General features: G+C 36.4%; 2 protein-coding genes across 3 annotated transcripts in view; one reads left to right on the top strand and one right to left on the bottom strand.

Moving 5' to 3' along the window:
• Positions 1-11,271: 11,271 nt before the first annotated feature.
• On the top strand, positions 11,272-75,790 carry LOC106872824 (uncharacterized). 2 transcript variants are annotated; one of them, XM_089355020.1, is made up of 23 exons: positions 11,272-11,318; positions 11,435-11,590; positions 27,061-27,140; positions 31,309-31,463; positions 33,427-33,557; positions 34,004-34,139; positions 37,643-37,755; positions 40,094-40,254; positions 42,067-42,226; positions 42,908-43,092; positions 45,629-45,739; positions 47,492-47,563; positions 48,205-48,255; positions 49,561-49,625; positions 53,125-53,271; positions 58,082-58,283; positions 59,381-59,427; positions 62,078-62,306; positions 64,886-65,021; positions 65,750-65,856; positions 67,195-67,319; positions 71,990-72,106; positions 73,263-75,790. In XM_089355020.1, the coding sequence occupies exons 2-23, from the start codon at positions 11,497-11,499 to the stop codon at positions 73,417-73,419; spliced, it is 2,781 nt and encodes a 926-aa protein (XP_089211146.1). In that variant the 5' UTR covers positions 11,272-11,318; positions 11,435-11,496; the 3' UTR covers positions 73,420-75,790. The 2 variants fall into 2 exon arrangements, with proteins under 2 accessions (XP_089211146.1, XP_089211145.1); XM_089355019.1 differs by having other exon boundaries at positions 11,272-11,590.
• A 10,379-nt stretch (positions 75,791-86,169) lies between these two features.
• Positions 86,170-102,500, bottom strand: part of LOC106872827 (HHIP-like protein 1) — an 18,023-nt gene continuing 1,692 nt past the window's right edge. The window contains exons 2-8 of the mRNA XM_014919954.3: positions 97,918-97,997; positions 96,936-97,114; positions 93,685-93,834; positions 93,234-93,366; positions 89,383-89,525; positions 88,418-88,499; positions 86,170-86,821 (exon numbers count right to left, since the gene is read on the bottom strand). Of these exons, the coding sequence (XP_014775440.1) occupies positions 86,728-86,821; positions 88,418-88,499; positions 89,383-89,525; positions 93,234-93,366; positions 93,685-93,834; positions 96,936-97,114; positions 97,918-97,997 (861 nt within the window). The 3' untranslated portion in view covers positions 86,170-86,727. The remainder of the gene's footprint in view (positions 86,822-88,417; positions 88,500-89,382; positions 89,526-93,233; positions 93,367-93,684; positions 93,835-96,935; positions 97,115-97,917; positions 97,998-102,500) is intronic.

Raw genomic sequence — 102,500 nt, 5'->3', positions numbered from 1 at the left:
ATTTTTCTCCCCATATACAAATTTTATAGAATGATGACGTCTAAGTAGCATACGTGTAGTCCCAACCAAGCGAGGACGTGTCATGTGTGTGTGTAAGAAAAAGAACATCTAAAAACATCTTTAGTGTTCATATTAATCAGTCAAATGTAATGCTTATTTGTTCACGCTATTTTGAATTATTCAAGAGGAGTGTCCACAATATTTGCTTGTAACTGTAAATTCTTTACATACAAATTTGAAATTTTGTCAGTGGATGCTTTATAAACCACTTGTTTATAGTTATGTAATTTTAGCTGATCTTGCTGAGTAAATTCGACTTTTATGGGCAGGTAAATTTAATTAACAGGTGTAAAAGCAAGGCATTATGGATAAACGCTAAAATTGAAATTCTTAATGCATCTTACCTGATTGATTTGTTACTAAAATCAACCCAGATGGCAACCAACCAAACTTTTGCCACTTTTCAAGATGAGGTACATTAATTTGAATTAATTAAAATACATATAATCAGTACAAGATTTTATTCTTTCGATAAATATTTCGTAATTTTTTTCCAGTTTTTTTTTTCCAGTTTTTTCTTTTTCAATGTACCTAACCTCCAAACCTGCCGCAAGCAACTTTTTTCCGGAAAAGAAAGGTGGTGGGAACCTCGAACTTTCCCACCAAGTGTGTTTTGTTTCACGGGTCTTTTTTTCTTTTTCTGGTTATTTTGCATGCTTTCAACGAATGTGACATCGAAATCACGCATAAACGGCTCCTTTTTGCAGAAACGGAAAGGTTTGGCTTTTATTTCTAGCATGCCCTGTTACCATGTAACATCTATTTGCATTCACACTGAAATATTTACCAACTTTTTCCCTTCCAGGTAGAGTATCTAGCTGGACGGCTATATTACTGGTTGTTATAGTTGTCTGCTTTGTTGCTGCGGTCAAGAATCATTCACAGTGTGGCGGTCAAGATTCTCTCTTATTTCTCGCTTAAAGATGGATATACCATTATATGCATAGCTTATACTAATGTAGGTCACTTGCTATCCATTTGAACTTTCCGTGACATAGTGAGGTCACGGATCAAGTGGGAACACATCAAACATTGTTTCCTCTTGACAGGACAAGGAAATTTCTTGCTGTTTTTGCAAGTAACAAGCGGGTGGATTTGGTTTCAAACGAGGTCCTACAAGTTATTTATAATAATAAGTGGCGTTATATCGGGGTTGAAAGAATGACGCATACAATATTAAATATGCTAAGACAATCTGAAGACAATAGAAACTTTTAAACGTTTACCGGATTTTATGAAAGTTTGGGGTTAACGGACATGAGTTAACGGAAGCTAAATGTAACGGATGTTCGATAATGATTTTCAAAGTTAATGTAGAGTTAAATCGTTAACGTAAATATTAACTTCGTTAATTAACGATTAACAGAATAACAGACTTACGCCCACACACACACACACACACACACACACACACACACACATATATATATATATATATATATATATATATATATATATATATATATATATATATATATATATATATACATATATATACATATATATATATATATATATATATATACATATATATACATATATATATATATATATATATATATATATATATATATATATATATATATATATATATATATATATATATATATATATGTAATGCATGTATATGTGCATATATAGGTACAGGACTTCACCAAAGGTAAACAACATGAAGTACGCAAACAACGAGAGAAACAAATGGAAAACAGGACAGGTAACACAAAGAATGACCCTTCATCAGTTGTCAGCTGTCTATCTACTCCTCATTTCGAGCATTCAACGATAATGAGTCTTATGTATGTATGTATGTATATATATATATATATATATATATATATATATATATATATATATATATATATATATATATATATATATATAATAATAATATTAGGGACAAAATCCAAAATTACAGGTAAAAACTCAATTAAAATCAATTTATAAAAAATTAAAATTAAATTGAGCTTTATAGATAAAATATATATAAAATATATAGTTTTAGGGAAAATAACCAAGTTTCAAGAACTCATCGATGAAAATCCACTATCACATATAGAAAAATTAACAATTAAAAGCACAATAAATGAGTATAATATAAAGCAAAGTAAATATCATAAGATAAATATAATAAAATGATTACACGTGTTTCATAACTAATTTTCAAATAGAAAGGAAATTTAAATCGATTAAAATCAATTGAAATTATCGAAAATTAAATTCTATTCAAAAATATAGCTAATCGTCAGATCTTAAGTAGAACAATAATTAGATATATATATCTCAACCAACAATAAGTACCAAATGAATTAATATGAAATACTTATTTTATAAAGATAGAAAAATTATTAAAAATATCAAAATAATAACCATTCAATAATCCTCCCTTCCTCCATTATAATAACATGTATATTATATACAAAAAACAGCTTACATAAATTATCATTATTTTAAATTATCTTTGTTTTAAATACAATTTGAACGAAATTTAAGTTTAAAATAATAATGAAGATAAAATTAGTACATATTTAACCGGTGTAATAGTTAAAGCTATACTATTTAAAGCTAAAAACGTTTATTTAATTATCATTAAAAATCAATTGAATAATAGAAAAATACAAGAATATTTATTTCTACAAACGTAAGCATAAAAATATGAATGAAAAAATTAGGAATGAAAAAATTAGGAATGAAAAAATTAGGAAAGAAAAAATTTATTAAGGATAAAAGATTAAACTTTATATATATATATATATATATATACAAAGTTTAATAAAAAGAAAATACTACGTTAAAATAGAGAATAGAATACGAAAACATGAATGAAATAATAATACTTAAAAAAATGAGTGAAAAATTTAAAATTTATATAACTAACAACATAAAAAGAACAAAAAACTATAGCTATCTTATAAAACATATTAATAAAATTTAAATTCTAATATATAATAAATTAATAATAAGACTAAGAGTCGTAAATGAAATAATATAATATGAAATAAGCTAAAATACTACTATTGATTTAGTCTTATAAAAACGTAGTGTCATTGTAATATAAAACCTTAAACTTCCTAAAATATTAACCTACCAATAAAAATAAAACTACTCTATATATATACATAAATATATATCTACGCATACACACATGTACCTACCTAAACATACATATAAATACAAATACACTCATACACACATATAAATAAATAAAGAATATTATATATAAAAATACACACTCCCACTCACCCTCCCATACTCTCAAATATACATATTATATAGATTCACATATACATACATATATACATATATATAAAAATATAAAATATAAAATATATACACTCATATGTATACTCTAGTTTATACACACAAAAAATATACATATGTATACTCAAATGCACATACATATATATACACAAAATACACACACACAAGCAAACTCATATACATACATAAATATATATATATATATATATATATATATATATATATATATATATATATGGGAGAATATACAAATAATAACAACAGACGAGGACAGGTGGTGTAAATAACAAAAGTATATATTAGTATGACGCTCGGGAATACGGAAAGTCTTTGACGTTTCGAGCTACGCTCTTCAACAGAAAGAATACGGAGACAAGGAGAAAAACACGGAGAAAAAAAATTGAATAGTGTTCAGTCAACGGTCATATATATATATATATAAAAGAATATATAAATATACCCTAATACTCACTTAGAAAAACATATAAACACATAAAATATACACACATATATACACAGAAAAAACATGTATATACATATACATATATATACATATATATATACATAAATATATATACATACACTTATATCTTATATATATATATATATATATATATATATACTTACTAATTAATATAGATAAATTACACACACTCACATATATACTTATACCCATATATATACATATATATACACATTTACATAAGTACATACATAAATATACATATACATACATATACACAAAAATACTCTTAAAAATATATATAAAAATATATACACACAAATAAAAATTCACACAAAAAAATAAATATATAAATAAGGAATATTATAAAACAAAACTACACTCACACACTCACTCACACACACAATATATATAAATATACATCTATACTCACAAATACATATATTTATACATACATGTAAATACAAATATACACTCAACATTCACAAACAGATATAAACACAAACACATATATATACTTAAACCTATATAAATACATACGTAAACATATATACATACACCTAAAAATATACATACATACTAACGCATATAGACTATAACACGCACACTCATATATATACATATATTCATTCTTATACACATACCCATATAAAAAAATCAAAAAAAAAATCATTAACTAAAGTTTTTATATAAATAAAGTAGTTTATGTCTACATTTTATTTTTCGTTCATCAAAAGAATTAAGTAAATTATTATCCTTATGAAATAATATCTCTTTAAATTCATTATTACATAAATTACAAAAGTTATTACCTATATGATAGGATTTAGCTTTACAAACTATCTCCCATTTTAAAATATAGTTAATATTTTTAGATTTAAGTTCCCAAATATATTTACTGAGGCCAGTAGAATTAATCAAATTTCTATTCTTAAATGAGTGCATATGTTGAGCTACTCTTAATTTAATTTTATTAGAAGTCGATCCTATATAAATCTTATTTAAATTATAACCATTATATTTATTTTCATTCAATAATTTCACTATACATTTATACACATCTTTCAAATTACATTTATTATTGAAATTACATTTAGTTTTATCTAAACATGTACAATTAATTATATCCTGGTCAACATTATTATTATTAAAATTATTATTAGAATAATTATTAAATTTAAATTTATAATACTTATTTAACTTAAATTTATTAAAAGAAGAGATAATATTAGCAACATTATTAGTAGTAGAATAACCTACACCAAAATTATTTTTAGAAAAAATATAATGATATTTTTTATTATCTCTAATGAATAAATCAATAACTTTTAAAACTTCATTAATAATGTTAGTTTTAACTTGAACGCCGTATGGAATAATTAGCCAGAGTTTATTCTTATTATAGATATTATTGAATTTATTATTGGTATTATTAAATTTATTATTATCATTAAAAAAATTAAAATAATATTTAAAATTGTTTCCATTAAAAAAATTAAAATAATATTTAAAATTGTTTCCATTAAAATTAAGTTTATGTTTAGGTAATTTATTATCATAATACCAATTATTCTTATTATTCTTATTATTACCTAAGAAGACATTATCATGAGTATAAAAGTTATGTTTATTAAAAAGGTCTTTATTATTATTATAATTATTATTACTAAAATTATAAAAATATTTCGGATTATTAAAAAATTTTATATTATTTGTATAACCCGCTTCTTGAAGGGCTTTATTATAATAAGGTGCATGTTTTTCAAAAATCTCTATATTAGAAGATAGTAAAGATATTCTCTTACCTATAGTAAATGTTAAGGATTTTTTAATTGAGGGTGGGTGATTGCTTTTAGCATGAATATATTTAATATTTTCATTTATCTTATGGTAAGGTTGGGTATTACCAGTAGATAAATTAAAATTAGCATCTAAATAATTAACGTTAAAATACTCATTATAAATAGTAATCTTTAAACCATTTCTTTTTAAAAAAACTATATATTCTCTTCTTATATAATTCTAGTTTTCTATTAGTGCAATTTTTAGTAAGTAATAAAAGGTCATCCCTATATAAACCACCTTCCAATTTTAAGTTTTCAAGTTCAAGTTCAGATAATAAATATATACCTACTAAATCAGTTACCTGTGCTGAATTGGTATATCGAAATAATCTCTAGTATCTTTTCTAGCACACAATTTATTATCATATTTAATCAATGATTTCCTAGCCATTTTAACTACATTTACTTCATCGGAAGTCATACCTACTTTCTTCATAGCAAAAATTAGGGCCTTATTTAGTACAATTTCATTTATAGAAGAATAATAATTATCAATATCAATTTGAATAAATTTATACCTATTTTTATCATTAATATTATTAAACCAATTTAAAGTATCTACTGTGCTATTCCATAATTTAAGATAATTAATTCCATTTAATTTATTAATATATTTATCTGAAATTATTTTACTTAATTTACCTAGATCTGACTTACAAGGACAAATAAGCCTAACTTTAGGGTCAGAATAAAAATGATCTTTATGGTCTTTTAAAGTAATTCTAGGGTGCATCGGTACATAAGTTTCTGTCTTACTATCAAGTTCATATTTAAACATTATTAATTTAGAGGCCTTATTAATCGAATATAAAGTATTATCTGGAACTATCTTATATTTTTTATTAATTTCTTTCTCTAATAAATAATCATATAGTTTTACATCTAATTTATATACGTTCCTAGTTTTATCAGATTGTACAATAATACCATCCATATTTCTAAATTGTTTAATTTTAATGGCTAAATTTCTTAAATAATCATTATGTCTATTTGGATATTTATGAAATTTAATATTTTTCACTACTTTCCAAATATTATCCTCTAAATTCTGTAAATCCCTATTATACGGTGGTTCTTTTCTAGATTTAAATTTAGAATTAATGTAATTTAAATTATCTGCATCATGAACATTAGTAATATTATGATTATTATTAAAATAAGCTTTCCATTTAATTCTAGTAATAAAGTCCTTAATATTTAATAAGTATTTCATATTAATTCATTTGGTACTTATTGTTGGTTGAGATATATATATCTAATTATTGTTCTTCTTAAGATCTGACGATTAGCTATATTTTTGAATAGAATTTAATTTTCGATAATTTCAATTGATTTTAATCGATTTAAATTTCCTTTCTATTTGAAAATTAGTTATGAAACACGTGTAATCATTTTATTATATTTATCTTATGATATTTACTTTGCTTTATATTATACTCATTTATTGTGCTTTTAATTGTTAATTTTTCTATATGTGATAGTGGATTTTCATCGATGAGTTCTTGAAACTTGGTTATTTTCCCTAAAACTATATATTTTATATATATATATATATATATATATATATATATATATATATATATATATAACAGACAAGATAATATTGAATACCGTGATGATGGATGAATAGCTTTAAAAGAATGATTGGTGGTAATGCGAAACTAATGATTTTGTGTCAAATCTTACTATTTGTTCATCTGCATATGAAATAATCCAGACACAGCAGTTAGATTTTGTATGAAAGCAAATGGCTCGTTCACTGACGGTTAACGAAATGAATAAAAGGGCGTAATCATTTAGGGATTATAATAATACTTTCTACTATAGGCACAAGGCCTGAAACTGGGGGAGGGGGATAGTCGATTACGTCGACCTAAGTACTCGACTACTACTTTTTCAATCGCTCCCAAAAGGGTGAAAGGCAAAGTTGACCTCGGTGGAATCTAGCTCAGAGCGTAGCGACGGGCAAAATATCGCTAAGCATTTCGCCCAGCGTGCTAACGATTTTGCCAGCTCGCCAATGCTTATATTTTGTGTACGTCCGAATTGGCATTCGGTACTGCCGATGATTTGCAAACGCTTCAATACAAGGGAAATAACCATTGTTGTTATTATTATTCCCAAGTAATTATATCCCTTGAATAAGTTAATGATTCTTTTCAATCATTTTTTTCTTTTTTATTTAATTCTTTTTTTTTTGTTTTGTTATTCTTGTATAGAGTCAGAATAGGTTTGATGCAAGCTCTTTACTTTATAATAAGACGTGGAAGGTTAAAGAGTAAGATTAGTATCATCTGTGTAAAAGCGGTGTTGAAGGTGAATAGAATGGAAGGGACATAATCGAGTCTCAAGAAATGAAATTATCGGTCAGAAACTGTAGATTTTAGCTGACGTTGTCGCGTGGAGAATGTCGATGAATTTTAATCTTATTCTATGTTATTTTAATTAACACGAAAAATATTTTTATCGTAGACTTTCAAGGGTTTTTTTTTTTTTTTTGTAGCGCTATTCTGCTACAACTTCTATCATTTTCTAAATTTGAATAAATACTATCACTTTTCTGATATATCACGATAGAGTACCAAGAAGAAAAAAAAACAGGGAATGTATCTGACATCTTTATAGTAACTTTAAAACGTGATGCTATAAATATGAAATGCGCATTTAAAGTGCTTTGGAGAAGCTGCACGATTTGCAAGGGAGGTAATTCTAAATCAATTGTCTGAATATTTGAAAGCGAGGAAATTTGCTATAATAAAGTTTTCTGATGTAACCATAAAATTTACATGAATGGAGTGGGTTAGTCGATGCCCTCAACAACTAGTATTTCACAAGTATTTTATTTTACCGACCTCGAAAGGATGAAAGTCAAACCTGACCTCAACAGGATTTAAACACAATGTAAAGGAACAGAACATATTTTGTTCGATTGCCTAACAATTCTGCTAAACCACCAAGATTAATAACAATTGTTTCATTCTTTTGTTTTATGTTTTTGTCAAGGACAGCCATTCTTGGGATTACTGGGGGGATGAAATGGACCTCAGCAAGATTTGAGCTAATGTTCTCAGTTTAAAATTGCTGGCCTTATGTCTATACATCGAAAACAATTATTACTGTTATTATTAACTCATTAACAGCCACATTTTTTTTATTCGTATTTTTTTGGCTTTGCCTAGTGTCTTAGGATTTAAAATAATATATAGTATTAAAATTTTCTTCATATGTGAATTATATTGGAAACAATGATAAATTTTTCGAAAAATCTCAAATGGAGATCGCTGAAAAAAAGCATATTTATTCTTTTGTGTTCAATTGCAATAGGAGGCGCAATGGCCCAGTGGTTAGGGCAGCGGACTGGCAGTCATAGGATCGCGATTTCGATTCCCATACCGGTCGTTGTGTGTGTTTATTGAGCGAAAACACCTAAAGCTCCACGAGACTCCGGCAGGGAATGGTGGTGAACCCTGCTGTACTCTTTCACCACAACTTTCTCTTACTTCCTGTTTCTGTTGTGCCTGTGGTTCAAAGGGTCAGCCTTGTCACGCTGAATATCCCCGAGAACTACACGTGTCTGTGGAGTGCTCAGCCACTTGCACGTTAATTTCACGAGCAGGCTGTTCCGTTAATCGGATCAACTGGAACCCTCGACGTCGTAAGCGACGGAGTGCCAACAACAATTGCAATAATAAACATTTTAGTTTCATTTTTTAAATTATAATATCAAATGTGAATGTGTATAAAATGTCAATGAATGATATGCACTGGAAATGCAAGAAAAAAAAGTTTTCAAAATATTTTTGTAGTTCAAAAATTGTGATTTATGACATAAAATGGGATCTAGTCTTTCTCATTCGCAAAATGAGCCCCATTTAATTTTGCTCAGATTCCTTTCAATTTTGGTGTATCGATGCAAATGCAATGTACGTAAGTAATTCACTTTAAAAGCAACGAATAACCGGCAGAGAGACTGTTTTTAGCAGATCTCCAAATGGGGCTCATGGCAGGCAATAGGTTAAGGCGGCGAGCTGGAAGAATCGTAAGCAAAATGCTTAGTGGCATTTCGTCCGTCTTTACGTTCTAAGTTCAAATTCCGCCGTGATCCAATAAGGATGTAATCGACTAGCCCCTCCCCAAAATTTCAGTCCTTGTGCCTTTAGTAGAAAGGATTGTTATTATTATTATTATTAAGGCGGCGAGGTCGACAGCTGGGGCTGTCCCATACGCTACAGCAGGTTTCAACCCAACTTCACGCCTGTAGAATCTAACTCAAACCAGTAATGCCTCTCCCGACCCCACTCCCGGTAGCACTGTCAGGCCAGAGATTTCTGGAAATTATACATGAGCCCCGGTCCTAAAATCTTCTAGAACAGATCAGCTAGATAATTTTGGTTTCTTCGAGAACATTATCGCTTTTGCCCGCCACTAACCTTCCATAGAACATCAAAGTGGAACTTCCACCAAGCAATTGCCCAAAGGGCAAAGTTTTGTGAGTACCCTGCGACAGTCTAGGTGCCTGGCGCTCTGCCTTGGTCTACGCTTAATTAGGGACTATAGCTCAGTCAAAGAGACGAGCTGTGGAAAAATGAGTCTGACAAACGGCAACTATAATATCAGCTCATCAAGGAAATGCTGGAAACGTCACAACCTCAGCGCATATCTGCTACATTTGTTTGCCTTTATAGCAGTCGCACTACGTTTGGAACTTTCATTGACAAAAATATCTATTCTCCTTCCATGTGCAGAATGCAGTGTTTACTACCATTGCTGCTGCTTTTGTTGTTTTGTTAATGTAGTGGCTGCTGCTAAGAATGCTGTTTCCCGTTGTAGCAGTCGTGGAATTATTTAGATTTTGAACTAACAAAGTTTGAAAATCGTTCTTCTCCCTTATTGCATTTGACTTCGCGGGACGTTTACCTCTCCTTCCAGTGTGCTGCTGTGAAAACCGGCGCCAAGTTTGCAAAGGAAAAGAATTTCCTTTTGAAAATACAATTTGTAAAATCTTTTTGTAACAAATTTGAGCCCGAAAGAGGAGAGAGATAAATAAATAAAAATCCGGCTATATGTTCTGGCTGGTTCAACAAACGCTAAACAACAAAATTGCATTAATTAACATTTGATATAAATAGATGAAAAACGCACGTGCGAGGGTAGCGATGTGTTGCTGACACCGTTACTACCACCACAATAACAACAATACATCTACTATAGGCACAAGAACTGAAATTTTTGGACAGGGAGCTAGCCTATTACATGGCTTCCAGTGTTCAACTGGTACTTATTATATCGACTCCGAAATAATGGAACGTTAATTTGACCCAGGTGAGAGAAGAAATACTGCAAAATTAATGTATTGACAGTAAAATTAAAGCATTGCAAAAGCACACACTCACGTACACACGGTTATATACACACAGAATAAAGGTGCACAAACACGCACGCTGACATAGTCTTCCATTCAGTTTGTGTCACTTTGTACGCCATATTATATGCTCAAAATACTAAACTTTTCTGGATGTAAATTAAGGGGTTTTGGTTACTGTTTCTAGTATGCCGAACAAAAACGTAGCGGTTAGATCCAACAACCGAAACAATAGTGAAAGCGGAAGCAAATAGCCAAACCGGAAGTTGATTTATTTACATTCTGGCCTCGTCATGGGCGGTGTTATATGAAAGAGGCGGCTGTTGACAACGTAACAGTAACTTTTATTTATATTTTTTTTTCGGCCTCTTCTTTCTACCACCTATCCTTTCAGTTCTACTTCTTGCTTCCTTTCAATTCTTATTCACCTTTTATTCATAATTCCAGATCCCAGTGTTCTGGTTCTTCATGTTAAAAGACGGACAATTTTTATTTCTATATGACTCGATATGTCTCTTAAAGAAATCACTGAAGGTTTACGAAAGGCCGTTGAATCTGGACGGACGGATATAGTGCGAAGTGTGATTTCAACTTTACAAAAAAGTAAGTTACTTGTTTTGTTTATTTATTTGCCTTTTTCCAATTTTAATGTTTTAATGGTATATTTGGTAAAATGTAATCAACGTTCATTCAAAGCTAAATACAAACGACCACTATTTAATAACAACCAATCTTCCTTTTAAAATTTTCATTCTTTTTTCTACTATTCTTGCACAATCAAAGTGATCGCTTGCATTTGCAATGAACTAGTCTCTGTAATTTAGAAAACAAATAAAATTTAGTGATATGCCGCGAAGAGAATGCCGGCTTCTTCTACTTACGACGGATGATCAACATCTTTAGAGTTCAAACTTTGCCTTTCGTCTTCTGGATTCGATAAAATAAGTACCAGTCAAGATCTTGGGTCCACTTATTCGACGACCCCATTTTTGTCTTTGTTCCTCTGCAAGAAATACGATTTATTTTCATTATGTTGGGTTCGAGAAAACTGTTTTATTGAGTTCGTAACCTATAAATAATGGGCTACTGAATATTTAAGTGAAGGGGAAAATGTATTTTCTTGAAAAAAGAAAAGAAAAACTCTTCCTAATCGTATACGTTGCCACATAAACATTCTATCACGGTTGTATTGTTATTGGAGAGAGGGAGGGAAGCTGACTTGTACAATGTTACTTCGATACACATTCGACGATGCTAAGGAAACTGCCGTATTATTGATTTCTCTGAGTTTTGACTAGTGGTAGCAATAGTTTAATCCCAGTCAGCCCTAACAGAGCAAACTTGTGATCAGAGGTATTCTTGGTGTGACCCTTACGTCCTAATTAGTGTTACGTAGGACTTCGTTATCTGGTGTTCCCCACTTTCTCTTTTGTTTTTAAGATGACAGTGTGAGTTTGGAGGATTTAGCTTCGTAGAGGTTTCCTCGTTTGATTCATCTAATAGAACAGTAAAACCTCACGTCGAGTGAGATTACTTCGCGGTTTTAACCGTACCCACATTAATAACATACCACAGTACAACACGGGGGGGGAAAAACACACTATCTCCTCATTTATTTTAATGAATCTTAAAATCCCAAGCAAATATATATTCTCTCATAGTTTTCATGTTGACAGGGTTTGGAAGAACGAAATAATACGATTATCGAACTTGAGTTTAAATTTCCCTACACGCAAACGTTTTCGGTAAACGAAGATTTTTCACAATTGGACACAAGGAAATAGGTTATATAAACGATCAGCTAAGAATATTACTATTATGCAGTCATTCATCCACCCAGGATTAATAAAATAGAAAGTTTCAATGCTATGAATTGGAACGGTCTTTTACAATGTCAGCTCACGCCGCTTGCTGCAGTCCGACGTCAACCCCTTGGCGACGCTCAACTTTCATAACATCTTCCTGTCTTCTTCGCCCTTCTTTTCCTGCAGGTTCTTTTAATGTGAATTGGCTTGGACCTTCGTTTACCCATCCACATCATCATCATCATCGTTTAACGTCCGCTTTCCATGCTAGCATGGGTTGGACGATTTGACGGAGGACTGGTGAAACCGGATGGCAACACCAGGCTCCAGTCTGATTTGGCAGAGTTTCTACAGCTGGATGCCCTTCCTAACGCCAACCACTCAGAGAGTGTAGTGGGTGCTTTTACGTGTCACCCGCACGAAAACGGCCACGCTCGAAATGGTGTCTTTTATGTGCCACCCGCACAAGCCAGTCCAGGGGCACTGGCAACGATCTCGCTCGAAAATCCTACAGGAGCCAGTCAGGCGGTACTGGCAACGGCCACGCTCAAAATGGTGCATCTCATGTGCCACCCGCACAAGAACCAGTCCAGGGGCACTGGCAACGATCTTACTTGGCTTGCCGGGTCTTCTCACGCACAGCACATTTCCAAAGGTCTCGGTCCGTAGTCATCGCCTCGGTGAGGCCCAATGTACGAAGGTCTTGCCTCACCACCTCAGCCCAGGTCTTCCTGGGCCTACCTCTTCCACGGGTTCCCTCAACTGTTAGGGTGTGGCACTTTTTCACGCAGCTATCCTCCTCCATTCTCACCACATGTCCATATCAGCGCAATCGTCTCTCTTGCACGCCACAACTGATGCTTCTAATGTTCAGCTTTTCTCTCAAGATACTTACACTCTGACGGGTATTCACATTGACATTACACATCCAACGGAGCATACTGGCTTCATTCCTTGCGAGCTTACGTATGTCCTCAGCAGTTACAGCCCATGTTTCACTGCCATGTAGCATGGTTGTTCGTACGCATGCGTCATACAGTCTGCCTTTTACTCTGAGTGAGAGTCCCTTTGTCGCCAGCAGGGGTAATAGCTCTCTAAACTTTGCCCAGGCTATTCTTATTCTAGCAGCTACACTTTCAGCGCACCCACCCCCACTACTAACTTGGTCGCCCAGATAGCGGAAGCTATCGACTACCTCTAGTTTTTCACCCACATCACAGTAATAAAATGATTTCTAAAACTGACATCGATTTTATCAACCCCAAGATGATAAAACACAAAGGTGACCCTAGATGGATCGAAACTCAGACTAGGAAAGAATATAACTATTCAGGGCTTCATCAGGACATTTGTTTATATTAGAGTGTTTACCGTTTTACAAAATTAAATTAGAAAATTGAACAAAAGAGAGAATACAATTGAAGAAATGAAAAAGAAAACAGACCAAAGCAATTCACAATACTTATACATGTACATATATATATATATATATATATATATATATATATAAATATATATATATATATATATATATATATATATATATATATATATATATATATATATATATATATATATATATATATATATATATATATATATATATATACATATATATGTATATATACATATATATGTATATATACATATATATGTATATATACATATATATGTATATATACATATGTATATATACATATGTATATATACATATATATGTATATATACATATATATATATATATATATATATATATATATATATGCATATACATACATATATATGCATATGCATACATATATATATGCATATACATATATATGCATATGCATACATAGATACATATATATATACATATGTTTGCATATACATATAAATATATATATATACATATACATACATATATACGTATATGTATATACATACATATATGCATATACATATATAAATACATATACATATATATACATATATGTATATACTTATATATATACACATATATATGTATATACTTATATATGGCAATGATCACACTCGGACGGTGCTGTTAGTGCTCTACTGGCACAGGTGCCGGTCATCGAATATGGTTCAATTATAATTTCGATTTCACTTGCCCCAACAGGTCTTCGCAAGCAGAGTTTAGTGTCCAATGAAGTAAAGATACGAATAAGTGAGCTGGCTACACTTCTGGCAGAGGCCACAGATTATGCTCTCACTTGCCTTGCCGAGTCTTCTCACATACTGCATATTTCCAAAGGTCCCGGTCACTAGTCATTGCCTCAGTGAGGCCTAAAGTTCGAAGATTGTGCTTCACCACCTCATCCCAGGTCTTCCTGGGTCTACCTCTTCCACAGGTTCCCTCAACCGCTAGGGTGTGGCACTTTTTCACACAGCTATCCTCATCCATTCTTGCCACATAACCATACCAGTGCAATCGTCTCTCTTGCGTACCACAACTGATGCTTCTTAGGTCCAACTTTTCTCTCAAGGTACTTACACTCTGTTCTGTATGCACACTGACATTACACATCCATCGGTGCATACTGGCTTCATTTCTTGCGAGCTTACACATGTCCTCAGCAGTCACGGCCCAGGTTTCACTGCCATGTAGCATGGCAGTTCGTACACAAGCGTTATACAGTCTGCCTTTTACTCTGAGCAAGAGGTCCTTTGTCACCAGCAGAGGTAAGAGTTCTCTGAACTTTGCCCAGGCTATTCTTATTCTAGCAGCTACACTTTCAGCGCACCCTCACCCGCTACTGACTTGGTCACCTAGATAGCGGAAGCTATCAACTACTTCTAGTTTTCCTCCCTGTGCTTTTTCAGTGTTTATTGCTCCTGAGCATTTGCCACATACAAAAATTATCTTGCTAGTTAACCTTCCTTTGATATTGCTGCACCTCTTATGTGTCCATAGCTTACACTGGGTACAACTCATGGAGTTTCTACCTACGCCCTTTTCTATAGATTGAGCAGGGCCATCTACCTGAAGGGGTTTGCGTTTTGTCTACCTTGCTACTTATTAGGACTTTGGTTTTAGTTAGGTTGACTCTAAGGCCCTTCGATTCTAGTCCTTGCTTCCACACCTGAAACGTCTCCTCTAGTTCTGATAGTGACTCAGCAATTAGGGCAAGATCATCAGCATAGAGGAGCTCCCAGGGGCATCCCATCTTGAATTCCTGTGTTATTGCCTGGAAGACTATGATAAATAGAAGGGGGCTGAGGACTGAACCTTGGTGGACTCCTACCTCTACCCGGAATTCTTCACTGTACTCGTTGCCAACCCTCACCTTACTGACAGCGTCCCTGTAAATGGCTCGCACAGCTCTCACTAACCATTCATCTATTCCTAGTTTCCTCATTGACCACCAGATAAGGGAGCGAGGAACCCTGTCAAAGGCTTTCTTCATGTCAATGAAAGCCAGGTACAGAGGTTTATCTTTGGCTAGGTATTTCTCCTGCAGCTGTCTTACCAGAACTATAGCATCAGCGGTGCTTTTCCCTGGAACAAACCCAAACTGCATGTCATCTAAGCTGACTCTCTCCCTAATTAGTTGGGCTATGACCCTCTCAGTGACCTTCATTACCTAGTCCAGCAAACTTGATACCTCTGCAATTGTTTGTGTCTAAAGTGTCACCTTCACTTTTGTAGCAGTTGACTATGGTGCTGCTACACCAGTCATTGGGTATGACTCCTTCGTGTATCACCTGGTTAACTATACGGGTGACTAGGCTATAGCCGACACTGCCAGATATTTTGATACATATAATATATATACATAATATATATACATATATATATACACACATATATATCATCATCATCATCGTTTAACGTCCGCTTTCCATGCTAGCATGGGTTGGACGACTTGACTGAGGACTGGTGAAACTGGATGGCAACACCAGGCTCCAATCTAAATTTGGCAGAGTTTCTACAGCTGGATGCCCTTCCTAACGCCAACCACTCAGAGAGTGTAGTAGGTGCTTTTACGTGTCACCTGCACGAAGGCCAGTCAGGCGATACTGGCAATGGCCACGCTCGAAATGGTGTCTTTTAGGGGCCACCCGCACAAGCCAGTCCAGGGGCACTGGCAACGATCTCACTCGAAAATCCTACGGAAGCCAGTCATGCGGTACTGGCAACGGCCACGCTCAAAATGGTGCATCTTATGTGCCACCCGTAAAAAACATTTTCATTCTCCTTCTTGAAAATTTGCTTCGCAATGAAAGCCGATTAGAAATCTTTATCAAAACATGCTTCCAGTTTCAGCATTCTGCCTCATTCTTCATTTTCGTATATATATATATATATATATATATAATTATTATTTTTAATTGGCAGATATTATAAAGTGGCCCAAGGGCCAAGAGTTTCATACATATATACACATACATACACACACATACATATATATATAATTATTCAAATGTCAACAACTGCCAGTGACAATTATCACTGCTTGCTTCAATGCAAGAATATCGTTAGAGATCGTCCAACCTTTCATTCTTTGTAGTTTTTCTTCTTTTTTTTTCTTCTTCTTCCTCAAAGAACACAATATTTGATGTGTCAAGAATTATTAACAATAGGCATTATAAGGGTTAACTGAAGTAGGAAGAAACAAGAGTTAACACTGACTATAAAACCGAACGGCTGCAGTGAGCAGAAAAATGTCATGTTTACAGATAATTCTAATAATATCATGTTCATACGATTTCACAGCCATTTATTCTGGAGGAGGATAACATCTAGAATCTTTCAAAGACAAAGTTACTGCAACTGACAGACTTTTAGCTCCACCACATTGCTTCAAGTATTGATTCAGCATAATGCTTCATGCTTCACACTTCTAGCATAAAACTAGAAGAGAGAAACAAGAATTAAGAATCATAGAAATGGAAACAGATTTCTAACTGGGCGAGCCCAGACACATCATCATTATTTAATGTTCACTTTTCCATATTTGAGTAAATCAGGCAGAAATTGATGAGACAGATTTTCAACAGCTGGATGTTCATCCTGTCACCAATCCTCAACTGTTTCTAAGCCAAATATCATTCCCATGTGGCCAAGCATGTTTTTTAGGGAAAAATGATGTTTAGAGCATAAATTAACATGAAATTTTGATGGCAGGTTATAATACAGGTCACTTTAAAACAGGAGGAGGAGTGGTCCAAGGGGTTGGCACCAAAAGAGTTAATGGTTTATCCAGCTCTGCACAACATACACTTATCAGGGACACACTTATTTACCAGACACACGCAAACAATAACCAGGCATGTCTACAAAAACAGCCTGACAACATGCATTTGTATAGAGACAGCATTGAGCACACATACACACACAGCAAATGTGCACAGATACACTCATACTGACACACACAGAGCTATACTTACACAAACACACACACATAGAGCTATACACACACACATGCACACACAACTGTGTACACAGAGACACACAGAGTAAAGATAAAATTAATCACTGGTCTCAGTGTTTCTTATGAAGAGAAGGACAAAGTTAGGAATTAATCTCTGGAAAAGTCTTTAAGATTAATTCAAAGCAGTAACAACAACAGCAACAATTGTTGAAGTTCTATTAATAAGCTATTGATTTTGTACAGTTAATTGTTTCTCTGATGTAACTGGAGCTAAACTGTCTGTCTGTGCGACATCAGACCCACTACCCCGCTCACCCCACCCACCCACCCCAAACCTACCTGGTCCAACCCAGAGTACATTTATGATAGACTGTCTGCGGACATCAGACACCACTACTACCACTATCGTCACTGTCACCCAAACACTGACCTGACTCAAACCAACTGTCTGTGACATCAGAGACCACCACCACCACCACCACCGCCACCACCAGACCCAGCCTAACCTCCTCCCAGAGTTACTTTTATGACAAACAGACCACCTGTGACATCAGAGAACACCACCACCAACCAACCCAGATTATATTTATAACTAACCACCTGTTCTATCAAAGATCATCATCATCATCATCATCGCCACCACCACCACCACTACCATCACAGAGTAAAACATGTTTGTTCTAACCTACAAAAAGAGAGGTGAAGGATCATCAGGGTGTTATCACTGGAACAATTAAACAGAATGAGAAACAGTGGCCTCACTCAATAGACGGATGACAATCAATACAAATATTAATTGCATGTGGAGGATGCCGCACACTACCAGAGACAAACAGACGTGTGTGTGTGTGTGTGATTTGTCTAGAAGGAAAGGTGTAAGGGTTAAACAGCACAAACGAAAGGGGGGGGGGGGGTCTACCTTTTACTCTTCTTCTTTTTTTTTTTACCCCCAAGGTCAGTTCCAATCCAGTAAAGGATATTTCTAAAGTAACCATCCAAGTCACATTGGACAAAAAGCTGTTTTCTCGTCAACTGACCCATCAATTAGAGAGAAAGGCAGTTTCTTTAAAATGAGTTTTCTAGTTTACAGTCTGTCTGTGTGTCTCCTTTATGGCAAATTTTCCCACGACAAAAATGTTTACGACAAATTTTTCAGACAGAATTCAAAACAGCCTGTTTTAAATTGTTTGTATTTAAATTAAAACCATCCATCCACTGAAATTTTATGTGAGAACTTGTTCAGTTATGTCCCAAACATCAGTTTAATGATGACAGAATTGATAATTTTCTTAATTAATTGAAAGATATTAATGAGATGGTTAGAAAAGGATTAAGTTGAACCCAAGTTAGTGAGAGGACAAGTTCAAAGAAGCATAATATTGTGATTTTGTATCTCATCAGGGCCCATCAGGTCAGAATTTGGCAAACTGTAGATTTAGGCCCATTGAGCCAGATGCAGGGGGCATATCAGGGATTAGGAATGCTGGGTGGGGATAAGGTGAGCAATTTGAAAACAAAAGAAATACTCACAAAAATTGAAATAAATAGTTATCCATGTGCAATATGAAAATTTAAAAAATCTAGTTTGAAATTTCTAGAGTTGAAGGTCATGTCCAGTCTGCCTCTTGCTGGATCAGTTACAGAGGCGTGAGGAGCCAAACTCATGGTGCCACGCCTGAGAAGCTGGAGCCAAGAAATTCGGCCTAGCAAGTTAAGTCTGTGGAGCAAACGCCATGAAGTCAGATCTGCAAAGAAATCCGGCCCAAGAAGCCAAGCCCATAAAGCCAGACTCATAGAACCAGGACAAGAGAGTCAGATGCAGGAAACTAGGACTCAGGGAAGACAAACTGAGGATGAAGACTCAAGAGTCATATGGTCTTGTAATCATGTCTAAAGCTTATAAACATTATTTCACACCAAGAAAGTGATAAGCATTTGACAAATGGTGATGTAATTGACTTAGAAGAATTACTAAACAGCTAATTAATTAACATTATATACATAATATATATACAAGACCTGTTGAGGCAAGTGAATTTTGAAATCGAAATCAAACCAAATTTGACGACTGGCACCCATGCCAACCTCTCCTTCATTGGACACTAAACTCTGCTTGCGAAGACCTGTCACGGCAAGTGAAATCGAAATCGTAATTGAATCATCCAACCCATGCTAGCATGGAAAGCGGATGTTAAACGATGATGATATATGCATATATTTATATATTATTTATATTATTATATGATTGAATACCACGCATCCGTTTCCAAGTAAGTTTTATCTTAATACATATATATATATGCATATATATATATATGTATATGTATATTATGTATATATATTATATATGTATATGTTATGTATATATATTATATATATGTATATTATGTATATATATATATAAGTATATATACATATATATATATATATATATATATATATATATATATATGTCGTGAAGTATATTTGCCACTTAAATGTGGCTAACCCTTAAGTGTTGATGCTACTGTAGCTTGTAGCCCCAGGAAGACATCTCCTCCAGCTGGCTATTGACACACTTTCTGTGCCCTATCAGTATTTGCAAAGGGAAGTCATCCTTCCCATTTCCATCCTGACGTGATACACATGGACCCGGGACGTTTCCTCAAATGTTTTTAAATGTCACAGTAGAACTCTAATAGAATAAGTACCAGACTTAAAAAATAAACTGAGTAAAATGATTAAAACTCTTCAAGGGAATACCTCAGTATAATCATAGTCCAGTGATTGTCGGAAATAACAAAAAGTCATTATAACATTTGTAAACACCAAGGCGGTCTCTCCAAAAACAACATGGTATCACTTCTGCACCCACCCTGTTCACCAGATTTAGCACCTGTAGACTTACATCTTTTCCCCAAGATGAAAATGCAGCTAAATGGTCACCGTTTTCACACTGTTGTCAAGATTCAGAGTGAATCACAGAAGGTCCTCAACTCGCTTATGGAAAATGACCTCCAGGTCAGATTCCAAAAGTGGCTGGAACACTGGGACCGGTGTATTGCTGTGCAAGGTTACTTTTTTGAAGGAGATGATATTAAAATTTAGGTAAATAAGTTATGTTTTACTAATCATAACTATAACTAATCTAGTAACCTTTTGATATCACCTTGCAGTTGGACCAAACTTAGAACCATGTGGCTGCAATACAAACTTCTTAACTACATAGCTGTGCACATTTATGATCACTATTATTACCACTTTTTTCTTCTTGTGTTCAAATTTAGTGCCTTTTTTATGTTGAAATAATAATTTTTTTTTTTTCCTACTTGTTTCAGTCATTAGACTGCAGCCATGCTGGTGCACTGCTTTGAAGAATTTTTAGTCGAATGAGTTGACCCTATTACTTATTTTTAAGCCTGGTACTTGTTGTATCAATCTCTTCTGCTGAGTCATTAAGTTATGGGAATGTAAACACACCAACACTGGTTGTCAAATGCTGGTGGGGAGGAGAAAGACACACAAACATATATATATATATATATATATATATTATTATAATAATAATAATAATAATATTAGGGACAAAATCCAAGATTACAGGTAAAAACTCAATTAAAATCAATTTATAAAAAAATTAAATTAAATTGAGCTTTACAAATTAAAATATATATAAATATATAGTTTTAGGGAAAAGAACCAAGTTTCAAGAACTCATCGAAGAAAATCCACTATCACATAGAAAAATTAATAATTAAAAGTGCAATAAATTAGTATAATATAATACAAAGTAAATATCATAAGATAAGATAAAAATTTTCATCGATGAGTTCATGAAACTTGGTTCTTTTCCCTGAAACTATATATTTATATATATATATATATATATATATCTTAAATTTAAATTTAAAACTTTGGATATATAAGCAAGGAGAACAATCCCTAAGGAGTCTAATTTAGACTTTTTTGCGGTGAAATCTCCTGCTATATTGGTAACGATTACATAGTTTTCTATGAAAAATTATATATATATATATATATATATATATATATATATATATATATATATATATTTATATATATATATATATATATATATATATATATATTTATATATATATATATATATATATATATATTTATATATATATATATATATATATATATTTATATATATATATATATATATATTTATATATATATATATATATATATATATATATATATATATATATATATATATATATATATATATATATATATATATATATATATATATATATATATATATATATATATATATATATATATATATATAGAATTTTCGAGCGAGATCGTTGCCAGTGCCTCTGGACTGGCTCATGTGCGGGCGACACATGAAATCTTGCGAGCGAGATCGTTCCCGGTGCCCCTGAACTGGCACTTGTGCGGGGCCGTCGTAGGATTTTCGAGCGAGATCGTTGCCAGTGCCCCTGGACTGGCTCATATGCGGGCGACACATGAAATCTTGCGAGCGGGATCATTGCCAGTGCCCCTGGACTGGCTCATGTGCGGGCGACACATGAAATCTTTCGAGCGAGATCGTTGCCGGTGCCCCTGGGCTGGCTCATGTGCGGGTGACACATGAGGTTTTTCAAGCGAGATCATTGCCGGTGCCCCTGAGCTGGCTCTTGTGCGAGTGACACATGAGGTTTTTCGAGCGAGATCGTTGCCAGTGCCCCTGGACTGGCTCTTGTGTGGGTGACACATGAAATTTCTTCGAGCGAGATCGTTGCCGGTGACCCTGAACTGGCTCTTGTGTGGGGTCGTCATAGGATTTTCAAGCGAGACCGTTGCCAGTGCCACTGGACTGGCTCATGTGCGGGCGACACATGAAATCTTTCAAGCGGGATCGTTGCCAGTGCCCCTGGACTGGCTCGTGCAGGCGACACATGAAATCTTTCGAGCGGGATCATTGCCAGTGCCCATGGACTGGCTCATGTGCAGGCAACACATGAAATCTTTCGAGCGAGATCGTTGCCAGTGCCCCTGAACTGGCTCTTGTGCGGGCGACACATGAAATCTTTCGAGCGAGATCGTTGCCGGTGCCCCTGGGCTGGCTCATGTGCGGGTGACACATGAGGTTTTTCAAGCGAGATCATTGCCGGTGCCCCTGAGCTGGCTCTTGTGCGAGTGACACATGAGGTTTTTCGAGCGAGATCGTTGCCAGTGCCCCTGGACTGGCTCTTGTGTGGGTGACACATGAAATTTCTTCGAGCGAGATCGTTGCCGGTGACCCTGAACTGGCTCTTGTGTGGGGTCGTCATAGGATTTTCAAGCGAGACCGTTGCCAGTGCCACTGGACTGGCTTATGTGCGGGCGACACATGAAATCTTTCAAGCGGGATCGTTGCCAGTGCCCCTGGACTGGCTCGTGCAGGCGACACATGAAATCTTTCGAGCGGGATCATTGCCAGTGCCCCTGGACTGGCTCATGTGCAGGCAACACATGAAATCTTTCGAGCGAGATCGTTGCCAGTGCCCCTGAACTGGCTCTTGTGCGGGGCCGTCGTAGGATTTTCGAGCGAGATCGTTGCCGGTACCCCTGGACTGGCTCTTGTGCGGGTGACACATGAGGTTTTTCGAGCGAGATGAGCGAGATCGTTGCCAGTACCGCCTGACTGGCCTTCGTGCGGGTGACACGTAAAAGCACCCATTACACTCTCTGAGTGGTTGGCGTTAGGAAGGGCATCCAGCTGTAGAAACTCTGCCAAATCAGATTGGAGCCTGGTGTAGCCATCTGGTTTCACCAGTCCTCAGTCAAATCGTCCAACCCATGCTAGCATGGAAAGCGGACGTTAAACAATGACGACGATATATATATATATATATACACATATATATTATATAATATACAATGGGCATCTTTGTTTCCATCTACCAGATCCACTCACAAGGCTTCAGTCAGCCCAAGGTTATAATAAAAGACATTTGCCCAAGGTACCACACTGTAGGATTGAACCAGGAACCATGTGGTTGGGAAGCAAGCTTCTTAACACACAGCCATACTTGTTTAAATTTATTTAATTTTTTTTATGTGTGTGTGTGTGTGTGTATTTCTAATACATTGTTTTTGTCAAAGTTGATATGAATGAGTGGCTGGCTGTAGGTTATGAGTCATATACAAACTAAGAGCAATAATATTGATTATCACTGACAGCTGTTTGATCAAATTGACATTTGCAACTCATTAAAACAGTGGGTTTTTATTCATTTCTTAGTGAATCAATCGATTTGTCTTGTGTTTCATCACATCCAGTTTCAACCATATAGATACATGCATTTTAGCCATCGTTCTCTCAATCTATCTATCTATCGGTAATCTTCAAGTTTAGGGGGATAAAAAAATTTTTTTAAATATTCAAGGGAAATAACTGAACGACTTACCAGTATTATCCGTTTTCTTCTAACTGTTTATAAATAAATCACATCCTAACCCTAACGTCAATCAAATCACGTGTGTGATTTATTTATAAACAGAGATGTACGGAGAATACTGGTAAGACGTTCAGTTACTTCCCTTGAATATTTTTATTTATTTTTTTTATCCCCCTAAACTTGAAGATTACCCTCTCTATTTATCTATCTATTTCTCCCTTTCTCTCTCTCTCTCCCTATGCTCTCAACTTCTTTGTTTCTCTCCTTCCCTCCCTTTTCTAACCACCTCCTTGTCTTTTGATCCTACTGACTCTCTTTTTCTCCCTCTTTCTCTCTCTCTCCCTCTTCCTCCCTCTCCCTCTTCCTCTCTCTCTCCCTCTTTCTCCCTCTTTCAAGTTTCACATCTTTATCCTTTATTTCATTCTTTCTTTTACAGCTATTTGTGTCTCTCTCCCCCCTCTCTCCCTCCCTCTATCTCTCATTCTCTCCCACTAAGTTTCACCCCTTTATCCTTTATCCTTCAAATCATTCTCTCTCTCATTACTCCCTTTCTCTTGCTCCCTCCCATTTCATTCTTCTTACCTCTGTACACTTTCTCTTTCCTCTCCTACTCCTGTCTCCTACCCAAGCCACTCCCTCCCACTATCTCTTTTTCTTCTTGACTCATTTTATAATTTCTTTTCAGGTTCCCTCTGTCTCACCCTCTCACACTTTCTTATACTTTCTTATACTGTTTCTTTCTCCCGTTTTTGCTTTATTGTGTTAATGAGACAGGTATGAAGAAAGAGAAAATAACACAGTAAAGCAAAGACGAGAGAAAGAAAAAGTATAAGAAAGTGTGAGAGGGTGAGACAGAGGGAATCTGAAAAGAAATTATAAAATGAGTCAAGCTATATATATATATATATATCATCATCATCATCATCGTTTAACATCCGCTTTCCATGCTAGCATGGGTTGGACGATTTGACTGAGGACTGGTGAAACCGGATGGCAACACCAGGCTCCAATCTAATTTGGCAGAGTTTCTACAGCTGGATGCCCTTCCTAACGCCATATATATATATATATATTCCCTTTCACCCAGTAAAATTTCTATTGGTCAAATTACTGAAGTCTCATCAGGAAATCTACCACAATGTGTCAACTGACTTGGTCATTCTCTTAAAACCGCTTAACTATCATCATCATCATCATCACCGAGTAGTGGTAGTGGGTGTGATTGTATATTCTCTTATTCTTTTCCTGTTTCAGTCATTTGACACACACGCACACACACACACACATATATATATATATATATATATATATATATATATATATATATATATGTTGTTGTACTTGGGGATGGTCATATTGCCAGTTTAGCCAATAAAAACACACGCACTGTATATTTGGTGTTAATTTGCTTCAGCTTTATATTACATTAATCTTAAACTTAATTAACACCAAATATACAGTGCGTGTGTTTTTATTGGCTAAACTGGCAATATGACCATCCCCAAGTACAACAACATCTGTTTCAACACACGATTTCACATCAAAAATCTTGCAAAACAAATATATATATATATATATATATATATATATATATATATATATGATGGGCTTCTTTCAGTTTCTGTCTACCAAATCCACTCAGAAGGCTTTAGTCAGCCCTAGGTTATAGTAGAAGGTGCCATGCAATGGGACTGAACCTGGAAGTATGTGGTTGGGGAGCAAGCTTCTTACCACACAGTCATGCGTGTGCCTATATATAACTTTTTGTTTTTTTTATTTCTTTTTTCTTTTCTGAATACTTTATGCAATCAATATATTGAACAGTTTAAATTTGTTGTAACTGTTGCAGATTGGAAGATGATTATATAACCTGTATTAGCTAGGTTTGTGGATTAATTTTAAATGGATTATAAGGCTTATCCATAATCAGGTGAACTCACGGCATAGCACCGTTTACTTGTATGTTTAATTTGTAGCAGAAAATAGTGATGTCCATATGTATAATGAGTCAGTCTAAGGCAGACTGATTGTTCCTAATGTAATATCACTAATGTTTGCCTGATTAACAGGCTGGCTGTCGTTTAATTTCCTTTGTGTAAGTTCATTACATTCTTTATTTCCAAATTGTATTGTTTAGTAATGATGTTTGACATTTAATGTGTTTGGGGTTTGTGATTCATTGGCACTGCTTTTGTAGATGTAAAGGATTTTAACTTTGGTAGAACTAAACAGAACAAACAGCCTTATGTTTGATGCACTGAATTTGTTCATCAACATCCAGTGCATTCAGTAAAGTGGTTGACATTAGGAATGGCATCCAGTTGTAGAAACCATGCCAAAACAGACCATAGACCCTGGTGTGGCTCCTGGCTTTCCCAACTCCTGTGAAACTGTCCAACCCATGCCAGCATGGAAAACAGACATTTGATGATGATGAGGATGTTTTTAAATGTTTTATTTTAGTTTTGTTTTCTTTTTTTTTTTTTTTACAACAGGTTCAGAAGTGAAAGATTTGCAAACAGTTTTAAATGAATCATGTTCTGATGATGGAACACTTCTTCACCTTGCTACAATGGTAGGTTTTCATATATATATATACATACACACATACACACACACACATATATGTATGTACATATGCATGTATAGTGTGTGTGCAGTGTCATCTTAATGCATAGGCGCAGGGATCTCATGGATCTAAGGAGACCAATTCTGATCTGTTTATACTGTGGTTTGCTGTCAGTGAATATATACTATAGTGCCCAGGGGCCTACAATGCTGCTAAGGCAGCTGCGTGTGCGTGTTTAAGTATGTATTGATTTTGATTATGTATTATTGACCCGAAAAGTTATCAGCTGAAATGTTCTCAATGACCCTTCCTTCCACCATGATTTTGTTTTTGTTGTGGAGCAATCCCATGCCAAAGAACTTATTGGGAGTCTACGACTTCTTGTGAGCCAGTGTTCTGCATACTTTATAGATAAGAGTATTTGAAACATGCTGACCCGACAGAATAGTTTCAAAGCTTAGATCCTTGATTTTTTTTTTTTTTTTTTTTTAATATTTATTTCAGCCTCCTGGAAATGTATTCCAAAAGTGAATGTGGTGGTTAAAAAGTTGGCTTTCCGACCACACAGTTTTAGGTTCAGTCCCACTCTGACACCTTGGGCAAGTGTCTTCTACTATATCTCTAGGCCATGTGTGAGTGGATTTGCTAGACAGAAACTGAAAAAAGGCCATGATTTATGTATCAATGTATGTATGTGTTTGTATGTGTGAATATGTGTATGTTTGTGTCTTGTTTTGACACTACATGACAATGAGCAGCAGTATCATACAAGCAGTTTCTGTCATTTCTAATATTCTGCATAAACATGTCCTGGAGAAATTTTGCCTTGCTTAGAAACAATTGAGGGTTGATGACAGAAAGAGCATCCAGCTAGAGAAAGTCTGACTCAGTTAACTCTGTCTGACTCATGCAAACTTAGAAAAGTGAACATTGAACAGTGATGATGATAAATATCACAATTAGTGGACAGATTTTCAGTGGGCTACTCACTGTATTTTTGACAGTGTGAGTTGACAAGAGAGTGTCTGTAAAATGGTTCAGAACAAATATCATAGAATTAATATTATAACTTATCTTTAACTTACTGAGTTTGGAAGAGTGCCCATGATCTTCACAGGCTCTCCAAGACTAGTGAGCTTGATGTTGTTTATGTTCCACTTAAACTGTTGCAGGTGAACACCTGCTGAACAAGAAGATTCCAGAGAGACAATGCTTTGGGGGAAAATAACTGAGCATAGTGGATAGTGCAGGACTAGAGTAGGTGGGTTGGATGCAACAAGGATTACAGGAGGTGGAAAGACATGCAAGCTGGGGATACCTGAATAATGGAAGTATGACACTATCCAGAGACCATTATAGTTGAGATTCCAAAAAGAAAAGAAAATGGAGATAGCATGCCTGTGGACCAGGGGTTATAGACTGTTAGTGATTGAAGATTAGTCAGTCAAATAGCTCTTCACTGGATGCTGTTCATGATGCTTGTGTGCACAGTAGCAGTAGTACTTCCTTGTGGGTCTCACTTGTGTTGTGTACTGTATCAGCAGCTGTTGTGTGCTGTATTTTCTGACCCTGAGGAGAAGGGTCTGTTTTTGGGACTAGCTGAAGTACATGAGTGTGTGCTTGTATATCATCAACATCATCATCATCTTCTATGCTACCATGGGATGGACAGTTTGACAGGAGTTGGTGAGCCAGAGGACTGCACCAACCTCTACTGTCTACTTTGGCATGGCTTTTTCACAACTGGATTCCCTTCCTAATGCCAAATACTTCAGAGTGGACCAGGTGCTTTTTACCAGCAAAATTTTATCTGACCCATGCAAGCATGAAAAAGTAGACATTAAAATGATAATGAATGATTATATATATATATATATATATATATATATATATATATATATATATATATATATACATACATATATTGGGTTATCCCATAAATAATGCGGTTTTTTCAATTGCATGAACTAAAAGTCAGAGGAGAACGAGATATACTACCTGCATCAACTTGCTATAAAAGCAGGTAGTAATTTTACTTTCTTCTTAGTGCAAGTTTTGGAGCGTGCAGTTTGATTGAAACAGTTATTCTTTCAAAGTTATAACGGAAGTGACAAAGGAGAATATTTGGCATATTTTGCTCTATGAGTTCAATACAGACAACAAAACGTCGGAAAGTGCGAGGAACATTAATGCACTTTATGGGGATCAGACAATAAGTGTAAGTCAGTGTCAATGGTGGTTCCAGAAATTCCAAGCTGGAAACTAGAGCCTAGAAGATGAGCCTCATCCTGGAAGATTTGTAGAGCTCAACGAGGATGTCCTGCAAACCCTGGTGGAACAAAATCCCATTGTAACTGTTGAGGAACTAGCAGAGAAGCTTGGATTCAGTCATTCAATTATTCATCGACACCTGCATGCCATCAGAAAAGTCAGCAAATTGCGTCAATGGGTTCCTCACAAACGTTCCAAGTCTAATCACGTGCAGAGAGTGAATGTCTGCTCTTCTTTGCTGTCACATCTCACGAATTAACCTTTTTTGAATTGAATAGTGACTGGTGACGAGAAATGGGTTCTCTATAAAAATGTCAAGTACCGAAGACAGTGAGTAGGGAAAAGAGAAACACTGGCACCCCAGGCTAAAGAAGGTCTTCACCCACATAAGGTGTTGTTGTCTGTTTGGTGGGATATGAAAGGTTTAGTCCACTTTGAACTTTTAAACTCAAACCAAACAATAACAAAAGAGATTTACTGCGAGCAGCTTAAGTCAGCACTAGAAGAAAAATGACCATCTTTGGTTTCAAGACAAGAAGTGTTCTTCCAACAGGATAATGCTCAGCCACATACAGTGCAGATGACATTCCAAAGACTGGGGCACTTTGAATGGGAAATGATGCCCCACCTACCATATTCACCAGACATTGCCCCATCTGGTTATCATTTATTCCACAGTCTTCAAAATCATTTGGCCTGCAAAAATATGAATTTTGTAGATGAGGTCAGATCAGTACTGGGGAAGGTTTTTTTTTTTTTTTTTTTGTCACGGACAAGTGAATTTTAAAAGAGGGGCCTTACAAGTCTACCAGGTAGATGGAAGAGCATTGTAGAAAATGAAGAAGAGTACATTTTAGATAACAAAAAAAAAACTTTATCTTAATTTTGAAAAATAAAAGAAGTATAAAAAACTGCATTATTTATAGGATGACCCAGTATATATATAAAATAGTGAAGGCATATGGCTCAGTGGTTAGAGCATTGGGCTTACAATCATGAGGGTGTGAGTTCAATTCCCAATCCAGGCTGTGTGTTGTGTTCTTACACAAAGCACCTTATTTCCTGTTACTCCAGAGAATATGACCAAAAACTGCATGTATTCCATCCCATGCAGCTGTGGTAGGTAATACAAAGGCAAAACATGTCACTCCTCAAAATAAGGGTAGAGGAACATCACAAAGCTGTGACATGAGGAGATATTGATAAATCGGGTACAGCTGATCTTGTATGGAAAAATGGAGACTACCTCCCTCTGTGGGATGAAGTTAAAATAATAGACAGAGAACACCACTGGAAAATATGAAAACTAAAAGAAGCAGCACATATGCTAGGACACATCCTCCTAACCAGACCGAGTACAGATATGAATAGCATATGGGAACCAGTATTAAGGAAGGATAGGAAAATATTAGATTTAAAAGCCCTAAAATTCATTCCATAATTGCCCACAGGCATATGGTGTAGTGGTTAAGAGAGCAGGCTACTAACCCCAAGATTCCTAGTTCGATTCCAAGCAGTGACCTGAATAATAATAATAATAATAATAATAATGATAATAATAACAACAACAACAACATCGAAAAATACCTTAGGAATGAAAACCCAGGTTCAAAATTTCCCCAAGACACCTGATGAAGGCTGGAGGGTATATCAACTGAAACGTGTTAACAACAAGATGAGGAGAAATATCCATCAAATGTAAATAATGTACATAATTCCTCATCTCTTAAATATAGAAAAGAATATATATTACTGATACTTATTTTAGCAGCCCTGGAAGGGTGTAAAAACTCCAAAATATTTAAGGAAATAAAAACATTTCTGTTTCTGTCAAATTCACAGCCATAACTCACTCTTAAAAATAATTAGCTTCTTATAACAGGCTTCTTCTGTTTGATTATAGCTGGGAGAGGCTGACATTGTACGCACTTTGCTCTCTGCTGGTGCAGATCCTGGCATACACAACAAAAATCAACGAATCCCTCTGGACCTTGCTGAGTCAGATAAAGTGAAAATTGTCTTCAATGAAGAACTTCTGCAAGCCACTGCACATTCCAAGTTAGTTACAATATTCTCACATTTTTGATTTCATTTTCTCTTGTCTAACAGTAACCAAGTGTAAGCTGTGCCAGTGATTCTCAAGGTGTTCCAAATTGCTAAGGTCCCATAAATGTATCTGTCATCTTTAACTCCATACATCCATCAATCACCCTTATATATTCCATATTGTTTGTCATAGAGGCTGGTATTGTATGCACTTTGCTCTCATCAGTCACAGACATGCACTATAAAAATTAACAAATTCTGCTGAACCTCCATATGATCAAGTAACCCTTTACCAGTTCCTAGTATCTTAGCTTCTTTGACCTCCACTTTCTACCTTTCATTCTGCTGTCAGCCAATTTTTTTGTCCTCAGGGTGTGACACTACCCACTTTGGAAATCACTGGTCAACACACACTTGTTTCATCCCATTTTATTTTGTTTTAATGTTTCTTAAGCTGTTTAACCATAGCATAAATGAGAAGGGTTTGTTTTGCTACATATGAATATTTGCCATATTGTAGGAGCCAGTATTTTTATGTAAATTTCGTAAGTTTATATAGAATAGTGCTTATGTTTCTTAGTATGAGTCAACTATCACCTGGATAAGATGCTAGTTTATCTCAAACAGTGTTCTTGTATGATATAGTATTTCTTTCCAATGGTTGGTTGAACTGTGGTATGTAGAATTACACGTACTGCTCAAATACCAAAAAACAAAAACAGCCTGAATACCAAGACAATAGCAGTTGCATCAAAGAAACTGTGAATCAGGGGTGTGTGAACCATGAATGGAGTAGTGCTAACTGGACACAATACAGAGTTTGATCAACCCTAACTGGGCAGCCCAAGTGAGAATACCCGATTTTTAAAAGACCTGAAACACTGATATAGCCATATGTAAAAGGGAATTAAAACTGTTATACTGGTGATTTTATAGCTAGACATCTTTATTCTACTACTACTACTAATAATAATAATAATAATAATAATAATCTTTCAAGCACATCTATCTTTTACAGAGGATTCTGCATGAAACTTTTCTTCTTTCTCACAGCATAAAACACATTCCACTGTTTGAACTATTAATATTACTTTCTACTAAAGCAGAACATAACTACTTTTTTGGGGATTCTACTGATTAATGCATGTCTACTTCAGGCAGCCTGAACTATAGTGCACTGTGGATAAATATTACTCCATAGGATTTCTCTTTGAGAACCAAGCGTTTGTTTGATAAAGTTATTCTTCATTGTTATATGTATTGATAAAAAGGAAATAAGCTATTTATTCCAGCAATTTTACAAATGTCAAAAATATCCAAATCATCTGAGTTTTATAATCGGCTCTGAGAAAAATATCAGTTTTTAAATGCTTAAGAAAGGTAGTGTTCTTTATTTGACAAGCCAACCAGGAACCTTTTGTGCTCTCCTGTCCTGTATACAACTTGGCATGTTGCTGCATCAGTTATTCTGATGCTAGCTAGTAACACCATTGAGTATCTTCTCTCTCTGTCTTCCCCAATTTCTTCCTTGTAGCTTTTCTGTTGTCTTCAAGTGCTTAAGGTTGTCTCTTCTTATTTGCTTTCCAATGAATTGAGCCTGTTGTCGCCTTATGTCATTGAGAAGCTTCCTGTGGAATTTTGTTCATCTAAGGCCCTCAATATTTGTCACTCTATCCACATAAGACACCTTCAACATGCCTGCATTTAAAGAACTAAATCTCTACAACATTGATAGCTTTTCCACTTGTCTGTTGATATTCCAGGTGACACAACTATATGTAAGAATAGGGTCTCTATATGCCCTTGAGATTCTTTTTGCTCACACTTCTTTACAGCTGTGTATATGACGAATATATCTTTGATCTCACCAAAAGCAATGTTAAAATGAATATTAATATTTTATTCCACTGAGATATTTTAAAGAAAATACCTATTAGCATTGTAATCCTAATTACACTGTTTGATTTTTCTTCAGTATGGGGCGTGTCTGCCAGCTCTTGGCTTCTGGACTTGATGTAAACCTGAAGGACAGCAGTGAAAGCCAAAACACACCTTTACATTGGGCTTCTTGTTATGCCTCACGTGACATGATACAATGTCTCTGCTGTAAGATTTTACTGATGATAACATATTTATTTTTATTTGCTCTCTCTCTCTCTCTCTCTCTCTCTCTCTCTCTAATATCTCTCTCTTCCTTCCCCATCTCTCTCTCCCTCATTCTGTTTTTATGTATCTAGTGAATCCCTCTACTATGTGTCTCTGTATCTATCACAGTGATGACTTCATATGCTTTTTCTTTTTCACTCTCTCACTGTATTTGTATGCTTGTATCTCTCTTAAGTAAATCTCTATTATTAGACTACATATCTAACCCACTGACCACTCTATGCTTGCTCTCTCTCTATCTCTCTATCTCTCTCTCTCTCACACACACACACACACACATACACACATACACACATGTATGAATGACTCAAAGCACTAACTCTTTGCTATATATAATTTCTCTTCAGTATGCTACTCTCGACTTATTTCTGTTATGTAATTTCTAGTGCGTGGTGCTGATGTTAATGCAGTCAACATGGACGGTTGCACTCCACTTCATGAGGCTGTCTCAAGAGGGAACATTGAGATTGTGGAAGAACTGCTAATCCATAAAGCTGATCCAACACTAAAGATTAAAAGAGGGTAAGAACATAACTTATTCAAGCAAAAACTTTCTAATGTGTAAATAAATTAGTTTTCCAGAAAAATAACTTATTCCTATTTTGTGAACTATCTGAATTAATTAATTAATTACACTGTGTAACACAATTTTTGTCCTCGGGTAGCAAGTGTTATTTCCTATTTGCTTACCCCTAGAAAGTATGAAAATGGCTAATATTTCCTTCAAATTTTGCTTTTGTTACATTTATTCAAACCCCAAAGAATCCCTCTTAATACATGGCTATGATGCTCCCCCACTACTCCTGCTCATGATCAGAGATGCACATATTGTCAGCCACTAAGGCTGACCACATGCTCAAGTGGTTAAGGTCAAGTAACTGACAAGCAAATCTGTGGTATTGAGCAGAATATTAGCTATAGGCGCGGGGGTGGCTGTGTGGTAAGTAGCTTGCTTACCAACCACATGGTTCTGGGTTCAGTCCCACTGTGTGGCACCTTGGGCAAGTGTCTTCTACTATAGCCTCGGGCTGACCAAAGCTTGTGAGTGGATTTAGTAGACGGAAACTAAAAGAAGCCCGTCGTATATATGTATGTATATATATGTATATGTTTGTGTGTCTGTGTTTGTCCCCCTGTCCCCCCCAACATCGCTTGACAACCGATGCTGGTGTGTTTACGTCCCCGTAACTTAGCGGTTCGGCAAAAGAGACCGATAGAATAAGTACTAGGCTTCCAAAGAATAAGTCCTGGGGTCGATTTGCTCGACTAAAGGTGGTGCTCCAGCATGGCCGCAGTCAAATGACTGAAACAAGTAAAAAAAAAAAATTTTTAAAGAGAGTATAGCAATATCTCTGCTTCGGCAACTCAGTGCTGAATCTGTTTGAAATGCAATAGAAAATAGATTAGTTTCAAAACATTGATGTCCTGGTCGCAAAAGTAAAGTTTAAAGAGGATAGTAGTAGTTTTCTTTGATTTCTAGATAGAAGTAAATAGGAAATAAAACTTAGTAGCCAAAGACAAAAAAAAATTTATTTTGTTACAGTGTTATTTGCAGGCAGAGGCTAGCACTAGTTTCTACACATTCTGTTGTGCCACTTATTTAATTGTGTAATTATGAAGTTCACATCACAACCATGTGGTTTGAAGTTCAGGCCCACTGCACAGAACCTTGGGCACTGTATTAGGCCATATTTGTAAATTTGTGTTTGTGTTTTTACACAAATATTGATATTTCCCTTGTCGTTGCTTGAGCAAAGCAATGCTGATGTTGACATCTTTTGTCAACCATTAAGACTGATTGCTCCCTGAGTAAACAAGGTTAAAACATTATGGAATAAGTAGATAATAGTACAGTGAAACTATACTCTCACATATATACATACATGCATATATATATATCTGCACAAATGTATCCATATACATGTATATATATATAGATGTGTGTGTGTATATATATATATATATATTATAAGGTTTTTAAACTTTTAAATTTTCATATTCAAAAGAGACAGAGACTTCAAATTCGATATATCTAAATGTCTAAATCCAACGGACCAGTCACTGGATAAGTTTGGCACAGAAATGTTAACATAGAGTGGTGAATAAATCGATATATCGAATTTGAAGTCTCTGTCTCTTTTGAATATGAAAATTTAAAAGTTTAAAAACCTTATAATATAAATATAAACTGTGAGAACGACCCTTAAGGAATCTAGTTAATGATCTCCTAAGGTAAGTTCTTATGCTATATTGGTAACGGTTGCTACATCCTCTGGGAAAATTATAATATATATATATATATATATATATATATAGAGAGAGAGAGAGAGAGAGAGAGAGAGATGTATATGTATACATGTATACATATAGATGTATATGTACACGTATATGTATAGATATATGTATATATAGATCTATATGCATACATGTATATGTATACATGTGTATATTTATATATATAGATGTACATGTAATATATACACATATATACATGCATACAGATATCTATACATATATACACCCATACACACACACATACACATGCACACAAACACACACATTAGTCATTTGTTTTTTTATCCAAAACTACGTCAAAAGTACTGAATGGATCTTTAAGAAATTTGGAAATTATATTCTATGCATAATGGCCATAACCCCCATGAAAATTCATATATTTTTGATGTTGATGAAATTTTAACCATACATATTACACACAAATAAAGTAATATTTCTAAAATTTCTTCTTAGAAGTTACAAAGACCCCTTCATGGGGACTTCACACCCACAATTTAGTCATTTTTCCTAAGCAAAGACGAATACAGTTGTACTATTGGAAGTTATAGGGTCACCCAAACATAACAGATGAGCATTATTTGTAATTCAACGGTACAACAGTGTAAGACTATCCTTTCAGATATACTTACATTGTGATTTCTGCAATGTGGTGCATAAATTGTCAAGTAAATAAGACGCATCTTGGCCTCCACTGATTCACTTGCAAAGTGTTGAGTAAAATTATTTCGTTGCAGACCTCCTTTGAGTTTTTTTTATTATTACTGGGTCACACATACTCCCTAGTTGGTAACATTGATTTCAAGGCCTTCCCAGATGAGTGACTGGTTGTTCTAAGACATTTATTGATTGTAAATTTTTTCTGCCCAGTTACCTTCGGTATAGTGGTCTCTTTCTTCTGTGTGGTTTTGGACAAGTTCATAAAAGTTTGCAGTCTTCTTAAATTTTATGAAACAGAGGTGCAAGCATGGCTGTGTTTTGAGAAGTTTGTTTCCCAGCCACATTATTCCAAGTTCAGTCCCACTGCATAGCACCTTGGGCAAATGTGTTCCACTATAGATGCAGGCTGACCAAAATCTTGTGAGTGGTTTTGATAGATATATATGTGTTTGTGTGCATCTTAGATGATATGTCCAAAGCTTACTTAAACAAGGCTGTCCTGGTGCTAAACAACAATAACCACATATATATAGGGAGGGAGATTCAACACGCTCACTCACATCATTGAAAATAGTTGCCAAAAATCTTTCTCAAATAACATTTCTGTATCTTAAAAGGATACATTGAATAATATAGTCTTAGATACACTAATGTCTGAAAGAGTGGGATGGCCATGACTGGAGTGTTTTCGATCATAGGTCCACTCCATCAGAGCTGACTTGCTGTTCAACAACAACTACATATTTCTACATAAATTGAGCCACACAAAACCCATATGCACGTAACCACACACTTACTCCTAGCTACACATACATATTCATTCACTCAACCATACACATACATCCAACCACACATGCACGCACACATGCATCCAACCACTCATACACATGCATTCTACTGCACATTTGCACCCAGCCATGCACTTACATCCAACCATACAGATATATACATCTAGCCATTCACATACCTACACTTGCACCCAGCCATATGTACACCCACACAACCACATAATCTATTAATTACAACAGTTTTTATTTATCTATGTACTTTCCTGCCCTTTTTATTCCTTACAGAGACAATATAGGCAAATCCGCTCTTGATCTTGCAGATCGTAATGCAATTCTACTCAGCCTCTTGCAGAACCCTCCAACTAAACTTAGTAAAAAGCTATTCCAAGACATTCTTAGTAAGTCCAGATTTGGTGATTTTTTTTCTCTCTTTCTATCTCTGTGTCAGGTTATTTATCTGTCTCTCTCTCCCCCCCTCTCTCTGGCTATTTGTCTGTCTCTCTCCCTTTTCTCTCTATTTCTCTTTCTCTCTCTTCCTCCACATGTCTGCCTATTTAAGTCTATTTATTTGTCTGTGTAACTAACAGTTTCTATCTGATACTTATCTGTCTAATATCTATCTAATAGTTATCTGTTTACCTATCTTTTTTTTTCTGTCATTCTATTTCATTGACTATCCTGCTCACTTTCACTTGCATGTCTGCCTATTTGCCTGCCTATCTACTCAAGGTTAAGATGGAGAGGACCTTCATGCAGACTCTTCACTGGCAGATACATATACATGTAGATAAAGCAAATTTTAGAGGTAATACTTGATAATTGTAAGCACCTGTATATGCCAGATAGTGGTCGAGGTGAAAGAATAAATGTAAAATTAAAACAGAACACAAAGGATTCCGCAGTACACGTGTTTCAAGCTTTATACACAAACAGTCGTTACATCATTATATGAGTATATAATTGATAGACAGGATGGTATAAAGCTATCTTCAGCCGCAAATATATTCTTTCCCAAGATTATATCACAATCATATAATGATGCAACGACTGTTTGTGTATAAAGCTTGAAACATGTGTACCGCCCGCGGAATCCTTGGTGTTCTGTTTTAATTTTACGTTTTTGATTTATACATGCAGATAGGTAACAGCATTGGTATGGTGGGGTAGGTATGTTTTTGGCAGAGAAATGGCTTAGCCCAGTGGTTCAAAACATTTTTACTCTTGAGAAGCCTTTGAGATAAACTGCATATCTCAAAGAATTGAAATATTAAAATTATTATTGTAGCATCTTTCCCTTTCATAAAGTTAAATTTCCTAAACCAAACATAATATACTTTTCTGATAAAAATCTTCATGGATTCAGGCATGTCTGTGTGGTTAAAAAGTATGCATTTTAACCACATGGTTTCAGGTTCAGTTGCACTGTGCAGCACCTTGAGCAAGTACTTTTTATTCTAGCCTTGATACCTTATGAGTAAACGATGATGATGATTATATATATTCAAGAGTATCAGTGCCAAGCAGTGTTTAGGCATAAACAAACTTTCGGTTAGTTAAAATATGTTTGTAACATAATCCAAATTTTTAAAGGCAAATTCATCGCAGTTACCATGGTGAAAATATTTTCTCTTATAGTAAAGGGTGTGAAAACACCATGTCTGTCCAGTGCTGGCTTCTCTTTAACTATTATCAAAGGGAAATAACTAAGAGAGGCAACTCTGGACAGACTTAAAGCCATAGCTTTAACAAAATCACTGTCAATAACATTGACTGAGTTGTACTGTTAGACTGTCAGATCAGGAGAAATTCAGCAGTATCGCAGTGTTTGGGCATAAACAAACTTTAGGTTTGTTAAAATATGTTAATTGTATGGCTTTAAATCTGCCCACACTTAGCTCTCTTTCATATTTCCCATTGATAACAACTAAAGGGCTAGAAATGTTGTGTCTGAGAATCCAGCTGGAACCAACACTGACAGATATGGTGTTATTACACCTTTTACCATAACAGAGAATGTTTTCTCCTCAGTAACTGCAGTGAATTTGACTTTAGAAGTTTCAGTTGTGCCAATCAACGGAACAGCCTGCTCGTGAAATTAATGTGCAAGTGGCTGAGCACTCCACAGACATGCATACTCTTAACGTAGTTCCCGGGGAGATTCAGCATTACACAGAATGTGTCAAGGCTGGCCCTTTGAATTACAGACACAACCCACTTTTGCCAGCTGAGTGAATTGGAGCAAAGTGAAATAAGATGTCTTGCTCAAGGAAACAACATGCCACCAAGTATTGAACTCACAACCTTATGATCATGAGCCGAATACTTTAGCTACTAAACCACATGCCTATATTTGAATGTGTGTGTGTGTGTGTGTAATCATCTTAAGAGAGTATCAGGTAATATATTGATGACAGAAAAATGTCAATAAAATTTTAAAGTTGGCAGTCCAGTCTTCTTTCACCACTTTAAGAATGATATTTATTTTTCAGCTTTGTTGATGTAGAATAATGAAAAATAAACTTTAGAATTTAACCTGAATAGTGAGTCCCTAATGACTTCACTTGTTCAGATCATAAGATGTTTTGTTTTTCTTAAAAACATAGTGACATAGCTTTACTCTGAGGGTTTTCTAGCTGCAATGTAATTGTCTTGCCATGATGTTTAAGTTAAATTCACTATAACTGCTTTTTATATATCTCTTTTTTTTTTTCTTTTTCTGATTTTTTTCTTGTTCAGCTGAAGACTTTGCCTTATCAGAATCAGTCATTCAAAATAGTGTGACAAATGCAACAGAAATAATTGATACAGTAACTGAATCTCCCTTATTAGAATATCCTGTTGTCAGTATACCTCCTACATCTTCAGGAAGTAAAATACAAGAACTATCCAACCAAATTGTAAGTTCTCTTTGATATTCTGGTCAAACGCCAAACATTTTCTTTTCAATTTTTCTAAAAATAAAACAAAATAATGTAGAATTTATTAAAACATATACACTGTGTATTTTGTTAGAATTATGATTATAAAAGGGTTAAAACTGATGACAATAGAGAATTAAGTGTATCACCTAAAAACATTACAGATCATCTACATTAAACATAGACCTACAATCCATTTATATTACATCTGCACCTTTTTTTTTTTTTTGACTCTTGTTCTAATACATTATTCAGAGAAGTTTCCTCAAAGATTCAGTTTCTTTGCTTAACTTCAGCTATTATAGTATTAAGTAGATGAGCTACAATTACTTCAGATGACTTTTTTTTAACAAGCTCTTGTCTGTTCTACATGGCTTCCTACACAGACTGACATGTACAGTGTGAAGTGTCCTGGCTGGATTGAAAGCAAAACCAGAGCTGTTGATTTGAACTCATAAATCCATGTGATATCATCATCCTATCATCCTTTAACATCCATTTTCCATGCTGGCATAAGTTGGACTAAATATCAGTGCTCTAAGTGAGGTACAAACTCACAACCTCTGCCTTTCTCATCCATGACTTTTACAGTGAAGGTACTGTCTATAAGTACAGTACACTATCCAATTGTGCTACTAGCTCAATATCTTTGTTAGTCTGTATTTTCACTTCATAATAAACTATGCTCTCAAAAGTTGATCTTGCATATCCCTATATTTTATCCATTAACACTTTAGACCAGCCTCACTTAGTTTTGTTGACTCATTTATTAAAGTATCCTGAGAAAGTTCCAATACCAACATATTAAAAGGGCAAAGGAATTGAACATATCTCAACTCAGGACACCAAGACGAAAAATAGTCAAGAAAGATACTATTCTGTTTGTCCACACTCATGATTCTGAAGTGCAAAATAGGTTTAACCATTTAACATTTAAACTGGCCATATCTATACCATATATTCTACCTGTTTTATGTAAAAACTGACCAGATTCGGCCTCTCATACCTACCTTACAAAGTCATTCTAAAAATAAACAATCATGTCATCGAAATTTTTGAGGTACAACATAATACATAATTAATTCGAAACAGTGTGAATAAATAAGCATTACTGATCATAGAGTCATTTGAATACTAAAGGATTAATACCATTTAGACAAACTACTAATCCTGTTCCAAAGCACAAAAGTGGAAAATTTAGTCAAAGAAAGCTGTGTCATCAACATCAAACATCACCAAAAGAACCTTCAAAAGGGCAAACTTCACAGTTTGAAATAATTCTGAATTTCCTGTTAAAACTTGGAGAGAATGTAGGTATGGAACATGAAGTACAGATAATGCTATCTATTTGGTAAATAGTTCTAAGATCTTGTTCATGTCACTTGCTGGTTCAACAGCTATCCACAAAGAACACATATGAATAGATGAGTTGGAAAACTTCTGGGGAAGGTTGTTGTTGGTTAGGGTTAGCAGATAAGGTTAAGGTTCCAGAAATGTGGGGAAGAGTGCTTTTTTAAAATATGAATTTTGGGGGGAAAAATTTTTTTCAGAATTATGATCTTTGTATTTTTTAAACATTGGAATTCAAAATAAATGTTTTGAGAAAAATTGAAAAAAAAAAAAAAAAGAATTAGTGGTGAGTGAAAGAGGGATTCAAATTTTGAAAAGCTGTTTTGGATGGGAAAAATCACAATTTTCCATTGCTGAAAACAGGTTTTGAAAGAAATTTTTTGTAGAAGGAAAATTCTCAATAAACTTTGATTATATCTTCCTATGCTTTACTTCCTACAGAAAGAATTAGAATGTCTACCGATGTTTCCAAAGACTGTGGTGACAGAGGAACAACTGTCCCTATTGTGGCCTCGACCACAGTCTATTGTCCAGAAAGAAGGGAACCATTTTATCCCAGATGATGTCCTCCACATATATCTGTCAACTATGTCAGATATTAGTAAGTTGTTTGCTCTTCCCTCACATTTACCACTCTTAGCATTATCATCATCATCATCATTAATATTATTATTATCATTGTTGTTTTAGTATTGTCATTGTATATATCACTTGATGTAGTCATCATCGTCATCCTTGTTGTTGTTGTTATCATCTTGATTGTTGCCACTGTTATCATTTTCATCAACTTTTCAAACATGTACATGTCCTTACTTGCATTATTTAAATTAGTTTCTAAGTTCAAGTTCCATGAAATTCAATTTTTACCTTTCCAGAGTCAATAAAACAAATTACCGATCAAATACTCTACTTTTTCTATTCACTACAGCTCATACTCCACCCAGGGTCACCTGACATACCTACCTCTCTGCCTCACATCACCCTTACTGTTTCACTCTCCTTCTCCAAGCTCTACACTAACCCAATGTCCCCTCTCTCAATTCAGCTTTAATCCTCTGGAACTTTCTCCCAGAAGATAGTGACTTAAAACGATGTTCAAACTAAACAGCAATTATATCAGTGTCACCAGTGTCACATGACCTGTGAGGAACATAGCTTCCGTCTCTCTTTCCCTCTCCAAATAAACCATGGTGATGGAGGAATACTCAAAATGAATTGTCTCACCCCACCCCACCTTTTTTTGTCTTTTGTTATTCACTAATTTTTTTTTTTTTAAAAACAGGCATACATTCTGTGGCTCAAGTGTGGAACTGTCGAAAGTTCATGTTCACATCCATGGGCATCGAAACAATCATTAATTTACAGTCACCAGCATATGAGTACAACACCACCTGTATCCTATGTCATGTTAGCAGCCGACTGTGTGTGGAGAAAGCCAGCTACAAAATCATCATCCAGACTTTTCAGGTAAACAGCTTCTTGCTAAATTGATTCCATAGTTTGTAGGGTTCTTTTACTTTTATTTCTGAGTTGAAGCAGTAATTTTCATCAGTTTCAACAATGAGTATTCGATGGTTTGATCAACAAAATTACCTGTTTGTTGAATTAGCATGTAGGTGCCTGAACATTCCACTAACACATGAATCCTTAATGTAATTCTTGGGCAGAATCAGTATGACAGACAAGGCGGTGAGCTGGCAGAAACGTTAGCACGCTGGGCGAAATGCTTTGCGATATTTCGTCTGCCGCTACGTTCTGAGTTCAAATTCCGCCTTTCATCCTTTCGGGGTTGATAAATTAAATTCCACTTATGCACTGGGGTTGTTGTCATCGACTTAATCCCTTTGTCTATCCTTGTTTGTCCCCTCTATGTTTAGCCTCTTGTGGGTAATAAAGAAATAAGAATCAGTATGACAGACAGTAACAAGGCTGTCTTTCTAGCCTTGATTTTCTTGATTGTGCTTTTGACTTGTCAGCTTCAGTGGTTGGTCCCTCAGATGGATCTCTGTTAAGAAGATCTGCTTTCTCTCATGCATTCTCCTCATACAGCAACCTCTCATACTTCTTTCTTTTCAATATCATTGAGAGCTAGTATGCCCTTATCATTCCATACACACTACTCCCCATGACATCTCAATTTTCTCTAGTTCACTGCCTTACAATCCAGAACATTTTACATCTCCAATTCTCATGTCATGTAACATGCGCAAACCTCTTTTTTCTGCTTTTATTCTCGAGAAGCTACACATCAGGTGTAGCTTCTTTTAGCTACTTTGTATAGTTGTCTGCTTCCAGTCTTTCCAGATCTATCTGTTAGTTTTAATAACCCTATCTACAATACTATTCTATTATCATATCAACTTATTTCTGGTTGAAAACTTGCCCCAGCTACACATCTGCTCTCTGGTTTGCAGAAAGCTGTGACATGGGAACCTGCTGATGTCTTTTATAAGCTTCCACCTCCACTTTCTTGTCAAATTTCTGACTGTTCAATGGTTCTTTAAGCTTCTGTAGCTTAGGATAGTGAAATTTTTACCTTCAATGGCTGGCTGAGGATGGTGTTTGTACCAGTAAGCAGAAGTACTGATTTTGTAGTGTTTACGTATTTTCCAATGCAAATACTGTTTTACCCTATCATGGTGATTTTTATATTTATTTGGTGTCAGGATAGGACATCCCGAGATGAGATGGTCTATTGTTTCGTCAAATGTGTCACAGAGATATCTTGCAATTAAGAAAGAAACTACCCTTTAAATGACAAAAATCTTCCCAGTTTTTTAGTTTCTCTGCTTTAACAGAACTTTTCCCACAGTTGTTTTGTGAAGTTTTCCTTCCATCGCACTGATGTTTTTGGATTGAGTTTGTTTTGTAGAGAGAGAGAGAGAGCTTCTTAGTGTACATCCATGTTTATTATTATTATCATTATTATTATTATTATTATATTAAAAGCAGCGAGCTGGCAGAATCATTAGCACACTGGGAGAAATGCCTAGTGGTATTTCTAAGTTCAAATTCCGCCAAGGTTAACTTTGCCTTTCATCCTTTCAGAGTCAATAAATTAAATACCAGTGAAACACTGGGGTCGATATAATCAACTAGTCCCCACCCCACAAATTTGAGGCCTTGTGCCTCAAGTAGAAAGGATTATTATTATTATTGTTGGTTGTTGTTATTATTATTATTATTATTATTATTATAAAGGCAGCAAGCTGACAGAATCGTGAGCACGCTGGGAGAAATGCTTAGCGGTATTTCATCTCATGCTACATTCTGAGTTCAAATTCTGCCAAGGTCACCTTTGCCTTTCATCCTTTCGGGGTCAATGAAATAAGTACCAGTTACGCACTAGGGTTGATATAATTGTCTTATCCCCCTCCCCCAAAATTTCAAGTTTGGGGCCTATAGTAGAAAGGATTATTATTATTATTGAGGCAGCAAACTGGCAGACTTGTTAACACAGCAGGCAAAATGCTTAGTGGTATTTCGTCCATCTTTATGTTCTGAGTTCAAATTCCTCCAAGGTCAACTTTGCCTTTATCCTTTCTCTAGGAATTAAATAATTACCAGTTGAGACATGGAGTTGATCTAATCAACTAACCCCTGCCCCCAGAAATTGCTGGCCTTGTGTCAAAATTTGAAACCATTATTATTATTTCAATTTTAATAATTATCAAAGTGGTAACGACCAAGGCGTTTGGCATTATGTTGTGCTTGAGAAGAAGACCCATCAAGCCAAGCAAAATCACAGTCATGACAGATACCAGTGTCACGCAAATGGCACCTGTGCCGGTGGCACATAAAAGCACCCATTACACTCTCAGAGTGGTTGGCATTAGGAAGGGCATCCAACTGTAGAAAACCATGCCGAATCAGACTGGAGCTTGGTGCTTACTTTTACATGCCTTCCACCATGCCAGCCCACTCAAACCACCCAACCCATGCTAGCATGGACAACGGATGTTAAATGATGATGACATATTCAGCTTTCTCTTTTCTTTTGTAGGTCAAAATCCTGGCTCATGATATCCAAAGTCTTTCTTATGCAATTATTACATTAAGCCAGTTGTTCAATTTATACAAAACAGAATCAGGCATCAGTATCCCATTATTAGAAGTAAGTTTTTGCTTTTTGTTCTTTTCACAGTAAAATTTTGGCACGATCTGTGAGTGCTAAAATATTGTTGTTTTGTTTTCAAGGAACCAAGTTTATGTCACCAATTTGCCAATGAACATAGTTGTTTACTATGAATTAATTGTTTCTTTATCGTTTTAGTTAATTGCTCGTATCTGTGTGAGTCCCCTACTTGCATGTGCCCCATTTGCTGATTTCTATTGTCTCTGGTATATACTTACTGCCCCCACCCCACTCAGTCAAGTGGGCTTGTCTTGTGAGTTACTTGGTGACCCCAATAATGCCAATTCCATGAAAAAGGGACCCAGTATACACTGTAAAGTGTTTGGCATTAGGATGGGCATCCAGTAATAGGAACTATGTAAAAGCAAGCATTGAAGACTAACACAGCCCCCTGGTTCATCAGATCCTATTTAATTGTCCGACCCATGTCAGCATGGAAGCTGGACATTTAATGATGATGATAGTTATGATTATGACATACAGGTAAATAGAAACTAGAGAGTGATGGTCAGTTACTTAATTATCCCTTCTGAAATGTGTAGTTTATTAACTATTGATTTCTTGTATTCTAACAAGCAAGGTGGTATTTATGCAGTTACTCAGCCTGCTAGAAACTACTACCCACAGCTCCTTGAAGCTATATCCTACTTAAAAGAAAGAAGGGCATATCATATGTTTCAAAATTATAGAAAGTCAAAACGATTTGGGTCAGAATGGCTTTGATCATTGGCCTGATTTATCATAGATGATGCGGGGTAAACAACAACAACCAGAGCAACAGCAGCAATATCCTGTGTCGAATTTCAGTACATAGATAGATATAATTCTCCATGTACTAAGTAGATTAACATTAACTTAACTATTGTTATTTCATACAGATAGCATCTAAAAGTAATTCATTTTTTTCTCTGTTCCCCTGCCAACAAGTGTGTTTTCATGCATTTACTTAGAGATTTTCTTATAACTTCTGCACTGAAGAGGTCATAATTATTTGAAACACAGGGCATTTGTTTTTGATTACAGTCAGTTAATCAAGTCAAGCAACTTCCATCCCAGAAATCCCAGTTGAGAGATGAAGCATGAATGTCTGGTGTGTGTTTTAGTCACATTGGTCTTTCACTAGTTAAAATAACACTTCTGCTCATGCCATGACTACAGACGATAGCAGCAGTTTGCTAACAACTGAACTAGTTGAACCTGATGGTTAACAGTTTGTTGTCTGTTCATCCACTCAGCATCAGTGATATTCGCCATTGATTTAGTATGTTCATCTGCCAAAATAATTCACTTCCACCATGCTGCATCCCATGATTTCAACATACCCTGGCTTAAGTGGTTACATGCTATTTAAGTTATAGTTGAGACCTAGACAGATGCTACTACTCCAAGTCAGAGCAGACTTAGAAACAATAGTGGCTGAGAAGTGGTCACACTCCTCAAAACCTTACAACTCCCAAACTAAAGCCCGACTACCAAATGCAGTTTAAATTCATACCCAGGACAGAATGGTGAAACAAACCCAGTCCCAGATTTGCTACCATTAATGTTTATTTTCATTTTATATAGAAAATCTTAATTCACAGATGCAGTTAATTTATTCCTCGTAAAAAAAAAAACAGCAATATCACATATTATGAAGGGAAGTATTCCAACATGGTCATAGCCTCTATGGCTAAAACAAACTAATCAGTATATGTTATTGCCCTGAATATTGTCATTTTCTTTGCTTAGATTACAGATTCACCATCGCTGCCTTACAGAGGAGTTCTACTTGATGTATCTAAAGGACGTGTACCTAATATAGTAAGTTTCAATTCATCTCTCTCTCTCCCTCTTTAATTATGTAACTGAATATATTACATGACCAACCAGACTATCAGATGTCATTACATGTCACTGAGCATCATCCTGCTAGTGCATCTCAGCAGAGACAAAGAAACCAACAATAATAGCACAGGCAGGTATTGAAGCTTCTGCATAGTCACTTAAGATGGTAAAAATAAGACAGCCAAATGTCTTTAAAAAAGACACACACTGCCTAGGGTTGACCTGGGGTTAAATAACAATAAAATATATTATCACAACCATTTCTAACTAGAGTACAGCACCCGAGTACAGACAGTTGAATTGACTCCTATACGTGACTGGTACTTTAATTTATCTACTCTGAAATGATTAAAGGTAAAGTTGACTTGGGAAGTTTTGAACCAAGAATACCAAGAGATCTTGGGCATCATGGCATGGCATTAAGTTCACCATTCTGTCAATGTCAAATACCAAAGAAGCAAATAGTTCTTTTTTTCTTTTTTCTTTTTTTTTTTTTTATTATTTTGGTTTGTTTTAAAGAAATGATTTGTTTATTCTGCTGAATTATTTAGTCCCTCTCCCCCCCCCCAAAAAAAAATTAGACAGCTTTGTACAATATGTTCTTTTGTCTGTTACAGGAAACTCTGAAAAACATGCTTGACAATATTGCTTTCATGAAGTTTAATCAGGTACCATGAATTATTCATTTTCATAAACTTTTTCTTGTTTCTGTTTATCTTGCATGCCAAAATTTCCTGACATTGCTTCAATTTTTCATCTATTTGCACATTTAATTGATTGATTGATATTTCTTAAAGATTATAGGAACAGGTTTATATTTTGTTGTTGTTGGCATTGGCGGCATCTCAGTTCCATAACATCTGAGTCCTGCATCTCCATCCAGACACCATGCATTCAGTTTCTATATTTTCCTATCAGCTTCCCTTCACCATCAATGGGTCTGCTCACAAAATAACATTCCACTAGACTACTCGTGACCCGTTGGGTCACCAGGAAAGTCTGAGTTTCCCAGCAACAGAGTTTTGTTTTGTGAGTTTCTTTTTTTCCCCCATGTTATTTCACATGCTTTCAACAAATATGACATCAAAAACCACGCATAACCAGCTCCTTTCCCCAGAAAAGGAAAGATTTGGCTGCTATTTCTTGCACACCCTGCTACAACGTAGCAGGTATTTCAGGTCGTTTATCACAAATAGCTGTTACATAGTAGCAGGGCGTGCTAGAAATAGCAGCCAAATTTTTGGAGGGGGAGATATGTTGAATGCACTCGAAAGAAACCAATGGAAAAAGACTATTTCACATTAAGGTTATGAACAGGTCTTTTTCAAAATATTTACCATATTTTTAAAGTCATTTTCACTTAAAAATATTTTGCCTATCATAATGTCTAATGAATGAAGTTATTTTCGGAATATTTTCCCATTATTATTTATACCCCAAAACCCCGAATATCTCAATAAATACTGGTCCGATTTACGCGAAACTTGTTTTATTCCATTCATATTCACATTTCAGGAGCATTTTACTTTCAAAATATTTTCCCATTATGCACCAGTTTGGCTGTGTAACATTGCAAGCAAGCAAGCAAGATTGAACTTCACTTTTAAGAGTATATAGATGGCAGCTATATTTATTGCTTTAGACAATCTTGTTCTGGCAGCTGTATAGTGATTATAGTGATAACTGGGCCTGTGCTGTTCACCCACGGGACACTTGCCAGTTGAGAGTCCATCACCTGAAGTTTTATTGTTATTTAGGCTGTTGTTTGTATAATTCTTTTATTCATTAATCTCATACTGAGGAAAGTGGTAAGGTGTCATGGCCATCAGTATTTTTATCAAAATACCATTTACCTGAAAAGACTCAAAGGGGCCTCTCTACCCTTAAAAGAATAAGTGAGCTACAAGTAGTAGTAGTAGTAGTAGTAGTGCTACTGTTGTTGCTTTCTCTTCCATATTTCATTTTCTCTTCAGATACATTTGTACACTCGATTCCGGTATCAGACCAGTTCAACATGGCAGTTGTGCTACAGCTGTAGGTGTGTATCCACTATAATAATACTCTTGTGTATTTCTCCGTCACAACATATGAATGAGAAAGGAAGGGGTGATGGCAAATTTGGTAGTGGGATGATGGAAGTTCTACGGTGAAACAAAAATCAAACAGCGTTTCAACTTTGTGTGAGTATGTGTGTGTGTGTATGTAAAAGGAAGTTGTGTGTGTGTATGTGCATGCAATGGAAGTAGGATGGTGGACATTCAAAACTGAACAGAAACATCAAACAGCATTTCAACTCTGTGTGAGTATTTGTGTGTGCATGTACAAGGGAAGTATGTGAATGTTTGTATCTGTGATAATTTTGCATCTGATATATATAATACAATTAGCTATCATTTTTGACGGCATGGGGCCAGCTAGTATAATATAATAACCTTTACAACATCCCCCCACCATCTTACATGCTTCTACCAAACACAATATGAACCAATGAGAGAGCCTCTTTTTGGTTGCCAAACTTGCTAGAAATAGCAGCCAAACCTCGTTATGACTACACCATAGTAATCTTAAGAGAGGAACATCGAATAATGCAAATTTGAATGCCCACTGACTGAACAAAAGACAGTAATGGCCCCAGTTTAAATGTCTTTGATCACATGTCTGCTTAATTAGGACTGACCTGGAATGTAACAACTAGAACGAACAGGTTCGATCTTGAATCCCTTTTAAGATAACAAGTTCTTAGTACTTCGCAATATTTATTCTGACTTTTCGCATTGTGGTTTCAAATCCCACCTAGATCAACTTTGCCTTTCATTCCTTCAGAGTTGATAAGAAAGAAGTACAAGTTGAGTGCTGTGTGGCAGAAATGTAAGAATATCAGACTAGATGTCTTGTTCTATTTGTTAAGCTTCTTTTGCAGTCAGTGTTCAAATCCTGCCATGGTGCTCTTGCATGGTAGATTTAATCAATCACTTGGTTTAGCACAACCAGTTTATAACCTTGGGTGCTTTTAGTAGAGTCAACTTTGCTGCAAGCACTCAGGACTGGTCTCCTGTTCATGGATACCTTCTTCCTTCCCTCCTAGCAGCTTCAGAAACCCTGTACAGCGTTATGGGTACTGCTTTCTCTTTTGATAACTGGCAATCTGTCAGTTACAATGGTGAGTGTTCCAGTTGATCCAATCAAGAAACCATCCTGCTCATAAAATTAACATTCAAATAGCTGAGCATGTCACAGACACACATACCCTTAATGTAGTTCTCAGGATGATTCTGCATAGCACAGAATGTGGCCAAGCTGACCCTTTGAATTGCAGGTACAACTCATTTTTGCCAATTTAGTAGGCTTGAGCAACATGAAATAAAGTGTCTTGCTCAAGGACACAATGTACTGCAGGGAATTAAGCTCATGAATACTCTAACCACAAAGCCACAGCTGTGTGGTAAGTAGCTTGCTTACCAACCACATGGTTCCGGGTTCAATCCCACTGCATGTCATCTTGGGCAAGTGTCTTCTACTATAGCCTCGGGCCGACCAAAGCCTTGTAAGTGGATTTGGTAGACGGAAACTGAAAGAAGCCCCTCATATATATGTATATGTATATATATGTATGTGTTTGTGTGTCTCTGTTTGTCCCCCCAATGTCGCTTGACAACTGATGCTGGTGTGTTTACGTCCCCGTAACTTAGCAGTTCGGCAAAAGAGCCTGATAGAATAAGTACTAGGCTTCCAAAGAATAAGTCCTGGGGTCGATTTGCTCGACTAAAGGTGGTGCTCCAGCATGGCCACAGTCAAAAAGACTGAAACAAGTAAAAGAGTAAAAAGAGTATATACTTTGTTAAATATATCTACTGAAGCAGATTTAGAATAACTCTGCCTTCGATTTCTGATTTACTCTCTGCAACTACTATATTTTCTGGCACACAGGTCAAATTTTGCAGACCAAAATTTACAGCCAAAAAAGAAGGTTGGTCAACACAGCATTGGAAGACCAAAATTTCTATATGAAATGCAGCAGGATGAGAAAGATAGTGATGATGTTTGAAAGTTTACACTACATGCTTATACCTTATACTATGTCAACATGTATGCCAGAAAATACAGTATGAAAAGTGAAACATAAGAATGCTACAAACCACCATTAACTTGCTCTTTGTTGTTCACGTTTGGCTTGTGACTTTGATTTGAGACCCTGCGTTGAAAATGAATTAATTACATTGTTGTTGTTGGCACTCCGTCGCTTACGATGTCGAGGGTTCCAGTTGATCTGATCAACGGAACAGCCTGCTCGTGAAATTAACGTGCAAGTGGCTGAGCACTCCACAGACACGTGTACCCTTAACGTAGTTCTCGGGGATATTCAGCGTGACACAGTGTGACAAGGCTGGCTCTTTGAAATACAGGTACAACAGAAATAGGAAGTAAGAGTGAGAGAAAGTTGTGGTGAAAGAGTACAGCAAGGTTCGCCACCATCCCCTGCCAGACCCTCGTGGAGCTTCTTTAGGTGTTTTCGCTCAATAAACACTCACAACGCCTGGTCTGGGAATCGAAACCGCGATCCTATGACCATGCGTCCGCTGCCCTAACCACTGGGCCATTGCACCTCCACTAATTACATTGCAACCATACAAGGACATACAAAAACTACCATATTCACTATTTTTGTTTATTTTGTTGGGTGCCAGAATTTTTGTTTTCAGCACTGTGACCTGGTTACTGACAGTTTTACTGCAGATGTGCAATGTAATTTTGACTCTTCACAATAAATAAATTAAAAATGAATTCAGCAGTTTTTAGTGTGCTTCTAGACAGCTAAAATGGCTCTTTCATGCTGTAATTGCTTATAACTCTTGCTTTGCAATTTGAGAGGAAAAAAAACAAATTGTAAAAGCTGAGAACATTTAAAACTTACAAAAAGCTGGTTTAACCTATTAGTATTCTGATTACTCTGTCAAGTATAATGCTAATTTATTCAGCTCATTTTGAATTAATTATGCATTATTCCATGGCATCAACAGTTTGATGATGTTATTGTTTATTTTTAGAATGACATTGTAGTGTAGGTCCGAGAAGGCAATTTAAACATAAAACAGAATATTTGGACTAGATGTGGCCAGTTTAAATGCTAATGGGTTAAATATATGACTGCAACCAATTCAATGTACAGACCACTCCTACAGTTATGGGAATGGACTAGATACAAACACTGTGAAGGTCATAATTGTAAATTAGGTACAAGATCAGTAATTTGGAATGGGGTTAGTTGATAACATTAACCTTAGTGCTTTATTTTCTCAATTCAGAAGGATAAAAGATAACATTGGATTCGGTAGGATTTGAACTTAGAAATTAGAGTCAAAAGAAATACTGCAAGGTATTTTTCTTGACACTCTAATGATTCTACCAGCTCAGTGGGGATAGCAATAGTAGTAGTAGTAGTAGTAAATTTCTGTTTTGCTTATACTTTTGAGTCTTTCCTTCAGTAAGATGTTGTACATAATATCAATGTTTATAACATGAATTGTTACCTATTGCAGTGAGCTGTTGGAGATTGATAAGTTCTGCATGGATCGAGGCATGCAATTGATTCCAGCAGTTGATGTTCATCCGTCTGTCCAATTTGAAGATTTGCCATTCTTGCAATGTGTATTTTATGACTACATCTCACATTTTACTAATTCAGAGTAAGTAACCACATTTCATTAATGTTTACACATTTGTTTAATTGTTTTATGTTCATAGCTCTGATGAAATTAATCAAATTATTCTTATTCTCAGCTGTCAAAGATTTTGTGATTTCTCCATATACTATATATTCTTAATGAGACTGAATATAGGTTTATTAAATATATTTTGAATGTTTTCTATGTATACATATATTCATATTATAACAACAGTATGATATACATGTGTGTGTGTGTGTGTGTGTGTGTATATACACACATTTGTGGGTGTCTGGTATAACATGTTGCACTGTCCATTTCAGGACAGTGTCAGTGGTGACTAAGCCATCAGTCTCGAGTTCACTCCTGAGGAATGTTTGAGGAATCCCAACAGTTCTAAAAGTAAGAACTGTTAAAATGGAAGCACAAGTTGTCGTTGCCATTCAGACACTAAAAGAAAGCATGAAGGCAAATCCACCATGATAGTCTGCAGCACTGGCATCTCTCTGTTATTGGACAGGACTTCTATCATCTCAGTGCAGTTGTACTGTGGATAGAGAGGCCTTAAAGTCCAGGCATTGTGGAAATCAAACTCACAACTCTTTCTCTGCTCTGATCAAACTTGCTAGCAAATGACCATTGGGTTTCAATTCATCTGCCAAAGTCTAATGGTGATCATGTTCAGTTACAACTAGATACTTTGGCATTGGAAGGTGTGAAGGTTGTCTTTAAGATGAATTGGGGAGAACACCTGAATTTGGCGGCTGCTTTCATGATGGAGTAAACATATTTAAAGAAGGTGCTCCCACTCCACACTAAAGATGGATCTAGAAAGGATGGTCTAAAATCATCTTGTGCCTACCTCCTATAACTGGATAAACATATTTGGTAGGTTATCCATTTTGTTATCACAACCATTCAAAAGATTGATCTGTTCCTTTACTCACTTTAACATGGAGCATTCAAACTCTGCAAGACAAGAGAATCATCAACAGACAGGAACACTGAACTGCTCTGTTTGCCCAACAGCTGACAAGGTTCACCCTTGATGTCACTGCAATTGCTGAAACCAGACTAGCAAACAAAGTTTAAATAGCAGAAATTTGTCTCAGTTATACTTTCTTCTGGAAAGATATATCTCAAGAGGAATGACATATCAATGGAGTGGAATTTATAAAAAGGCAAAAAAACAAACCTCTTTAAATTACTATAATTGGCAAACTAGTTTTATCACTCACCTCTCAGCATCTTGTCCAACTTCTACCCCCTTGAAGTTGACATCACCAAACAACAGCAAATAGCCTACAAATCCTTTGGACATTTCTCACAAAGTATCTCTCAGTCATAACTTGAGATATGAAGCAAAAGTTATTATTTATTGGGCTTTTGTGCTCTTCAGATGTTTCTGTTGTGAGACATGGACAGTGTATAAACACTCAACACTATGACATAAGTGATTTCATCTAGCAAAGTTACGACTGATCCCAAGCATCAAATGGGATGACTGTCACAAACAACACTATACTGACTAGAACAAAATTAATGAGAAACTTAACCATCACTGGAGAACATTCACTTCAATGGTTCAGGCATGTATAAAGGATGCCATACACAAGTATCCCAAACAAATGATCCTTTACTCTGAAATTATTGAAGGTCACTGCTCAATGAGTGCATCAAGATCAGTCTTTTATTTTAATATCGAACCTAACAACTGGGAAAAGGTTGCTGAAGGCTATAAGAACTGGAGACAAGCATGTGGAAAAGGAGCTATTGCTGCAGGTCACATTTATGTAAAGAAGCTGAAGAGCCAGAAGAAGAGAAAGAGTTCAATGATGACTTCTGAGACAAGGACTATCTTTGATGATTTAGTAACTGATTATTGATCTCAAGATAAAAGGGGAAGCATCAACAACATGAATGAAAAGACCTTGAAAATATCATCAACAGTGAGGAAATGCAAGGTATATTTAACAATGTATGCATTATGTGTACATGTGTGTGTGTGTATATTTATATAATGCTTCTCTTTATATATATATATATATACTAGCAGAGGCACCCGGCGTTGCTCGGGAATGAAATTGTTGCTTATATACTTGAAGAAAAAAAAGCAAAATATGCTGCATAGAAATTTGAGGACATTCTGTAGATGGACTCTCAGATGAATGATGGCTGGGCGCCTCTCATGAATGGGGAAAATTGAAGATGTGCCAAAAAGCCTCATTGGTACTTGGAAACTTTTACGAAAATTAAAATGGGGATTAAATGAAAAAAATGATTTACGTGAATATCCTCAGAAGAGTAATTGAAATAAATGGCGATTGTGGAACCCCCCCACGCACGCGCGCATACACACGTGTGTCTTTGTAAATATGTTTGTATACATTTATGTATGTGTGTGTTTGTAAGAGACAGAGTGTGAGTGAGAGAGAGAGGTTTGTTGTCATGTATACGTACATTCATAAATATGCATACATCTTTGGATGTATGCATATGACAACACAGCCCTTGACTCACTCACACTCTGTCTCTTACAAACACGCATGTGCGCGCATACACACGTGTGTCTTTGTAAATATGTTTGTATACATTTATGTATGTGTGTGTTTGTAAGATACAGAGTGTGAGTGAGTCAAGGGGTATGTGTGTGCGTGTGTATGTGTGTGAGACAGAGTGAGAGAGCGGTGTGTATGTAGTATTTACTCTATCTCTCTCTCATACACACAAACACACAAAATAGAGAGTGAAGCTTTTTGCGGTTGTTACGTCAATACCGGAAGTTGACATTGAGGAACCTTTTTAAAGAAATGAATCTTAAATATAAAGCAATATTATTTATTTTTAATTAAAAAAATCAAATGAAGAGCCTAAGATTTATCCGAGGTCAAATTATTCATGCATTACAAGTATGGAAGCATTTGGTGAAGTCGATTTCACGTGAAAAGCGATTACACACACATCTCTGTTTTATATATAGTATAGATGTATGTGTGTGTAGGGAAGGCATTAGCAGTGACAAGTATATTACACAAATGTAATTCTTTTTCCCAAAGAATTTTTACTTCTTATTTAAGGTTGATGAAGCTATAGGATGTTATTCAGGCACTCATCTATGAGTCCACTGCATCTTATAGAAGAAACAGCTGTAAGCTAATGAATTTCATAACATAACTGTTTTTTTTTTTCTTTGTCATCTTATTTTCTTATTAACATTCTATACTTGCCTAACACTTCATTCTGTAGCATACATATATTGAGTTCTACACCAGATTATTAGTCACGCAATGCCTAAGTGAAATCATTTACATATATATATATAGTTTTAGGGAAAAGAACCAAGGTTCATGAACTCATCGATGAAAATCCACTGTCACATATATATGTATATATATATATATATATATATATATATATATATATATATATATATATACATCTACATACATACATACAGGGTATGGTGAATAAACTGTCATCTAAATTACGCAAAAACCAAAATAACGCTGACATCTCATTTTAACAATTATATTTACCAAAATTACATAAAAATATCTTGAAATACTAAAGAGTAAATCTATTCAATAAAATAGCCATTGGCTTCAACCACAGCCTCCAGATGACTTTGGAATCTCCTGCAACTCCTCTAGACAGTCTTCTTGTTTAAGTTGGTGAATGCTGCCATAACCTTTACCTTCTTTGGTATTACAAGTAGTTTTGTTGGTCTCTCACTCAACTGCACCCCACACATAATAATCAAGGGGTTTGCAGTCTGGAGAGTTAGGTGGCCAGATGTTAGAGGTGATGTGGTCACAGAAATTGTCTGACAGCCATGACTGGGCTCTCTTGCTGGTGTAGCATGGTGCAGAGTCCTGTTGCCAGACATGGGGTCTTCCAGCAGCCACCCTCTTGATCCAGGGCAGCACTACCTCCTCCAGGCACTTGATGTAGGCCTCTGTGTTGAGTCTGAGGCCATGTGGGAAAATGAATGGAGGCATAACATCGCTATTACTAGTGATCACTCCAAACACCATGATGTTGACTTGATTTTTATCACTCTTGGTACATGTCTTGAGGACACAGCAAGCCAACAATTGTTCTATGTGTTCACCATTTGATCCTAGCAGAAGTTTTTCTCGTCTGAGAAAAACAAAACATGTTAGGTTGGCAGGGATGCTTGAGTTTGTTCAAAATCTTCATAGCACAGTCTTTCCTCTTATCTTTAGTGACTTGGAATAAAAATTGACTCTTTCTCATCTTGTATGAGGAATACCAAATGTCTTCAAGCACTGTCTGCCTGATAAGAAACTCAGACACTCCCATGTCCCTGGTGATGGATCTGATTGACTTGGAGGAATCATTGTCAATCATGGCCTGAATCTCACCAACAAATTCAGGATTTCCTTTCTTATCAGAAGGATCAGAGTGAGTTTTCCAAGCTGCCATACCTTCATCATTACCGTTCCATACCTTCATCATCGCCAACTCTTTCCAAATCCTCTGTGTTGTCCTCATATTGACACTCAAACACTGAAATGTTCATATTGGAGCTTCTGGCACGAATGCCAAGCAGTACAGCATGTCATTTCCAAATTTCTGGCAGAGTGAATTGCATCATGGCACTCTTTTTCTCATAGATGGTGCCCAACTGACCCTACTATACTGTGTAGTTGACAAAATCAAAAATAATGCACATGTGCAAAATTAAAAATATAAAATGGTGACAATTTACCCATCGCACCCTGTATATATACGGAGAGAGAGAGAAAGAGAAAAAGAGCGTAATGAAATGGATTTAACATAACGTTTGTAATCTTTATCTCATCTACAGCTTTATTAATGTAGGATCCCGTCTTACTAGTTTTCTCTTGGAATATCCTGATGATGACACTTTGAGCATTGCAGATGCTAGCAAATTTCTTCCAATAAAAGACAAGACTTTGTTGATAAGTGGCTCAACTCTCCATGATGTAAAACAACATTTGATACAACGACTACCACCACACTTAATGTTTGGTGAGTATGGAACACAGGTAAGACAGCTAAGTGGATTTTATTTAGTTTCATTCATCCCCTATGAGTTGACAGAGACAGTTGAGTGCCAGGGTAAATATTTCAGTATTGGCCCCTTATATTCGCAGTTCAGATCCTTTTAAGGTAGATTCATCTCTCTATCACACAAGAGTTGATAAACTGTGTACCAGTCATACACTGGTACAGTTCAATTGTATGTCAGGTTTTATTTTATTTAATAATGCATTTTGTGAACAATAATGTCATTGGTGGCAGGTTTCCATTTGGTCTATCATTATTCATTATATTTGCAATGTTGTGTAACAAGGATCATCTTTATCTTTTACTTGTTTCAGTCATTAGACTGTGGCCATGCTGGGACTCCACCTTGAGAAAATTTTAGTCTATCTAATTGACACCAAGATTTATATAAAATATTTTTTGGTTTTTTCCAAGCCTGGTACTTTATCATATTGGTCGCATTTACCGAACTGCTAAGTTACATAGACATAAACACACTAACACTGGTCGTCAAGCAGTGGTGGGGAACAAACACTGGCACAAAGACACCCACATACATACACACATACCTTATACAGATTCTCTGTCATTGCCTTTATGTGATTCAACCTCCTGAGATGAGCCTTCACCACATCTCATGTCATCTTCAATCTTCTTCTTGAACAAGGCATCACATGATAAGAGATCAAACCAATTGAAATGTTGTATAGATGTAAATATTGCTATCAAATTTTGGCACAAGGCCAGCAATTTCAGGGAAGGGTTAATTTGATTAGATCAACCCCAGTGCTTATTTCATCGACCCCAAGTACTTATTTCATTGACCCCCCCCCCAAAAAAAAGGATGAATGGCAAAGTAGACCTCGAACATAAAGACAGACTAAATGACACTAAGTATTTTATTTGGCGTGCTAAGGATTCTGCCAGCTCACCTCCTTGTATACATGTAAATATTGGAAATTATTTCATCTATAAAGCTGATATAAAATTCCCCAAAATTATATTTGTGTTCTTGTTTAAGTTTTACAACATGAAAATTAATTTCTTCTGGGTAATAAACAACAACAAAAAAAGCAATTGTTTTCTTCTTTCATAGGCCACCCATAATTTTGTGCCCCACTGCAAGCGCCTTTCTGAATATGGGTAAGTTCTATATTCATATAATTTTTACCTTTGTTGTTCTGGCATCTCACAGGTTTGGGATGTCACAAATTTCTGTATAAATTAAACACAAATTAATAATTGTGATCAGCTTGTGGTCTATCAACAATGCATTGGTTGGTTCAAATGTCACATCTTTGCTGTCTCTTCTCTAGACACACACATCATAACAGTTTGCTACTATTTTAACCTTCTACTTAAAGTTTTTCGTTTTCCATTTAGTAATAATTAAACAAGAAATATCAAACGCAGCAGTTTTTCTTTTTCTCTATTCACCTAAGGTTACTTTCATTATTTTTCTTCATTTTTATTTAAATAACAAATTTCGTTATTAGCATTGTCATATCAGTGAAAACTGGGTCTTTTGACTCACTTGTGCCACAATCTTCACAATAGCACATACACACACAGATAAACATGAATGTAGATATATATCACCATTTTAAGTCTACTTTAACATACTGGCATGGGTTACACAGTCTTGCTAAGGCAGTTTTGAGTTGGGTAGATATACTGTGCATGACATGGTTTTTTGCCTTCCTGAAAATTGTTAATAACAAGAACAATATATATATATATATATATATATATATATAGGGTGTGATGGGTAAATTGTCACCATTTTATATTTTTAATTTCATGCGTACGCATCATTTGTTTTCGATTTTGTCGACTATACAGTATAGTAGGGTCAGTTGGGCACCATGATGCAATTCACTCTGCTAGAAATTTGAAAACAATGTAATGTACTGTTTGGCATTCATACCAGAACCCCCAATACAAACATTTCAGAGTGTTTGAGTGTCAGTCTCAGGATATGTACTGAGAGTGAAAAAAATCAAACATCCAGTCAACATCATGGTGTTTGGAGTGATCGCTAGTGATGGGACATTATGCTGCCATTCATCTTCCCACATGGCCTCAGACTCAACACGGAGGCCCACATCGGGTGCCTGGAGGAGGTAGTGCTGCCATGGGTCAAGAGAGTGGTTGCTGGAAGACCCTATGTCTGACAACAGGACTCTGCACCGTGCCACACAAGCAGGAGAACCCAGTTATGGCTATCAGACAATTTCTGCCACCACATCACTCCTAACATCTGGCCACCTAATTTCCCAGACTACAACCTCCTTGATTATTATGTGTGGGTGCAGTTGAATTAGACATCAACAAAACTCCTTGCAACACCAAAGATGAACTGAAAGCAAGGATTATGGTAGCATTCACCAACTTAAACAAGAAGACTGTCCAGAAGAGTTGTCTGGAGGGCCTGGTTGAGACCATTGGCAGTTTTATTGAATAAATTTACTCTTCAGCATTTCAAGATATTTTTATGTAATTTTGGTAAATATATCTGTTAAAATGAGATGTCAGTGTTTTTTTCATTTTTGCATAACTTAGACGACAGTTTATTCACTGCACCTTGTATATATATATATATATATATATATATATATATATGTGTGTGTGTGTGTGTGTGTGTCAAATGATGAAAGTGAGTGCTCAACACACATTTTGACAGAATTTCTTTATTAATGAATTAAGGCTACCATTGGTTTCATGTTAAGAAAAATAGGAAAATATCTTAATAACCTAACAAATTTTCAAGCTAATCACATGGAGGCACAGTGAATCAAGGGGAGCTACTCCTGGATGACATCTTTTGAGTGGTTATCTCTTTTGGATTTGACTTTTGGGGAAACAGTCATATGGTGAATTTGTTTGCGTTATTTTATATTATATTCTAGGTGTATCTGATGTTCGTATGCTTGTGTGCTGAGAAGGTTCATCATGAGGGAATATTTCTTCTGTGTGTGAAGTTCATGTGTTATGTATATTAAAATTTCACGTTCAGGAAAGGGGCTATCCTAATGGGATTAGTGGTGCAGGTGGTGGTTCCTCTTTGAAGTGTTTGAGTGTGAAATATTGCTTGTGTATGCAGGTATGCAAGGAGAGGAGATTTTATCCCTAATATTTATGATGTTATATATATATATATATATATATATATATATATATATATATACGTATATAGGCGTAGGAGTGGCTGTGTGGTATGTAGCTTGCTTACGAACCACATGGTTCTGGGTTCAGTCCCACTGCGTGGCACCTTGGGAAAGTGTCCTCTACTATAGCCTCGGGCTGACCAATACCTTGTAAGTGGATTTGGTAGATGGAAACTGAAAGACCTATGTCCTTTGACCACAAAAACTTGAGTGGGCAGGAACTACTACTAAGATGGAATTCGGATGCATTTGAATGTCCGCTTTTCCATGCTTGCATAAATTGGACTTTATTTATGTGTGTGTGTGTGTGTGTGTGTGTGTGTGTGTGTTGAACCATTAATCCCTACACATTTTTTTCTTCTTCTGTTTTTCTACTCTCAACCATTTCTGTCAAAGGGCATAGGCTCAAATTGTCAAAGACTTTTCCCTTCTTCCCAAGCAGCAAACTACACCTGCTTGTTGTTTCCTCACCAGTTTTTATTTGTTTTCTGTAAATTTGAACTATATATATATATATATATATATATATTTAAGTACATATATATATATACATAAGTGTGTGTGTGTGTACACATTGGACTTAAAGTCACAAGCATATACATTTTCCAATTCCATTTTGATTTTAGGTTTGGTTTCTTCATCTGTCCAGGCACTGCAGCCTGGAACAGTCTGGCTGGCTTCCCAGAGGCAGCTGTTGCCAATATATTTAATGCTGCAAAGTGTGCCTCAAGCCAGTCAGGCCTTGGTCTATTGGTATGCCATTGGTCTGGTAGCAGCTTCCTCACTCACTCGCCATTTTGTTGGCCTGGTTTTGTCGTCACTGCTGGCCTCGCCTGGAACAAGGATATACACTGGGTAAGTTAATAGTAATATAAGACACATCTAACACCCTTTTTTTTATCTTCTCCATATATTCTGATTCTTACTACCTAGAAATTTTAGAGATATAGGCGCAGGAGTGGCTGTTTAGTAAGTAGCTTGCTTACCAACCACATGGCTCCGGGTTCAGTCCCACTGCGTGGCATCTTGGGCAAGTGTCTTCTACTATAGTCTCGGGCCGGCCAAAGCCTTGTGAGTGGATTTGGTAGATGGAAACTGAAAGAAGCCCATCGTGTACCCAGTTATGTATCTATATGTACATGTGGATGAACGTATATACATACATGTACATATATATGCATATACTCATATATTGTTTATATATATATATATATATATATATATATGTGTGTGTGTATGTTTGTGTGTCTGTGTTTGTTCCCTTAGCATTGCTTGACAGCCGATGCTGGTGTGTTTAATGTCCCCGTAACTTAGCAGTTCGGCAAAAGAGACTGATAGAATAAGTACTAGGCTTACAAAGAATAAGTCCCGGGGTCGATTTGCTCGACTAAAGGCGATGCTCCAGCATGGCCGCAGTCAAATGGCTGGAACAAGAAAAAGAGTAGAGAGTAATATCATAACAGCTTCTCCAAGGCATTTACTGTGGCACTTGATCTTATTTGATTTATTTTTAGCTTTGTTTTGACATCTGTTTTATTTGATTTATTGTAGATTTGTTATTGTTTAGCCCAAGATCATCCTTGATTGAACAAAACTGTTACACTGTGTAATTTTTTTTTCTTCTTTTTGTCTTTGGTTATTAAGTGTCATTTCCTATTTGCTTCTATTTAGAAATCAAAGGAAGGAAATGACTATCATTCCCTTCAAACTTTGCTTTTGTGACTGGACATCAATGTTTTGAAACTGACCTATCTTGCATTATATTTCAGAAAGATTCAGTGCTGAGTTGCTAAAGCAGAAATATCGTTACAGCAAATATTCTGCTCTATACCATAGATCTGATTGTCAATCGCTTGACCATAACCACTTGAGCATGTCCCTTAGTGGCTGACAATTTGTGCATCTCTGATCATAAGCAGGAGTAGTGGGGGAGCATCACAGCCATGTGTTGAGAGGGATTCTTTGGGGTTTGAATAAATGTAACAAAAGCAAAGTATGAAGAATTATTAGTCATTTCTCATACTTTCTTGGGTTAAGCAAATAGGAAGTAACAGTTGCTACCTAAGGACAAAACTCACGTTACACAGTGTTATCAAAGATATTCCAACAGTGATTATTCTATCTTTTTCTCAGACAAAGTGTATCAGTGTTTATATTAGTGTATTATTCCATTTTTAAGTTAGTAGGGTTTGATATAAGGGCAATTTGGCTACTTTTTGTAGTAGCTTGAATAGCTATGTAAAATCACTTTTGTTGGCTCATTAATGTAGACAAAATTAATGTAGGTTCTACCTTCTCATTTATTCTATCTCTCTGCAAGCATTTTGTGCATTGTCTCTTTAAAAACAACTATTTTGTTTTGTTTTTGGGGGGCTTTTTGCTTTACACTCTGACAAAAGTATTTTGTGTTAAATATTAGAATATTTAATTATTCTAAGTCTCTCAATGGATCAATGTTTTAAGGTGTTCATAACCTCCAGATTAAGGTGGTGGGTTGGCAGAATCATAAGAGCTTTAGATAAAATGTCTCATAGTATTTACCCTGGCTCTTGATGTTCTGAGTTCAAACCCTGCCTCGGTCATCTTCTCATTTCATCCGTCCAGTATCACTAAAATTAAGTATTAATCCAGTGTAATGCATTAGCGACCTTTTTAAACATAGTATCAAATACCATGCTGTATCTATTGTGACTTCTTGCAATCTGAATCCACCTGCAGTGACAATGGTGCTTTGTTATAGTGGCCCTTACCATTCCCTTGGACAACATACATTGCCAACCTTGATTGAATTGATCTAGATCAGTGGTTCTCAACCATTTTTTACCTATGGACCCCTTTGATTCCTATTCTACTCGGTGGAGGGAGACCCTCAACATCTAAAACTCCTGTAACATTCTTGTGACTAATTATTATTAGGAATTGTATAAAAAATTGTTTGAATATTTTGTGTATTGTAGAAGTATCACCATTTTATTATCTCTTATCTTTTACTTGTTTCAGTCATTTGACTGCAGCCATGCTGGGGCTCCACCTTGAAGTGGTTTAGTCAAACCAATCAACCCCTAGGCTTATTTTTGTTAAGCTTGGTACTTATTTCATCAGTCTCTTTTGCTGAACCACTCAGTTACAGGGACATAAACACACCAGCATCGGATCTCAAGCAGTGGTGATGGGAAGGGACAAAAACAGACATGAACACACTCACACACATACACATACAATGAGTTTCTTTCAGTTTCTGTCTACCAAATCCACTCACAAGGGTTTGGTCAGCCCAAGACTATAGTAGAAGACACTTGTCCAAGGTGCCGTGCAGTAAGACTGAACCTAAAACCATGTAGTTCAGAAGCAAGCTTCTCACTGCACAGCCATGCCTGTGCCTATTACAGATTATATGGATCTCATTCTTATTTCAGATCTCATTCTTATTTCAGGAGTTTCTTCACAGCCATCTGGCAGAACTTATGAACAAACATATATTTCGTGATGATTCTTCTGTTTTTGGACAAGTTATCATTGAGTTGGGAAGAATTGAGACCTACATCTATCGATGTTCCCAAAAGAAACCAGGTAGGAAGCTAGTTCCTGTCAAAGATAATGGTGTGTGATTTTTAGTTCCTGTTTGGTTGATGCTATTAAATTCTTATATTGAAACAAAAATATTTTATGGTGACCACAAGTGACAAATGAGTGTTAATTTGTTATTCCCTCCGTGGAAGGGAAAAGCAGCATTATGAAGTCTTGATGTGTTGTCAACTCACTGTTTTCATCAATACAGTGTCACCAATTGTATTAAGTTTATTACATTTCTTTTTTGCTCCTTTTGCTTTTGTTATTTGTCTGCTGTTGCTCTTCTTGAAAATTGTTTAGTAATTTTATTTCTGATTCCAATACTTCTAATTATTCCCTTTTTTTCTTTTTTCTTCTTTTTTGTGCAACAGGTTTGTTAGAGCTTTGATAAAGAACTACTTGTGGTGGATAGTAGTTTTATGTAAGGGTAGTCTTACACACCCACACACTTTACTAGGATATCTGAATTTACTTTACATACTGAAAAAATAATTATTTTACTAGGATATTGAAAACAACAAATCTTACTTGTTTTTTTCTTTACAACTTCAGCAGTCCTCAAAAATTTTATTTAGCCTACTTTCTGCATTTTTTCCAATGTATCCCAAAGAGAAATATCACTGCTCTCTCTCCTTGTGTACAGTTATTCAACTATATCCATCTCCACTGCACCTTTTTTATGCCTACTATATGCTCTTTTGATGACCTCTTTATCTCTTCTTTTTTAGATGATGACCAAACCTCTCTTCCTTGTGAAAATGGCTCCACTCTTACTAGTTTCCTTATACGACCTGATGAAACAAGATTAGAAGACTTAACATCAGATATTCTACAGGTAAGGGATTAGTTTAACACTTCAGTCTTTTTATGCTGTCCTGTAGCATCAGCAACCTTTATATTATCTCAAGTCCTTACCCTCTGACTTATGTATATAGGTACATACAGTACTCGTCCTTCCTTGATATTCTCACATACCCATATACCCAGACACTAACATATCTTCTACTTAGAAATCACAAACCTACATACATATCCATTTCCTTCCTCCATAACTACCATGAAGTCTTTATAATAGCCAACAGAACTTTTCCTGTCTCTTTCTTGGTAAAGAGCCTCTGCTTGAAACACCTGTAGAGTGCCTTTCCTCATTACAACAGCATTTAATTTTAGTTATTACCACATTTCCTTTGTATTACTTGTTGCCAACACAGACCCATATCAGATTCCTGTAATTTTAGATTTTACATTCAGTCTTTATGTATTGCTGACATCATATATAGTCTTTGTCAAATCTATTTTAATTGACCTATGGCATAACAAAATCTAAAATAAGCTAAATAAGACATTTGATGAACAGTTCTTGCTGTGGCTGTACTGTCTAAGAAATAATGTTGCTTTAGTTATCTATGTACAATACTTATAGATTTTGATGTTTATATACAAGCACAGACATGGTTCTGTGGTTTAGAAGTTCACTGCTCTAACATATTGTTCCTGGTTTGATCCAGTGCATGACTTGATCGAGTCATCTTGAAGCAATATTCTGTCTTCAGGTGCCCTTCTTCACATTACACTACTGAATTGGATATTTTGTTAATGAGGGATGTAATCTAATATCGCTGTGCCCACATGGTGACAACGTAAAGACAATAACAACATACAAGAAGTTTGCTTCCCAGCCATGTGATATGGGGTTCAGTCCCATTGCAGGGTGCATTGAGCAAACACACTCTACTATAACTCCAATGTCAACCAAAGCCTTGTGAGTGGATTTGGTACATCAAGACTGAAAAAAAAACTCATTTTATATATCTTTTTATTTTTTTCTTGTTTCAGTCATTAGACTGTGACCATGCTGGGACACCAGCTTGAAGAATTTTAGCCTTATATTATTGTCAACCAAAGCCTTGTGTGGTTGGGAAGCAAACTTCTTACTATACAGTCATGCCTGCACCTATATAATTGTTCACATTTTCCCTTTTAAATAAATAGGTGTGCCTCAGCATATACAAGATTATGTTTCAATTTCGTTGTTCATTAATTGTATTCAGTTATCCACTTCTATGTATGTTATATATAGACAAATACACACACAAATAATAATTTTTGTGTCTCTTAATTCAAAACTATTTCAGTACTATAATACAATTTGTTTTCTGTTATCTCATTGAAGCGAGCCAACCGCCTTCTACGGAAGCACCAATCTGATGTAACAAGCATCCAATTGAATTGCCCACAATCAAAGGAAATCATTTCTGAGGTGCTTCTCACAACAGATATGATGATCCTGGCAGTACGGCAAGTATCATAACAGTTCATAATTTAAGAAGTGTGTCTGAGAGATCCATTTTTGTCTTGGCCTAATAGCCACTTACCTATAGTCTGAGTCGTTATTTGCATTGCTTTGTAACCCATTAATGTCTGTTGGCAGAATCATTAGAGTTTGAAAAAACTGTGTTGTAGTATGTACTCCAGCTCTTTACATTCTGAGTTCAAATCCTATCAAAGTCAGATTTGCTTTCAGAGTTGATAAAATAAAGTACCAGTCAAGTACTGGGGTCAACATAATTAGCTAAACTAACCCCACTCAAAATTGCTCTGGCTTTGAGCCTAAATTAGTGACAATTATTCTTCAAGCTTCAAATGTTATGCTCTTATGGCAGGAAAGTGGGAAAATTTTAAGTTTGGACAAGCTCTAAAGATTTTTTATTTTATGCTTAAACATTATTGCATACAAGCAATCAAGATTGGTTGGTGTTAGGAAGGGCATCCAGCTGTAAAAACCCTGCCAAAACAGATACAAAAGCATGGCACAGGATTCTGCCTGGTTAGCTCCTGTCAAAGCAGCACAGGAAGAGGACATTAAACAATGTCATCCAGTCAATTGAATAACTGGCTGCTCATACATAGAAATTGATAAAAGAGCTTTATCATTGTGTGTGTGTAAGAAAATTTTATTTTTTTGCCTCAAATATGCTTTTTACCGGATCTTTACCCTTTGAACGGCTCATCGAGAAATTAATTTTTTGTAACTAAACACTTTCAAACTTCGGACACTGGTAGAATGTGTCATATAAAACATCTTTTACTCTTAAGTGTTGTTGAGAAAAGTTTATATTTTCAAAGTTATTTCATGTTAAAGTTCTATTTCGGTAATTTCAACCAATCAATGACGTGTATTCAGCTGAATAAAATTACTGCTGTTGTTTGTCAACAACTTCTGGCATTGTATATTTCTTTGTCACTGTTATTTATGACATATTTCATCTCAGTTACATTTGTATGAATAAACAAGTGTATCTGAAGCGTGTTTACTTGGCACCACCACAATCGTTCATGCATTTCTACTGCTTTTAGTTTTTTTTTTCCTGTTTTTCAGCTACTATTTTCGGAAAGACTGTTTTTCCCCACTCACCCCTCCCCCTCCAATTTCTTCATTTCTCACTTTTTTCCGTAACTCTAACCCAAAAATCCCAACCCTAACCCCAAAACCTTAATCCTCACCCCCTAACTCTAAAACCTTAACTCTAACACCAACTCTAAAATCCTAACCCTAAAACCCTAAAGCTAAAAGCCAGTACAAACGCACGAACAATGTCATAAATAACAGAGACAAACGAAATATACACTGCCGATAGTTGTTGACAAACAACAGCAGTAATTTTATTCAGCTGAATACATGTCATTGATTGGTTGAAATTACTGAAATACGACTACTTTAACATGAAATAACTTTGAAAATATAAACCTTTCTCAACAACACTTAAGAGTAAAAGATGTTTTATATGACACATTCTATCAGTGTCCGAAGTTTGAAAGTGCTTTAGTTACAAAAAATTAATTTTCTCGATGTGCCGTTCAAAGGGAAAAGATCCTTTTTACCTTTAAGTAAGTTGAAAAGACAAAAATATTCCTATTTTTAATTATCATTATTAAGTAAGGAATATAGGGAGAACTCTGTATCATGCATTCCATGTTGCTATAGATGGGTACTATGTAAAAATACAGCTCTGCTCCAAATGATGAGAACATTGAGAAATGCTGGATAATTCAGATTGTCTTACCAACAAAACAACTATTTCCTCACTTAACAAATAATGATAGTAACAAATCAATGTAAGAGCTGTATGTGACCATCTGACATGCTGGAAATAGCAACCAAATATTCCTTAAATTGTATCCTACCAATAGTTTTGTTATGAGTCATAGCAGAACTTGCATATAGAGGCCACATCAGATTAGATTATTTTTGTCATGATAGTTTGATGGCTTAAATCAAAATCATTATCATCATCATTGTTTTTATGAACAGTTTTCATGCTGGCATGGGTTGGAGACCGAACAATCTGAGTCCTTTTATAACAAAAGCTACTACTCTCAAAGTAGTGTCCATACATGTCATTTTAGCTTACATTCTAAGGCTAAGTACCTTTCCTGTCGCCAACAGAGAGTTCACTGGGTGCATTTTCTTGTGACACCAGCACTAAAGAGGTTAGTAAGTTCTCAGCAAGACAGGACTTAATGAGCCTATAATCCTACACTTCCTTCATGTATTTGTTTCCCCATTTTACAGCGTGTACTGGGTACATTTTTAACGGTACCAGTACTAGGGAGATTGTTAAGTTCTTGATGAGACAGAGTTAAAGGGACCACTCAATCTTTATGGTAGTACATTACCTCTGCTCCCTTACCAGTCATTCTGCAGAGTGTGCAAGGGAGCTTGGAGGGAGTGCTTTCCATCAAAATCTCAACATACGGGGTGTGGAAGACATGGTGGTAGCACAGATCCACCACCATCACCTTATTGTAGTGTCTATTAATGCCTAGCAGTTGTTGCAGATTTTTTCTCCTTTTCTTTCTTGTTGTCATTCCTTTTACATAGATAAGTTGAATTTGAGAGGTTTTTACTTATTTTACTTTTTAATTTTCTTTGAATTTTTATACAAACATTTGACCAAATAAGCTACAAAATAGAAACTGAAATATGATACTAATGTTCTTGAAACTTAAAAACTAAGTTCATCTGCATTAATTTCACCTTGTTATCTTTATTTACCTATCTAAAACATTTGTGAGCACTTGCCCCCTCACACTTCTCTTCTCAAACTATCTGATAAATGAAAATATGGTGGCAAATATTAGGGAGAAAATGCAAAGTCAGCTCTGGCAGTATTTGAACTGATAAGTTGAAGCATAAAGGAGGGTTTACTATGGCAGTTGTTCTACCACCTTTAATATCCTCAATTTCCTTTGATGATCTTATCTCAGTTTACATTGCTTTCTTGTGCCTTGTATTATCATTATTATGTTTAAGGTGGCAAACTAGGAGAATCATTAGCATGCAGGGAGAAATGTTTAGCAGCATTTCGTCTGTCTTCACATTCTGAGTTTAGATTCTGCTGAGGTCAACTTTGCCTTTCAGCCTTTCAGGGTTGATAAAATAAGTACCAGTTGAGTATTGGAGTTGATGTAATCGACTTCCCCCCCCCCGCCGCTGCCCCCAAATTGCTGGCCTTGTGCCAAAATTTGAAATCATCATTATTATTATTATTATTATTATTATTATTATGTTTTTGTTTCATAATGTTTAATCAAAAGAAAAGAAATTATGCTCAATGTCTGTTAGTGGCTTTCTGAATCTGGTGACACTGTCAGAGTCGATGTGCATTTTGAACATCTGCATGTAAACGTCTGTAGGAAAAAAATCATGTGAAAGAACTTCCAGAAGGTTGATGTTCTGAAAAGTAAGAAGTATGGAGAAGTGATTAGTTCCAGGATCTGATAGGAAAGGGGGAAATGCACACTAAGGTAGTGTGACAAGAGAAAGAGTTGTACAACTGGTATACATGTAGCTAATTTTCAGGGTAGCTGAATTTAGCATGGCAGTGATAAATTAGACACAGATAGAGCAAAACAGCGTATCTGTTGAACCAGAGGTTGTACAATGAATGAGTAACAATCAACTGGAAAATCTTTTGGAAGCTGTTTGTGTATGGGATCAGTACCCCCCACCCCCCACCCCCACCCCAGCATGGTTCTTCCTAATTCAACTGCTTATAATTGTTGAAAGCTGGTGATTACTTCCCAAACAGCAATTAGTTACACATTCTATAGTTTGTAGAAGTAAAGTACCTTCATGAATATGACACTGAAATATCAAACATAGGTCTAGTTTTCAAATTCACTGTAGAAATTTTCATTTGTTTTTAAGTAGCATACATAATTCATCGAACTTCAGTTAGCCTAATTTATTCCCAGCATTATACAGTAGATTGCTTGTCAGTATTAGCCGAAACGAACATGTTTTCTATCTAGTGAGAGATTTATCTCTCATCCACCTTGAAACTAGAGCTAAGCTTCAGCAGTTATGAACCTAGTACTGTTGGCATGGCTGTGTGTTAAGAAGTTTTCTTCCCAGCCACAAGGTTCCAGGTTCAGTCCCATTGTGCAGCACATTGGTTAAGTGTCTTCTACTATAGTCCAGGCCAACCAAAGTGTTGTGAGTGGATTTAATAGACAGAAACTGAAAGAAGCCCATTGTGTGTGCGTGTGCATGCGTGTGTGTGTGTGTGTATAACATGTGTGGTGTGTGGTAGTGTCATTGCCTTGATAGTTGTAAATAAGTGTCACTGGAATACAAGTGCTGCCCTTCATTTCTGATCTTCTGTTTAAACATGTCTGGTCATGAGAAAAATTTTACCTTGGAAGCAGGTGACAGTTGGCAACAGGAAGGGTATCCAATTGTTGAAAATCTGCCCTGACAAATTCTGTCCAATCCATGTGAACATGAAACAGTGGATTTTAAAATGATGATGATGATGATGACAATGACAACAAAAACAAGTACTGTACTATGTTACATAATGTTTTCATCTGTTGTTTTATATTGTGGTAATATATTATCTTGTACTGTAACACATTTCCTGCTTGTCATTGTCTGTTAATTTCTGTTTCTCAAAACATGACAGGATTGGACGCGCTATGGTGACTGCTGGTCGCAACCCTGATCCCTTGTCTGGCTTGCGTATAGTAAATCTTGGAATCACAAACTTGACTGCTACTGGAAAAACAGATCTTGCTAACAGGTTTTTGCATGTTTTATGTACTATTTTGTTGTAGAGAATAAGGGGCCCCTATTCCGTGTGAAAGTTTGCTAATATTTTAAGGGTTGTACTCAACTGGCATAATTGTTAGAGCATGAGATGATATATCTTGTGATGTTTAGGTTCTGGGTTCATATTGTACTGATGTTAACTTTGCTTTTATCTTACTGGGATTAATAAAATAAATTATTAGTTAAGTTCTGGGGTCTGCAAAATTTGTGGCCTTATGCTAATATAAGAAATTGCTATTTCTTGGGTGGCTTGAATTGTAGGAGATTGGTCTAATTACTTTGCAAGTAGTTAGCCACATGTCTTTACATTCTGAGTTCAAACCCTACAGAAGTGGATTCAGTTATAGCCCAGAGTTGATTAAATAAGTACCAGTAATAGTCCTGGATTCAACTCAGCTGAATATATCTCTCCTACAAATATGTGACTTTGTCCAAATGTAAGAAATTATTGTTGCTGTTCAACCCCAAGTTACTAATTTGTTAAAGGAAACTTGTGTGAAAGCCCATTGGAGGGATGGTTTCTATTTCTGAGTGGTAGACTTAACCTGTAACCAGCTTTAATACAGGTACCTGGTCCTTAAGTGTAAACATTTGGGCTATGTTTCTGATCTGAAAATAATTTTATGTTTTCTTCTTTTCCTCCCAAGTTTTTGGAGCCTTTAAGTGGGTATCATAACCTCTGCCTTCCTTCCTCTAACTAAGTCAAAAAAAATTTTTTGAACAATAGGCAGAAAATTTCCATGAATATAACATTACTCCATTGTCTCAGAGAGCATGATATTGCTGATGTACACACTAACCCTTTTGTTACCAAATTCCTATTGAAATGTGCTACCTTTGTTTTAATTAATTTTGGAAATAATTAAGATTTTAGTAAAACAATTTTGTCATTATGAATCAGGTTTTTAGAACATAAATTAACATGAAATTTTGATGGAAGGTTTTAATTTAGATCATTTTAAAACTGGAAGTTTATATTGTAGGACCAAGTGCAGTTTCAGGCAGGTTGGTACCAAAAGGGCCAAAAATGTTTCTGAATATAGGGACCTTATCTGTAAAATCTTCATCATGGGAATCTTTCCAGTAAGGAACAGTGTTATGCCTCTCAATTTCCTTTATCTTTGCAGACTGCTGGAACTGATTGAGAACTTTCGTACGAGTTGGAAACGAAGATACCTTGCAAAATTTGGTTTACTGGAAGCCACAAATTGCTTACAGAATGTGCTGACGCAATTAGTACCAAATGAAGACACAGAGAAATTTTCTTCTTCTATTATAGGGTAAAGGATTGATTGAAAAGACTCTAAATTATTGCTGGGACCAATACTTTATATTTTTGTCTTTGTATCTCTTTCCTTATCTCTATCATCCTACACTAATAGCTAGGGACTTCTGTGACTATAAACCTCACATTTTTTGTGTTTCTATCTAAACTATATTTCTATCACAACTGTCACTAAAATATATTGGCTAGTGACAGACTGGCTACGTTTGTATAAATTGGATCAGAAATGCCTGTGTTGATGTGTTGTGAGATAAACGATCAACACTTCTCTGTTAACCTCACCATCATTAACCTCTTATATTTATATTTCCAAAAATATTTTGATCAGATATTTTGATCTGTTGAATAAGCTGATAGTCATGTGATATGAAATGTAGCACAGATTAAAAGAATGTGAGAAAAAAAAAGCTTCATACTACTTTTAATTCATCTCAAAAAATAAACTTTAGTTTTTGAATATCATTTATTAATGGGGTTTCATATGGGACAATTGTTATTTGCAGAGATTCATTCTTATTTATTATTTTCATTTTGGGAAATATCTTAAGATTATTTTGTTATAATTTTCAGATTGTTTTTATTTTAAAGTTTATTTATTTTTCTGTGATGCATTCTTGTAATTGTACGTCCTTGACCACAAGCTTTATATTTTTATTTTCTGCTCATATATATTTCTGTGATCTGCTGTTTCATTTGGTTGGTTAAATACAAAGGTTTATTTTTAAATTATTTATTCATTTTCATTTTTATTATTTGATATTTGGATGCTGCTGCTTTTTTTTTTTTTTTTTAGAGGTGCTACAATATTTGTAGAGATTGGAAACATAATGTGTATACTCTCTCTGGGTATTGCTATAACATATGTGGTCACTACTGCAGTATATGTAATCACTAATGACTTAGTGTATAGACTCTAGTACTGTTGTAATATATGTAGGCACTGGTGACATCTGGTGAACGGTGGGAATATCTAGTGGATAACTGCTACAACACTAATATATGATGACACTGACATCTAGTGGACACTTCTACAACAGTAATATATGTAGACTCTGGTGGCATCTAATGGACATTGTTAAAGCAAGAATAACACTTGTAGTTAATTAATTTAGGTATGTTCATATACCAGTGATAGAAGAGGAATCTTATATTTCTAGACTCGTTATCTGTATAAGAGGTGTTGAAAAATCTCATTCCTCTCAGGTGAAGAATAAATCCTGAAATACTAACTTTCTCTTCTGCTCTGACAGACAAGCTTATCAAAACTCATTAACTTCACTGTATAATATTTACTGACATAGACCACCACTAATACTAGTTTCCTCAGATTCTGTTTTTAATGTAACTATTGGTAACAAGTAGTGATGTGACACTTGACTTGCTTTCTATGGAGACTGTTACGGCTAGGATATATGATTGTTACTACAGCAATTCCTGTGATATGATGATGTGTAAGCAGGGCTATTACTTAACATTGATCGTTGTACTTGCAATACACTGGTGATATACTTTCTGCCAGCAGATACATTATGATACAGGCAGTGCCATGTAGAGATCTCTACATCTGTAATACAGGCAATGCTTTGTTGTATGTAGTGTAACGATTTCTACATTTGTAATACAGACAATGTTATTTTGTATGCAGTATAGAGATCTCTACATTTATAATACAAGTAATACGATGTAATATACAGTGTAGAGATCTCATCATTTGTAATACAGGTTATTCTATGTAATATACAGTGAAGAAATGTCTGCATTTGTAATACAGGCAGCACTCTAACATACAGTATACAGATTTTTACACTTGTAAAAAAAAATGCAGTACTATGTGATATACAATGTAGGTTATCTCTTCATTTGTAATATAGGTCATATTCTGTACACTATACAAATTTCCACACTCGTTAAAAAAGCAGTACTATGTGATATACAACACAGGGATCTCTACATTTGTGATAATAAATATTACTGGGTTGTCATCACAAAAGATTGGTGCAGTTATAGTATAACTAACATTGTGTAATGGTGGTGGCTGGTCACTTTATGAAGGTCATTAGGTTTGGTTTGTAAGTCACGCAATGTAAGATAACATTCTTTGTAGGGGTCATCTGTGATTCAAGCAACATCGGAGAACTTAGTTTCAAGAAAGATTGCTAGGATTTGTGATAAATGCAAAGTATCAAGGTTGCTTTGTAGAAAGATCACAGAAATGGATAAACACTGCCAGAATTGAGACAACATTGTGGGTACATCATGCTTTTTATTTTCTTTCGTATAAAATTTCAAAAGGAGAAAAAAAAAAGAGAAAGAAATTGGAGAAAATAAATTGAATAACAAAAAATAAAGAAATCATAATTCCAGGTAAAATATGTTTGTTAATATAATTTGTAATTCTTTTTTCCAAACAATCATAAATAACTAAGACATTGGATGAATGTTTGAAAGGAGAGAGAAATATTTATTTTTATGGTGTTTTTGAGGGATTCTTTTTATTCAGTCTGAATATTTTTGTCTAGATAGGGAAGGGAGACATTTTTTTTTTCTTTAATTATTTACCTCATTCTGGCTGCTAAATGAAAGTGTGAAACATATAGATGGTGGCTGTACTTCATGACTAGTCAAAGAATTTGTCCACTTGATGGTGGATACCTGTTTTTAATGTGGAATGAGATGCTGAACTGAGTAAATTAGGATTTGAACCAAAGTTCAAATCCAATGGCAACATTGGTCACAGAGACAAAACTATTGGAGTAGTAGTGTTTTCTCCAAAGCCACAAGAAGAGTTGAACTTAACACTGCTTCTGTGCTTATTTCCTTGCCTCCACCTTTGCCTCCTTTTCTTCTTTTTTGCTGCTGCTGCTAAATTTTGTTCAGTCCAATCTAGATGCATTTCTCTTTATCTTCATTATATATAGCTGGAGTCAGCAGAAGTGCTTAGTTCTTACATTAATGATCATCTCATTCTAAGGTGTTTTTTAGATTGTGACTCTATGTCACACTGATACATGTATCCCAATTTATTGGGTGTAATTTAGGTTCCACCAACACTGGTTCTCAGTTAAGACATTTCAACTTTAATCTACTTACATCTACCCCTGATGGTAACAGTTTACTTTTGTTGAGGATGATTAATTTTACAGTGCTCCTATTACCTCTTCTGGGCTAGATGAACTAAAGTACGTGAGAGTTGATTATCTCAGCCAGAGACTTTACCCAGTGCTAGCAATAGGACATGGACTACTAACCTTTTGCCTGGTTGTTTGTTATTCTGTCTATATTTCCATTCACACTCTCACATGCACACGCATACTTATATTGTAATAGTTTGTTTTTGGTCTGGACTTCCTTCTGTTTGTATAGCTCAGATTCCAAACCAGCCTACATAATTCATCTAGCAGACCATGATTTGCTGGGAGCTTAGCACTATAAATCTACTTCTGAACTATTTGCTGTAAATAGAAAATCTTCTGTGTGTGTGTGAGAGAGAGACAGAAGGAAGTATTCATCGTGTACCTGTTTGAATTACCGCTCTAAACTGGCAGAATTGTTAGAGCATTGAAAGAATGCTTTGTGGCATTTGTTGTGGTTCTTTACAGTCTGAATTCAAATCTTGCTGATGTCAGCTTTGCCTTTTATGCTTTCAGAGTTGAGAAAATGAAGTACCACTAAAGTATTAGAGGTGATGGTTCCAACTGATCTCCTTGTCTCAGAATTGCTGGCCTTGTGCCTAAACCAGAAACAAAACAATTCCTCATGCTGATGAACAATATGGATGAACAATATACAATGAGTACTATGCAGGGTATCAAATTCCGTCCACTCTAGTATAAAAATCAGTATTGACTACCACTCTAGATACACCACTAGAAGATTACCTGTATTGGACACTGAATTAAAGATTGAAAATGTAGTCATCAATGTAACACCCAAATCATAGATAGTCCACTTGCATTATAGAAAGCCCATACTGAACCCATTAATCAGAGAAGACTGAATTGGAAACTGTAAAAAGTGGACTTACTAAAAACAGAACTCTTAAGAGTAATTAATATGACAATAACACTTTTAAAACTGGTTGCAAAACATGTGCTAAATACCCATATATCTACTGTAAAGTTTAAAATATTGTATACTGTATAAAGTGCCAAGCAGTAACATGTACCAAATTCCCTAAAACTTAAATGGAAGAGACAGTTTATATTAGTGGAATAGTTCGGTGAGCATTGGAACAGTAATATCGAAAAATAACCCTACTTATATTTTTATCAATATGCATTAGATAATTACAATAGTCCAATCAATTTACAGCTCTATAAAATATTACATAGACAGATAACAGAATCATGCAATTAAGAATATGAGCTCAGTCTCAACCAAAAGTTCAAAATAGGGACAACATCAATGCAACACACACAAAACATACACATTCCTCTTTCTCTGTTAGATTATTTTTACTGGCATATACATATGTTAGCATGATATATATATATATATATATATATATATATATACACACACTAGCAGAGATACACAGCATTGCTCAGGATTAAAATGGCATAGTTTTTATATATATATTACAGTTACGTTGAAATAGGTGATACAAGGAAAGTGCAGCATTGATGACAAAACATTTGTGGAGTAAATGATGGGCTAATTCGACTAAGTGACTTTTCATTCATCCATTTGGAGTATTCCAGGCCCTAACGAGTCATGGAAAATTGGGGGTATGTGACTTTTGGACACACCGAAAAGCTGTCAGTGGACATACTCTCTTTTGTGGCAGTCGGCACTGCGTCTAACGCGAGCCATTGTCTGATATCTTGACACCTCGTTCGGGTTTGTTGTCCTACATCTCTCATAAAGTAAATTTGGAGGAACTGTGGTTGTTCATTTGTGAGTAACAAAGAACCAATGAGGTGATAGACTTGCCCTTGAACTTTGAACATTGGCATAAATCTATGCTCAACTATCTCCTTAGATGCACCAAACAATGTCATTTGAAATGCAGAGTTGTCTGATATTGTTCAGAAAATCCTTTGACTGGATGGAAGTGCCTTCCAGAAGATCTATAAGAGGTTGAGGAGGAACTGGTAGTGCTGGCAATCTTACCTTACCACCTGAGCAGCGCATGCCATTAGTTTCATTTGGAAATTTTAAAGCTTTGCAGAAATTACAATTTGAGTTTAACACCCCAATTTGAACAAGAATGGGATGGATCATATCTGAAAGCAGCTCCAGGAGTTGTGAAGAACGAATTTGTATGTAGTCTGTTTCTGAGACCTCTGTCTAATTATGAAAACGTTGTTTTAATAATTCAGCATTAAGTGCTGCAGCATGCCTTTGCCGATCTTGGAAAAGTCTCATCTCCCTTCTGTATTGAGATTCCATCTGACATGCTGCAGCCTGCTTTGCTGATCTTGAGAAAGTCTCCTCTCATTTCTGTCTAGAGACTTCATTTGATGTGCTGCAGCATGCATTTGCTGATCTTGGGGAAGTCTCATCTCCTTTATCTCTTGAGACTCTTGCCTTTGGTTTTCTACAATCTTCCTTGCTTTATACTTGTTTCTAGAGAGATTACATTTTTATTTTGGTAGCATATTTTTTCCAATATTGTAAACCAAAAAATTATAAACATAGAAGAAATTATACAGCAATCTCTATTATTGTAAGCAGTTGTATGTATGTAGTGTGTCTTTATTTTTTGTATGCAGTATGAATTAACCAAATAGAAGCACATGTATGAACTGCTAATTTAACGGTAAATGTACTTTATGTACCTTGGATCTGCCACTGTTCGTTATGTCAGTCAACACATATACTGATACACCATTTCACTGTCATGGCTGTAAAGATGGAAAGTTGCCAATGCATAATGTTGTTCACATTAGGATGTAATTAGAATTAAAAGTGAGACAATATTATAGTCTTATAATGCGGCGAGCTGGCAGAAACATTAGCACGCCAGGCGAAATGCTTAGCAATATTTCTTCTGTCTTTATATTATAAGTTCAAATTCTGCCGAGGTCAACTTTGTTTTTCATCCTTTTGGAATCAATCTAATTGAGTGGCACCCTCGCCCAAAATTTTGGGCCTTGTGCCTAGAGTAGAAAAGAATATTATAGTCTTATGACATTAGAATTAAAAGTCAAACAATATTATATCACATTACAACATTACAATATAGATGTTCTTCTTTCACTTTTGACATATATATACCGAACCAGTTCCAATGTTGTTTTAACCCAAATGCAAAACGAATTACATGTTGACATTCACGGGGTCTGATACTATTACCAAGTAAAACTTGATGATTTGGTTGAGCTGTTTGAGAATGCATTGGGAACAGAGGGACAATTTTATATACATATATATCATCATCATCATCATCATCGTCGTTTAACGTCCGCTTTCCATGCTAGCATGGGTTGGACGATTTGACTGAGGACTGGTGAACCGGATGGCTGCACCAGGCTCCAATCTGATCTGGCAGAGTTTCTACAGCTGGATGCCTTTCCTAATGCCAACCACTCCGAGAGTGGAGTGGGTGCTTTTACATGCTACTGGCACGAGGGCCAGTCACGCGGTACTGGCAACGGCCACACTCAAATTGGTGTTTTTTACATACCACCTGCACAGGAGCCAGTCCAGCAGCACTGGCAACGACCTTGCTCAAATGATTTTCTAACATGTCACCGGCACAAGTGCCAGTAAGGCAACGCTGGTAACGGTCACGCCCAAATGGTGCTATTTATGGGCCACTAGCACGGAAGCCAGACTGCTGCTCTGGCAATGATCACGCTCGGACAGTGCTGTTAGTGCTCCACTGGCACAGGCGCCAGTCATCGAATATGGTTCAATTATGATTTCAATTTCACTTGCTACAACAGGTCTTCGCAAGCAGTGTTTAGTATCCAATGAAGTAAAGATACGAATAAGTGGCAGAGGCCACAGATTATGCTCTCACTTGGTTTACTGGGTCTTCTCACGTACTGCATATTTCCAAAGGTCCCAGTTACTAGTCATTGCCTTAGTGATGCCTAAAGTTCGAAGGTCGTGCTTCACCACCTCATCCCAGGTATTGCTGGGTCTACCTCTTCCACAGGTTCCCTCAACCGCTAGGGTGTGGCACTTCTTCACACAGCTAACCTCATCCATTCTTTCCACATGACCATACCAGCGCAATCGTCTCTCTTGCGTACCACAACTGATGCTTCTTAGGTCCAACTTTTCTCTCAAGGTACTTACACTCTGTCGAGTATGCACACTGACATTTCACATCCATCGGAGCATACTGGCTTCGTTTCTTGCAACATTATTTCTTGATTAACTTATGTCCCACCATTTTTAACATGTCTAAAATATAATTCAATCTACAAAACATATTTTTATAGACTTTTACCACAAGTACATACGTACTAAAATATGTGCTGTTTGTACATAGCGGACAGATATGCATACATTCCAGTGGTGTGGTATGGGGTCATGTAGATCCCTCAGAGCAGCCACTTTTATATATGTGCATTTCATGTAATAGATACGTTAAAATTAAAGAAGCGGGGTGACCAATTAAGTAACTGCACAGAACAGCTAAAACCTGTTCTACTCATAAATTCAAAACAAACTTTCAAAATAAGCTCCTGTCCACTTGTAGACATTCTGTTAGCCAGTATTCACAGGAGTACTGAGTATACAGCTTGGATTTATAAAAGAGGATGTTTCTCAATATATATATGTGTGTGTATGTTTGTATGTATGGAAGCTTGTGGTGGAGGGGGTGTCTGCTCGGAATACATGCACATATAGACAGCCACATCAAAATATCCAGTATATACAAAATATAGGTGCAGGAGTGGCTGTGTGGTAAGTAGCTTGCTTACCAACCACATGGTTCCGGGTTCAGTGGCACCTTGGGCAAGTGTCTTCTACTATAGCCTCGGGCCGACCAAAGCCTTGTGAGTGGATTTGGTAGACGGAAACTGAAAGAAGCCCGTCACATATATGTATATATATATATATATATATATATGTATGTGTGTGTCTGTTTGTCCCCCCAAGATCGCATGACAACCGATGCTGGTGTGTTTATGTCCCCGTAACCTAGCGGTTCGGCAAAAGAGACCGATAGAATAAGTACTAGACTTCCAAAAAATAAGTCCTGGGGTCGATTTGCATGGCCGCAGTCAAATGACTGAAACAAGTAAAAGAGTATTTTGATGCTCATTTCAGTTGAACTTACCAATTGATTTCGCTCTGGGTATCAGATAACCGGATATTAGATAATGACGTGGCTGACTGACACCACGTGCTCTGCGGAGATGGTAGGTATGGAAAGTGTATGGCGACTGTTCTCTTTTAATGAAAGTTAAAATTTTCACATCTGATTAGTGCATGCTGTGGGGGGGAAAAAAAACCCAAAGGAAATCGTGGGAGGTAAATCAGCGAGGGGTTTATCAAAAGTTATATCCCTTGGATCTAAGCTATTTGAAATGGCTACAAAGTAACAGGAGTAGATGAAAATATATGCAGAGGTTAAGGGTTTGGTATATATGAAGAGATATGAGGGATTGAGTGAGTGCTCAAACCTTTAAGTTCATGTCTGGGTGCATATGCATGTGTTCATTTGGGTTGTCAGGATATGGTGGTGGGAAGACCGAAGCTTGCAGAACCTTGTGATTGTAGGCGAGGACTCTTAAGTAGGCAAGGGCTGAAAGTTTCGTACCCGCAGTTTACGTTATTGTCTGGCTGTTAAACATTTTTCAATAAGATTTTTCTTCTGAGATAAACATAATCTGCATTTTCTGCTGCTATTAAAATAAGGCTTGCACTTCTCTAAGATTTTCTACTTGATGTTGTACTACATAGCGTTTTCCTTTAACAACCATACATGCCTAGCCAGGGGTGTGACATAGCAGTCTCTCTTGGATATTGAATGAGGACTTATGGTTATTGAATCTAGTACTGAAAGGACTTTCTGACGTACTATTAATAATAATGACTTTTTTTTTTTGTTAACCTCTAAGGATCTACACAAAGGCAAAGGGCAGTGCGGGACGATACAATATAATACAAGGGTTACATGAAGGCGTGTAATGAGTAAAGCAACAAAAACAAAAGAACAAATTTCTCCAATAGGGAAGACTTTCAAGGGCTGCTCGTAGGGCATCCCACAAAATTACGGCCACTCTGACACTAGGGCAAATGTCCTCTCTTCTCTCAATCTATATGTGCATATTTAGAGTGAGCCCGCTCACTCGGACCCTGTTTGCCATATTGACCCATTTTCAACAAATTTGCAAGAAGGCAGCACTTCCTTCTTCACCTTCAGTTTCCTTTTTCAAGTGGAACTTGAAAAAGTTGATGAAGGATTGTCTTCAGCCCCTTCAATCTGGTCCATCACACGATCTCTTTCGCTAAAGCGTTTAGCAGAGTTATGAGCCTAAAATTATCCATTTAGTCCCCTTTGTTCGGATCATTTCGTTGTAGTGTTACCGCTCCTCGACTCAGAACTTGGAATTCTCCTGATCTGCTAAGAGGCCTCCAAACAGGTCTGACATATAAAGTAAAGCTTTAGGGCAGATCATCCAAAACAGACAACTTTCACCCCCACCCGCGCAGTCAATTATAGCTTCCCGCATTTCTGCAGCTGTTAGCGGCTTTTCGCCACAGACTACCTCACTTGCCCACAGTCGAGGTAGGCAATGAAGTCCATTCTGCGTTCCGGTCAGTCATTCGTCTCAAACTTTCGAGCTAAGTGCTACTGAAATGCCGTACACACCTACTGGGCCTCGGGTGGCAATCACCCATTATGGTTCACTAAAAACAGAATTATGGACTTGTTGCCACGTTTCACTTCCGCTAACTTAACTCTGACATTGCAGCCTTTGCGCTTCGCATTGAAGAATTAGTTGCGATACCTTTCTTGGGCGTCTCTTCTAAGTTTCAGTTTTTCTTTCATTCTATTTCTTTCTATCGCTGAGGCCTTACAAACCTAATTGATTCTACTTTAATCGCCTTTTTCAAGGAAACCACCATTTATTGTTGGTAACCGACCCCTCAACAACCACTTAACTAATTCGCTAATCAAGTTTCTGAAAGTTTCCAGTAACTGAGTTCCTGCCTACGAAGCTTATCTAGGTCGACTCTACCTATCATAAATTTGAAGTTTGTGTAGCCGAGGATTTTAAAAAGGACAGCCTATGCTATCCTCATCTACAGGCCTACAGAATACTCTATCTAGATACGACAGATATGACCTGTGTGGTTTGCTCTTATTCACATTGGCACGTTCGGGAAATCCTGTTGGTACATGTCAGACAATTTGAAATGTCTAAGCAGGTTTGCAAAGGGTTTGTACCCACCTCTCCCATCAGCTAGTCGCACACAATCCAAACATGTATCCAAGACGACCTTCCAATCGCCCACTAGCACTAAAGAGCACGAGGTTCCCAGGCAAGTCTCCAAATGCCTAAAGAAACTCGGCTGTTCCACGCTTGTAGGAACATAAACGTTTTCTAGCTGAAAAACACCACTTTCGCTACAGTTCAAATCCAGAGTCACTAACTTACCTTTCGTGCCCAAGATGATCTATATCGTGAAACTCAGACCTTTCCAAAACAATACTGCAGCTCCACCGCTCATTCCCGGTCGACATGGAGGAAAGCAAATCTCGTAACCATCGAAAATGAGTATGAGAGATTGTGGATCGGAAAATTTGATCTCTGTGATGGCCACCACAGCTATATCTAGTGACATAAGGTTATTGAGCAGGTGACCTTGTTTCCAATATGACAACAGGCCATGGGTATTCACACTGCCTATTCTAAGTATGGTTATGTTTGGCAAGAGAAGAGAAGAATGAAAATAATCACCCAATTTCGTCGGCGGGGCAAGTGTTTCCACAAAAACTTCATTCTCTTCGCATATTTTGTTTTCAGATTGTTGTAGATTTGTTATATTGATTTTATAATTTCTATGTGAGTAGGGGTTTTAAGTCCTTGTTTCTATTAGTACCCATGTAGTTGATGATGCTTTGGGAGTGCTGTTGCTGGTCTGGATTGGTATGCATTTTTGTTTGTTGTAATGTTTGTAATGTTGACGGTGTTTATAGTGTTAGAGATGTTTATTGTTGAATTGGTGTCGGGTTTGTGGGTGCGTAACTGCTTGTCGGTTTCCATGTCTTCTATCTAATCCCTTCGTTTTTAGTCTGGTACAACACTTTTTCTAATTTTTTTCCCCCGTCCTTTCACAAGAATCCGTTCTGGTGATTTTTCCAAATCGTGTTCCTCGGTAGATGAGTTTTTGGAGTCAGAGAAATATGTTACAGTTAAGAGAGGTATGTCTACGTAGAAACACACTTCTGTGTTTCTGGTCTGTTGTGATGGTGTAGGCGATGATTTTGATTTTTTTTTAATGTAGTATTTGGTGTTGATGTTGTTGAGTGGATCTCTCCTGCTGCTCCACCTGGTGTTGGTACTGTTGTTTGTGATGCTTCTATTCTTGGCACTGCTGCTGTTGGTGTTGTTTTTAGTGACGTGATGATACTGATATTGCTTTTGATACTGATGCTGTTGTGGTAATGAAGACAGCCGAAGTGGCGGAGGTCTTCTATTTTTTTTTTGCAGTGAGCACAGTGGTGAAGGTCGTGTTTGTTTCATTGTTTTTTTTACCTTGCTTGCTACTACAGCTGCTACTGTTACTACTATTGCTGCTGCTGTTCTTGTTGGGTTTTGTCATGGTGTGAGATGTAGCGGTGTTGTTGCTTTGACGTTCTTTTTCATTTCCTCGCTAACAATATAAACAAAAGTGCATTTTTGTACCAAAAGTCAATATGAAAGTTTCTCTCATAGTATCTACCGCAGTATAGCTTGTTCTTACAGAACATCCGCGTTTAAGTCGAGATGAATATCACCTCTTGATTTTAATACTGCCTCTGTCGCTAATATATATTTTATAACAAGCTCACTGGCTAATCGAGACACCAGCGCCTGTTCTGGCACTGTTTTTCTATATATGGTTGGCAGGAAGATGAGCTATCTCTAGTAATCGAGTGTCCATCATTGACAAGCCCAAGGAAGGTCGAAATCACATGATTTGGTGCTCTCGGCGTTGGAAGTGACAGGGATTTATCTCCCTGCTAGTGATTTAAACAAAAGAGCATTTTTACACCAAAAGCCAATATGAGAGTCAATATGGTATCTACCACAGTATAGTTTGTTCTAACGGAACATCCACGTTTAAGTGAGAATAAATATTACCTCCCGGTATTAATGTTGCCTCTATTGCTAATGTATATTTTCATTTATGTGTTTTCTTTGTTGTTGCCGTTGCTGTTGCTATATATACATTTTCTGTTAATTGTAGCAAGTAGTGGTGGGAAACTATTTTCATATTGGCCTCCATTTTGGAAACCATATTTTATATATGTAATTTTTCGATTGAAAAATTCAAAGTTACCTCCCCACACCCGACAGAACGAATAATTCAAAAAGCAAACTAGGTTCAGAAAATGTTAGTTGTCTTGTAAACAAGATGATACAACAAAAGTTCAAGTAACATTATTAAAATAATACAATTCCACAATAATTCACGAGCTTCGAACGAAATGGTGCTTAATTTATCGACCTCGAAAGGATGAAAGGCAAAGTCGACCCCGGAATAATAATAATAATATAACGATGATGATGATGATGGCCCCGGCAACAGTAACACAGCAGCAGTTGCAGTAATGGTAGTAACAACAGCAATAATAACGATAGTAATTTTTTTTATTTGCCACAGGGGTGAAAGATGAGGTGGGGGAGAACATTACAAGGACGAACTGCAAAAGAAAAAAAAAACGGTGATGGTTTAGATAGAGTCAAGTATGAGAACGACTATATGAAGAAATGAAACATCCCAATAAAAGGATATCCACCTGGTATCAAACAGGGAGCCCACAGATCACAGATATTCTATAATGATGAAGCAAGTGCCCTCTCTCAGATATATTCTCAAAATAAAAATAATTATTAGTTGTAATGTTCTCTTCTTCAGAAAAAAGAACAAGAGTCAATTCTCATATTCCCAATAACACTTGAACTTTGTGTTGATATATGAAAGCAATAATGTATAAATATAGTGTGATAATACTGAAAGCCTTAAAGCATGTTTTTCTTGTTTTCGATGTTTCTTTTCTCTCTTTATCGGTTCAAAATAGCTGCTGTATTGTTGCCTCCCTTCTAACAATACATCATATTTACTAATAAACTGTGTTTATTAAAAATAACATGTTTATCTGTATACAAAATTTAACCAATATACCATGTTTATCCAAATACCAAGTGTGCTTTGATAACCAAGGTAATAAATAACACGAATGTTGTAAAAACGGTACTAGTTCGTTGGTGTGAACTTCCATCTCTGCCAAAGAAAGAAAATATCTTTATTAAAATAAACTATAGCATAGAGGGACGTCAATTAAATAAATACCAATGATATACTGGGGTCTAATAACGATAGTAATACAAGTAACTTACTGAGATCAAATTTAGTGATATTACTGATATACTAAAGTAAAATATAGTAATCATAATATTTGGTTTCAAATTTTGGCACAAGGCCAGCAATTTTATGGCAGGGGGTTAGTCAATTACATCGACCCCAGTGCTCAACTGGTACTTACTTTATCGACCCCGAAAAGATGAAAAGCAAAGTTGACCTCGGAGGAATGTGAATGCAGAACGCAAAGATGAACGAAATGCCACTAAGTCTGTTTCCCGGCGTGCTAACGTTTACCTGTTTGCTGCCTTATAACACTTATAATATAATGGAATCAAATCTACCAATTTGCATTGGTAGTATGGAGGTAGTTATTTAGGAGGAGATTTGGGCACTTGGGTCCTCTTTCCAGCCTTACAAAGTGGGATGGTTGGTGGCAGTAGCTGAAAACAGGGATTGACGATATCGACTAACACCTTCCCCGCAAAATTATCGAGTTTTTACCTAAATTAGAAAGTATGATGAGTAATTATATAAGGCAATGAGCTGGCACAATTGTTAGAGCGTCGGGGAAATGTTTTACGATATTTCTTCCGGCTCTTTACGTTCTGAGTTCAAATCCCATCAAGATCAAGTTTGCCTTTAATCCCTCCGAGACCCATAAAATAATAATAATAATCCTTTCTACTATAGAAGGCTTGAAATTTTGTGGGTGGGGGAGCTCTGACGATTATATCGGTCCCAGCGTCCGACTGGTGCCTACTTCATCGACCCCGAAAAGATGAAAGACAAATTGCAGGATCGGTAGTATTGACTAACCCCTTTAGCTACTGGCTTTTGTGTTTCAGGAATTATTATTTGTAATTACATAGCTAGCTTTATCTTATATTTCAAAAAGTAATTAAAACCATTAGAACTAAAACTAAATCTTAAGTAAAATTGATATTTGGAACATTTAGCCATTAAATTTTCGCAGTCAGAGAGTGATCTAATTACTAATTGCAGTATGCGTGAGAATGAGAGTGTTGACGTTCATACCTTTCCCAACAATTGAAGTTCGGTTGCAAACTCGATTTGCTGGGTGTTAACAATCAACTATACTTTATTACTTGCAAGGTCTCACAGTATCTGTTTCGACTCTCTTGCTCAAATCACGCCGAGGTCAGCTTCGCTTTCTATCCTTTCAGAATAGATAAAAACTAATCCAAGCCGGTGGATTGGCAGAACTGTAACAACCTGGACAGGATGCTATGAGTTCGAGTTCTGCGTTCATTTCACGCCATGGTCTGCTTGGTAGTAGACTTAATCTATCACCCATTTTAACACCACTACCTCGTACCCTGGGTGTCTTTAGCAGAGTTCGTCTGTTGCAAGCACTCTGGTCACGTCTCCAGTTTAAGGATGCATTCTTCAAATCCACCAGTTTTGGGGGCCCAGTAAAGGATCAAGGACAGTGCCTTTCCTCCTATCGAAAGGATAAAAACAAAATGGGAAAACAGAAACCAATAAATGTCATACCTGCTCCTGCTTCGAATACTGTAGACGTGTCCGGAACTTTGATGGCCAAATAGATCAGAAGTCGTCAACATATACAGCTCCCCTAAGAAAGAGAGGAAATAATAGTAACAATAATAGTAGCAAGTTATTGTTTTTGTTGTTGTGTAGCCAACATTTGCCTTACTTGAGGAGACTTATTATCAAAATATTTCCAAGCATGACAACCCCGTTTAGTGTTCAGGAATAGTGTGTCAGGAATTACACCAGTACGAAGTGAACTTTTTTTAGCAATACAGCCATGTCTGCACCCATTTAATATGGCGTTTAGTGGGGTTAGCCGCAGTAAAGGTGATGCAAGGAGGAAAAGCAGGCATCAGATGCCTTAATACAAGGAAGAAGGGGAGCATACCTGATATTTTTTCGTGCCTCCGAGACCGATGAAAGAAATGGAAGACATTATCATTAGACCGAAGACCTAGACACTGCTAACATTCCCAATGGGTCACGTGATGATATTAAACTAGGAGACAGATTAAGTCTATTCCTCAAGAAGAGGAACGGCCTCCCCGAAGCACTTACACAAATTTCCCGGTTGCCAAATCTCAATGAAATGGCATTAGAAGATCCAAAGCTATGGTTGATTCACATATTACCGATGCCGTGCAGCTGAATAGAACCCGAAACCACATAGTAATGAAGCGAACTTCTTAACCACATGACCATGCCTGCGCCTATGAAGGAATGTTTACCATTAAGTCTAGTACTCTTTTAGCGAATGCAGTCCGTAATATTTGAGTGTTGCTGCTTCGTTCTCCATAATACGTGGGCAGTGCTTCTGTCCAGAATCAACTTCGGAAGTCTGACTGAAAGTATTACTCTTCCTTTACACCCAATAATATGTTTAACAACAAATGAATATCGCTGGGAAGACGCGTCTCTACATAGGATATCAAAAGGAAAATAATTAATTATCTACGATGTATTACCTTCAATGTCCTCTCCAAACGACAATATGTACTGATTTTTCTGTGCTTCACTGTTGTTAGATTCGCATTTGATGTTTTCACAATAGGTAAGTTTGCTTTCTGACCAGTGGCCTGTGGGCATTTCATTCAAGAGGAACAGATCTCTGTAAAATCAAAACAATTATACACATATATACCATTTTCTGAACTTCTCCCACCATCAACACTACCTAGACCAGGGGTTTTCAAACTTTTTGACTTTATATTTCAGGCTTTACCTTAGGGACCCCCTTATAAACGCTTATGAAATTTATACATAAATATTTGCTTAAAATAACATATATTTTTACATTTATTTATTTAACAGTATTTAACAAATAGGTTTATTGTCAATTAAAAGATTTCGATTAAAAAACATATATAAAATCAAATTGCCCATAAAAAGTATTTGCTGTCCACGGACCCCCTGTCTTGTCCTTGCGGACTCCCTGTGGCCCGCGGACCACAGTTTGAAAACCCCTGTCCTAGACTGCTTCCCGTGCTGTATACAGGTCGTCTATATTACTTCACTACTTCTTGAAGTAATCATCCTAGGTGACTTCACTGCTCACAACTCTTATAGACTCTCACAGGCATCCCATATTAATGCTGTCAGTGGAGAAACCGAATATTTCGCAATTCTCCACTTCCTACATCATTCTTAACACCCATCACTGCCGAGACATAGGATACTCCAAATACTACCGATATCTTTCTCACTGATGTTTCTCGATCCAACCTCTACCAGAATAAAACCGTCTTTACAGCTATCGCACCGTCCGGCTACCGTCGTTTCGACATTACTCCAAGGATCTGGATCATGTACGGATTATTACTGTTCTCTAGCCCCAGGAACTGATCGGAGTTGATTAAAGACCACGCAGTACAAACATGGATGTGTACGAATATTTTTACTCAAGTTTGTTCACAACAATGTATTTGTGGTACAACTTCTTATGCTGGAAGATTTCAACGTTCACCCTTAAAAGGCCTGAGTAAAGACTGGCTTGCTAACCGAACAACGAACATTGCTGATCATCGCACTCAACAATTTACTAACTTCAAAACATCATGTTCATATTTTATTGCTAAGTTACGTTATATTTCGATCTGGTATTTGACTTATCTACAAATCTGTACTTGAATAATCCTTTACATCAAGATTACTTCAAGACTACTTAACCAGCGAAAAGGATATTCTGAAACTCTTTTACCTTTTACTAGTTTCAATCATTCAACTGCAGCCATGCTAGGGCACTACACTGAAAGGATTAGCCGACCAAATCGATCTTCCACCAACAGTACTTAATTTTTTGCAAGCCTGGTGCTTATTCTAACGTTCGCTTTTGCTGAACCACCAAGTTACAGAGATGTAAAGATACTAATACCGAGTGGGGGGGGGGGGGTAGTAAGCACATATACAAACATGTATATATATATATATATAATAAGTATATATAATATATATATATAATATATAAGTATATATAATTATATAATATATATATAATAGGCGCAGGAGTGGCTGTGTGGTAAGTAGCTTGCTTACCAACCACATGGTTCCGGGTTTAGTCCCACTGCGTGGCACCTTGGGCAAGTGTCTTCTACTATAGCCTCGAGCCGACCAAAGCCTTGTGAGTGGATTTGGTAGACGGAAACTAAAAGAAGCCCGTCGTATATATGTATATGTATATATGTATGTGTGTGTGTCCCCCCAACATCGCTTGACAACCAATGCTGGTGTGTTTACGTCCCCGTAACTTAGCGGTTCGGCAAAAGAGATCGATAGAATAAGTACTAGGCTTACAAAGAATAAGTCCTGGGGTCGATTTGCTCGACTAAAGGCGGTGCTCCAGCATGGCCGCAGTCAACTGACTGAAACAAGTAAAAGAGTAAAAGTATATATAAGTATATAATATATATATTATATGGAGCGCAGGCGGGAGAGATTTGTAATAATTTACATATGGAAAATACTGGAAGGGCTGATACCAAACTTTGGCATCAAGTACTACACGAATGCCCGCACAGGTCGCCACTGCATAGTACCAAGGGTACCGTCCACTGCATCTCACATAAAAATAAGGTACTGCAACAGCCTCGGTTTCAGAGGACCTCAGCTCTTTAATGCCCTGCTAAAACAATTGAGAGACCTGCAAGACATGGATATAGAGGTCTTCAAAACAAAACTTAACACATTCCTATCCACGATACCAGAGAGAGAAGCAAATTAGATCAATATGTAAAGTATATTGAATACATGATTATATAAAATGTTTATCGGTATATATTGCGAAGATTTCATTTCCTGTGGAATAGAAGATGAGAAAGAAAGGAACTGTTATACATATACACACAGAGTACAAATGATATAGGAAACTAAAGGAGTGGAAAAAGGTATGACAAATCCAACGGCTGTTTCTGGGGGCTCGGTGATCCACAATAATGTTTGTAGATTAATTTCATTAGAGAATGCCGCTGTATGGATGCATTTAACATAGGATGATACGAGCGTCCGTCTTCAAGGAAGAGATCTTACATTTGAGATCTTAAAACAGAGAAGTTCACAGATGGATTTGAAATGTACGATCTTTCTTCTGAAGACGGAAGCTCTCTTCATCCTATGTTAAATTCATCCATACGGCCGCATTCTCTGCTGGAATTAATCTACAAACATTATTATGGATCACCGAGACCCCAGAAACAGCTGCTGAATTTGTAATACCTTTTTTCTATTCGCTTAATATTCTATATCATTTGTACTCTGCGTAAGTTGGACCTTGTTATATGTATACATATGTATATATTATGTATTTCATGCATAAAATATATTTTATATATTGATCTGTCAAATTTGCTTATCCTCACATTTGTTTCTCTACCCTCTCAAGGGAATATATATATATATATACACGAATGGGCTATTTTCATTCTCGTCTACCAAATTCACTCGCAAGGCTCGGGACTATAGGGCTTTCCTATAAGGTGTTATCCACCCCTGATTGGAACTCTCCCGTATGACATGTACGCATGCTCAGTGACTTGCTTTAACAGTTGCAATCAGCTGAATGCACTTTGCCAGTGACATTTGACATAATTACCCACACTCTGTGGTCAGGATTCTTTTTTTGGTTTGATGTCGGTATCGAAGGGATTACCAGACACCGGACTGGTGAGAGCAGCTTTTACTCACATCGTGGTATTCGATGCTGTGTACGTGTCTGTTGTGGTAAAATATGCCACTCCTTAACTGTTGCTTTGCTTTCATCCGTAGCACGAGGTAATTATGTCATTATCTGTGAAATTCGGCAACTTACAAAGATCTTTAGATCAGGCAATACTTCACCGAGAGGAGATATAAGCTTCTGCTTATTCCTGTCTGAAGTATCGTCCGATACTTCAGACTTATCGTCCGATGAATTTACTTTGTTGACATTCTTCATCGACAGAATTTTTATTCCTTTCAACCTTTCAGTCAAGTCCGCCTTTCTTCCAGTAACATACTGTCCATATAATCTTAAATATTTCTTTAACTCAGGCACAGTAAGTACTTCGATAGCTGAATCATCAAGCTACTTTATATCCATGATAAGACGTAAAATAATAACAATGGCGTGGGTAGCCTCCGGAAGTTTAACTATCTACATGGAGATAACCTACTTATAGGAAAGCCCTATAGTAAAAGACACTTGCCGAGAGGTGTCACGCAGTGAGATTAAACCCAAGAGCATGTGGTTGGGAAGCAAACTTCTTACCACACAGCTATGCCTACTTATTGAAGTAAATACATTTTTAAATTCGTAAAAAAACCCTCAAAAGGAGAAAATACCTACATATTGAGAAAATCGCCAAAAATATATTTTCCATTTAAGTACGGTATTTTGTGCCCTCTGTATACATAGCCGCCAATAACAACTTTACGATTATAGCTGTGTCTGTAGGTAGATATCGGGAAGATTTCATTTCCTGTGGAATGGAAGAAGGGAAAGAAAGAAACTTTTATATATATATATATATATACAGAAATACTTGTTATGAATGCATAACTCATTGTATAAGTTAATAAAAATAAAAGTTAAGTATTTTTAACAGTTTGGGTCTTAATCTTACTCCAGAGCATACTCCTTTTTAGCATCACATTATGAAATTCACATATTTGTACATCTTGCGCTAGGTTTCAACAAATTGCGTCACCTCCCTCGCTGAATTAAGAATTATCTTTATGCTTCGATACCTTTATTTCCTTATAGTAAGTAATAAGTAATAATATATTAATACACTCACTAATTGTTTCTGAGTTACAGACACGATTTCGTCGACACCGATGTCCTTCTCGTAGATTCCATCCATAATTGCCTTCTTTATATATAATGTTGATTTCTTCAAACATTTGATCGCCGACATCTCCACAAAAGATACGACCACGGCCAGTTCCTGAAACAGTAGTAATTAGTGCTGCTTGATATTGCATAAAAAGAAAGAAAACATCTCCGCTTGTAATTTTACTCCAACCATACCATTGACATTTCACAACGACACCACCAGACCATTGTCCTTATTATTTCACTAATGAACATCATCTATATTTTGCTGTCCTCCATAATCACTGACACTGCTCAACTATATCTCCATTTCTATTACTCTCAATTCACCATGCCATTAAAATTTTTGACACAAGGTCAGCAATTTCGTGGGAGAGGATAAGTCAATTACACTGACCCCATTGCTCAACTGGTACTTATTTTATCGACTCCGAAAGGATAAAAAGTAAAGTTGACTCCGACGGAATTCGAACTCAAAGGCGGACGAAATGCCGCTTCTACCGATTCTACCAGCTCGTCGCCTTAAACCGTGCTGTTAACACTATACAGTAACACTCTCATCTGTATTTCACCTTCTACATATCACAGATACGACACAAAGATACTTCCATCTATATTGTACTTTAGTCATGTCATTGACCACCAACAGTTCTAGCTAAATATTTCCTCTGATCAACAGGGACATTAGAGTGAGAAAGTGAGGAGAGCGTCTGACGATTATTTTCCCCACAAATGACGAGGCATATCCTAAAAGACGTGATGAAAATTAGTGAGTATAAAGTTTAGGTCTATATTATGCTTTATTCCTACGCTTATGCTCTGATATTATTTCATCTTTTCCCTTTTTATAATTTCAAGAGCACTAAGCTGGCAAACTGGTAGAATCATTAGCATACCGGGCAAAATGCTTAGGGACATTTTGTCCGTCTTTACGTTCTGAGTTCAAATTCCGCTGAGGCCGACTTTGACTTTCATCCTTTCGGTAAAATAAGTACCAGTTGAGCACTGGGGTCGATGTAATCGACTTCACTCCTCCTCTGAAACTGCTGGCCTTATGCCAAAATTTGAAACTCATATTTTAAAGAACACTATGGATAATGTAGTTCTAGATATACAATGTCTCAAAATAAGGTGGAAAGGCCACCGTTGGAATGCTTTTCAGCGTTAATTAGAGCTGCTCTTACGCTAAAAAATACCCACCGACAGCGATTTGTTTGTAAAAAATTATGAGTTATATGTTTTGTCGATTGAATTGAGATTGGTTCCAATGATTATTTTTACGTCATATGTAAACAAACAAAAGTTTGTTTTTGAAGCGCTGAAATGTATTGTTGTACAAGTAGAAAGATATATTTTTCAACGCGTAAGTACGGATAGAACAGTATAGATAGAATAAAATCTTTACAGAGGAGAAAAGTCTGTCAGCAACCAGCCATGAGACTTGAACTGGTCGTTGACAGATTTTTCTGTACTGTAAGGATTTTATCGTACATATGATTATTTTTACGTTGCAGGTTCGATCACGCCGCGTTCAACTTTGTGCATGTGCTTTTTACTCGAGCCTCGGATTGACCAATATCTTGTGAGTACAATTTGGTAGGACGGAAACTGCGGAAGTTAGTCGTGTGTGCGTGCGTGCGTGCGTGCGTGCGTGCGTGCGTGCGTGCGTGCGTGCGTGCGTGTGTGTGTGTGTGTGTGTGTGTGTGTGTGCGCGCGCATTAGTTTTGTTTACTGGCATAAAACGTTATGGCAAGTTGTGTCCCTTTACACAAAAAACATAACTAACACTTCTATAAATAAATAGAGATCAATGAACTAAGAACTGAGGCTGATATGATCGATTAGAAATTATCAAGAATTTTATTGTACCAGTTATACCGCCATTGGCTTCTGTCTTTGAAATTATGTTTCGAGATTGTTGGGAAGGCGGGGTAAAACATGGTTCTAGGGCAACTGATACCAGGACAACTCATTTCCGGACAACTCATATCTGGACAATTGATATCTAGGACAACTCATAACATGTATAAAGGGATAAAGATTTAATTTTGAAAGAAAAGTCAAGTAAGAATAAAATAACCGCACACACCACACACACGCACAAATACACACACACACACATACACACACAAAAATACACACCACACACAGGTACGCACACATACACCACATACACACCACACACACGCACATACACGCAAACACCACACATACGAACCCCCCCACACACATGCACCACACGCGCACACATACACGCAAACACACGCACCCACATATACACAAACACCTCATACACGCATCCCACCACACACATACAGACACACCATACACACACACACACACAAATACTCGTCCACGGGTTAAATATATATACAAACAACGGAAACCAGGAAAACGGTCCTTATGAGTCCTCGAGAAGGATGCCTTACTATAAATATGACCACGAGAAGATTTGAGTCTTAAAAGCAATGATTAGGTTTAATTTTACGAGTTTACTTGACAGAGGAACGTTCTGCAAAAAAAGCGTGGGATGTGTCAAATCGATTATCTGTGAGAGCGTTATATTTGGTATGTCTGTCAGTAATTGATTAAAAAACGGTAAAAATTCAGCGAGATTTCAACTCGGAATTATGAGTCAAGAGTGTAGTAACGCCGTGCGCATGCGTAGTCTCACGCATGCGTAGAATTAAACAACCAAGCGTTCCCGCTCAATTCATCCTCTTTCTTGCTGGCCAGCAATAGAGCATGGACGTGTTTTTGCTGTCTCTCTACATCTTTCGGACTTACGCTCGACAGCTCGCTTACAACTACATAACAACGTCCCAACAACTATGCTCATACACACAGAAGCTGTAACAACAAGAGCTAAAGATGTATATATTTACCACCTGAATAAATGTTGTTTAAGTTGATAGTCTGGAGTTCAGCGTTCCGTTATATTTCATAATTTTATTTAGGAAAGTCAGGTATACATCTAATGATGTATAACCAACTTTCCTATACCGGTGACTCAATGAACGAACGTTTATATTTCATTAATTTTATATAGGAAAGTCAGGTATACATCTAATGCTGTATAACCAACTTTCCTATAAGAGTATTTAACATACAGCATATAGTGCAGTGTGTTATTATTTCATTTATTGTTTATATATATTTTTTAATTTTCAATTTACCAAAGCTTCTTATCATCAACAAATAGTCAATGCTTACCGGTCAGTGGATCACCTTGGTCGACGCTACACCTCCAAGCATTTTTAATGCCCAAAGCATAAATCTCTGGTGTGGCATCACTTGTGTTGATGAAAGGGTTATCTATGGGTATGCTGTATAACCGATCAGCTGATGGGACGTCCACATTGATTCGAAGTATTTTCCCAACAAACGTGCTCCTTACAAAAAGAGAAACAAAAGGGGAAAGGAAAGAAAAATCACTTCATTATTGTTGTCGCATAGTAAATTGTTGTATTACGCTGTTTCGCTACCCCGCTCCCACCAGTTATTTTTTATACCTTAGTCAGTAGAGGAAGGATTGCGCCAATGACCTTTTAAGGGGTTCTAAGATTAGTGGAAGAAAAGGGAGAAATTAACTTCAGACTCGACACCTGTCTCGAATTCTTGGAACAGAATGAACTCTGTTAAAAGTAAGCAATACCTAATGCCACTGATAACGTTTACCACCCAAGAACAGAAACAGTCGTTTCAACGACTTTTTTTTTATAGCTTCTGCAACCAAATGTCACTCACATGGTTTTGATTGATTCGAAGCTAAGACAACAAAGGCGGCGAGCTGGCAGAAACGTTAGCACGCCGGGCGAAATGCTTAGCGGTGTTTCATCTGCCGTTACGTTCTGAGTTCAAATTCCGCCGAGGTCGACTTTGCCTTTCATCCTTTCGGGGTCGATAAATTAAGTACCAGTAACGCACTGGGGTCGATGTAATCGACTTAATCCCTTTCTCTGTCCTTGTTTGTCCCCCCTCTATGTTTAGCCCCTTGTGGGCAATAAAGAAATAAGATAATAGACACTTTCCCAAGGTGCTGCAAAATGGGAGCGAACCCCAAATCACGTATTTTCAAAGTGAACTTACAAACACAACCATGCCTACTCCCATGTTATCGTTGAATCTGTGTTCGTATTATTTATAACTGTTAAAGAGAAGAAAATGAAAACTGATTGCTGTAGACAAGACTTACATGTTTTGAGCTAAATGCGTCCAATGACCAAACCCTGATCCTACTGATACATAAAGTAGACCATCTGCACCAAATAAGATCTGGAATAGAAACAATAGACAGCTTGGAAACTTAACATGTTTATAGGCATTATGTAGAATAAATGTATAGATTATGCAGTGATCACGTATTGGAAATTTAGTTTATACATTAAATCCGAATAACGGCGGGCATATAAAGTTTGACAATTAGTTCACAAATTAGTGTTGCTACGTATTAAGATTACAGTAATGTAAGGTAGTGCTGAAAGATTTGAAGTTCCGAATGGTGGGGAAGGCGAAAGTAAATTAGAATAAAATGGTTTCACATTGCATTTAAGAGCAGGCATATGCAACTAATACCTTCCTTTGGAAAAGAAACAAAATAAATGTAACTCTCGTATCCCTGTAGATCATGCTAAATTCAATGAATGTTTTCAAGATATCAGTTTCTGCACCACATAGCTAGCTAATAGGATCGCATGGCGAACAATCTTCAGTTTCCTCATCTATCTTTCATGACAATACAACAATCGACGAACAAAATGCAAACACTTTCGCAAACTTCAAGAGACAAAATTAAGCTTCGCCGAATTCAACATCACCATAATCATCCACCCGAGATACAGTAGTACTGTCAGCAAAATAATCGTTGACATCTCTAAAAGTAAACGTATCTCACAAAGCAAAATTTTTAAAAACAGGGGTTAAGTTTCACAAAGACATCTGAAGAAGGCAATCTGATAAACACTAGAGACAATTAATTTACAGGGATCTCTTACAGCTAGTAATAACTCTTAGTATCACAAGACTACACAAAGAAATGAAAACGAAAAGCACCCCACTCCCACCCCAAAATGCTGTAAAATGCGATATAAAGTAGTTGGCAGAATGAACAATTCTAACAACTGTAACATCCCACTACAAATTTACAATAATATCTTCAAATAACATCCTCGTGAAAGTTATTTGAAGATGTTATTTAACAAGTATATTTCCAAAATCATCTAGAATCTGAAATTTTCTATATTTAATGCCACAAGCATCCACCCTTTCACCCGCCCTTTTTGATTTATACCTGCACGACCTTTCATGAAAATTCGCTCGTTGACGAACCAGGACAGACACGTGTTACTCGATCCCCATCAGATGTGTGCGGTTTTCCATCCGTATTTTGCTCAGCTGTTCGGACAAAGTTTGTCGGTTCCATATACGGCTCCAAATAAAGTGCTTACAGCTAGGCTTGCCAAAATTGCGTAGCCGTCCAGGTCTAGTGTTGACTTGCAGGGTTTTTGTTGAGCAATTATTGCGCATAGGATAGATTCAGTTATCGCCCGAGTCCCTCGTGAGATCTGCCTCACTTATCTTTGGCCGGGAAAAGTAGGCAGCTTTCCTTCATCTAGCAAGTGCGTGGCAGTCATTACTAAAAAGACTGAAGTTAGACACCGGCATCGGTCAAGTTCTCAACTACTTCAAGTTTTATTTAGCAAGGAAGGTGAGAGGGAAGGACGAGGCTGCTCTCTAATTTGGTGAAAGGTGATTGAGAGTGGCGAACATGACCGGAGTGAACACGTCTACTTTCAGTATGCGCCCGTTGGCCGGAGTAGACAGTTGGGGCGCGGACTGTTACCTTTTATAGTCAAGATAATTCTGGATGTTTGAGTGTTCTTTAATTGGCTTCAGACAGTAGTGCCCCAACCTATAGAGAACATTTCTTTATTGAAATTATATTGTTAGCTAGTGTTACTTTCGTACTCGTTGCTTAATCTAGGTTGTTTTATATCTCATCCTTGTTTCGTTCCTAACATTTTGGGACCTTTTACTCATCCCTTAGAGCGTTGGTCAAATTGTCCTGAGGTATTTGTTTTGGCTCTTTATGTTCCGAGTTCAAATTTGGTCAAAGTTAATTTTGCCTTTCATCTCTGGGTTTGATGGTATCCACTAATTCGTGCCCTTCAAAACTACAGGCCTTGTGTCTAAATTAGAAACCATCCAGGACCATGTATTGGTAGAATAATTAGTGTGTCTTGAAAATATTGTGGTTATTTTTCTAGCTCTTTATATACCGAGTTTAAATCCAGCCGTGAGCAATGTTGCCTTTCATCTTTTCGGGTTCGATAAAACAAAGTACCAATCACATACAAGGGTTGATAGTATCGACTAAACGCCTCTCCTCAAAATTGCTATACTTGCATTTGATTTAGAAACCATTTTGGCTCTTTACATTCCAAGTTCAAATGCCGGTGAAATTTTGCTTTCATCCTTCCACCGTCATAGTGTCAGACATTAGGCATATCGAGATGATCGGCACTACTCTAAGGAACTGCGGGGAGGTGACAGGATAAAAATCAATCTCAACCAAGAAAAATCAGTGGACCTACAGCTCGGCACATGGAGAGGCAGGTCAAAACTATCCCACAGCGTCATGGGGCGCTGAACGAACAGACGGACCATTTAAATTGGTCGAAGTCTGATTTGGTTTTGCTCTCCAAGTAGAGAAGAACTGAGACGAGGTGACAAGCAAGGTGGCCAATTTCATCCAGAAATGGTCCGAAAGAAAGCTATCCCTGAAAGGTCTAGCAGAGGTGGCAAATTTTTACATTGATCCCGTCTTTTCCCCATCTGACTGTTGTGCCTGGCCCTAATTGACGCCTGACTAACTGGAGCGCCTGCTCTTTCGCTTTCTGTGGAAGGGATGCGTTACTCTACCCAGGTGCCCTATTTTTTGTAAAACCCGCTGAGGGGAGGACTTGGCAAACCGTGGCTAATTATGCGCAGACATGCACTAAGGCTGCAATACCTTCAATAATTCCTTGACGGTGAGACGGATTTTGCTACAGTTCGTCTCTTCGATATAGCTACAACCCTAAGTAAAGCAAAGACTAAATCAGATCGCTTGACATCTGGGATGTCAAGCGCTCACAGCCCTCTGCTAGTTGGGCAATGCCGTCGGTGGAAGTTCCACCTGAGCGATCTATAATGGCAGATAATAGCGACGGTTTTATTAGGGAAGCGCTGGGCATCTACGAAAATCAAATGGCTGGACTGTTCAGGAGGACTTTCAGGCCTGCACCCATGGATAATTTCCAGAAATCTCTGGTCTAGCAGTACGACTGAGGAGTATTGGTGGAAGTGCTGTTAGTCGAGTTTATCCGAGATGAACGCAGAGTGACGAAACTGTTCTACACGCACTCGTCCAGTAACCAAATTATGTCAAACACCTGTTGCCACATGTAGGACGAATCTAGTTGCCACATGTTGCCACATGTAGGACGAATCTAGTTAATCAGCTGAGTCAGTAATGGAGATCGTTCCGCTACTTTCTTTTGGCCAGGAGAGACAGGCACAGTTTATGTATCTGGTGCCTTCAGCGAAAGAGATTGTGCAGTAGACCAGACTGAAAAGGTTGAAGATAGACACCTTCCTCTTTGGCCAAGCCCCCTTCAACTATTTCAAATTTCACTTGAAAAGGTAAGTGATAAATTAGAGGGAAGTGCTGCCTTTCAGACAGGCAGATGACAGGGCGAGCAAGGTCCAAGTGGACGAGCCCACTCGGAGCATGCACCTGTAGATTAAAGGAAGATAAGACAAAAAGCACTTATCTTTGTAGCCAGGGTGACCGTGGTTTTGTGGAGTGTCCACGAATAGTGCTCGGACGTTTCTTTCTTTTGGAGAATTACTCAGTCTTTGGAATTTATTATTTCTCTTCTTACAGCTATTCTCCCTTTTACATGCTCTTTTAGGTCATCCAACATTGTATTGTCCAGTATTGTTCCAAATTTTTGTGAACCATAGTTAGTTAGTAAAGAAAACATTATTATTATTATTATTATTATTATTATTATTATTATTATTATTATTATTATTATTATTATTATTATTATTATTATTATTATTATTATTATTATTATTATTATTATTATTATTATTATTATTATTATTAAGGCGGTGAGCTGGCAGAATCGTTAGCACGCCGGGCGAAATGCTTGGCGGTATTTCATCTGCCACAACGTTCTGAGTTCAAATTCTGCCAAGATTGAATTTGTCTTTCATTCTTTCGAGGTTGATAAATTAAGTACCAGTGCAACACTGGGGTCGATGTAATCGATTATCCCCCCCCTCTCGCAAAGTTCAGGTCTTGTGCCTATAGAAGAAAGGATTATTATTATTATTATTATTATTATTATTATTATTATTATTATGAAGGTGACGAGCTAACAGAATTGTTAGCACGCTGGACGAAATGCTTGGCGGTATTTCGCCCGTCGCTATGTTCTGAGTTCAAATTCCGCCGAGGTCGACGTCCTTTTCATCCTTTCGGGGTCGATAAACTAAGTACCAGTTGAACACTGGGGTCGATGTTATCGACTCATCCCTTCCTTTAAAATGGCTGTCCTTGTGGCAAAATTTGAAATTATTATTATTATCATTATTATTATTATTATTACTATTATCATCATCATCATCATTATTACTACTACTAACCCTTTCGCCCTACCGAAGACTCAGTCATTGGCTCAACTGTGAGTCACACTTGATACCATTAGCGTATATTAATCCCCTGTT

Source organism: Octopus bimaculoides, chromosome 7, assembly GCF_046866305.1.
Source record: "Octopus bimaculoides isolate indiv1 chromosome 7, ASM4686630v1, whole genome shotgun sequence".
Lineage (NCBI taxonomy): Eukaryota > Metazoa > Mollusca > Cephalopoda > Octopoda > Octopodidae > Octopus > Octopus bimaculoides.
The sequence above is the reverse complement of the archived record's forward strand: the minus strand, read 5'-3'. Positions and strand labels throughout refer to the sequence as shown.

Bases quoted from the DNA above. Each gene is read 5' to 3' on its own strand.
- LOC106872824 (XM_089355020.1), top strand. From the start codon at position 11,497: ATGTCTCTTAAAGAAATCACTGAAGGTTTACGAAAGGCCGTTGAATCT. The intron at 53,272-58,081 runs GTAAGTAACCAC...TCTCATCTACAG, and splicing joins TCACATTTTACTAATTCAGA to CTTTATTAATGTAGGATCCC. The intron at 65,022-65,749 runs GTAGGAAGCTAG...CTTCTTTTTTAG, and splicing joins ATGTTCCCAAAAGAAACCAG to ATGATGACCAAACCTCTCTT.